Source organism: Pristiophorus japonicus, chromosome 13 (assembly GCF_044704955.1).
Source record: "Pristiophorus japonicus isolate sPriJap1 chromosome 13, sPriJap1.hap1, whole genome shotgun sequence".
Taxonomy (NCBI): domain Eukaryota; kingdom Metazoa; phylum Chordata; class Chondrichthyes; family Pristiophoridae; genus Pristiophorus; species Pristiophorus japonicus.
Genome location: NC_091989.1, coordinates 191,584,826 through 191,710,733, shown reverse-complemented (window position 1 = coordinate 191,710,733; position 125,908 = coordinate 191,584,826). Strand labels below are relative to the sequence as shown.

The 125,908-nt window shown below is 49.1% G+C and overlaps 2 protein-coding genes across 4 annotated transcripts; one reads left to right on the top strand and one right to left on the bottom strand.

Annotated features, from left to right (window-relative positions):
* Positions 1–14,506: 14,506 nt before the first annotated feature.
* Positions 14,507–79,820, bottom strand: LOC139278994 (CKLF-like MARVEL transmembrane domain-containing protein 3). 3 transcript variants are annotated; one of them, XM_070898294.1, is made up of 5 exons: positions 79,386–79,820; positions 62,937–63,036; positions 19,394–19,549; positions 18,840–18,935; positions 14,507–16,541 (listed from the first exon to the last, which is right to left on the bottom strand). In XM_070898294.1, the coding sequence occupies exons 1-5, from the start codon at positions 79,664–79,666 to the stop codon at positions 16,446–16,448; spliced, it is 729 nt and encodes a 242-aa protein (XP_070754395.1). In that variant the 5' UTR covers positions 79,667–79,820; the 3' UTR covers positions 14,507–16,445. The 3 variants fall into 3 exon arrangements, with proteins under 3 accessions (XP_070754395.1, XP_070754397.1, XP_070754396.1); XM_070898296.1 differs by lacking the exons at positions 62,937–63,036; positions 79,386–79,820 and adding an exon at positions 21,921–22,092; XM_070898295.1 differs by lacking the exons at positions 14,507–16,541; positions 18,840–18,935; positions 19,394–19,549; positions 62,937–63,036 and adding an exon at positions 69,954–71,122.
* tk2 (thymidine kinase 2) lies at positions 28,634–54,589 on the top strand. The gene is made up of 10 exons (XM_070898293.1): positions 28,634–28,786; positions 29,800–29,843; positions 31,674–31,748; positions 35,501–35,554; positions 40,660–40,749; positions 41,476–41,549; positions 44,585–44,673; positions 46,211–46,290; positions 48,982–49,062; positions 53,237–54,589. The coding sequence occupies exons 1-10, from the start codon at positions 28,690–28,692 to the stop codon at positions 53,342–53,344; spliced, it is 792 nt and encodes a 263-aa protein (XP_070754394.1). The 5' UTR covers positions 28,634–28,689; the 3' UTR covers positions 53,345–54,589.
* Positions 79,821–125,908: the final 46,088 nt, after the last annotated feature.

Below are 125,908 nucleotides of genomic sequence, written 5' to 3'. Positions count from 1 at the left end.
TCGGCTGCCCAGTGTCCTAACTCGCACCAAGTCCCACTCACCCATCACCCCCTGTGCTCGCTGACCTACATTGGCTCCCGGTTAAGCAACACCTCGATTTCAAAATTCTCATCCTGGTTTACAAATCCCTCCATGGCCTCACCCCTCCCTATCTCTGTAATCTCCTCTAGCCCCACAACCCCCCGAGATATCTGCGCTCCTCTAATTCTGCCCCCTTGACCATCCCTGATTATAATCGCTCCACCATTGGTGGCCGTGCCTTCTGTTGCCTGGCCTCCAAGCTCTGGAACTCCCTCCCTAAACCTCTCCACCTCTCTACCTCTCTTTGCTCTTTTAATGCTCCTTAAAACCCACCTCTTTGAGCTTTTGGTCATCTGCCGTAATTTCATCTTATGTGTCAAATTTATTTGTTTTGTCGCATCTGCCAAATGTTTGCCCACTCACTTAGCCTGTTTATATCCCTCTGCAGATTTTTTGTGTCCTCCTCACACATTGCTTTCCCACCCATCTTTGTCTCATCACATTAGACTCAGTCCCTTCATCCAAGTCATTAATATAGATTGTAAATAGTTGGGGTCCCAGCACCGATCCCTGCGGCACCCCACTAGTTACTGTTTGCCAACCGGAAAATGATCCATTTATCCTGACTCTCTGTTTTCTGTTAGTCAGCCAATCTTCTATCTATGCGAATATAATACCCCCAACCCCATGAAATGTTATCTTGTTCAGCGACCTTTTATGTGGCACCTTATCAAATGCCTTCTGGAAATCCAAATACACCACATCCACTGGTTCCCCCTTCTCGTTACATCCTCAAAGAACTCTAGCAAATTTGTTATTGAGAGCAGAAGATTTAACATCTCATTTGAAAGACAGCACCTCTGACAGTGCAGCATTCCCTCAACACTGCCCCTCCAACACTGAAGTTCTCCCTTAGTACTGCCCTCCTACAGTGCAGTTTTCCCTCAGGACTGCCGAGAGAGCAGCGCTCCCTTAGCACTGCCCCACCGAGAGTGCAGCACTCCCTCAGTACTGCCCTTCCAACAGTGAAATCTTCCCTCAGTACTGCCCCTCCGACAGTGCGGCACTCCCTCATTGCTGCACTGGTAGTGTCAGCCTAGATTTTGAGCTTAATTCTCTGGAGTGGGACCTGAACCCACAACCTTCTGACCCAGAGATGAGAGTGTTTAAAGAGGAAAAAACACTGGGCAGGAGGGAAACTGGAGTGGGTTAAGGGGAATGGGTGACTATATATAAACCCCCCCCAAACCCGTCGATTAGATCCCAGCCTATAACTCACTCCCGGGTATCTGTTATTCTATATATAAACCCCCGAACCCCTCGGTTAGATCCCAGCCTATAACTCACACCCGGGTATCTGTTATTCTATATATAAACCCCCGAACCCTCGGTTAGATTCCAGCCTGTAACTCACTCCCGGGTATCTGTTATTCTATATATAAACCCCCGAACCCTCGGTTAGATTCCAGCCTGTAACTCACTCCCAGGTATCTGTTATTCTATATATAAACTCCCCGAACCCCTCGATTAGATTCCAGCATGTAACTCACTCCCGGGTATCTGTTATTCTATATATAAACCCCCCGAACCCCTCGATTAGATTCCAGCCTGTAACTCACTCCCTGGTATCTGTTATTCTATATATAAACCCCCTGAACCCCTCGATTAGATCCCAGCCTGTAACTCACCCCCGGGTATCTGTTATTCTATATATACACCCCCCGAACCCCTCAATTAGATTCCAGCCTGTAACTCACTCCCTGGTATCTGTTATTCTATATATAAACCCCCCCCAAACCCCTCGATTAGATTCCAGCCTGTAACTCACTCCCGGGTATCTGTTATTCTATATATAAACCCCCCGAACCCCTCGATTAGATTCCAGCCTGTAACTCACTCCCTGGTATCTGTTATTCTATATATAAACCCCCCCCAAACCCCTCGATTAGATTCCAGCCTGTAACTCACTCCCGGGTATCTGTTATTCTATATATAAACCCCCCGAACCCCTCGATTAGATTCCAGCCTGTAACTCACTCCCGGGTATCTGTTATTCTATATATAAACCCCCCGAACCCCTCGATTAGATTCCAGCCTGTAACTCACTCCCTGGTATCTGTTATTCTATATATAAACCCCCCCCCAAACCCCTCGATTAGATTCCAGCCTGTAACTCACTCCCTGGTATCTGTTATTCTATATATAAACCCCCCCCCAAACCCCTCGATTAGATTCCAGCCTGTAACTCACTCCCTGGTATCTGTTATTCTATATATAAACCCCCCCCAACCCCTCGATTAGATCCCAGCCTGTAACTCACCCCCGGGTATCTGTTATTCTATATATAAACCCCCTGAACCCCTCGATTAGATCCCAGCCTGTAACTCACTCCCTGGTATCTGTTATTCTATATATAAACCCCCTGAACCCCTCGATTAGATCCCAGCCTGTAACTCACTCCCGGGTATCTGTTATTGTATATATAAACCCCCCGAACCCCTCGATTAGATCCCAGCCTGTAACTCACCCCCGGGTATCTGTTATTCTATATATACTCTGACAGTTGAATAGCCCCCATACACTCACTGTCCAGGTTTACCCCAGTGGGTGCTGAGCGGGAGCTTTGAGGCTACTGCTTACCGTGAAACTGTGCCCCGATACGGGTGTGTGTCTGCAGGAGTGGACTGGGGCAAATTGGGCCACAAAGCTTTGAGGGAGCAGGAATTCACTCGGACATAGAAAGGGAAGCTGATAAAATGTCTGAGTGGTGACCAGATGGTGTTCAGCTGTGAGGAACCTTCAGGCCTCATTGCGGATTACAAGAAAGAGCTGATAATTGGCCTCAGCTTCATGTTGCAGCGTCTGTGTTGTGCAAACGGTCCGGAACCTTCTCAACAACCGATCACTGTTCCAGCACTTCCCCTGAAACACTCGCTCTCTGCACAGGGGCCTGTCCATGTTCATTCTCACCAGTACGATGCTCGTTCTCCAGGAGCAGCAGAACTGCTCCCTATAAAGGTCAATGCTGGATTCAGATCAAACTCACCCTGACCCAGAGCGACAGGCAGCAAACCTGGCATTGCAACTCTCCCTTCACACCCAGCCTCTTACCTCACCCCCTCCCCAATTCTCCCCCCCGCTCCTCCTCCCCATGCCCCTTCCCTGCCCCCCCCAACTCTGCGCCCCTCCACCCCTCTCTGCCCCACCCCTCTCTGCCCCTCCCCCTCTCCTCCCAACCCCTCTGCTCGCCTCCCCCTCTCCTCCCAACCCCTCTGCCCCCCTCCCCCTCTCCTCCCCACCCCTCTCTGCCCCCCTCCCCCTCTCCTCCCAACCCCTCTGCCCTCCTTCTCTCCTCCCCACCCCTCTGTCCACACTACACAAAGTACTGCAGTGGCTGTGAAGCGTTTTGGAACAGACCAGAAAGATTGAAGAAACTCAGGGGAAGGATTGCGGGCGGGAGAACGGTTGTAATCAGCTGTTGCCCCATTTCCCTGCTATAAAAAGTTACTTGCCCCCATTATGCATTGGTTGTAATCTACCAAAATTCCCTGGATTCTGGGGAGGTCCCAGCGGATTGGAAAATCGCAAATGTAACGCCCCTATTTAAAAAAGGAGGCAGACAGAAAACAGGAAACTATAGACCAGTTAGCCTAACATCTGTGGTTGGGAAAATGCGGGCGTCTATTTTTAAAGAAGCAGTAGCAAGACATTTGGAAAAGCATAATTCGGTCGGGCAGAGTCAGCATGGATTTATGAAGGGGAAGTCATGTTTGATAAATTTGCTGAAATTCTTTGAGGATGTAACAAACAGGGTGAATAAAGGGGAACCAGTGGATGTGGTGTATTTGGACTTCCAGAAGGCATTTGACAAGGTGACACATAAAAGGTTATTGCACAAGATAAAAGTTCACAGGGTTGGGGGTAATATATTAGCATAGATAGAGGATTGGTTAACTAACAGAGAACAGAGAGTCGGGATAAATGGATCATTCTCTGGTTGACAATCAGTAACTAGTGGGGTGCCGCAGGGATCAGTGCTGGGACCTCAACTATTTACAATCTATATTAACGACTTGGAAGAAGGGACTGAGTGTAATGTAGCCAAGTTTGCTGACGATACAAAGATGGGAGGAAAAGCAATGTGTGAGGAGGGCACACAAAATCTGCAAAAGGACATAGACAGGCTAAGTGAGTGGGCAAAAATTTGACAGATGGAGTATAATGTTGGAAAGTGTGAGGTCGTGCACTTTGGCAGAAAAAAAATCAAAGAGCAAGTTATTATTTAAATGGAGAAAAATTGCAAAGTGCCGCAGTACAGCGGGACCTGGGGGTACTTGTGAATGAAACACAAAAGGATAGTATGCAGGTACAGCAAGTGATCAGGAATTCCAGCAGAATCTTGGCCTTTATTGCAAAGGGGATGGAGTATAAAAGCAGGGAAGTCTTGCTACAGTTATACAGGGTATTGGTGAGGCCACACCTGGAATATTGCGTGCAGTTTTGGTTTCCACATTTACGAAAGGATATACTTGCTTTGGAGGCAGTGCAGAGAAGGTTCACTCGGTTGATTCCGAGGATGAGGAGGTTGACTTATGAGGAAAGGTTGAGTAGGTTGGACCTCAACTCATTGGAATTCAGAAGAATGAGAGGTGATCTTATCAAAACATATAAGATTATTGTTGTGTATGGAGAAACAGTAAGAATGAACACTGTGAGCTCAAAGTAACGTGTGACCGTAGTCTTTTATTGCAGGTCTCCAGAGTGCCTTTCCAATCTGTGAAGCCTCCTTAAATACCTTTGCTCCCAAAGGATTATGGGATCCCTTGGGACTCCAGGGGATGAGCTCTCTGGTGGCTGTACAGAGTAAATACAAGTCCACATATATAACAACACTCACCCACCTCCCCAAAGTCAGTAGTGTAACTATTTACAATGTGAGTCGATCTGGGGCCCTTCTTGCCCTGGTTGATCGTCTCGGTGTGAAAGCTGGTGTTGTTGAATCATTTGTTGGGCCCTCGCTGGCAGCTGGCCTTGCTGGGCTGCCTGGTGTGTTGGGCTCCGCTGGGCTGCTGTGGATGATGGGTTCTGCTTCGTGGTCAACCGTGGTGTCGGTTGCCACTGGTGTGTATGTTGGGGTATCAAAAAAGGTAGGGTCCAAGGTGGGTTGCTCAGGATAGTCCGTGAATCTGAGTTTGATTTGGTCCAAGTGTTTCTGGTGAAAGTTTGACCCGAAACACCCTGCTCCCCTCTTTGGCCACGACAGTGCCGGGAAACCACTTGGGACCTTTAATACAAATACAGGATAATTGATTTCAATCTCGCGTGACACATTTGCGCTATCATGGTATGCACTTTGTTGAAGCCGCCTGCTCTCTACCTGTTCATGTAGATCAGGGTGAACTAACGAGAGCCTTGTCTTAAGTGCTCTTTTCATGAGCAGTTCAGCAGGTGGGATCCCAGTGAGTGAGTGGGGTCTCGTGCGGTAGCTAAGCAGGACTCGGGATAGGCGAGTCTGCAGTGAGCCTTCAGTTCCCCTCTTCAAGCCTTGCTTGATGGTTTGCACTGCTCTCTCTGCCTGACCATTGAACGCTGGTTTAAACGGGGCAGATGTGACATGTTTGATCTCGTTACGGGTCATGAATTCTTTGAACTCAGCACTGGTAAAACATGGCCCATTGTTGCTCACCAGCACATCGGGTAAGCCATGTGTGGCAAACATGGCCCGCAGGCTTTCAGTAGTGGCAGCGGACGTGTTAGCCGACATTATCTCACATTCAATCCACTTGGAGAACGCGTCTACAACCACAAGGAACATTTTACCCAAGAACGGGCCTGCATAGTCGATGTGTATCCTAGACCATGGTTTGGAGGGCCAAGACCATAAACTTAGCGGCACCTCCCTGGGTACATTGCTTAACTGCGAGTATGTATTTCATCTGTGAACGCAGAACTCTTAAGTCCGCATTGATACCGGGCCACCACACGTGGGATCTGGCTATCGCTTTCATCATTACGATGCCTGGGTGGGTACTGTGGAGGTCATTGATGAAGGTGTCTCTGCCCTTCTTGGGGACCACTATTCGATTGCCCCACAGAAGGCGGTCTGCCTGTGTAGACATTTCATCTTTGCGCCATTGGAACGGTTTTATCCCTTCCTGCATTTCCACTGGGACACTGGACCAGCTCCCGTGAAATACACAGCTTTTTACTCGAGATAATAAAGGGTCCTGGCTTGTCCAGGTTTTGATCTGCTGGGCAGTGACGGGTGATTGCTCACTCTCAAATGCTTCCATAACCATGGCTAGATCTGTGGGCTGCGCCATTTCCACCCCCGTGGTGGGCAATGGCAGCCTACTGAGAGCATCGGCGCAGTTTTCTGTGTCTTGCCTGTGGCGGATGGCGTAGTTGTATATGGACAACGTGAGCGCCCATCTCTGGATGCGGGCCGATGCGTTGGTATTTATCCCTTTATTCTCGGAAAACAGGGATATAAGTGGCTTATGGTCAGTTTCCAATTCGAATTTAAGCCCAAACAGGTATTGATGCATTTTCTTTACCCCATAGACACACACTCACGCTTCTTTTTCAATCATGCTGTAGGCTCTCTCAGCCTTAGACAGACTCCCTGCATAAGTAACCGGTTGCAGTTTCCCGAAATCATTAGCTTGTTGCAATACACACCCGACGCCCTATGACGACACATCACATGCTGGTACCAAGCGCTTACAAGGATCATGGATTACCCAAGCAATTTGTTTGAGCATAACAATTTTCTCGCTTTTACGAAGGCATTTTCTTGGCTTTTGCCCCAAACCCATTCATCCCCTTTTCGTAGTAAGATACGCAGTCATTCTCGCAGGGTGCTGAGACCCAGTAAGAAGTTACCAAAGTAGTTCAGGATTCCCAGAAACGACGGCAGCTCCGTCACGTTCTGTGGCCTCGGTGCATTCTCGATTGCCTCTGTCTTCGCGTTGGTGGGCCTGATGCCGTCCGCCGCAATCTTCCTTCCCAGGAACTCCACTTCAGGCACCAGGAAAACGCACCGAGCGTTTTAACCTGAGCACCACGCGGTTGAGTCGAGTAAGAACCTCCTCCATGTTCTGCAGATGCTCGACTGTGTTCCAACCTGTGACCAAGATGTCGTCCTGGAAGACCACGGTGTGGGGGACCGACTTCAGTAAACTTTCCATGTTTCTCTGGAATATTGCCACTGCTGATCGGATTCCAAACGGGCACCTGTTATAAACAAAAAGACCTTTGTGCGTGCTGATGTAAGTGAGGGCCTTCAATGAGTCCTCCAATTCCTGCGTCATGTCGGCTGAAGTCAGATCCAGCTTCGTGAACGTCTTTCCTCCCGCCAGCGTTGCAAAGAGGTCATCGGACTTTGGTAGTGGGTATTGGTCCTGCAGGGAGAAACGATTGACAGTTACTTTGTAATCACCACAGATTCTGACGGTGCCATCTCCCTTGAGGACTGGGACAATAGGACTGGCCCACTCACTGAACTCGATCGGGGAAATGATGCCCTCTCGTTGTAGCCGGTCTAGCTCGATCTCTACCCTTTCTCTCATCATGTACGGAACTGCTCTCGCCTTGTGATGGATGGGTCGCGCCCCCGGAATTAGGTGGATCTGCACTTTTGCTCCTTGGAATTTCCAGATGCCTGGCTCAAACAGCGAAGGAAATTTGTTTAAGACCTGGGCATATGAAGTATCGTCAGCGGGCGAAAGCGCTCGGACGTCATCCCAGTTCCAGCGTATCTTTCCCAGCTAGCTCCTGCCGAGCAGCGTGGGACCATCGCCCGATACCACCCAGAGTGGTAGCTTGTGCACCGCTCCATCGTAGGTGACCTTTACGGTAGCACTGCCAATTACAGGAATCAGTTATTTTGTGTAAGTTCTTTATTTTGTGCGAATTGGAGTTAAGACTGGCCTTGAGGCCTTGTTGTACTACAACCTTTTGAAAGTCTTTTTGTCCATGATGGACTGGCTCGCGTCCGTGTCCAGCTCCATTGACACCGGGAGTCCATTTAGTTCAATATTCAGCATTATCGGGGGACAATTCGTGGTGAATGTGTGCACCCCATGTACCTCTGCCTCCTCGATCTGAGGCTCTGGTCCATTGTGATCCTCCGAGGATCTGTCCTCCTCTGCAACATGGTGGTTTGCAGGTTTAGCAGGCCTAGCAGCTCGCCTGCACACTCGTTGGTGGTGTTCCATTGTTCCACAGCCCTTACAAACGTACTCTTTGAATCGGCATGAATGGAAACGATGATCACCCCCGCAGCGCCAACAAGTTGTTAATGGCCTTGCATTCATCACCCTTGATGGTGGACTCTGAGACATCTGCGGACGTGTAGCTGCAGGTATGTGTGACCTGCCCTGTACATTATGATTCGAAAACAACATCACTTTGTTCACTGTACTTGAAGCAGCACTTGTGTGCTGAGAGATTTGCTTCGTATTGTCACTGGTGGCAATGAACGCCTGGGCTATCGCTATGGCCTTACTCAAGGTTGGGGTCTCTACAGTCAAAAGTTTGCGAAGTATGGTTTCGTGGCCAATGCCAAGTACGAAAAAGTCTCTGAGCATGTGCTCCAAATGTCCTTCAAATTCGCAATGTCCTGCAAGGCGTCTTAACTCAACGACATAACTCGCCACTTCCTGGCCTTCAGACCTTTTGTAGTTGTAGAACTGGTACCTCGCCATCAGAACACTTTCCTTCGGGTTCAAATGCTCTCGGACCAGTGTGCACAAATCGTCGTATGATTTCTCCGTGGGTTTCGCTGGAGTGAGCAGATTCTTCATGAGGCCATACGTTGGTGCCCCACAGACGGTGAGGAGGATCGCCCTTCATTTGGCAGCGCTCTCTTCCCCATCTAGCTCGTTGGCCACGAAGTATTGGTCGAGTCGCTCCACAAGAGTTTCCCAATCATCTCCCTCCGAGAATTTCTCCAGGATGCTCACTGTTCTCTGCATCTTTGGGTTCGCTATCTGTATCTCGTTGCCAGTTGTAGTGTATGGAGAAAGAGTCAGACTGAACACTGTGAGCTCAAAGTAATGTGTGACCTTAGTCTTTTATTGCAGGTCTCCAGAGTGCCTCTCCAACCTGTGAAGCCTCCTTAAATACCTGTGCTCCCAAGGGATTATGGAATCCCTTGGGACTCCAGGTGATGAGCCCTCTGGTGGCTGTACAGAGCAAATACAAGTTTACATATATAACAGAACGGTTGAGTAGGTTGGGCCTATACTCATTGGTGTTTAGAAGAATGAGAGGTGATCTTATTGAAACATTCAAAATACTAAGGGGGTCGACAAGGTAGATGTAGAGAGGATGTTTCCCCTTGTGGGGGAATCTAGAACTAGGGGGCATAGTTTAAAAATAAGGGGCTAACCATTTAAAACTGAGATGAGGAGGAATTTCTTCTGTCAGAGGGTTGTAAATCTGTGGAATTCTCTGTCCCAGAGAGCTGTGGAGGCTGGGTCATTGAATATATTTAAGACGGAGATAGACAGATTTTTGAGCAATAAGGGAGTGAAGGGTTATGGGGAGCGGGCAGGGAAGTGGAGCCGAGTCCATGATCAGATCAGCCATGATCTTATTGAATGGCGGAGCAGGCTCGAGGGGCCAAATAGCCGACTCCTGCTCCTATTTCTTATGTTCCTATTTTCCTATGAAATTACACTAATAACACAATGCAGAAAATCTCTCTAAATCCTCAAACCAAGTCCTTTGTAAAAAAATAAAGAAATATAGGTCTGGAATTTGCAGCCAGGAGCGAAGCGCAGGCGAGTGGGGGCCAACAGAGGACAGCGGGGATCACCTGACCCAAACTGCTGTGTCGTCAATAGGCTGTCTGAGCAGCCAATCAAAAGGCAGAATTCTCACAGACGGCAAACAAGGAAGTAAGTAAGTTCTTAAAATTCTAACTTTTTAAACTAGTTGGGGAGGGCAAAACAAAGATTAGGGCTGTTACACGTCGAAAAGGCAAACCTGAAATAAGCAATACAATAGACAAACTTAAAAACAAAAAAGATTTCTTTGTAAAGTTTCTTGAAAATTTTAATTTTTATTAAAATGACACATTTCACACTGCACACAAATGAAGATGAGTTAGTCAGGGTTGTATGTTATGCATGTAAACTTTACTAGTGTGTAAGACTTGCCACCAGGGGGCGCACCTGTGGGAGACCCAAGGGTTACCTGCACACCCTGGGCAAGCAGGTATAAAAGGCAGTGTACCAGGCTGCTTCCTCACTCTGGAGTTACATTAAAGAGACCAAGGTCACAACAGTTTGAGCTTACAGTACACAGTCTTGTGGAGTTATTCTGAACATAACAAAACCGTTGTTTAAGCAGTCAATACTCTGTTAAAACCCCAGTTACACAGGATTCCCAATGGGCCTGACTTTTAGTGGGGAATGTAAAGTGCGCTTACTGCGGGAGAGCCAAAGTTCTTGTCCTTTTCAATGATTTACGAGATTTCACCGATTGCCGGCTCTTTGGGGGTGTGGGAGCGGGGAGGGGGGGCATAGCACAGCCAGATTTGGAGCTGTCATTGATAGATCGCAACTTTGGGATCCCATCCGCGCCCAATCCCAAAGTTGCGGTCAGTTTCAAAGGCGGATTGCCGGCGAACGATGCCAATTGGCCATCATCCTGACTGCCAACTTAGAGCCCCCTCTGGTGGTGCATCATCCTCATTGCAATCCCTCGAAGCGAGGGTGACTTGCTTCCACGCCAAAAAGGGATGAGTTCACAGGTGTTTCAGTAAAGGACCTAATATTCCGGATCCCGAACTACATCCTGAAGGGTGGAAGATGTCTGTGCGTGGATTTTTTTTAACGTGGGGTGGCCGTTACACACCAGCCACCACACGGGCTTGACAGAGCGAGGTCTTGGTCCAGTGGCAAGGGTTAACCAGGACGACTGGAGACCAGCTCTGCTGCACGGACTGAGCGCGCTCACATATCGCAGTGTGGGCTGGCCCTGGGCCCTCATCTCTTCTGGGCCCCAAACTCACGCCTCTCCTGGGCCCCGGTCACATGGCTCTACAATCTCTCGCTGCTCCTACTGTACCTGCCCACGCTCCAATCAGCGACCTGGACCTTGATGACGTTCAATCCAGTCGCCCTCGTCACAGCCGTCGCCCTCCCGGACTGGCTTGCGCTGTACCTTCGAGTGCTCCTCCTTTAAGGCCATTACTCTCAGTGGTTAAGTCTGGTGGTGCAGTGGGCACATTGCAGTATTACGCACACTGGAACAGGACGAGGCCATTCAGCCCCGCCAACCATGTTCCGCCATTCAATCAGCTCGTGGCCGATCTACACCTCAACTCCAGTTACCCGCCTTGGCTCCGTATCCCTCGATACCCTTACCCCCCAAAAATCTCTCCATCTCAGTCTTGAAAGCTCCAATTGCCCCCCCACAGCCTCAACAGCATTTTTTGGGGAGAGAGTTGTAGATTCCCACGGCCCTTTGTGTGAAGAAGTGCTCCCTGACATCACCCCTGAACGGCCGGGCTCTAACTTTAAGGGGACTCCCCCTTGTTCTGGTCTCCCCCCACCAGAGGAAATAGTTTCTCTCTGTCTGCCCGTTTATCATTTTAAACACCTCCATCAGACCATCGCTCAGTATTCTAAACTCAAGGAAACACAAGCCAAGTTTATACAACCCGTCATAATTGAACCCTTTCAGCCCCAGTATCAGTCTGGTGAACTTGCGCTCCCTCTCCCAGGCCGGTATATCCTCCCTGAGGTGCGGGACCCAGGACTGGACGCAGTTACTGCACACGGGGTCTGACCAGAGCTCTGTACAACTGACGCATCACTTCCTCCCAACATTCCATGAGCCTGTTAGATTACTTTTTGTATCTGTGCATTAGCTTTTAGTATCAGCTGCGACTCAGTGGGCAGCACCCTTGCCTCTGAGTCAGAAGGCTGCGCGTTCAAGTCTCATTCCAGGGATTTGACCATTAAAAAAAAATCTAGGCTGACACTCCAGTGCAGTGCTGAGGGAGTGCTGCACTGTTGGAGGTGCCGTCCTTTGGATGAGACGTTAAACTGAGGCCCCGTCTGCTCTCTCAGGTGGATGCTAAAGATCCCATGACACTACTTTGAAGAAGAGCAGGGGAGTTATTCAATATTTATCCCTTAAAACAGATTATCTGCTCATTATCACATCGCTGTTTGTGGGAGCTTTCTGTGCGCAGATTGGCTGCCATGTTTCCCACATTACAACAGTGACTACACTTTATTGGCTGTAAGAGATGTCCGGTGGTCGTGAAAGGCATTATATAAATTCAAGTCTTTCTTTCTTACCAACACAAAAGCACAATACTGCAGATGCTGGAATCTAAATTAAAAACAAAAATGCTGGAAATGCCGAAGACCTGAAACATTAACTCTGTTTCTCTCTCCACCGATGCTGCCTGACCTGCTGAGTATTTCCAGCACTTTCTGTTTTTAAAATGCTAAAACAAATTATCTGGTCATTTATCACATTGCAGTGTGTGGGAGCTTGCTGTGTAAATTGGCTGCTGCGTTTCCCACATTACAACAGTGACTACACCCCAAAAGTACTTCATTGGCTGTAAAGCGCTTTGAGACATCCGGTGGTCATGAAAGGCACTATAGAAAGCCAAATGTTTCTTTCTTTAGTGATTTGTGTACCTGGGCAGCCAAATCCCTGCGCTCTTGCCATGAATAAGATATTCCGATTTTCCTTTCTCGGATCCAAACTATTGAACCACAGAAACTGGGAAGGATCAAACAGGAAACTGATGGAAATGGGAAAGAAGTACAGAACCAGCTGGAAATACAACGCCGGCGTGTCAGGTCCTGGAAAGAGAAAAGGCCGGTTAATGCTTCTGGGCGTAGCACTGAGGGATTTGTGCGCTTGCTTCTGTGCACATTTCGAGGCTAAACTCCAAGTCATCGTCAACATCTTCACCGAGGCGCACGAAAGTATGGGCCTTACACTAAACATCCGTAACACAAAGGTCTTCCACCAACCTGACCCCCGCCACACAGCACTGCCCCCGTCATCAAGATCCACGACACAGCCCTGGACAACGTGGACCACTTTCCATACCTCGGGAGCCTACTATCAGCAAGGGCAGGCATCGATGACGAGGTCCAACACCGCCTCCAGTGCACCAGCGCAGCCTTCGGTCGCCTGAGGAAGAGAGTGTTTGAAGACCAGGCCCTCAAATCTGGCACCAAGCTCATGGTCTACAGGGCAGTAGTAATACCCGCCCTCCTGTATGGCTCAGAGACATGGACCATATACAGCAGACACCTCAAGTCGCTGGAGAAGTACCACCAGCGCTGCCTCCACAAGATTCTGCAAATCCCCTGGGAGGATAGACGCACCAACGTCAGTGTTCTCGCTCAGGCCAACATTCCCAGCATCGAAACACTGACCACACTCGACCAGCTCCGTTGGGTGGGCCACATCACCCGCCTTCCCGACACGAGACTCCCAAAGCAAGCGCTCTACTCGGAACTCCTACACGGCAAGCGTTCCCCAGGTGGGCAGAGGAAACTGGTTATCCAGCTGTGTGTGTGTGAATGCTGGGCGTGTTCGGTAGTGGGCACAGCCACGATGTCCATGTGCAGCCCAAACACACAAGGAATGGTCTGTGGGGGGGGTGGGGGGGGGGGGGTGAGATAGTGGGGCGAGATAGTGGGGCCGAGATGGCAACAATTGGGGCAATTTTTAAGATTAAGTAAATGCATCAGCCGTGGCTCACTGGGCAGAACTCTCATCTGAGTCAGAAAGTCTCAAGTCCCACTCCAGAGACTTGAACCCATAATCAAGGCTGACACTCCAGTGCAGTACTGAGGGAGTGCCACACTGTTGGAGGGGCAGTACTGAGGGAGTGCCACACTGTCGGCGGGCAGTACTGAGGGAGCGCTGCATTGTCGCACTGTCGGAGGGGCAGTACTGAGGGAGCACTGCACTGTCGGAGGGGCAGTAGTGAGGGAGTGCCGCGCTGTCGGAGGGGCAGTACTGAGGGAGTGCCGCGCTGTCGGAGGGGCAGTACTGAGGGAGTGCTGCACTGTCGGGGGGCAGTACTGAGGGAGTGCCACGCTGTCGGAGGGGCAGTAGTGAGGGAGTGCCGCGCTGTCAGAGGGGCAGTAGTGAGGGAGCGCTGCACTTTCGGAGGGGCTGTCTTTTGGCTGCGTCGTTAAACTGAGGCCCCGTGTGCTCGTTTAAAGATCCCACGGCACTATTTCAAAGAAGAGCAGGGGAGTTATCCCTGGTGTCCTGGGACCAATATTTATCCCTCAACCAACATCACTAAAAATAGATTATCTGGTCATTATCATAGCGCTGTTTGTGGGAGCTTGCTGTGCACATATCGGTTTCTTGCAGTACACCAGTGACTACATTTCCAAATTGGCTGTAAAGTGCTTTGGGATGTGGAAGGGTGCTGTGGAAACGAAAGTTATTTCTTTCTGTAAATAGAGAAGATGAAAGATTTAATTTTGGAGATTTCTTTTTTTATTGAAGGAGTGACACATTGACTTCCAGTACATTGTGAGACACACAAGAAAATCTATCGAAGTTGAGTGGCTTTCATCGTCAGAGTGATCGATAACACGTGTGTAAATTGCAGCACGCACAACATGAGCTTAAAAGGGACCAGACACTGGGTACGCACACCTTCACACAGTCGAACAGTCACACCTGCCCGCATGAGTGAGACAAGCATTGTCGCCCTCACTATCTGAGGCAACATGGCAAATGAGTTTCTGAGCTGTTCCTCAGCCTAATATCTCTGGCAAACCCGTAAAGAAGAACACGACCTCTTTAATCTAGGCAGACCTGTGGGGCAGGGGCGTATCGCTATAAAATAGTCATTAATAAATCCAAGAGAGAATTTAGGACTGAGATGAGGAGGAACTTCTTCACTTAGAGGGTGGTGAATCTTTGGAATTCTCAGCCCCAGAGAGCTGTGGAGGCTCAGTTGTTAAAAGTTGGCATGCAGGTACAGCAGGCGGTGAAGAAGGCAAATGGTATGTTGGCCTTCATAGCTAGGGGATTTGAGTACAGGAGCAGGGAGGTCTTACTGCAGTTGTACAGGGCCTTGGTGAGGCCTCACCTGGAATATTGTGTTCAGTTTTGGTCTCCTAATCTGAGGAAGGACGTTCTTGCTATTGAGGGAGTGCAGCAAAGGTTCACCAGACTGATTCCAGGGATGGCTGGACTGACTTATGAGGAGAGACTGGATCAACTGGGCCTTTATACATTGGAGTTTAGAAGGATGAGAGGGAATCTCATAGAAACGTACAAGATTCTGACAGGACTAGACAAGTTAGATGCGGGAAGAATGTTCCCGATGTTGGGGAAGTCCAGAACCAGGGGACACGGTCTTAGGATAAGGGTTAAGCCATTTAGGACTGAGATGAGGAGAAACTTCTTCACTCAGAGTTGTTAACCTGTGGAATTCCCTGCCGCAGAGAGTTGTTGATGCCAGTTCACTGGATATATTCAAGAGGGAGTTAGATATGGCCCTTACGGCTAAAGGGATCAAGGGGTATGGAGAGAAAGCAGGAATGGGGTACTGAGGGAATGATCAGCCATGATCATATTGAATGGCGGTGCAGGCTCGAAGGGCCGAATGGCCTACTCCTGCACCTATTTTCTATGTTTCTATGGATATTCAAGGCTCAGATCGATAGATTTTTGGACTCGAGGGGAATCGAGGGATATGGGGTCGGGTAGGAAAGTGGAGTTGAGGTAGATGATCAGCCGCGATCTTATTGGATGGCGGAACAGGCTCGAGGGGCCGAATGGCCGACTCCTGCTCCTAATTCTTAAGTTCTTACATTCAGGAGGAGGTTCTTTACCCAGAGAGCGGTGAGAATGTGGAACCCGCTGCCACAGGGAGGGGGTGAGGTGAATAGTATCGATATATTTGAGGGGAAGCTGGATAAACACATGAGAGAAAGGAACAGAGGGATATGGTGATGGGGTGAGATGGAGAGGGGTGGGAGGGGGCTGGTGTGGAGCATAAACCCCGGCACGGGAGCGGTGGGGCCCAATGGGCTGTTTCTGTGCCGTAAATTCTACATAATTCTATATAAAGATGTCACCGTGCAAGAGGAGCTTGTACCGAGCAAGAGTGTTACACTGACAGTGCTCAGCGGGAGGATTCTCCTTGGGATTAAGGCAGATCGTGTTAAAGGTAGAGTCCCTGCTTTGCCCAATCAGCAGTGACCTTCCACCATCTAGGATCGTCGCTGTGTGTTGGACATGGGGTGGGCGTGGCTGCGAGCAAACGGCGCGGGAAATTGTAGGGATACAAGACGCTACCTCGAGAAGGCTGTAGCTAAAGCTGTGAATCCACTGGGAGCTGGGTCGGACTGACAAATCCGTGGCTGACTTGAGTCACGAAGAACCTGGTTCCCATCGCTTTATGTGCTGGGAGCCTTGCGCTGGTTGAACGTCACAAGGCTGAACATCAGGTAAGTATCGGCAGCGTAAAGGACAGCCGCTATGAACCCAAAGACCTGCAGAATAGACAGGAGATCGTTAGTATCCACACAGAAGAACTCGTCTCTCATCCAGACACCTTGCTGACGCAAGGTCATCGACCTGAAACATTAACCCCGGTTCTCTTTCGGATGAGAAGTTAAACCCAGGCTCCGTCTGCTCTCTCAGGTGGAGTAAAAGATCCCACGGGCACTATTGGAAGAAGAGCAGCGGAGTTCTCCCCGGTGTCCTGGGACAATATTTATCCCTCAGCCAACATCACAATAAACAGATTATCCGGTCATTGTCACATTGCTGTTTGTGGGAGCTTGCTGTGCGCAATTTGGCTGCCGCGTGTCCCACATTACAGCAGTGACTACACTCCAAAAAGTACTTCATTGGCTGTAAAGCACTTTGAGATGTCCTGAGGTTGTGAAAGGCGCTATATAAATGCAAGTCTTTCTCTCTCTCCGCAGATGCTGCCTGACCTGCTGAGTATCCAGTATCACACTATATTGCTTGTGTACTTGTAAAATATCGCCTTATTGCATTAGAACAACACAGATTGCGGGATGACACGACAGGAGTGTTTAAGATTATGAAAGTTTGGGCTCCGTCGGGGGGGGGGGCCTCATTGTTCGCATGCCTGACACGAGAGGGACTGCGAGATGATGCTGAAAGTTTGGGGCAGGATGGATGGAAGCTGACTGTTCTGGGTAGTTCAGGGGTCGGGAGCGAGGGGCCAGAGATACAGGATTAAATAGAACAGAGCGCTGGAGAAACCTCGTCACACAGACAGTGGCGAGGCTGTGGGATTCACTCCCGGGGTTACTGGTCGAGGCGGCAACTGTCAACATTCGAGATTAGATTGGAGAGGGGGATGGGGGAAATGGGAAACGGAGCGGGGTAAACGCGCTCGGGACCCTTTGTTCGCGTGGAGGGTGACACGCGTCGAATCCCGATGGCTTGGTGCGTCAATGCACTGACCGACCAGCGCTTTACTGAGCTGCACAGAGCAGCTGAGTTCCACACTCAGTCTCGGCGATGCGTTATCCGATTGGTCACACGAGGGGAGCTGCAGTTGGTCTCGGGGCCTTTGGCTCGGGGGACAGGGAGACTCCGGCTGGGTGCCACTCCTCGTTGGCAAGTGTGTGGGGCACTCTGAGTGAAGGCAGTATCGGAGTTGGTTGTGATGCCTGCCTGTGGTTGAATATCCCGCCTTGTCCTGCACATGAACACTTTGGGGAGTGCGAGGGTTGGGGGTTCTGTGCCCCAACATATGAGTCCGCACCTTCAGGATCCAGCTCGACTGTGAAGACTGACACTGGGGAGGGTAGGCGTTAGGATCACACAACTCCCCCGGCAATTTCACAGGAGCTTTTTTTATTCATTCACGGGATGTGGCCATCGCTGGAAAGGCCCAGCATTTATTGCCCATCCCGAACTTCCCCCGAGAGTGCTGGTGAGCCGCCTTCTGGACAACTAATGGCTCGCTAGTCTGTGGGTTTTGGAGTCACATATCGGCCAGATCGGGTAAGGGTGGCAGATTTCCTTCCCAAAAGGGCATTAGTGAATCAGATGGGTTTTTATGATAATCCAGTAGTTACCATTATTGATACCAGCTTTTTATTCCAGATTATTATTAACTGAATTTAAATTCCCCAGCTGCCGTGGTGGGATTTGAACTCATGTTCTCGGATCATTGGTCCAGGCCTCTGGATTACTAGACCAGTAACATAACCACTATGCTACCATTGCCAGCTGGGTCCTGTTAAAACCACCCCAGTGTGCTCAATTCAGAGAAAGAGCCATGCTTGATTGGCCCCCCATCCATCACCTTAACCATTCACTCCCTCCACCACCGGCGCCCCCTGGCTGCAGTGTGCACCATCTACAAGATGCACTGCAGCAACTCGCCAAGGCTTCTTCGGCAGCACCTCCCAAACCCACGACCTCTACACCCTAGAAGGACAAGGGCAGCAGGCACATGGGAACACCACCACCTCCACGTTCCCCTCCCAGTCACACACCATCCTGACTTGGAAATATATCGGCCGTTCCTTCATCGTCGCTGGGTCACAATCCTGGAACTCCCTCCCTAACAGCACTGTGGGAGCACCTTCACCACACGGACTGCAGCGGTTCAAGAAGGCGGCTCACCACCACCTTCTCAAGGGGCAATTAGGGATGGGCAATAAATGCCGGCCTTGCCAGCGACGCCCACATCCCAGAAAACAAACCCCATGATCAACATCAATACATATTCTGAGCCCAGTCTCATCAGGCACCAATCATACAACCATTTACTTGAGGTCATTTGATTGTCCGTCACTTACCGACCCCGTTATGACCCCAGCAGTGACCTTGCCGAACACAGCACCAACATTGACAATCAGCAGGAGCAGGGCCGCAAATGCAGAATTTACAGAATCCTGCAAAAGATTAAACTTTGTTAAAATTTTCTTTTTGACCCCCTTAACGTGAGGAATGTCATTGTTGCGGAATAGACCACATTTCCAAACCAACCACCAAGTGTTAGCACCGGTACTCTGTTACCCAGGGCAGGTACAGCACGGGTTAGATACAGAATAAAGCTCCCTCTACACTGTCCCATCAAACACTCCCAGGGCAGGTACAGTGGGTTAGATACAGAATAAAGCTCCCTCTACACTGTCCCATCAAACACTCCCAGGGCAGGTACAGCACGGGGTTAGATACAGAGTAAAGCTCCCTCTACACTGTCCCATCAAACACTCCCAGGGCAGGTACAGCACAGATAATGCACTGGTCTTGCACCTTCCGGTTTTCCCAGCACCTCTCTCAGCATGCTGCCAGCTTTTGACCAGGTCTGACCCAGCTAGTGATATTAACTTGCATTGACTGTACTTACCATCAGGGGCATGAACAGTAGGGTTATTTTGGAGTCAAGTTTGAGTAGAAATGTGAGGTAGAACATCAGCGTGATGAGCACCTCCATGAGCGGAACGGCTATAAAAATCCCCGAGGAGGAAGTGGCGAAGGAAACAAATGCCACGAAAGCCGCAACCTACAGCCAGGTGGAACAGACACATGTTATTCACTCAGTAACATAAAAACATTTGAAATAGGAGCAGGAGTTGGCCATTCGGCCCCTTGAGCCTGCTCCGCCATTTAATGGCTGATCTGATCATGGATCAGCTCCACTTCCCCGCCCGATCCCCATAACCCTTGACTCCCTTATCGCTCAGAAATCTGTCTATCTCCACCTTAAATATATTCAATGACCCAGCCTCCACAGCTCTCTGGGGCAGAGAATTCCACAAATTCACGATAATCAGAAGAAATTCCTCCTCATCTCTGTTTTAAATGGTGACCCCTTATTCTGAAACTACGCCCCCTAGTTCTAGATTCCCCCATGAGGGGAAACATCCTCTCTGCATCTACCCTGTCCAGCCCCCTCAGAATCTTATATGCTTCGATAAGATCACCTCTCATTCTTCTAAACTCCAATGAGTACAGGCCCAACCTTTCTTCATGAGACAAGGTTTAGGGAATTCTACCACTTTGTAGAATGTGCTAGCCACTTTATGTTCAATTTTCTCCATTCTTCTCCTGAATAAGTCAACTATTAATCCTCAGATAATGGAGCAGTCCGTGCCCGCAGGCAACAAGACCTGGACAACATTCAGGCTTGGGCTGAAAAGTGGCAAGTAACATTCGCACCACACAAGTGTCAGGCAATGACCATCTCCAACAAGCGAGAGTCTAACCACCTCCCCATGACATTCAACTGCATTACCATCGCCGAATCTCCCACCATCAACATCCTGGGGGTCACCATTGACCAGAAACTGAACTGGACCAGCCACATAAATACTGTGGCTACAAGAGCAGGTCAGAGGCTGGGTATTCTGCGGTGAGTGTCTCACCTCCTGACTCCCCAAAGCCCCCCCACCATCTACAAGGCACAACAACAACTTGTATTTATATAGCACCTTTAATGTAATAAAACGTCCCAAGGTGCTTCACAGAAATGTTAAGACAAAAAATAAATTTGACACCGAGCAAGATAAGAAATTACCGCAGGTGACCAAAAACTTGGTCAAAGAGGTAGGGTTTAAGGAGAATCGTGAAGGAGGAAAGACAATTAGAGAGACGGAGAGGTTTAGGGAGGGAGTTCCAGAGCTTGGTGGCCGTGCCTTCTGTTGCCTGGGCCCCAATAGTTGAGCGATTATAATCAGGGATGCTCAAGAGGGCAGAAATCTTGGAGTGGGGGGTTGTGGGGCTGGAGGAGATTACAGAGATAGGGAGGGGCGAGGGCCATGGAGGGATTTGTAAACAAGGATGAGAATTTTGAAATCGAGTCAGGATTGCGTTGAAATATTCTCCACTCGCCTGGATGAGTGCAGCTCCAACAACACAAGAGAGACAGCAACTCAATCAACTCATTATCGGCCAATCAAAATCCTAGAACTCCCTCCCTACTCTCCCCATTCACTCAAAGATGGTCCCTCGAAGCGAGGATGACTTGCTTCCACGCCAAAAAAGGGATGAGTTCACAGGTGTTTCAATGAAGGACCTAATATTCCGGATCCCGAACTACATCCTGAAGGGTGGAAGATACCTGTGGGTGGATTTTTTTAACGTGGGGTGACCATTGCACACCAGCCACCACACGGGCTTGACAGAGCGAGGTCTTGGTCCGGTGACAAGGGGTTAACCAGGACGACTGGAGACCAGCTCTGCTGCACGGATCTAGTGTGCACACATATCGCAGTGTGGGCTGGGCCCGTGCTACCCCTAGGCCTCTGGCCCTGAACTCACGTCTCTCCTGGGCCCCGATCACATCCCTCCACATTCTCGCGCCGCTCCTGCTGTACCTGCCCACGCTCCAATCACCGACCTGGACCTTGATGACATCACTCTTCACTGCCTTCGCCCTCCTGCACCAGCTCGCGCTACTCCCTGGAGTAGTACGCCTCCACACTGCTCCCGAGGCCGCTCGCCACTCCTTATATGGCCCTGACCTGCCGCTGGTGTTCTCACTCAGGTCGGGGCCTGCACGCTGCGGCCTCCCTCCCTAACAGCACTGTGGGAGCACCTTCACCACACGGACTGCAGCGGTTCAAGAAGGTGGCTCACCACCACCTTCTCAAGGGGCAAATAGGGATGGGCAATAAATGCCGGCCTCGCCAACAATGCTCACATCCCAGGAATGAATAAAAGAGGAAAGAATTCTGCCCCAACTGAGGTCAAGGACCAGAGCTCAAACCCTGGGACATTGTGCTAGGTGCTGTGTGTGTACTGCCCACGCTCGTGACCCAGGCCAAACCCCCCTCCCCCCCTGTGAGACAATTCATGCATTGGGGGATGGGGGCACACACACACACATTCCTCATGGAGAGAATGCCCTTTGCACAGACTTTCTCCCCTCTTACCATTTCTGCAATCTTCAGCACACTGCGCTTGGAGCGCAGAAACAAAGGGTTGACCTCCATTCCTCAGCCTTTCGTTTGTTGCTCAGAGGAAGCTGGTTGTTTTCTGGTTCAGTGTTGTACAGGGGTTCTCTATTGTGTTGTGCGGCTGCAGGGCTAAGGTACTTCCTGCTGGTTTAACTCCCCCTGACTGGCTCGGTGCAGCCAACCTCTGTGTGGCTGCTTGTGATTGACGTGCCGACTGCCAGTGGCCTGGTTGATCCTGCTGCGGGTGGAAATATTTTCACTCCTCCCACCCCTCACCCGAGTCAAATTAAAGTTAGTTCATCAAAGTTGTACAATTGAAATAAGCGGTGCAATGTGGAGAACCATTACCCAAACCCTCTGATTATAGTACGCAGTCGTGTATAATACACCCCCCCACACACTTTTTCCCCCAATTGGACAGGCGATCTTAAGAAACAGGTCGGAACTGAAATTCCTCAGCCATTCCTGTTGCAACTTCTAAACCAGCCACAAATTCCACTGAAAGCAGGAAACGCAACATCAACCTTACATTGCAGGGAGGGGGACGTGGGAAGGATTACCCATTGAACACCACTGATGTTTAATTATTCAGCTCCGTGTCCTTGGCAGCAAGAACAGAAAGCACTTGTATTTATATAGTGCCTTTTATGACCTCAAAGCGCTTTACAGCCAATGAAGCACGTTTTTAAAGTGTAGTCACTGTTGTAATGTAGGAAATGCGCGAGCTGTTCCGAGTGTGCGACGGCTTCGAGGTGGGCGACTGGGTGCCGTTTGGAGCGTGGGCAGGAACATCGGTGGGTCGGGAAGGTCGGGGCGGAGGAGCGGCGAGAGATTGTGCAGGTGCTGCGAGTGATTGAGGCGGATTGAGCGGCGAAAGATCATGGTGCAGGAACGGCGAGAGATCATGGCGGAGGTGCGGCGAATGTTTGTGGCGGAGGAGCAGCGAGAGATCATGGCGGAGGTGTGGCGAGTGTTTGTGGCGGAGGAGCAGCGAGAGATCATGGCGGAGGTGTGGCGAATGTTTGTGGCGGAGGAGCAGCGAGAGATCATGGCGGAAGTGTGGCGAATGTTTGTGGCGGAGGAGCAGCGAGAGATCATGGCGGAAGTGTGGCGAATGTTTGTGGCGGAGGAGCAGCGAGAGATCATGGCGGAAGTGTGGCGAATGTTTGTGGCGGAGGAGCAGCGAGAGATCATGGCGGAAGTGTGGCGAATGTTTGTGGCGGAGGAGCAGCGAGAGATCATGGCGGAAGTGTGGCGAATGTTTGTGGCGGAGGAGCGGCGAGAGATCATGGCGGAGGTGTGGCGAATGTTTGTGGCGGAGGAGCGGCGAGAGATCATGGCGGAAGTGTGGCGAATGTTTGTGGCGGAGGAGCGGCGAGAGATCATGGCGGAGGTGTGGCGAGTGTTTGTGGCGGAGGAGCAGCGAGAGATCATGGCGGAGGTGTGGCGAGTGTTTGTGGCGGAGGAGCAGCGAGAGATCATGGCGGAGGTGCGGCGAATGAGGGTACGGGGCCCAGGAGAGGCGAGGGCCCAGGGGCAGCACGGGCCCAGCCCACACTGCGATATGTGAGCGCACTAGGTCCGTGCAGCAGAGCAGGTCTCCAGTCGTCCTGGTTAACCCTTGCCCCTGGATAAAGACCCAGTTCTGTCAAGCCCGTGTAGTGGCTGGTGTGCAACAGTCACCACACAGGCATCTTCCACCCCGTCAATTGGAGTTCCGGACTGGAACATCGGGTCCTTCATTGTAACATCTGTGAATTCATGTGGAAGCAAGTCATCCTCGTTCGAGGGACCTCCTATGATGATGATGTAGGAAACGCGGCAGCCAATTTGCGAACAGAAAGCACCCACAAACAGCTATGATGTAAATGACTACATTTTAGTGATGTCGGTTGAGGGATAAATATTGGCCAAGAACCGGGGAGAACACCCCCTGCTCTTCTTCGATAGCACCTCCGATAGTGCGGCGCTCCCTCAGCGCTGCCCCTCCGACAGTGCGGCGCTCCCTCAGCACTGGGTCCTCCAACAGTGCGGCACTCCCTCAGTACTGCCCCTCCGACAGTGCGGCGCTCCCTCAGTACTGCCCCTCCAATAGTGCGGAGCTCCCTCAGTACTGCCTCTCCAACAGTGCGGCACTCCCTCAGTACTGCCCCTCCGACAGTGCGGCGCTCCCTCAGTACTGCCCCTCCGACAGTGCAGCGCTCCCTCAGTACTGCCGCCCCCCCCCCCCGAAGTACAATGCTCCCTCAGTACTGCCCCTCCGACAGTACGGCGTTCCCTCAGTACTGTCCGTCCGACAGTATGGCGCTCCCTCAGTACTGACCCTCCGACAGTACGGCGCTCCCTCAGTACTGCCCCTCTGACAGTATGGTGCTCCCTCAGTACTGACCCTCCGACAGTGCAGCGCTCCCTCAGTACTGCCCCTCCGACAGTACGGCGCTCCCTCAGTACTGACCCTCTGACAGTACGGCGCTCCCTCAGTACTGACCCTCCGACAGTATGGTGCTCCCTCAGTACAGACCCTCCGACAGTATGGTGCTCCCTCAGTACTGACCCTCTGACAGTATGGTGCTCCCTCAGTACTGACCCTCCTACAGTGCAGCGCTCCCTCAGTACTGACCCTCCGACAGTGCAGCGCTCCCTCAGTACTGCCCCTCCGACAGTACGGCGCTCCCTCAGTACTGCCCCTCCGACAGTGCGGCACTCCCTCAGTACTGCCCCTCCGACAGTGCAGCGCTCCCTCAGTACTGCAGTGGGAGCGTCAGCCTAGATTTCTGTGCTCAATTCTTTGGAGTTTGGACCCACGACCTTTGGACTCGGACGTGAGTGCTGCCCACTGAGCAATGGCTGACCCTGGCCATGCAGCAGAGATGCTCAAGACAAACAACAAAGAGGCTGAATTCCAGTCAATGTTCCAGTCAACAAATCTGATTTTGATAGAAAGCAGACTGCCCTTCCCCATACAATGCACCAATCTGTGAAGGTGGCAGGATAAGTTGATATGGCTGTTAAAAAAACGTAGGGGATCCTTAGTTTTAAAAATGGAGGAATAGAGTACAAAAACAAGGAAGTTATGCTAAACTTTTATTAATCACTGGTGAGGGGCCAGCTGGAGTATTGTGTCAACTCTGGGCTCTGCAATTTAGGAAGGACATCAAGGTCTTGGAGAGGCTCCGGAGGAGATTTACCAGAAGGGTTCCAGGGATGAAGGAGTTCAGTGACGTGGAGAGGCTGGAGAAGCTGGGGCTGTTCTCCTTCGAGCAGAGACGATTCAGGGGCAATATAATAGAGGTGTTCAAAATCATGTATAAATAGAACATAACAACATAAGAAATAGGAGCAGGAGTAGGCCATATGGCCCTTGAGCCTGCTCCGTCATTCAATAAGATCATGGCTGATCTGATCATGGACTCAGCTCCATTTCCCCGCCCATTCCCCATAACCCCTTGTCCCCTTATTGTTTAAGAAACTGTCTATTTCTGTCTTAAATTTATTCAATGTCCCAGCTTCCACAGCTCTCTGAGGCAGCGAATTCCACAGATTTACAACCCTCTGAGAGAAGAAATTCCATCTCATCTCAGTTTTAAATGGGCGGCTCCTTATTCTAAGATTATGCCCCCTAGTTCTAGTCTCCCCTCTCAGTGGAAACATCCTCTCTGCATCAACCTTGTCAAGCCCCCTCATAATCTTATATATTTTGATAAATTCACCTCTCATTCTTCTGAATTCCAATGAGCAGAGATCCAACCTCCTCAACCTTTCCTCATAAATCAACCCCCTCATCCCCGGAATCAATCGAGTGAACCTTCTCTGAACTGCCTCCAAAGCAAATATATCCTTTTGTAAATGTGGAAACCAAAACTGCACGCAGTATTCCAGGTGTGGCCTCACCAATACCCTGTATAACTGTAGCAAGACTTCCCTGCTTTTATACTCCATCCCCTTTGCAATAAAGGCCAAGATTCCATTGGCCTTCCTGATCACTTGCTGTACCTGCATACTAATGTTTTGTGTTTCATGCACACGTACCCCCAGGTCCCGCTGTACTGCAGCACTTTGCAATTTTTCTCCATTTAAATAATAACTTGCTCTTTGATTTTTTTTCTGCCAAAGTGCATGACCTCACAATTTCCAACATTATACTCCAGCTGCCAAATTTTTGCCCACTCACTTAGCCTGTCCTTTTGCAGATTTTTTGTGTCCTCCTCACACATTGCTTTTCCTCCCATCTTTGTATCATCAGTAAACTTGGCTACGTTACACTCAGTCCCTTCTTCCAAGTTGTTAATATATATTGTAAATAGTTGGGGTCCCAGCACTGATCCCTGCGACACCCCACTAGTTACTGATTGCCAACCAGAGAATGAACCATTTATCCCGACTCTCTGTTCTCTGTTCGTTAGCCAATCCTCTATCCATGCTAATATATTACCCCCAACCCTGTGAATTTTTATCTTGTGCAGTAACCTTTTATGTGGCACCTTTTCAAATGCCTTCTGGAAGTCCAAATACACCACATCCACTGGTTCCCCTTTATCCACCCTGCTTGTTACATCCTCAAAGAATTCCAGCAAATTTGTCAAACATGACTTCCCTTCATAAATCCATGCTGACTCTGCCTGACTGAATTTTGCTTTTCCAAATGTCCTGCTACTGCTTCTTTAATAATGGACTCCAACATTTTCCCAACCACAGATGTTAGGCTAACTGGTCTATAGTTTCCTGATTTTTGTCTGCCTCCTTTTTTAAATAGGGGGGTTACATTTGCAGTTTTCCAATCTGCTGGGGCCTTCACAGAATCCAGGGAATTTTGGTAAATTACAACCAATGCATCCACTATCCCTGCCGCTACTTCTCTTAAGACCCTAGGATGCAAGCCATCAGGTCCAGGGGATTTATCTGCCTTTAGTCCCATTATCTTACTGAGTACCACCTCCTTAGTGATTGTGATTGTGTTAAGTTCCTCCCCCCTATAGCCCCTAGACTATCCACTGTTGGAATATTGTTAGTGTCCTCTACCGTAAAGACTGATACAAAATATTTGTTCAGAGTTTCTGCCATCTCCATGTTCCCCATTACTAATTTCCCGGTTCGTCCTCTAAGGGACCAACATTTACTTTAGCCACTCTTTTCCTTTTTATATACCTATAGAAACTCTTGTTATCTGTTTTTATATTTCATGCTAGTTTGCTTTCATAGTCTATCTTCCCTTTTGTTAATCATTTTTTAGTCATTCTTTGCTGGCTTTTAAAAGCTTCCCAATCTTCTGTCCTCCCACTAGTTTATACCACTTTGTATGTCCTTGTTTTTAATTGGATACCGTCCTTTATTTCTTTAGTTAGCCACGGATTGCTATCTTTTCTCTTACGCCCTTTCCTCCTCAATGGAATATATTTTTCTTGAGAGTTGTGAAATAACTTCTTAAATGTACACCACTGTTCATCAACCATCCTACACTTTAATCTATTTTCCCAGTCCACTTTACCCAACTCTGCCCTCATACCTTCATAGTCTCCTTTATTTAAGCTTAGTACGCTGGTTAGAGATCCAACTTTCTCATCTGAATTTGAAATTCAATCATGCTATGATCACTCATTGCAAGGGGATCCTTTACTGGGAGATTGTTTATTAATCCTGTCTCATTACACAGGACCAGATCTAAGATAGCCTGCCCCTGGTTGGTTCCATTACATACTGCTTAAGGAACCCAATAGGGAAAAACTGTTCCCATTGGCAGAGGGTCAGCAAACAGAGGGCACATTACAACAGTGACTACACTCCAAAAGTACTGCATTGGCTGTAAAGTGCTTTGAAATGTCTGGTGGTCGTGAAAGGTGCTATATAAATGCAAAGTTTTCTTTCTTTTTTCTGGCGTCAACATCGAGTTCAACAATTTCAGATCATAACCTAGGCTCCAATTTCTTCACACGGCAGCTGCTGATGAGTGTGCCGTTCCCATTTACACCTCCTCTGGACCCAGCTTTTGTTTTTATATCTGTCCCATTACCATCTCCTTTTGCTTTGTACCCTCATCCCTTGCCCCACAATCACTCTTCCCTCCCACCCCATCACAGACCTTCCCTTTTGTTCTCCCCCCCACCCTCCCATTTCCCTGCCTCTGTACTTGCTTAAAACCAGTTACATCTCTTCACTTTTACCGGTTAATAAGAACATAACAACAACTTGTATTTATATAGCACCTTTAATGTAGAAAATCATCCTAAGGTGCTTCACGTAAGAAATAGGAGCAGGAGTCGGCCATTCGGCCCCTCGAGACTGCTCTGCCATTCAATAAGATCACGGCTGATTTTCGACCTCAACTCCACTTTCCCGCCCGATCGCTATATCCCTTAATTTGTTCCTAAAACATCTATCGACCTCAGTCTTGAATACAGTTCTGACGAAGGGTCATCGACCTGAAACGTTAACTCTGTTTCTCTCTCCACAGATTTTGCCTGGCCTGCTGACTGTTTCCAGCATTTTCTGTGTTCCACTTCAGATTTCCAGCATCCGCAGTGTCCGGCTTGTGTTTAAAGATGAGTAAGTGCCGCCCTCTTGTGTTGGGAAACCACAACACATTTAAATTTTTTTGGCCAGAGGACACCTCCCCTTTAATTGAGGATACCTCCCCTTTAAAAGGTGGGGAAAAATTGCAGGAAGTTACAGTGCGGCCGGCTGAAACTCTTCCGAGTCAGATCGCCTTTTGGGGCTGGCACAGCCTGGAGCCCAGGATCCCCTGCCTGCCATGTCGGTGTCTGTCTGGGGGTTCCTGGGCTTGTCCGCCTGGTGTTGGAACCACTTCCAGAGGCTGCTGAGACTGAACAGGGGCCACAGCCCCGCGGGTAGGCGCTGGCTACCGCCAGTTACATTGTAGCAGCACTGTGTGTAACAACCCGGGGCAACCTGAACACTGCCTCATTGTAGCAGCACTGTGTGTAACTAACCCGGGGCGACCTGCAACCCAGCCAGCGTGGCAGGCATTGCTTCATTGTAGCAGCACTGTGTGTGTGTGTGTAACTAACCGAGTAACCTACAACCCAGCCAGCCTGCGGGCACTGCTGCATTGCAATGGTCAATTTGGACTAAACTCTCCTCCACCCAGAACTTTAATCACCATTGGCAAATCATTTTAAGACACCTCGAACCTAATTCGTTCACAGTCAGAGAGTCATTAAAAACATGTTTTTAATATTCCGAGAGAGAGAGAGAGAGGTGAATTGATTTACTGGGTTGGGATGATTTGAGGAATTTTCCCCACAGCTCCTTTGCACTGACCGGCAGGGTTCACCAATCGCTCCTGGATTGTCAGGGCAGCCCCAGTGTTTACACACAGAGCCCTGGCCTGGGCTCCCCTGCCTCTGATTGGGCTGTGTGCTGGGTGCTCCCTGGTTCATCCACACTGCTGCAATTGTACTGTGCCCCCTCTCTCGCTGTTCCTGTCTCTGTACTGTGCCCCCCCCTCCCGCACTGTTCCCGTCTGTGCCCCCCTCCCGCACTGTTCCCGTCTGTGCCCCCCTCCCGCACTGTTCCCGTCTGTGCCCCCCTCCCGCACTGTTCCCGTCTGTGCCCCCCTCCCGCACTGTTCCCGTCTGTGCCCCCCTCCCGCACTGTTCCCGTCTGTGCCCCCCTCCCGCACTGTTCCCGTCTGTGCCCCCTGCACTGTTCCTGTCTGTGCCCCACCCGCACTGTTCCCGTCTGTGCCCCCCTCCCGCACTGTTCCTGTCTGTGCCCCACCCGCACTGTTCCCCTCTGTGCCCCCACCCCTCACTGTGTTTATCTTTGTCTCCTCTCTGTACTATGTCCCCTCTCACCGTGTTCCTGCATTCTTCTAACAATAGATGCCCATCTTTTCCAGCTCGAATTTTCAGCAGTAGATCGAAGGAGGACAAGAAATTGGTGGTATGTACAATGGAAACTGTTGAGTTGCACACCAAGTAATGGATATATGTGTATTGTGTAAAAATGTAATGAAGCATACTTGTCTGTAGAATATATTACATGGCAGCATGTGATATATTCCAGTAGACTGATATGGGTTCTCTGTTTGTTTAATCCTGGTGTCTTGTTTTATCTGCCTGGATGTTGGGCAGGTTAGGGCGCACTCCAGTAGGGGATATGAGGGATATATATATATATAACATAAAACACATGCTAGCAAGTTCCTTTCTGGAGGGAAATGATATTATTGGGTGTAAAAACAGGACGGAGTACTATAATAAACTCCCTTGAGACTGAAAGTAGACAGTGCCCCAGAAATACAGAATTGGTATTATAAATACAGAATTAGTGCACAAGAAGATGCGAAAACTCCAAATTTCCAAAGACCAGCCAGATTCCCACCCACCCAGTGTGATATTCTGCTTCCCTCCCCCTGTGACCTCTCTGACTGAGGTAGGCAATTATGTGCACATGTCTTTGGGGCCCATGCCCAATAGGAGCTGTGTTGAACACAATTAGGAGCAGGAGTTGGCCATTCGGCCCCTCGAGCCTGCTCCGCCATTCAGTAAGATCATGGCTGATCTTCGACCTCAACTCCACTTCCCCAATCGATTCCCCGTATCCTTTGATTTCCCCTAGAGTCCAAAAAATGACTGATCATCTACAGCCCAGAATTCCAATGATTCCCAACCCTCAGAACAAAGAAATTTCTCTTTTTTATTTGAACAACAACAACTTGCATTTATATAGCACCTTTTAATGCAGTAAAACATCCCAAGGCACTTCACGGGAGAGTAGGCAGAGACAATTTGACACCGAGCCACACGGGAAATGAGGGCAGATGTTTAAAAGCTTGGTCAAAGAGGTAGGTTTTAAGGGGCATCTTAAAAGGAAGACAGAGAGGTTTAGGGAGGGAATTCCAGAGCTTGGGGCCCAGGCAGCTGAAGGCACGGCCGCCAATGGTGGAGCGATTATAATCAGGGATGCTCAGGAGGGCAGAATTAGAGGAGCGCAGATAGCTGAGGGTTGTGGGGCTGGAGGAGATTACAGAGATAGGGAGGGGCGAGGGCCATGGAGGGATTTGAAAACGAGGATGGGAATTTTGAAATCGAGGCGTTGCTTAACCGGAAGCCAATGTAGCTCGGTAAGCACAGGTGTGATGGGTGAGTGGGACTTGGTGCGAGTTAGGACATGGGGCAGCGAGCACAGGGGGTGATGGGTGAGTGGGACGTGGTGCGAGTTAGGACACGGGGCAGCGAGCACAGGGGGTGATGGGTGAGTGGGACTCGGTGTGAGTTAGGACACGGGGCAGTGAGCACAGGGGGTGATGGGTGAGCGGGACTGGGTGCGAGTTAGGACACGGGGCAGCGAGCACAGGGGGCGATGGGTGAGTGGGACGTGGTGCGAGTTAGGACACGGGGCAGCGAGCACAGAGGGTGGTGGGTGAGCGGGACTGGGTGCGAGTTAGGACACGGGGCAGTGAGCACAGGGAGTGATGGGTGAGCAGGACTGGGTGCGAGTTAGGACACGGGGCAGCCAAGTTTTGGATGACTTCAGGTTTATGTAGGGTAGAACGTGGGATGCCAGCCAGGAGTGTGTCGCAATGGTCAAGTCTGGAGGTAACAAAGGCACGGATGAGGACTTCTTCATCAGATGAGCTGAGGCAGTCCTAAATGGCCAACCATGAATCCTGACTCTCCAAAACTCCTCTTGGATTTCAACTCTAACTGCAGAGGAAGTGATTGACCTGTGAGGAAGGAAATCTAACTGTGTTCTCCTCCTATATTTCAGATCTGCATTGAAGGGAATATTGCGAGTGGAAAGTCTACATGCCTGGAGTACTTTTCAAAATCTAATAACATTGAGGTAAATAGCAGTTTGTGTAAATCTTCAATTCATTCTCGGAATGTGGGCGTGCCTCGGGAAGGTACTGGGTGTTCCTCTGGAACCGCTGCTGTCCCTGTAACGGCTTGATACAGCTGGGAGCCTTGCTAGGCTACTTATACTGGTGAAAACACATTGGACCCAACCCCATCCCATTCACGCCCATTGTACACAATCCCAATGGACCCAAGCCCCTTCCCATTCACTCCCACTGTACACAATCCCAATGGACCCAAGCCCCTTCCCATTCACTCCCACCGTACACAATCCCAATGGACTCAAACCCCTTCCCATTCCCTCCCACTGTATAGAGTTTGGGTAAAGAGATTTCTCCTGAATTTCCTACTGGAATTATTGGTGAGTATCTTGTATATTTATGGGTCTCTCGCACAGTTTTCTCCGCTATTCCTTCTCAATATTACGCACCGCTTGTTTCTGGAAAGATTCAGACTTGCCAGCCGCTCCAGGTCTGGGCTGGCGACTGCAGACATTGCCCGGTCCGGTTCCGTGTGGTTGGGAGGTTCCCTGGAATATCAGGAGCCTGCACGTGTTCCAGATTCCCATGAGGAAGTGCCATGCACTTGGAACAGCTGCAGACAAGGAACTGGGTTGATCTGAACACATTGAATGAGCAAAGGTTCTGATCTAAAGATAAACGGCCACAAACCTGCCGAGCTCGATGAGCAAGTTTATTTCATTTTTCTAGATACGGAGAAAGTATTTCCTCTGCTGGGCGAACCCACCACAATGAGGCATGACCTTTCAAGGTAGAGCAAGGCTGTTCAGGAAGCACTTTTTCATTCACATGGCAAGTGTGAAATCGGGAGTTCTCTCCCCGAACTAAATGGATGCAGGGGGGGCGGTCAACAGGCATTTTCAAGACTGAGAACACTAGATTTTGTTGGGTTTTAGGGTATCGGGGGATATGGAGCCAAGGCAGGGAGATGGAGTTGAGGTGCAGATCAGCCGTGATCTGCTAGAATGGTGGAGCGGGCTGGAGGGGCTGAATGGCCAGTGGACGAGGTCGACAGATGTACCACTGTTTGTATCTATACACAAACTACCCGGCAAGGGTTACCAATAGTGATCAGGAGCTGGAACCCTGTTTATTAAAAATTTGTTCATGGGATGTGGGCATCACTGCCAAGGCTGGCATTTATTGCCCATCCCTAATTGCCCCTTGAGAAGGTGGTGGTGAGCTGCCATTTCAGGGCAGTTAAGAGTCAACCACATTGCTGTGGGTCTGGAGTCACGTATCGGCCAGACCGGGTAAGGGCGGCAGATTTCCTTCCCTAAAGAACATTAGTGACCCAGATGGGTTTTTATGACAATCCGGCTGTTTCATGGTCACCATTACTGATTCCAGCTTTTTATTCCAGATTTGGAATTTAAACTGAATTTAAATGGGTTGGTTGGTCCCTGCTCTAGCCCAGTGGCGCTGGGGACAATTGTGTCCTGGTTCAGACTAAGAATCAAACCGACCTGCCAGTTTGTGTGGCTCTGTATCGTACCTGGATTTGCACGTATCCACTGTAAAATTTGGTTGTTACATTTGCTTACACGATAACTGTTACCGCATTTCAAAAAGTATTTAATTGATCGTGACGTTCTTGGAGATGAATCTGTGAATCAACCAATTGTTCAGTGGGCAGGCCACTCGCCTCTGAGTCAGAAGGTTGTGGGTTCAAGGCCCACTCTAGGATCTTGAGCACCAAACACAGATGGCCACTCCAGTGCAGTACAGTGCAGTGCTGAGGGAGTGCTGCACTGTTGCAGGTGCCGTCTTTCAGATGAGACATGAACCCAAGGCCCCGTCTGCTCTCTCAGGTGGATGTAAAAGATTCCATGGCATTATTTTGAAGAAGAGCAGGGGAGTTATCCTCAGTGTCCTGGGGCCAATATTTATCTCTCAATCAACATAACAAAAACAGATTATCTGGTCATTATCACATTGCTGTGTGTGGGAGCTTGCTGTGCACAAATTGGCTGCTGCGTTTCCCACATTACAACAGTGACTACACTCCAAAAGTACTTCATTGGCTGTGAAGCGCTTTGGGATGCCTGGTGGTCATGAAAGGCGCTATAGAAATGCAAGTCTTTTCGACTTGAGAAGCTGGGATTGTTTTCCTTGTAGCGGAGAAGGTTAAGGGAAGATTTAATGGAGGCGTTGTAGATTTGGAACGGAATTGTTTTATTCATTTCCGGGATATGGGTGTCTGCAAGGTGAGCATGTAGAGGAACTAATTGGTGGGACTAATTGATTATCTCTTTCCGAGAGCCGGCACGGACACGATGGGCAGAATGGCCTCCTTCTGTTCCCTCTGACTCTACGATATAAGATCCTTTCCTCCTTCCTGTTGTGCAGAAACCCCATTGTCGTGCTGCCCAGTCGTCTTGTAATGTTTTATCATGAATTTTAGACTAATTCTGCAATAATTTTAATGCTTCCAATGATTGCTACGTTTTGCTGCGATCATAGCAGCAGGAGGAGGCCATTCGGCCCTTGGCGAGCCTATTCCACCATTAGATAAGATCATGGCTGGTCTGTCTCATGGCTCCATTTACCTGCCTTGGTTCTGTAATCCCTAACACCCTTATCTAACACAAATCTTATCCATCTCAGTTGTGAAATTTTCAATTGACCCCCAGCCTCAGCAGCATTTCTAGATTCCCACTGCCCTTTGTGTGAAGAAGAGCTTCCTGACATCACCCCTGAACGGCCGGGCTCTAATTTTAAGGTTATGCCCCTTGTTCTGGACTCCCCCACCAGATCTACCCGAACAACTCTTACCCATCGTAAACAGCTTAATTAGATCACCCACTAATCGTCAATAATCCAGGGAATACAAACCTAGACTATAGAAACATAGAAAATAGGTGCAGGAGTAGGCCATTCGGCCCGTCGGACCTGCACCACCATTCAATAAGATCATGGCTGATCATTCCCTCAGTACCCCTTTCCTGCTTTCTCTCCATACCCCTTGATCCCTTTAGCCGTAAGGGCCATACCTAACTCCCTCTTGAATATATCCAGTGAACTGGTATCAACAACTCTCTGCGGCAGGGAATTCCACAGGTTAACAACTCTCTGAGTGAAGTAGTTTCTCCTCAATCCGTCCTCATAACTGAACCCTTTTAGTCCCGGTTTAATTCTGGTGAATCTGTGCATCACCCTCTCCAAGTCCAATATATTACTACTGCATTGTACCGACAGTATTTATGGAAATGTTACACTTATTTGAGGTAGTAGGAGCTATTATCTCACAATGTAACACCAGTCTTTCTAACCCGAACACCCCACTGTGCTGGCCAGATACGTTGAGTGGTTACTCACTGAGGTTCCCCTGCATGTCCTGTAATGTTATAATATAAGATTCTGAGGGGGATTGACAGGGTAAATGCTGAGAGACTGTTCCCTCTGGTTGGAGAGTCTAGAACTAGGTCTCAGGGTAAGGGGTCAGCCATTTAGGACTGGGGTAAGGAGGCATATCTTCCCTCAGAAGATGGTGAATCTTTGGAATTCTCTGTCCCAGAGGGCTGTGGAGGCTGGGTCTTTGAGTGTATTCAAGGTTGATATCGATAGATTTTTGGATATTAAGGGATATGGGGATCGGGTGGGAAAATGGAGTTGATGTCGAAGATCAGCCGTGATACTGAATGGCGGAACAGGCTCGAGGGGCCGAATGGCCGACTCCTGCTCCTATTTCTTATGTTATGTTCTTATCTCACGGCAGGCCCTGATGGAGCCAGTCTCAAAGTGGAGGAATATCTGGAACCACAACCTACTGGTAAGAACAAAGGCTTTTATTTTGATGGCGTGTGCAGAGGGACATGTCCGTGAGCTGATAGGAAATGGGAGGAGGAGCAGGACCCTGAGCAGGAAAAGGGGGTTAAAGGGGGAGAAAAGAGGGATGGGGGTGAGCTCCATCTCCAAGTAATGGGTTCTCGAAGGTAGGAGACGATGAGGGAAGGGGTTCCAGAGGATGGGCTGGGAGCAAAGTGGTTGAAGGAGTGGCTCCTGATGTGGGAACCTGAGCAGGCGAGTGTTGGAGGAACAGGGCCTGCATGCAGGGACGTACGACTGGAACGATGGTGAGTTAAGATGGGGTGAGGCCAGGGAGTGATTTGATGGTGAGGATGAGAATATTAGTCAGGATGCACTGCAGCAACTCGCCAAGGCTTCTTCAGCAGCACCTCCCAAACCCACAACCTCTACCACCTAGAAGGACAAGGGCAGCAGGTGCATGGGAACACCACCACCTCCACATTCCCCTCCCAGTCACACACCATCCTGACTTGGAAATATATCGGCCGTTCCTTCATCGTCGCTGGGTCACAATCCTGGAACTCCCTCCCTAACAGCACTGTGGGAGCACCTTCACCACACGGACTGCAGCGGTTCAAGAAGGCAGCTCACCACCACCTTCTCAAGGGGCAATTAGGGATGGGCAATAAATGCCGGCCTTGCCAGCGATGCCCACATCCCAAGTTTGAGTACATTTTTAAAAAATCACTTTGGTACTAGATTGGTATCAGAGCTTGAGTAAATAGGGCCGGAGGCGGGTGAAGACTTGAGTAAATAGGGCTGGGGCGGGTGAGGACTTGGGCTGCAACATCTAGGAGGAGTTGTGGTTTGTGGAGGCAGAGGCCAGCAAGTAGAGCATGCGAGCCTGAAGCTACTAAGGATGTGGCTAAGGGTTGTGGCAGGAGGGGTAGGCCAGATATGGGCCCGACCACAGGGATAATTCAAAACCGGCTTGGTGCTGGGTGTGATTTGGGGTTGAGCAGGACCCGGAGGTCCCAAACATCGCTGCTCGGCCTGAGGGGGGAGTTGGAGAGGTTGATGGAGCTGTGGCTGGTGGTGAACTTGTGTTCGAAGAGACACACTTCAGTCTTGACCTCTGTAATGAAGGTTGCCACCTTTGCCTACGTAACAACAGGGAGTTACTGCACTCCCAAAGGTAATTCATGTATGGTGAAGATCTTGGAGGTGATTCTATGTAAATAAGAGAGAGTGGAGAGACTAGTGAAGCCGGGCTTGTTCTCTGTAGAACAGAGAAGCAGAGATTCAGTAGAGGTGCTCAAAATTCTGAGGGTTTTGATCGAGTGAATAAGGAGAAACTGTTTCCAGTTGCTGGAGGGTCGGTAATCAGAGGTCAAAGATTTAAGGTGATTGCCAAAGAGCCAAGGTTCTTGAATTTCTGTAATTCATTCACAGGATGTGGGCGTCGCTGGCAAGGCCAGCATTTATTGCCCATCCCTAGTTTCCCTCGAGAAGGTGGTGGTGAGCCGCCTTCCTCTTGAAGTGGTGCAACTGAGTGTCTCGTGAGGCCATCCTAGAGGGCAGTAAAGAGACCACCACGCTGGTGTGGGACTGGAGTCACGTCTAGGCCCAGACCGGGTAAGGACGCTGTAATGTATTTGCTTCCTGGGTTCTTTGCTTAAGAATTCATAGCAACATTCAGGAAGGATAGACAGAAAGGAAAAGGAGGCGGGGTGGCGTTGCTGGTTAAAGAGGAAATTAACGTAATAGTAAGGAAGGACATTAGCTTGGATGATGTGGAATCTGTGTGGGTGGAGCTGCGGAATACCAAAGGGCAGAAAACATTAGTGGGAGTTGTGTACAGACCACCAAACAGTAGTAGTGAGGTTGGGGACGGCATCAAACAAGAAATAAGGGATGTGTGCAATAAAGGTACAGCAGTTATCATGGGCGACTTTAATCAACATATTGATTGGGCTAACCAAACTGGTAGCAATGCGGTGGAGGAGGATTTCCTGGAATGTATTAGGGATGGTTTTCTAGACCAATATGTCAAGGAATCAACTAGAGGGCTGGCCATCCTAGACTGGGTGATGTGTAATGAGAAAGGACTAATTAGTAATCATGTTGTGCAAGGCCCCTTGGGGAAGAGTGACCATAATATGTAGAATTCTTTATTACGATGGAGAATGACATAATTAATTCAGAGACCAGGGTCCTGAACTTAAGGAAAGGTAACTTCGATGGTATGAGGCATGAATTGGCTAGAAAAGACTGGAAAATGATACTTAAAGGGTTGACGGTGGATAGGCAATGGCAAACATTTAAAGATCACATGGATGAACTTCAACAGTTGTACATGCCTGTCCGGGGTAAAAATAAAACTGGGAAGGTGGCTCAACTGTGGCTAACAAGAGAAATTAGGGATAGTGTTAAATTCAAGGAAGAGGCATATAAATTGGCCATAAACAGCAAACCTGAGGACTGGGAGGAATTTAGAATTCAGCAGAGGAGGACAAAGGGTCAATTAGGAGGGGGAAAATAGAGTATGAGAGGAATCTTGCTGGGAACATAAAAACTGACTGCAAAAGCTTCTATAGATATGTGAAGAGAAAAAGATTAGTGAAAAAAAACATAGGTCCCTTGCAGTCAGATTCAGGTGAATTTATAATGGGGAACAAATACTTTGGTTCTGTCTTCACGAAGGAAGACACAAATAATCTTCCGGAAGTAGTAGAGGACCGAGGGGCTAGTGAGAAGGTGAAACTGAAGGATATCCTTATGAGGCGGGAAATTGTGTAAGAGGAAATTGATGGGATTGAAGGCCGATAAATCCCTGGGGCCTGATAGTCTGTATCCCAGAGTACTTCAGGAAGTGGCTCTAGAAATAGTGGATGCATTGGTGATCCTTTTCCAACAGTCTATCGACTCTGGATCAGTTCTTATGGACTGGAGGGTAGCTAATGTAACACCACTTTTTAAAAAAGGAGGGAGAGAGAAAACGGGTAATTATAGACTGGTTAGTTTGACATCAGTAGTGGGGAAAATGTTGGAATCAATTATTAAAGATGAAATAGCAGCGCATTTGGAAAGCAGTGACAGGATCGGTCCAAGTCAGCATGGATTTGTGAAAGGGAAATCATGCTTGACAAATCTTCTGGAAATTTTTGAGGATGTAACTAGTAGAGTGGACAAGGGAGAACCAGTGGATGTGGTGTATTTGGACTTTCAAAAGGCTTTTGACAAGGTCCCACACAAGAGATTGGTGTGCAAAATTAAAGCGCATGGTATTGGGGGTAATGTACTGACATGGATAGAGAACTGGTTGGCAGACAGGAAGCAGAGAGTCGGGATAAACGTGTCCTTTTCAGAATGGCAGTCAGTGACTAGTGGGGTGCCGCAGGGCTCAGCGCTGGGACTCTAGCTCTTTACAATATATATTAATGATTTAGATGAAGGAATTGAGTGTAATATCTCCAAGTTTGCAGATGACACTAAACTGGGTGGCAGTGTGAGTTGTGAGGGGGATGCTAAGAGGCTGCAGGGTGACTTGGACAGGTTAGGTGAGTGGGCAAATGCATGGCAGATGCAGTATAATGTGAATAAATGTGAGGTTATCCACTTTGGTGGCAAAAACACGAAGGCAGAATATTATCTGAATGGCAGCAGATTAGGAAAAGGGGAGGTGCAACGAGACCTGGGTGTCATGGTACATCAGTCATTGAAAGTTGGCATGCAGGTACAGCAGGCGGTGAAGAAGGCAAATCGTATGTTGGCCTTCATAGCTATGGGTTTTGAGTATATGAGCAGGGAGATCTTACTGCAGTTGTACAGAGCCTTGGTGAGGACTCACCTGGAATATTGTGTTCCGTTTTGGTCTCCTAATCTGAGCAAGGACGTTCTTGCTATTGAGGGAGTGCAGCGAAGGTTCACCAGACTGATTCCCGGGATGGCTGGACTGACCTATGAGGAGAGATTGGATCAACTGAGCCTTTATACACTGGAGTTTAGAAGGATGAGAGGAGATCTCATAGAAACATTAAAAATCCTGACGGGACTGGACAGGTTAGATGTGTGTAGAATGTTCCCGATGTTGGGGAAAGTCCAGAACCAGGGGACACAGTCTAAGGATAAGTCGTAAGCCATTTAGGACTGAGATGAAGAGAAACTTCTTCACGCAGAGAGTTATTAACCTGTGGAATTCCCTACCGCAGAGAGTTGTTGAGGCCAGTTCATTGGATATATTCAAGAGGGAGTTAGATGTGGCCCTTACGGCTAAAGGGATCAAAGGGTATGGAGATAAAGCAGGAAAGGGGTACTGAGGGAATGATCAGCCATGATCTTATTGAATGGTGGGGCAGACTCGAAGGGCCAACTGGCCTACTCCTGCACCTATTTTCTATGTTTAACGATACACTACACATTACCAGTTCATTCACCAGGCTCACAACTGCATACCTCATCGTGCATCCCCTGAACCCAACTGGCTGGGGTTTTATTGACTCTTGTGAACATCACGTGACTGGCTAAGCCTCTCCCAACTCAACAGTTCTGCAAACCTGTGAGCATACTTGCAGGTGCGTACATTACAGACAGAAAGTTTCCTTCCTTAGAGGATGCGAGTGAACAGTTGGGTTTTGATGACAATCCAACAGCTTCATGGTCACTTTTACTGACACCAGCTTGTTTAAAAACTGAATTCAAATCGCCATGCAGGGATTTGAACTCTTATTTCTGGATTACTAGCCCAGTAACAGAACCACTGCAAGATCTATTCTATAGAAAAAAACAACCTCCCCACCCACACCCCAATTTCTCTCCTTTGTCCCTACCCAAGGCACTGACTTTCTGGAAACAATTCTATTGGTGCTCTCAGCCTTGAGTGCCTCACCCCAACTGATAATCGTCATGCTCGAGTCGGCCAGCGTCAATGTGCTATTCATCTGCGGGGGGCACAGTTTTCCTCGGATTCCTGTTTTCCAATCGGGAATCCTGGTGCAGGTTTCTCCTCCCAGAACCCAGTACTGCTGGCTCCTCCCGATACCCTGTAACCCAGCACAGCGACTCTGTGGGGCGTCTGGGAGGTTGGGCGTCCAAGGTTTATTCACGCCTATGTCATTCTGTCGACAGGGTCTGATGTACAAAGATCCCTCGCGCTGGGCGATAACGTTACAGACCTACGTGCAGCTCACGATGTTGCAGCAACACACTCGGCCCCAGGTATGTGCTCAGCACCCAACCAGTGCCAGTGTTTTCAAATTTATTTTTAAAAAGTAATTTTTAACAGCAGCAATTTCTGCTCCTTGGAGTTTACACAACGTTTAAACTTGTATAGAACCTTGGTTAGATGCCACTTGGAGTACTGTGCTCCGATCTGATCTCCATATTGCAAAAAGGTCATCGAGGCACTGAGAAATGTTATCTTTTCTTAATAAAGGAAGATTTACAAGGATGTTACCAGAACTGAGCGGCTAGAACTATCAGGAAAGATTGAGCACGCTTGGTCACTTCTCTCTCTAGAAAAGAGGTTTGAGGGGTGACCTGATAGAGGGTCTTTAATATTATGGAGGGGTTCAATAGGGTAGGCGTGGAGAAGATGTTTCCACTTGTGGGGGAGACTAGAACTAGGGGCCATCAATATAAGACCGTCACTAATAAATCCAACCGGGAATTCGGGAGAAGCTTCTTTACCCAGAGAGTGGTGAGAATGTGGAACTCGCTGCCACAGGGAGGGGTTGAGGCAAATAGTATCGATGTATTTAAGGGGAAGCTGGATAAACACATGAGGGGGAGGAGGGAATAGAGGGATGTGTTGATGGGATGAGATGGGAGAGGGGTGGGAGGGGGCTGGTGTGGAGCATAAACCCCGGCACGGAGCGGTGGGCGGAATGGCCTGTGTCGATGCTGTACGTCCTGTGTAACTCTATACCCTGTGTCCTTTCTAAGACGATGCCAATTCGAATGATTGAGAGGTCTATTTACAGTGCAAAGTACGTCTTCGTGGAGAACCACTACCAAAGGTAAGCACGGCCGGTCATAACCAACAAAACCAACGCTGGTTTACACTCGATTCCTCCTTCACCGCTCGCTGGCATGACGCTGACGCTGTTGTCCTATAGTTTGGGCGTCCAAGTGAAAGAGGGCGGGGTCTGAGCTAAGGGGAAGGTTTAACAAACGGTCAATCTCCACAGTTTTGAGGGCAGGTTGTTACGGGAGACCACCTTGCTTCAGTGGGTAATACACACTTTTTTTTCCAGATGGATATTCTAAGCTTTGTATTCAAATCCCTCTCGAGCATCGCCCACCCCTTCTTATCTCTATAAGCTCCTCCAAACCCGCGACCTCTACCACCTAGAAGGACAAGGGCAGCAGGCGCTTGGGGACACCACCACCTCCACGTTCCCCTCCCAGTCACACACCATCCTGACTTGGAAATATATCGGCCGTTCCTTCATCGTCGCTGGGTCAAAATCCTGGAATTCCCTCCCTAACAGCACTGTGGGAGCACCTTCACCACACGGACTGCAGCGGTTCAAGAAGGCGGCTCACCACCACCTTCTCAAGGGGCAATTGGGGATGGGCAATAAATGCCGGCCTTGGCATCCCATGAACACATTTAAAAAAAAAAAAAAAAAACAACATCCCAGAACTCTGTGCCCTTCCAATTCTAGCCCTTTGTGCATTGTGCACTCCCACATTACAACGGTGACTACACTTCAAAAGTACAAGTTAAACCTCCCTTATCTGGAACCCTCGGGACCTGACCTATTCTGGATAAGGGATTTTTCCGGACGAGGGTGGTCACGTTAAATTGGATGGTACAGGTACTGAGCGAGGGGATATCGGGGCTGGCTGGTTTGGTGCTGGGAGTGCGACCGAGAGATCATAGGGGTGGGGGGAGGGGGGGGATCGCGGGGTCAGGCCAGCGATTGTGGGAGTCGGTAGCGAGGAAGGACTTCAATTTGTTCATGTTGGAGTTCTGCGCATGCGACACCCAGTGGCTGGGAATGGTTCCAGACGAGGGGTAGTTCCGGATAAAGGGAGGTTCAAGCTGCACTTCATTGGCTGTAAAGTGCTTTGGGACGTTCCGAAGACGTGATAAAGGCACTACAGAAATGCAAGTCTTTTTCACCCCACCTATTGGCAGCCGTGCCTTCAACTGTCTCGGCCCTGAGCTCTAGAATTTCCTTCCTAAAAAAAAAAAAAAAAAAAAAATCTCTGCCTCTCTCGCTCTCTGTTTAACACAGCCCTGAAAACCTACCTCTGTGACCAAGCTTTTGGTCACCTGTCCTAGTGTGGCTTGGGGTCAGTAAAGTTATTCCAGACCAAGGCGTCCATTGGTCGTGAAAGGTGCTATATAAATCCAAGTCTTTCTTTATTCTGAGGGATTCAAACACAGTTGGGAGGTTGGAATGTCCGTAATTTATTTTTCCCAAAGGGAATTAGTTGCTTGAGAGAGAAAAATATTCTAGTGAGGGAGCACGGGAGTGGGACTGAGCTCATGTGCAAAACACCAGCATACGTTCGATGGGCTGAATGGGCTGCTTGTGTGATTGAGATGTTCAGGCAGTGGTGGGTCTGTGTGTTGTCGGTGAGGGGGGTCCCGGGGTCTGAAAGCCTCTGGAACGAGGGCTCAGAGTTGGTGCAACAATGATTGGTTTCAGCACAGTTGTTTTCTTATCTCCGCTCTTATCCCTGAGAACATCGCAATTAGGAGCAGGAGTCGGCCATTCGGCCCCTCGAGCTTGTTCCGCCATTCAATAGGATCATGGCTGATCATCGACCTCAACTCCACTTTCCCGCCCGATCTCCATATCCCTCGATTTCCCCTAGATTCCAAAGATCTATCGATCTCTGCCTCGAGTATACTCAATGACTGAGCCGCCATAGCCCTCTGGGGCAGGGAATTCCCCTGGAGCGCAGAGTGAAGCAGTGAGAGGCCTGGCGGGCTGATTAACAGTCTGACCAGCTCCTTCCATGGGACGTACACACCCCGCCTTTACCCCAGCCTATGGGGGAGCATTAGTCCTCCTGTGCAGCGGGTGGATTTTATGGGTTCCCGTAACTCCATGTGATGGGGCGGGGACGGGGGGGCTATCCACTGGAGATGAGTATCCCGCCGGATGTCAACAGAAAATTCCGAGCCAGCGCTCCGCTCTCCACTCGTCTCGAATGTCTGGAGCGGGGGGCGAGGTTTGACCCCTGCATCTTCTGACTCTTTGAGCCAAGGACGCGCTGCAGGGAGATGGTATTCGAGCGATCGGAACAGGTGTGGGTCATTCAGTGAGTTCTGCCATTCAGTTAGATCATGGCTGATCTGTACTTCAACCCCATTTAAAGAAAGAAAGATTGCATTTATATAGCGCCTTTCATGGCCACCGGATGTCTCAAAGCGCCTAACAGCCAATGAAGTACTTTGAGTGTAGTCACTGTTGTAATGTGATAAACGCGGCAGCCAATTTGTGCACAGCAAGCTCCCACAAACGGCAATGTGATAATGACCCGATGATCTGTTTTAGTGATGTTGATTGAGGGATAAATATTGGCCCCAGGACACAGGTGAGAAGTCCCCTGCTCTTCTTCAAAATAGTGCCATGGGATCTTTTACGTCCACCTGAGAGCAGACGGGGCCTCGGTTTAATGTCTCATCCGAAAGACAGCACCTCCGACAGTGCAGCTCTCCCTCAGCACTGCACTGGGAGTGTCAGCCTAGATTTTTGTGCTCAGGTCCTTGGAGTGGGACTTGAACCCACGACCTTCTGACTCAGAGATGAGAGAGAGCTACCCACTGAGCCATGGCTGACATATTAACTGACTTTTCTCCATAATCCCCACGACACCCTTACCCAACAAAAGTCTTCGCGATCTTGTTCTGGAAATCTCCAATTGACCCCCAGCATTCACAGCCGTTTGGTGGGAGACAGTTCTAGATTTCCACGACCCTGTGTGTGTGTGGGTGGGGGTGCTTCCTGAACGGCCTGGCTCTAATTTTAAGATTGTTCTGGATTCCCCCACCAGAGGACTGAGGATTAACCCTTGTCTCTCTCCTACACAGCGCCATCATGCCCGCTGTGGATTATGCCGTGCTGTCCGAGTGGTTTGATTGGATCGTGACCAACACCAACATTCCAATCGATTTGATTGGTAAGAGCCATGGACGAATGGGGTGAAGCTTGGGGATGGGGGCGGGGCCTGTACCCTTCAGTACAATCCAAGTGCCATTTAATGTCCATATGTTTGTGATGTACACAATGGGCTGCCTTCCCTGTGTTTATGATGTACACAATGCATCGTAACCCCCCCCTACAAGCTATTGTGACCTGCTGTGTGTAATGATAAAATGCATAGCTTTTCAATGTTTCTAGTGTAGACAGGACAGGAGAGGTGAGAGTTTGTGCCTGCTATACAGGCAGCATTCGACCAAGCGTGGTATCAAGGAGCCCTCACCGGACTGAGGGATTCAGAGGGGAAATCCTTCCACTGGCTGGAGTCATACCCAGCACAGAGGACGATGGTTATGGTTGTTACCGGTCAATTGTCCCAGTTCCTCAGGGCAGTGTCCTAGGCTCAAACATCTTCAACAATGACCTTCCCTCCAGTGTTTCGCTCTATTCACAGCTCCTCAGATAATGAAGCGGCTCTTGCCAGCCTACAGCAGGAGCTGGATAACATCCAGGCCTGGGCTGAGCAGCGGCAAGGGACACGAGCGTTGGTATCACAATGTATACATTATATTGTGCCCCCTGCATTTATAGTGTAGGAAGTCTCGCCCCTTCCCGTATCTATATTGTACCCCATATATAACACAACCACCTCCAAGTCACACACCATCCCGACTTGGAAATATATCGGCCGTTCCTTCATCGTTGCTGGGTCACAATCCTGGAACTCCCTCCCTAACAGCACTGTGGGAGCACCTTCACCACACGGACTGCAGCGGTTCAAGAAGGCGGCTCACCACCATCTTCTCAAGGGGCAATTAGGGATGGGCAATAAATGCCAGCCTTGGCAGCAACGCCCACCTTGCAGGAACAAATAAAACACAATTTTCCCTTTATCTATAATGCAATATATTGCGAGCCCTGTATGGATACATATTATGGCCCCGATGTTCATCATCTATCTTGGGAAATTGTGGAGGGAGAGAGATTTGAAAGTCAAGTTGCAAACCAAATGTTGAACAATTCTGGAACAGTGTGCAGAGACAAGAGCAGAGAGGGTTGGGGGAGATTTGATGGAGGTGCACAGAATTGTTGAGGCTAGGGAGAAACGGTTTCCAGCGGCAGGAGGATCGGTAACCAGAGGACACAGTTAAGGTACTTATCAAAAGACTCAGATGGGAAGAATGTTTTTACGCAGCGAGTTGTTGTGATCGGGAACGCGCTGCCTGAAAGGGTGGTGGGAGCAGATTCAACAGTAACTTTCAAACAGGGAATTGGATAAATACTTGGAGGGGAAAAATTTGCAGAGCTGTGGGGAAAGTGCAGGGAGTGCTGTAAGATTGTATGATAAGAGGATATCATTTGGAAATGAGCAGTAGAACACAAACATTCAATTACTAGAGAATTGATAGGGAGGGGTGGGGGGTCGGGGCAGAAATTGGGATAAAAAGGACGACCCCCCCCTCATTTTTTTACAAGGATCCTAACCAATCTCCACTCTCGATCTCCTTCCTTCCCAGTGTACCTGCAGACTGCCCCTGAAACCTGTTACCAGAGACTGAAAAGAAGGTGTCGAAATGAGGAGAAAGTGATTCCATTGGTGAGCAGGGAAATGATGAAGGGTTTGTCTGGGGTGAACAGGAAAAGACTATCTCCTGTGATTGGAGAGTTCATGATGAGGAAGCATCATCATTCATTCATCACCTTCATTCATAGAATCATAGAAACTTACAGCATGGAACGAGACCATTCGGCCCATCGTGTCCGCGTCGGCCGACCAAGAGCTAGCCAGCCTAATCCCACTTTCCAGCTCTCGGTCCGTAGCCCTGTGGGTTACGGCACTTCAGCTGCACATCCAAGTACGTTTTAAATGTGGTGAGGGTTTCTGCCTCTACCACCCTTTCAGGCAGTGATTTCCAGACCCCCACCACCCTCTGGGTGAAGAAATTTCCCTCAAATTCCCTCTAAACCTCCCCCCAATTACTTTAAATCTATGCCCCCTGGTTGTTGACCCCTCTGCTAAGGGAAATAGGTCCTTCCTATCCACTCTATCCAGGCCCCTCATAATTTTATACACCTCAATTAGGTCTCCCTCAGCCTCCTCTTTTCCTAAAAAAATAAAACGACCCCAGCCTATCCAATCTTTCCTCATAGCTAAAATTCTCTGGTCCAGGCAACATCCTCTGTACCCTCTCCGGTGCAATCACTTCCTTCCTGTAATGTGGTGACCAGAACTGCATGCAGTGCTCTAGCTGTGGCCTATTAGTGTTTTATACAGTTCAAGCATAACCTCCCTGCTCTTGTATTCTGTGCCTCGGCTAATAAAGGCAAGTATTCCATATGCCGCCTTATCATTCATTCATCTTCATTAATCATTGTTCAGTCGTTTGCGTCATCATTGATCATCGATCATCCCCACACACATCAGCAACATACATTTTATTTAGCGGCTTTTAATGTAGAAAAACTCTATGAAAAACTGTCTTCACAGAGACAGGAGGAGCAGAGAGGTTCTGAGACACAGATGGGGTCAACCAAAGGCTTGTTGAAAGACTTGGATTTTAAGCAGGGTCTAAAAAGGGGAGAGGGACGTGGAGATCCAGAGGGGTCTAGGCGGCTGAAGGTGTGGTCACCAATGGTGGGGTGCACAAGAGGTTCGAGGAACAGAATTTGGTGGTAGGTGTTTTTGTACTGGGCTGAGATAGGAAGTGGGCGAGGACCATGGAGGGATTTGGTGCGAGTTAGGACACGGGGTAGTGAGCACAGGGGGTGATGGGTGAGCGGGATTTGGTGTGAGTTAGGACACGGGGCAGTGAGCACAGGGGGTGATGGGTGAGCGGGACTGGGTGCGAGTTAGGACACGGGGCAGTGAGCACAGGGGGTGATGGGTGACTGGGACTTGGTGCGAGTTAGGACACGGGGCAGTGAGCACAGGGGGTGATGGGTGAGTGGGACTGGGTGTGAGTTAGGACATGGGGCAGTGAGCACAGGGGGTGATGGGTGAGCGGGACTGGGTGTGAGTTAGGACACGGGGCAGTGAGCACAGGGGGTGATGGGTGAGTGGGACTGGGTGTGAGTTAGGACATGGGGCAGTGAGCACAGGGGGTGATGGGTGAGCGGGACTGGGTGTGAGTTAGGACACGGGGCAGTGAGCACAGGGGGTGATGGGTGAGTGGGACTGGGTGTGAGTTAGGACACGGGGCAGTGAGCACAGGGGGTGATGGGTGAGTGGGACTTGGTACGAGTTAGGACACGGGGCAGTGAGCACAGGGGGTGATGGGTGAGTGGGACTGGGTGCGAGTTAGGACACGGGGCAGCGAGCACGGGGGGTGATGGGTGAGCAGGACTTGGTACGAGTTAGGACACGGGGCAGCAGAGTTTTGGACGAGCTCAGGTTTACGGAAGGTGGGAGGCCGGCCAGGAGAGCGTTGGAATGGTCGAGTCTGGAGATGGCAAAGTCGTGGATGAGGGTTTCTGCGATGGATGGGCGAAGGTGGGTGATGTGGAGGAATGGAATTTTTTTGATGGAGAGGATATTGAAGTTGGAAGCTCAGCTCTGATTTGAATAGGATGCTGAAATTGCGAACAGTCTGGTTCAGCCCGAGACTTTGACTAAGGAAGGTGGTGGAATTGGTAATGAGGGTACGAGTATGTGATGGGGACAAAAGACAACGGCCTCAGTTGGACAGATATCCTCCAGTGTTCAGCTGGAGGAAATTGCAACTACTGTGACGCTGATAAAGGTGGAGAGGGATATGGGGATCGGGCGGGAAAATGGAGTTGAGGTCGAAGATCAGCCATGATCTCATTGAATGGTGGAGCAGGTTTGAAGGGCTGACTCCTGCTCTTAATTATTATGTTATGTTCTTATTGATGTATAGGGACCAGGGAGGCCCCAGGTTCTGTTCCCTGTCTGTGCTGGGCCGAGGTACCAATGGCTTCGAGGCTCGAGCTTAAGGATGGGGGCGGGGGGGGGGGGGGGAAGAGGGAAATGATGAAGAGTTCGTGCTCCTGATCATTATTTCCCCCACCCCCAATCCCATCGCAGCCGCTGGAACGTTTGTGTGTGTGTGTGTGTGTTGCTGTCCAGTGTGAACCGGGGCAGACTTAACTGCAATGCCCCTAACAGTTGAATAGCTCCCCGACAAACTTGAACAAAAGGCCACTCGGGCAAGGTAGCAAAGTGCACCTGATGCTGGGACTATTCCCCAGCGAGGACATGGCACCTGGGGGTGGAAATTGCTTGCATTTCGTGGGGTTCTCTCACTGCTGGCTGTGTTCCATTTGTCAGGAGTATTTGGAAGCCCTCCATCAGCGTTATGAAGACTGGTTGATCAGACAGACTTCCTTCAAAGTTCCTGCCCCAGTGCTGGTGAGTGACTGACTTAACTGGAAATGTATTACTAACTCTGGTCTAACTCGGGAGAGTGGAGCTGGCTGTACTGAGGTGAAGTGGAAAGAAAAGAGACTTGCATTTCTATAGCGCCTTTCATAACGTCCCAAAGCATTTTACAGCCAATGAAGTACGTTTTGAAGTGTAGTTACTGTTGTAATGTGGGAAACGCGGCAGACAATTTGAGCACAGCAAGCTCCCACACACAGCAACGTGATTACCAAGGAAAAAGATGCTGCCAAAGTCATCGTGAAATAGGAGGGTGTTGAGATATTGGATGGGATAAAAATGGATGAAGACAAGGTAGTAGAAATGCTGGCTGTACATAAAGTAGATAAGTCACCGGGACCGGATGGGATGTATCCTCGGATGCTGAGGGAAGTAAAGATGGAAATTGCGGAGGTACTGGCCAGAATCTTCCAAACCTCCCTTAGATACGGGGGTGGTGCGAGAGGACTGGAGAATTGCAAGTGTTACATCCTTGTTCAAAAAGGGTGTAAGGATAAACCCAGCAACTACAGGCCAGTCAGTTTAACCTCGGCAGTGGGGAAGCTTTTAGAAACAGTAATTAGGGACAAAATTAACAGTCACTTGGAAAGTATGCATTAATTTAGGAAAACCAGCACAGATTTGTAAAGGCAAATCGTGTTTAACTGACTTGATTTAGAGTTTTTTAATGAGGTAACAGAGGAGTTTGATGAGGGCAACGAGGTTGATGTGCTGTTCATGGACATTTTGGAGTGTGGTCACTGTTGTAATGTGGGAAACGCAGCAGCTAATTTGCGCACAGCAAGCTCCCACACACGGCAATGTGATAATGACCAGATAATCTGTTTTTAGTGATGGTGACTGAGGGATAAATATTGGCCAGGACACCGGGGAGAACTCCCTTGCTCCTCTTTGAAATAGTGCCATGGGATCTTTTACGTCCACCTGAGAGGGTAGACTGGGTAAGCAAAACAAAAAAACATAAGAAATAGGAGCAGGAGTCGGCCATTTGGCCCCTCGAGCCTGCTCTGCCATTTAATAAGATCATGGCTGATCTGATCATGGACTCAGCTCCACTTCCCTGCCCGCTCCCCATAACCCTTGACTCTCTTATTGCTCAAACATCTGTCTATCTCCATCTTAAATATATTCAATGACCCAGCCTCCACAGCTCTCTGGGGCAGAGAATTCCACAGATTTACAACCCTCTGAGAGAAGAAATTCCTCCTCATCTCCGTTCTAAATGGGCGACCCCTTATTCTGAAACTATGCCCCCTAGTTCTAGATTCCCCCATGAGGGGGAACATCCTCTCTGCATCTACCTTGTCAAGCCCCCTCATTATCATATATGTTTCAAAAAGATCACCTCTCATTCTTCTGAACTCCAATGAGTACAGGCCCAACCTGCTCAACCTTTCTTCGTAAGTCAACCCCTTCATTTCGGGAATCGACCTCGTGAATCTTCTCTGAACTACCTCCAATACAAGATTAAATACGGAGACCAAAACTGTACGCAGTACTCAAGGTGCGGCCTCACCAATACCCTGTACAGTTGTAGCAGGACTTCTCTGCTTTTATACTCCATCCCCCTTGCAATAAAGGCCATCATTCCATTTGCCTTCCTGATCACTTGCTGTACCTGCATACTAACTTTTTGTGCTTCATGCACAAGGAACACCAGGTCCCTCTGTACTGCAGCATTTGGTAATCTCTCTCAATTTAAATTATAATTTGCTTTTTTATTTTTACTGCCAAAGTGCATGACCTCACATTTTCCCACATTATACTCCATCTGCCAAATGTTTACCCACTCACTTAGCCTATTTCCCTTTGCAGATTTTTTTATGTCCTCCTCACAACTTGCTTTCCACCCATCTTTGTATCATCAGCAAACTTGGCTACATTACATCCGGTTCCTTCATCCAAATCATTAATATAGATTGTAAATAGTTGAGGCCCCAGCACCGATCCCTGCGGCACCCCACTAGTTACTGTTTGCCAACCGGAAAATTACCCATTGATCCCGACTCTCTGTTCTCTATTAGTTAGCCAATCCTCTATCCATGCTAATATATCACCCCGAACCCTGTGAGCTTTTATCTTGTGGAGTAACCTTTTATGTGGCACCTTATCGAATGCCTTCTGGAAATCCAAATATACCACATCCACTGGTTCCCCCTTATCCACCCTGCCCGTTACATCCTCAAAGAACTCCAGCAAATTTGTCAAACATGATTTCCCTTTCATAAAACCATACTGACTCTACCTGACTGAATTTTCCTTTTCCAAATGTCCTGCTACTGCTTCCTTAATAATGGACTCCAACATTTTCCAACGACAGATGTTAGGCTAACTGGTCTATCGTTTCCTGCTTTCTGTCTGCCTCCTTTTTAAAATAGGGGCATTACATTTGCGGTTTTCCAATCCGCTGGGACCTCCCCCAGAATCCAGGGAATTTTAGTAGATTACAATCAATGCATCCACTCTCCCTGCCGCTACTTCTCTTAAGACCGTAGGATGCAGGCCATCAGGTCCAGGGGACTTGTCCGCCTTTAGTCCCATTATTTTACCGAGTACTACTCCTTTAGTTATAGTAATTGTATTTAGTTCCTCCTTCCCTATAGCCCCTTGATTATCCACTATTGGGATGTTTTTAGTGTCTTCTACCGTGAAGACTGATACAAAATATTTTTTCAGTCTCTGCCATTTCCCTGTTCTCCATTATTAATTCCCCAGTCTCATCCTCTAAGGGACCAACATTTACTTTAGCCACTCTCTCTTTCTTTCGCTTATTTTCTGTTTTTCTATTTCTTGCAGTTTACTTTCATAATCCATTTTCACACTTTTATTTTTAGTCGTTCTTTGCTGGCTTTTAAAAGTTTCCCAATCCTCTGGCCTCCCAATGGTCTTAGCCACATGGTATGCCCTTGTTTTCAATTTTATACTATCCCTTATTTTGCCATGGATGGTTATCCCTTCTCTTAGTCTTTCCTTCTTCTGTTGAGAGTTATGAAATGTCTCCCACTGCTCATCAACTGTCTTGCACCTCAATCTATTTTCCCAGTCCACTTTAGCCAACTCTGCCGTCATATCTTTGTAGTCTCCTTTATTTAAGTTTGGGACACTGGTTTGAGATCCAACTTTCTCGCCCTGTAACTGATTTTGAAATTCAGCCATGCTATGATCACTCTTTCCTGGAGGATCATTTATTAATCCTATCTCATTACACAGTACCAGATCTAAGATAGCCTGCTCCCCGGTTGGTTTCACAATGTACTGTTCAAGGAAACTATCCCGGATACACCATGAACTCTTCCTCAAGGATGCCCTGGCCAATTTGCTTTGTCCAATCAATATTAAGGTTAAAATCGCCCATGATTATTGCCATTCCTTTTTTACAAGCCTCCATTATTTATACTCTGACCAACAGTGTAGCTACTGTTAGGGGCCCTATAGACTACGCCCACCAGTGACTTCTTCCCCTTATTATTCCTTATCTCCACCCAAACTGATTCTACATCTTGATCTTCTGAGCCAATATTGTTTCTCACCTAACGCACTGATCTCACCCCACCTTCTTTTCTTTTCTGTCCTTCCGAATTGTCAAATACCCCTGAATATTCAATTCCCAGTCCTGGTCACCTTGGAACCACGTCTCTGTAATGGCTATCAGATCGTACCCATTTATATCTATTTGTGCCGTCAACTCATCTATTTTGTTACGAATGCTGCGTGCATTCAGATAAAGAACTTTTAATTTTGTTTTTCCTTTGACCCCACTTTCTGATACACTCTTATGTTTATACATTCTGTTCCTTCCTGTCACCCTCTGGTTATCAATTCCCCCAGTGCTAGCTACCCTGCTCTATTTGCCTTCTCCTTGTTCTTTGACTTTTAAAATTTCTGCTCACATTAACCCTTTAACGTCTCATCCGAAAGACAGTGCAGCACTGGGAGTGTTAGCGTAGATGTTTGTGCTCGTGTCTCTGGAGTGGGATTTGAACCTACAACCTTCTGACTCGGAGGCGAGAGCACTGCCCACTGAGCCACGGCTGACACTGGGTGAGGTGGAGTGGCTGGTGTTGCGCTATGGGAGTGTCTCGGACCTTTCCCTGTAGGTTTGAGGCCTATCCCCATCTCATTGTGTTAATGCTCTGTGCTCTAGGTGATCACTGCAGACGACGACCTCCAGAAGATGCTGAAACAGTACGAGGACCACAGGGAGAAGATCCTCTCTCGCAGTCCCACAAAGTTCTCCGGAAACTGCACATAACACAGCAGGAGCAGTCTCGCCAACCCGTCACACAACCCACGGCACACGAGCCAAGAAAGGCAACCCTCCTGTGAAAATCTGAACTCCCATTTGCCCAAAACTCCCATTTTTGGACCAGTTGGAACGGCTTCAGTTGCTTAGGCGACAGTTTCAGAACTGACTTTATCGGAGGCTTCAGTAAACCGCGTCGTATGGATTGCACCTCTGTTGGCTCACCTCATCCTCAATTGTCGCCGGGTAATCTTGCTGCTCCTTGTATTTCTAGCCGGTCATCCCGCTGTGTCCAAATGCTGCGTCGTTCCCGTGGGAAATGTTACATTCCACTTATCGCAGGATGGGGGTCGGGCATTGTTGAACAACATTGAGAGTGCAGTTGAACTGACACAAGTAACTTTTAAAATACATTTAAATGATCTGTTACCAATATAGCTCTCTATCTACTGAACAGTTGGAAGATGTTAGAGAATTTACAGACCAGAAACAGGCTATTGGGCCCAACGGGTCTGTGCCGGAGTTTATGCTCCACCTCTGCCCCCCCCCCATCAACATATCCTTCTGTTCCTTTCTCCCTCATGTACAGGTTAATAGTGTATCTGGGATGCGGGACTTTATAAATAGACATGGTGCCACAGAAGCCAGGCAGTTATGCTAAGCTTGTAGAAAACACTTAATTGTTCGCGAAGGCCGGTCAGCTGCCATCGGACTTTGAGACGTCCGGTGGTCGTGAACGGCGCCATATAAATGTAAGTCTTTCATTCTTTGACTGTCCAGTGGAAAGAATCAGTGGCTGCTGGAGCGCTGAGGGAATTAATCCCACCCCCGTGCAGTATTCGAATTATTGCAGCACACTCACTGGATCTGCTTGGGACATGAAAGCGAAGGCAGCCTTGGTCCGTGTTCTCCCTCCCCTCACTCTCTTCACCTCCCCTCCCCACACCCCTCCCCCTCCCTGTACCTCACTCCCCCCCCCCCCCCCCCCAGCAGCAATCGGACCAACAGACCCCGATCCTGTCCTGCGGTGTGGGACAGTGAGTGCTGGGGATGTTCACGGGCGGGAGGAGAGTTCAGTGCAGGAGGAGCGGGGGGGTGAAGGAGATGGAGGGTGTGGTGGTGGTGCTTATATATATATATAAACATTCCTCTAGTTCCTCTCGAGGGCAGCTTGTCCTATTCCATATCTCTCCATGAAGGCCGTGTACACTATGTTAATACACTGGGCTGTGAATAAAGTGACCCTGCACTGATGACGATGATTCTTGATTTGGGTGTGGTTTATTTGGCAGCAATACATTTGGTGTTGGTGGGGAAGAGTGTAACGTTGTGCTTCCACTCTGGCATTCCACATTCAGCGTCTCCTTCTCCCGCAAGAATCCTACCGCAAATGAGTTTGCAAACTAACAACATTTGACACCGAGCCAGGTGAGGAGCTATTGGGACCATGAGCTCGGTCAAACAGGTCGGGTTTCAGGAGCGCCTTGAAGGCGGAGAGGTTTAGGGAGGGAGTTCCAGAGCTGGAGGTACAGCCACCGAGGGTGGGGCGATGGAAATCAGGATGAGCAGCAATTGGAGGAGAGCAGAGATCGCTGGAGGGTTGAAGGAGGTTAGGGAGATAGGAGGGAGGGAGGAGGCCATGGAGGGGTTTGAAGTTGAGGATAGGAAGGATCAGCACATGGACTGCAGCGGTTCACCATCCTTGGCGACTGGCAATGGGCAATAAATGCCCGCGATACCCCGAGGAACCTGTTGTGTACTGAGACACGGAACGGAAATGAGTTGTGACCTTTTAACATCATTCAGCCAGTCTGGGGGAAGGCATTTGTAAGATTGTTCTGTAAGGAACTCCCCGAACTCCCGAATCAAATTCTGAAAAGGCAGCCTTGTGTAAAAGCACTTTCTAATATTTATTCGGCTTATTGAACAAAATAAAACATTAAAACGTCCAGAGGACTTGAGCGGAATCCTGTCCCTTGCGTTGGTTTACACACACGCTCGTTGACACACAACCGGACGCGCATGTCTCAAGTGTGCCCAAAATAAATGACAAGATTGGGCAAATTTATTAAACGGTTGAAGACACAGACACAAGAAAGGATAAACAAACAGCTAGGTTAGAGGTCAATGAGGTGGGTCTTTTCCCAGAGAATAGGCGACCTCTGGAACAAGGTGCCATTTCATGTGGGGGATGCAGACTCGCTGAATTCCGAAAGCTGGATCTGTTTCTGGTTGCGGCGGAGATTATCTCGTACAGAAGGTGGGCACTACAGGGAATTTAATGGCCAGGGTGAGCTCCTGGACTAGTTTTGATCGTCTAGATGGGTCGGAGAGGAATTTCCCAGATTTTTCTCCCCCCAAATTGGCCTGGGTTTTAAAAATCTATTATTTTGCCTGGCCCAGGAGATCACATGGCTTGGGGTGGGGTGTATGTGTGATACACAAGGTATCACAATTGTGTAGGATGGGCTCAATGGACCAGGTGGTCTTTACCTGTCCGTCATTGTTCACATGTTTGTAAGAGCAGGGGAGTTCTCCCCGGTGTCCTGGGGCCAATATTTATCCCTCAATCAACATCACTAAAACAGGTGATCTGGTCATTCCCACATTGCTATTTGTGGGAACTTGCTGTGCACAAATTTGGCTGCCATGTTTCCTACATGACAACAGTGACTACACTTCACAAAGTACTTCATTGGCTGTAAAGTGCTTTGGGATGTCTGGTGGTCATGAAAGGCGCTATATAAATGTAGGTCTTTGTGTATCTATCTCCCAGTTCAGGGCCTGACTGGACAGAGCATTTAAAAGGCGGGAGCTAGCTATGTGCACTTCTAGAAACTGGACTGGTGCCTGTGCAAAGCCTGGCTTTAAAGGCCGCCATGTACAGCCTGACTCTGTCCCGGGATTCAATCATTAAAAGATCTCCCGGAATCTATCCCGTGGGTTGGTAAGGGAAGTTATGCTGAACCTCTATAAAGCTCTGGTTGGGCCACAATTAGAGCATTGCATCCAGTTTCGGAAGGATGGGAAGGTCTTAGAGAGGGCTCAGAGGAGATTTACCAGAATGGTTCCAGGGATGAGGGATTTTAGCTACAAGGTTAGGCTGGAGAAGCTGGGGTTGTTCTCCTTGGAGCAAAGGAGGTTGAGAGGGGATTTGAGAGAAATGTACAAGATTATGACGGGTTTGGATAAGATAGACAGAGAAAGGCTGTTCCCATTAGCTGATGGTACAAGGACAAGGGTACAGAGGTTTTGGGCAAGAGATACAGGGGGATGTGAGGAAGAGCTTTTTTACGCAGTGAGTGGTAATGACCTGGATCTCACTGCTGACGAGGATGGTGGAAGACGCTCGATGATTTCAGAAAGAAATTGGATAGAAACTTGGGGGAAATAAACTTGTAGGGCAATGGGACTGACTGGATTGCTCTACAGAGAGCCAGCATGGACTCAATGGGCCGAATGGCCTCCTGTACCATAATGACTCTATGACTATCTAATGATGATTGCTGCGCCTGTCCCTGTTGGCACGGTGCAGTGGAAGCAATGAGCTGGTGGAGCCAATCACCTGCCCGCTCTCCCCGCGCCCTCAACACGGGTGAATCTTGCGACTGGAGTTTGCCAGGTGGCAGAATGTCACTTTTTAAAGGTGCGCAGGTAGGAACAGAAAGAGCTTGTGCTACTATAGCACCTTTCACAATCTCAGGATGTCCCAAAGCCAACGAAGAACTTCTCTATTCATTCTTGGGATGTGGGCATCGCTGGCAAGGCCGGCATTTATTGCCCATCCCTAATTGCCCCTTGAGAAAATGGTGATGAGCCGCCATCTTGAACCGCTGCAGTCCGTGTGGTGTTTGTGTAGCGGTTTAGTACAATCGAGAGTCTCGCTGGGCCATCTCAGAGTCAACCACATCGCTGTGGGTCTGGAGTCGCATATAGGCCAGACCAGGTAAGGGCGGCAGATTTCCTTCCCTAAAGGACCCAGACAGGTTTTTATGACAATCCGGTAGTTTCATGGTCACCGTTACCGATACTAGATTTATTTAATTAATTGAATGTAAATTTCCAAGCTGCCGTGGTGGGATTTGAACACATCTTCAGATCATTGATCCAGGCCTCTGGATTACTGGTCCAGTAACATATTATATTGCACCCCATAGAAGTGCAGTCACTGTTAAAATGTAGGAAACACCAAAAATGCTCACAGCAAGCTCCCCAAAACAGCAATGTGATAAATGACCAGGTCATCTGTTTTTTAGTGAAGTTGGTTGAGGGATAAATATTTGGCCAGGACACCGGGGAGAACTCTCCTGCTCTTTTTTTGGACTCTAAGGGAATCAAGCGATTTGGGGACAGGGCAGGAAAGTGGAGTTGAGGTCAAAGATCAGTCATGAGCTTTTTGAATGGCGGAGCAGGCTCGAGGGGCCATGTGGCCTACTCCTGCTCCTAATTGTTATGTTCTTTGAAATAGTGATTCAAAATAGGAGATATGATAATGGTGTTCAAAATCATGAGGGGTCTGGATAGAGTAGAGAGAGAGAAACTGTTCCCATTGGTGGAAGGGTCGAGAACCAGAGGACACAGATTTAAGGCGATTGACAGAAGAACCAAAGGCAACATGAGGAAAAACGTTTTTAGGCAGCGAGTGGTTAGGATCTGGAATGCGCTGCCTGAGAGGGTGGGGGAGGCAGACTCAATCGTGGCTTTCAAAAGGGAGTTGGATAAGTGCCTGAAGGAAAAAATGTGCAGGGCTCCGGGGAAAGGGCGGGGGAGTGGGACTGGCTGAGAGTTGGCACAGGCTCGATGGGCCGAATGGCCTCCTTCTGTGCTGTAACCTTTCTATGATTCCATGATGGTGGAGGTGGGATCTATTACGTCCTCCTGAGAGGGGCAGATGGGACCTTGGTTTAATGTCTCAACCGCAAGTTGAGCGAGGGGAAAATTAAAGCACATGGTATTGGGGGTAATGTACTGACGTGGATAGAGAACTGGTTGGCAGACAGGAAGCAGAGAGTCAGGATAAATGGCAGGCAGTGACTAGTGGGACTCAGTGCTGGGACCCCAGCTCTTTACAATATACATTAACGATTTGGATGAAGGAATTGAGTGTAATATCTCCAAGTTTGCAGATGACACTAAACTGGGTGGCGGTGTGAGCTGTGAGGAGGATGCTAAGAGGCTGCAGAGTGACTTGGACAGGTTAGGTGAGTGGGCAAATGCTTGACAGATGCAGTATAATGTGGATAAATGTGAGGTTATCCATTTTGGGGGCAAAAACAGGGAAGCAGAATATTACTTGAAGGGTGACAGATTAGGAAAAGGGGAGGTGCAATGAGACCTGAGTGTCATGGTACATCAGTCATTGAAAGTTGGCATGCAGGTACAGCAGGTGATGAAGGCGGCAAATGGTATATTTGCCTTCATAGCGAGAGGATTTGAATATAGGAGCAAGGAGGTCTTACTGCAGTTGTACAGGGCCTTGGTGAGGCCTCACCTGGAATATTGTGTTCAATTTTGGTCTCCCAATCTGAGGAAGGACGTTCTTGCTATTGAGGGAGTGCAGCGAAGGTTTACCAGACTGATTCCAGCGATGGCTGGACTGACATATGAGGAGAGACTGGATCAACTGGGCCTTTATTCACTGGAGTTTAGAAGGATGAGAGGGGATCTCATAGAAACGTATAAGATTCTGACGGGACTGGACAGGTTAGATGCGGGAAGAATGTTCCCGATGTTGGGAAAATCCAGAACCAGGGGACATAGTCTTAGGATAAGGGGTAGGCCATTTAGGACTGAGATGAGGAGAAACTTCTTCACTCAGAGAGTTGTTAACCTGAGCAATTCCCTGCCGCAGAGAGTTGTTGATGCCAGTACATTGGATATATTCAAGAGGGAGTTAGATATGGCCCTTATGGCTAAAGAGATCAAGGGATATAGGAGAGAAAGCAGGAAAGGGGAACTGAGGGAATGATCAGCCATGATCTTATTGAATGGCGGTGAAGGCTCGAATAGCCGAATGGCCGACTCCTGCACCTATTTTCTATGTTTCTATGACACGGCGAGATGGATTTTAGCAAAGCTTTTGATAAGGTGCCACATGGCAGACTGGTCACAAAAGTAAAAACCCATGGGATCCAGAATTGGTTCAGAGGCAGGAAGCAAAGGGTAATGATTGATGGGTGTTTTTGTGACTGGAAGGATGTATCCAGTGGGGTTCCACAGGGCTCAGTGCTGGGTCCCTTGCTTTTTGTTGTATACATCAATAATTTAGACTTAAATGTAGGGGGTATGATTAAGAAGTTTGCAGATGATACAAAAATTGGCCATGTCCTTGATATTGAAGAAGAAAGCTGTAGACTGCAGGAAGATATCAATGGACTGGTCAGGTGGGCAGAACAGTGGCAAATGGAATTTAATCCGGAGAAGTGTGAGGTAATGCATTTTAGGAGGGCTAACAAGGCAAGGGATACATATTAAATGGTAGGACATTGAGAAGTGTAGAAAAAGAAAGGGACCTTGGAGTGCATGTCCACAGATCCCTGAAGTAGCAGGCCGGGTAGATAAAGTGGTTAAGAAGACCTATTTTTCTTTATTAGCCATAGAATATATGGGAAGGGAGGTTATGCTTGACCTGTATAAAACACTATTTAGGCCACAGCTGGAGTACTGCGTGCAGTTCTGGTCACCATATTACAGGAAAGATGTGATTGCACTGGAGAGGGTACAGAGGAGATTCATGAGGATGTTGCCAGGACTGGAGAACTTTAGCTATGAGGAAAGATTGGATAGGCTGGGGTTGTTTTCTTTGGAATAGAGTAGGTTGAGGGGAGACCTAATTGAGGTGTATAAAATTATAAGGGGCCGAGATAGAGTGGATAGGAAGGATTTATTGCCTTTAGCAAAGGGGGCATAGATTTAAAATAGTTGGTAGAAGGATTAGAGGGGAGTTGAGGAGAACCTTTTTCACCCAGAGGGTGGTGGGGGTCTGGAACTCACTGCCTGAAAGGGTGGTAGAGGCAGAAACCCTCACCACATTTAAACAGTACTTGGATGTGCACCTGAAGTGCTGTAACCTATAGGGCTACGGACCGAGAGCTGGAAAGTGGGATTAGGCTGGGTAGCTCTTGGTCGGCCGGCGCAGACAAGATGGGCCGAATGGCCTCCTTCCGTGCTGTAAATTTCTATGTTGCTATGATCCTGGGTCTATATGTAACTCCAGTTCCACAGCAGCGTGGTTAACCCTTACCTGCCCCTTGACGTGGCCGAGCGAGATGCTCAGTTGTATCAAACTGCAACAGGAGTAGGTGGCAGCTCACCACCACCTCAGGGGCAACTAGGGAGGGGCAATAATAAATGCCGGCCTTGCCAGCGACACGCACAGCCCCAGAATGAATAAAAAACAAAAGCTGCATCTTCCTCAAGCACACATTGACAGAAGAAATGATTGGCAAAGAACCTCTTTGGCTGAAATGGACATAAAGTTGGCTGAAGCATTCAACGGTAATTGGCTTTCCTATTTGGATGGGTACGTCGATCTCCCCGTCTCTCCTGAAGGCATCGACTCTTGCTTGGGTTCCCAGGCCTCAAGCAAGCAGCCATTCTTCTCGTCTCAGACCGGACAGCAGGCTCCAACTGACGACCCATTGCGGCACTTTGCAAAAGAGCACTGAACTTTGTTCGGGAGCAGGAGCAGGGGCCCTGGCTGATTCCCCCTCCTCCTGACCCCAGATCTGGGCGGCCGAGATCAGCTGGCCCCGAGATGTTCCTCAGTCAGTTTGGCTCAACCCCAAAGCTCCCCTCCCCGGGCCAAGGCAGTGGTTACATGTCATGGATTTGTCATCACCGAGCTCTGCGCTGTTGCCTGACAACTTGCTGATGTACAGATAGGGATCTGGGCTTTCCCCCAGCACCAGCTCCTGCACCTGGAGACACTCCTGGGACAGGGTCTGGCACTGGCCCACCGCCAGCTGGGAGTGGCAGTTGGGGCAGATGGGAGCGCCGCAGGAGCGGCAGCACAGCAGCGAGCCAGCCTTGCCCTCCAGGCTGCTGGGCGGGATGTAGAAGGAGTGCGGGGGCTCCCGGACGATCTTGCCCCCGCCCTCCCGTGATGGGCCGGCCGCCGGGTCGGGGTGGCCCATCAGCGGCCCACCGCCCAGCAGCTCTGTCGGGGAGCAAACGCAGCAGTCGGGGGCGGGAGCGGCCGCTAGCCCCTGGGGCTGCCGGAGCGCCGTCAGCTCCGGGGGGCTCAGCCCCACACACTGCGGCTGGGGCTCGGCAGCTGGGCAATGGTCGGCGCGGCGGGGCAGTACCGGCCCCGCGGTCTCGGCGATCGGGTAGGGCAGCTTGTCCGTGTCCATGTTCTTCAACTCAATCTCCACACCCGCCATGTAATCGCTCCTCCAGCCACTGCCGTTCAGGAAGCTGCCCATCTTCAGCGCCGAGATACTGTCCGACATCGGGTAGCTTGAGCTGGACCACTTGTCCTCGGGATATGTGCGGCTGGCAGCAGCTGGCCCGCCGGGACTAGGGGGCCACCTGTGGTCCGGGGCAGGGGCCTCCCTGTGGCCTGGGGCCTCCCTGTGGCCTGGGGCATGGGCTTCCCTGTGGCCTGGGGCATGAGCTTCCCTGTGGCCTGGGGCAGGGGCCTCCCTGAGGCCTGGGGCCTCCCTGTGGCCTGGGGCAGGGGCCTCCCTGTGGCCTGGGGCAGGGGCCTCCCTGTGGCCTTGGGCAGGGGCCTCCCTGTGGCCTGGGGCAGGGGCCTCCCTGTGGCCTGGGGCAGGGGCCTCCCTGTGGCCTGGGGCAGGGGCCTCCCTGTGGCCTGGGGCAGGGGCCTCCCTGTGGCCTGGGGCAGGGGCCTCCCTGTGGCCTGGGGCAGGGGCCTCCCTGTGGCCTGGGGCATGGGCTTCCCTGTGGCCTGGGGCAGGGGCTTCCCTGTGGCCTGGGGCAGGGGCTTCCCTGTGGCCTGGGGCAGGGGCTTCCCTGTGGCCTGGGGCAGGGGCCTCCCTGCCCTCAGTCTGCAGGCTCAGGCTGTCGGGCGGGACCGCGCTCAGCGGACAATGGCAGAAGGGGCTCAGGGAGCGAGGCCCCGAGGACAGGTGCAGCACAGGTTCCGCTCGGGCCTTCTGCACCACCACGGACTGGTCCAGCAGCAGCAGAGAGTGGCCCTGCTGTAACTCCGGGTCCGGGGCCGCGACCCCGGGGGCCGCGACCCGCTGCTGCAGCAAGTCAGCAGCAATGGCGATGTCGGTGTATTCGCTGTACAGGTCGATGCTATCGGGCAGCACCGTCCTCGCGGAGCCGGGGAGCGGGTGGCTGGCGTCCTCCGGCTGGGGGTCGGTGAGCGGGGACGGTGTGCCGGGGGTCCCCGGGGCCAGCCCTTCCCCTCGCCCTCCCGAGCCGGTCGCCGTGGCGGCCAAGTACTCCACGCAGTCGGCCTGGCCCAGGCCCAGCGTGGACCTCATCCGGACAATGTCCGCACAGCCGCCCTGCGTGGCCTGCTCCAGCATCTCCTGCATCACTTCGCACTCGGCTCTGGCCAGGAAAAACTCAAACCCGAGCTGACCAATCTCCTCCTTGCCGACCTGCTTCGACATCACGTACTCACTGGCTCCATTCCGACTGTATCCCAACTTTTCCAGAATCTCTTGCAGAGCATCAGGTGACAGCACGGGTTGAATGAAGTAGACAAAGGCTCCTGTGAAAGTCTGGAGTGAATACGAGTGCGTTAGCTTTTCAGTCAACGATAACCAAAGTTTTATCTCCAGCATCTTCCCTTCCACCTCCTGATCCCCTTCAATTTCCCCCCCCCCAGCTCTCCTAAAACATAACAATTAGGACCAGGAGTCGGCTATATGGCCCCTCGAGCCTGCTCCGCCATTCAATAAGATCATGGCTGATCTTCGACCTCAGCTCCACTTTCCCGCCCGATCTCCATATCCCTTAATTCCCTTTGTTCCTAAATAATTAGCGACCTCAGTCAAGACTGAGCCCACAGCCCTCTGGGGCAGAGAATTTCAAAGATTCACCATCCTCTGAGTGAAGAAATTTCTCCTCAGCTCAGACTTAATTGGCTAACTCCTTATCCTGAGACAGTGACCCCTGGTTCTAGATTCCCCAGCCAGGGGAACCATCTTCTCACCATTAACCCTGTCAAGCCCCTTAAGAATTGTAATTTCTTGTAAAAAAGTTTTAATTAGATTGTCTCTCATTCTTCTAAACTCCAGGGAATATCGGCAGAGTCTACTTAATCTCTCCTCATAGGGCAATCCCCTTATCTCAAGAACCAGTCTAGTGAACCTTTGTTGCATTCCCTCTATGGCAAGTATATCCTTCCTTAGGTATTGAGACCAGAACTGTACACAATACGCCAGGTGTGGCCTCACCAGGGCCCTATATAATTGTAGTAAGACGTCTTTACTCTTATTCTCATATGAAAAAAGACTGGATCGACTAGGCTTATATTCACTGGAATTTAGAAGAATGAGGGGGGAATCTCATAGAAACATATAATATTCTGACGGGATTGGACAGGTTAGATGCAGGAAGAATGTTCCTGATGTTGGAGAAGTCCAGAACCAGGGGTTACAGTCCAAGGATAAGGGGTAAGCCATTTAGGAGCGAGATGAGGAGAAACTTCTTAACTCAGAGAATTGGAATTCTCTACCACAGAAAGTTGTTGAGGCCAGTTCATTAGACATATTCAAAAGGGAGTTAGATGTGGCCCTTACGGCTAGAGGGATCGAGGGATATGGAGAGAAAACAGGAATGGGATACTGAAGTTGCATGATCAGCCATAATCATATTGAATAGTGGTGCAGGCTCGAACCTATTTTCTGCACTCCTATACTCCTGGACCTATTTTCTATGTTTCTATGTAGTCTCTAATCCCTTTGTAACAAAAGCTAACATAGCATTTGCTTTCCTAATTGATTGCTGTACCTGCATGTTAATCTGCATATGCCACATTGCAACAGTCTCTCGCTGTTCTAAAAAAAATTCTGATTTTGTGTTTTTCCTACCAAAGTGGCTAACTTCACACTTCCCCACACTGTATTCCATGTGCGGATGACACCAAATTGGGGGATAGTAAATACTAAGGAGGACTGGAACAAATTACAGGGGGCATTGATAAACTTGCAGAATGGGCATATAATTGGCAAATGAAGTTCAACACAGATAAATGTGAGGTATTACATTTTGGTAGGAAGAATAGGGAGGTCACTGATTACTTGGAGGGTGAGAGTCTGGGTGAGGTAGAGGAACAAAGGGATCTCGGAGTGCAAATACACACATCACTAAATGTTGCGACACAGGTTAGCAAGGCCATAAAAAGCAAACCAGGCACTAGGGTTTATTTCTAGAGGGATAGAATTGAAAAGTAGGGAAGTTATGCTAAACCTGTATCGAACCTTGGTTAGACCACACTTAAGAGTACTGTGTACAGTTCTGGTCACCATATTATAGAAAGGATTAGAGGCACTGGAGAGGGTACAGAGATGATTTACAAGGATGATACCAGAAACGCAAGGGTATACATATCAGGGAAGGATGAACAGGTTGGGTCTCTTTTCTATTGAAAAAAGAAGGTTGAGGGGTGACCTAATAGAGGTCTTTAAAATGATGAAAGGTTTTGATAGAGTGGATACAGAGAGAATGTTCTCACTTGTGGGGACGAGCATAACTAGAGGCCATCAATATAAGATCGTCACCCAGAAATCCAACCGGGAATTCAGGAGAAACTTCTTTACCCAGAGAGTGGTGAGAATGTGGAACTCGCTGCCACAGGGAGGGGTTGAGGGGAATAGTATCGATGTATTTAAGGGGAGGTTGGACAAGCATATGGGGGAGAAGGGAATAGAGGGTTATGCTGATAGATTTAGATGAGGAAAGACGGGAGGAGGCTCGAGTGGAGCATAAACGCCGGCCTGGACTGGTTGGGCCCAATGGCCTGTTTCTGGGCCGTATATCCGATGTGATCCTGTGTAATTTGCTGTGTTTTCCTCATTCAGTCAACCTGTTGCCCTGAAGTCACCAACTCCTTTCCCAGATCCTAACTCGCACCAAGTCCCGTTCACCCATTACCAATGTTGCCTTTAAGCCACGAGGCCGTGCAGCTCTCTGGGCCTTGCGCGCTGTCGGGTCTTCAGAGAGAAAAGTGCTCATGCGCGGTATTTTGAATGGGCCGCAAAAAAATAAATGGGAACAGTGCCCATCATCATCATCATCGGCAGTCCCTCGGAATCGAGGAAGACTTGCTTCCACTCCCGAAGTGAGTTCTCTGGTGGCTGAACAGTCCAATACGAGAGCCACAGTCTCTGTCACAGGTGGGACAGACATTCGTTGAGGGAAGGGTTGGGTGGGACAGGTTTGCTGCGCGCTCCTTCCGCTGCCTGCGTTTGATTTCTGCATGCTCTCGGCGATGAGATTTGAACCCTGTGCTCGCTGACATATACTGGCTCACAGTATGGGAACCTCTCGATTTAATAAATCTCATCCTTCTGTTCAAATCCCTCCATGGCCCTCGGCCCCTCCCTATCCCCACAACCATCCCCCCACTCCTCTAATTCTGTCCTCTTGACCATCCCTGATTATAATCACTCCACCATCAGTGGCCGTGCCTTCTGTTGCCTGGGCCCCAAACTCTGGAACTCCCTCCCTAAACCTCTCCACCTCTCTACCTCTCTCTCCTCCTTTAAGGCGCTCCTTAAAACCTACCTCTTTGACTAAGCTTTAGGTCACCAGTCCTGATATCTTCTTATGTGGCTCGGTGTCAAATGTTGTTTCTTTGATAACTCTCCTGTGAAGTGCCTTGGGACATTTTACTACTTTAAAGGTGCTATATAAATACAAGTTGTTGTAATCTATTAAACATATAACTAAACTTTGTAGCTTATCCACTGAACTGAAAGCGTGTCTTTAAATTTTAATTATTAAAAGGCGGGATAGAATGTTCTAGAATTAAACATTGAGACATGAACCACTTGGATTAACCATGCATATATCTTTGGAACAGAAGAGGCTGGGGGGGGACCTTATTGAGATGTATCAAATTATGAGGGGCCTGGATAGAGTGGATAGGAAGGACCTATTTCTCTTAGCAGAAGGGTCAACGACCAGGGGATATAGATTTAAAGTAATTGGGGGGAGGTTTAGAGGGGAATTAAGGGGAAATTTCTTCACCCAGAGGGTGGTGGGGGTCTGGAACTCACTGCCTGAAAGGGTGGTAGAGGCAGAAACCCTCACCACATTTAAACAGTACTTGGATGTGCACCTGAAGTGCCGTAACCTGCAGGGCTACCGACCGAGAACTAGAAAGTGGGATTAGAAACATAGAAAATAGGTGCAGGAGTAGCCCTTTCGGCCATTCGAGCCTGCACCACCATTCAATATGATCATGGCTGATCATTCACCTCAGTACCCCTTTCCTGCTTTCTCTCCATACCCCTTGATCCCTTTAGCCGTAAGGGTCACATCTAACTCCCTCTTGAATATATCTAACGAACTGGCCTCAACAACTCTCTGCGGTAGAGAATTCCACAGGTTCACAATTCTCTGAGTGAAGAAGTTTCTCCTCATCTCGGTCCTAAATGGCTTACTCCTTATCCTTAGACTGTGACCCCTGGCTCTGGACTTCCCCAACAACGGGAACATTCTTCCTGCATCTAACCTGTCCAATCCCGTCAGAATTTTATATGTTTCGATGAGATCCCCTCTCATTCTTCTAAATTCCAGTGAATATAAGCCTAGTCGATCCAGTTTTTCTTCATATGTCAGTCCTGCCATCCCGGGAATCAGTCTGGTGAACCTTCGTTGGACTCCCTCAATAGCAAGAATGTCCTTCCTCAGATTTGGAGATCAAAACTGTACACAATATTCCAGGTGTGGCCTCACCAAGGCCCTGTACAACTGCAGTAAGACCTCCTTGCTCCTATACTCAAATCCCCTAGCTATGAAGGCCAACATGCCATTTGCCTTCTTCACCGCCTGCTGTACCTGCATGCCAACTTTCAATGAATGATGTACCATGACACTCAGGTCTCGTTGCACCTCCCCTTTTCCTAATCTGTCACCATTCAGATAATATTCTGCCTTCCTGTTTTTGCCACCAAAGTGGATAACCTCACATTTATCCACATTATACTTCATTTGCCATGGATTTGCTCACTCACCTAAACTGCCCAAGTCACCCTGCAGCCTCATAGCATCCTCCTCACAGCTCACACTACCACCCAGCTTAGTGTCATCTGCAAACTTGGAGATATTACATTCAATTCCTTCGTCCAAATCATTAATGTATATTGTAAATAGCTGGGGTCCCAGCACTGAGCCCCGCGGCACCCCACTGGTCACTGCCTGCCATTCTGAAAAGGCCCCGTTTATTCCCACTCTTTGCTTCCTGTCTGTCAACCAGTTCTCTATCCACGTCCATACATTACCCCCAATACCATGCGTTTTAATTTTGCACACTAATCTCTTGTGTGGGACCTTGTCAAATGCCTTTTGAAAGTCCAAATACACCACATCCACTGGTTCTCCCTTGTCCACTTTACTAGTTACATCCTCAAAACATTCTAGAAGATTTGTCAAGCATGAGTTCCTTTTCATAAATCCATGTTGACTTGGACCGATCCTGTCACATGTGCTGCTATGACGTCTTTAATAATTGATTCCAACATTTTCCCCACTACTGATGTCAGGCTAACTGGTCTATAATTCCTTGTTTTCTCTCTCTCTCTCCCTTTTTAAAAAGTAGTGTTACATTAGCTACCCTCCAGTCCATAGGAACTGATCCAAAGTCTATAGAATGTTGGAAAATGAACACCAATGCATCCACTATTTCTAGGGCCACTTCCTTAAGTACTCTGGGATGCAGGCTATCAGGCCCTGGGGATTTATCGGCCTTCAGTCCCATTAATTTCCCTAACACAATTTCCTGACTAATAAGGATTTCCTTCAGTTCCTCCTTCTCACTAGACCCTCGCTCCCCTAGTATTTCCGGAAGGTTATTTGTGTCTTCCTTAGTGAAGACAGAACCAAAGTATTTGTTCAATTGGTCTGCCATTTCTTTGTTCCCCATTATAAATTCACCTGATTCTGACTGCAAGGGACCTACATTTGTCTTCACTAATCGTTTTCTATTCACATATCAATAGAAGCTTTTGCAGTCAGTTTTTATGTTCCCTGCAAGCTTACTCTCATGCTCTATTTTCCCTTTCCTAATTAAACCCTTTGTCCTCCTCTGCTGAATTCTAAATTTCTCCCAGTCCTCAGGTTTGCTGCTTTTTCTGGCCAATTTATATGCCTCTTCCTTGGTTTTAACACTATCCCTAATTTCTCTTGTTAGCCACGGTTGAGCCACCTTCCCCGTTTTATTTTTATGCCAGACAGGGATGTACAATTGTTGAAGTTCATCCATGTGATCGTTAAATGTTTGCCATTGCCTATCCACCATCAACCCTTTAAGTATAATTCGCCAGTCTATTCTAGCCAATTCATGTCTACCATCAAAGTTACCTTTCTTTAAGTTCAGGATGCTAGTATCTGAATTAACTGTGTCACTCTCCATCTTAAATGAAGAATTCTACCATATTATGGTCACTCTTCCCCAAGGGGCCTCGCACAACAAGATTGCTAATTAGACCTTTCTCATTCCACATCACCCAGTCTAGGATTGCCTGCTCTCTAGTTGGTTCCTTGACATATTGGTCTCGAAAACCATCCCTAATACACTTCAGGAAATCCTCCTCCGCCATATTGCTACCAGTTTGGTTAGCCCAATCAATATTTAGATTAAAGTCACCCATGATAACTGCTGCACGCATCCCTAATTGGCTGGATAGCTCTTTGTCGGCCGGCCGACAGACACGATAGGCCGAATGGCCTCCTTCTGTGCTGTAAATCTCTATGATTCTATGATATCTCGAGGAGCAACTTAAGTCAGTTTTGTACATATGGCCCCTCCAGCAACTGTCAGCAGTAACCAGGACATCAGCTCTCCCCGTGGAACCAGTACTAGCATTCCAGTTCCCTCACAGTGTCAGCTGTGGCTCAGTGGGTAGCACACTCGCCTCTGAGTCAGAAGTTTGTGGGTTCAAATCCCACTCCAGAGACTGGAGCACAAAATCCAGGTTGACAGTCCGGTGCAGCGCTGAGGGAGTGTTGCACTGTCGGAGGTTCCATCTTTCAGATGAGACGTTAAACCGAGGCTCAGTCAAGTGGTCCTAAAGGATCCCATGACCACTATTTCGAAGAACAGCAGGGGAGGGCTGTATTTATCCCTCAATCAACATCACAACAGATGATCTGGTCATGATCACGCTAGCCTGGATTTTACAGTAAGTAGCGAATGAAGGGCACTCGCCCACAGATACTCTACGGTCTTTTGTGGGAATTAGAGAGACATTTCGGTGCGGCGCCCTCTACAGGGGAGCTGGGACCTGTGTGAACAGATAAAGCAACAATGTGTCTCCACAACCAATCAGATTGAAGAATCCTTACTGAGCCACGCAGAGTCTGAACCAGGAAATGCGAGTTAGAATATTTAATTTAATGTAAAATCATGTACAGAAATTGAAACAAAGGGAGGGAAAGAAAGATGTGATAAAGAAAGAGAGAGAGATAAAAGAGACAGAAAGGAATTTGAAAAAAAAAACCTCCAACAATAATTAAAATCTGAAGGAAAGAGACTCCACACGTGTAAAAGTGAATTTTCAGAGCCAGAGAGTTTGTTTGGCAGTAATTAAGATTTATTACACCATTACAGTGTCAGCTGTGGCTCAGTGGGTAGCACACTCGCCTCTGAGTCAGAAGGTCGTGGGTTTGAGTCCCACTCCAGGGAGTTGAGCACAAAAAAAAAATCTAGGTTGACACTCTCAGTGCAGTGCTAAGGGAGTGCTGCACTGTCGAAGGTGCCAACTTTTGGATGAGACGTTAAACCGAGGCCTTGTCTGCTCTCTCAGGTCGACGTAAAAGATCCCATGGCACTATTTTGAAGAAGAGCAGGGGAGTTCTCCCCGGTGTCCTGGGGCCAATATTTATCAACAATCAACATCACTGAAACAGATTATCTGGGTCATTATCACATTGCTGTTTGTGGGAGCTTGCTGTGCGCAAATTGGCCGCCGCGTTTCCTGCATTACAACAGTGACTACGCTTCAAAAAGTACTTCATTGGCTGTAAAGTGCTTTGAGATTTCCGGTGGTCATGAAAGGTGCTATATCTTTCCTACTTTTGCTTGAATGGACAAGCCCTAACCTTTTGTCGGGTGTTGAGTGGGTATTTAGTGTGGTACATAGCGCAACGTGTATTTCAATGCTGAGTCTCTCGACGAGGTGGTGAAGCTTGTGGAGGAGCAAGGGAACTTGGGCAGCAAATTCCTGATTCCGCGTTTAAGTGTGTGTGTGTGGACACTGGAAGCGGCTGTCCGATTTACTCCATAATAACAGTGGGCGCCGATAGCCTCACCGTTATTCAACCCGCAAAGATCTGAGCCTTTGCTGTGCGTGGGAGCTTGCTGTGCACAAATTAGCTGCGGCAGTTTCTACATTCCAACACTGACTACACTTCAAAAAAAAGTACTTCACTGGCTGTGAAGCAGCATTCCTTGTGCACGGAGCGAGAGAGGGGGATCACTGCTCAGTCACCTCCCACGGAAAGTGCGTGTGGTGGGCAATCAAAACACAATACATTAAAGGGATAAATAGCAGGATATAAAAAGGAACACTGCGGATGCTGGAGATCTGAATTAGGAACAGCAAACTTCTGTAAACCACTCAGCGGGTCGGGCAGCATCTGTGGAGAGAGAAACAGAGTTAATGTTTCATGTCGGTGACGTGGGGTCAGAACTGGGTGACAACCAAAAGCCATCGAGCTGAAATGTTAACCCACGATTCTCTCTCCACAGATGCCTGTTTTGATCTTATTTAAGAGTTCTCAGTGAGGGGAGAGGACTAGTGTGTTAGCTTTTGTTACAAAGGATAGAGCATAAGAGTAAAGACGTCTTACTGCAATTATACAGGTCCCTGGGGAGACCACACCTGGAGTATTGTGTACAGGTCTGGTCTCCTTACCCAAGGAAGGATATACTTGCCATAGAGGGAGTGCACCAAAGGTTCACCAGACTGATTCCTGGGATGGGGGGATTGTCGTATGAGGAGAGATTGAGTAGACTGGGCCGATATTCTTTAGAGTTTAGAAGAATGAGAGGTGATCTCATTGCAACATATAAAATTCTTACAGGGCTTGACAGGGTAGATGCAGGGAGGATGTTTCCCCCGGGCTGGGGAGTCTAGAACCAGGGGTCACAGTCTCAGGATAAGGGGTCGGCCATTTAGGACAGAGATGAGGAGAAATTTCTTCACTCAGAGGGTGGTGAATCTTTGGAATTTCTTCACTCAGAGGGCCGTGGAGGCTCAGTCTTTGAATATATTCAAGACAGAGGTGATAAATTTTTGGGAACGAAGGGAATGAGTTTGAAGATCAGCCATGATCTCATTAAATGGCGGAGCAGGCTCGAGGGGCCGAATGGCCGACTCCTGCTCCTAATTATTATGTTCTTATGTTGCAGCCGATTGAAGCTCGAGAGTTAGACACGGAAGAGGTGGAGTCGGAGAGTTGGCCTTCAGCATCTCGTGGTCGTTGAACCATTGTTTAACCCTGGCCAATATTTATCCCTCAATCAACGTCACCAAAAACAGATTATCGGGTCATTATCACGTTGCTGTTTGTGGGAGCTTGCTGTGCGCAAATTGGCTGCTGCGTTTCCTACATTACAACAGTGACTACACTCCAAAAGTACTTCATTGGCTGTAAGGTACTTTGGGACATCCCGAGATCATGAAAGGCACTATATAAATACAAGCCTTCCTTTCATTAGATGTATTCGAACCCCTCCCAGTTCCAGGAACTGCTTCTCACATCCCCGCCTCTGTTTATCCGGCTATCAGTCAGTCAGCCAATCACCCTCCCCGAGACCGAACCTGTTGGTGACACATGATGAGTAGGTGGGAAATTTCCCCACCGCCCTCCCATTAGACCCTGCCCCACCCCCATCAGACCCATCACCTCCCCCCCATCAGACCCCGCCCACCCCCAACCCCCCATCAGACCCTGCCCCATCCCCATCAGACCCTTCACCTCCCCCCATCAGACCCATCACCTCCCCCCATCAGACCCCACTCCCCAACCCCCTATCAGACCCCGCCCCCCATCACCTCCCCCCTTCCCCCATCAGACCCCGTACCCCAACCCCCTATCAGACCCCGCCCCCCCATCACCTCCCCCTTCCCCTATCAGACCCCCCCCCCACCCACCAGACCCATCACCTCCCCACCTTCCCCCACCCCCAGTGTACTGCCTCCGATCAGGACCACCGCTCCAAGCACTGAATCTCTGCATGGCAATGACTTGTTGGGATGGAATAACTATTGGGTTCCATTGTTGGTACGTACAGTGGCCTTGAGGAGAAAGCTGTCTCTGTGCAGCACCGTATCATATTTCTCAGAAATGTCCTGCAGCGCATCCCAGACAGTAAATTATTTTTAGAGTGCTGTCACTGCCAAATAGAATTACATAGCAGGAACGACACAGAGACAAGTCCAGCGGATCGTGTCAGGATTCATGCCACCCGACCCCATCACTATATCCTTCTATTCCCTTCTCCCTCATGTGTTTAACTGGACTCCCTTTAAATGAATCAATGCTATTCACCTCAACCACTCCCTGTAGCAGTGAGTTCCACATTAGAATCACAGAACAGTACTGCACAGAGGGAGGCCATTCGGCCCATCGAGTCTGCGCCGGCTTTCAAAGAGCAATCCACTCCCCCACTTTATTGGATTAATTAGTGACTACCTTATATTTATGGCCCCTAGTCTTGAAATACTGCAGACATTGGACAGGTTCAGCAATGAGAGATGACCTTATCGAAACGTATAAGATTAGGAGGGGGCTTGACAAGGTGGATGCAGAGAGGATGTTTCCACTGATGGGGGAGACTAGAACTAGAGGGCATGATTTTAGAATAAAGGCCCGTCCATTTAAAACTGAGATGAGGAGAAATGTCTTCTCTCAGAGGGTTGTAAATCTGTGGAATTCGCTGCCTCAGAGAGCTGTGGAAGCTGGGACATTGAATAAATTTAAGACAGAAAGAGACAGTTTCTTAACCGATAAGGGATGAAAGGGTTATGGGGAGCTGAGTCCATGATCAGATCAGCCATGATCTTATGAAATGGCAGAGCAGGCTCGAGGGGCCATATGACCTACTCCTGTTCCTATTTCTTATGTTCTTATGAATCTGGGTATTGGCGATGTTGGTTGAGGGATGAGTGGTTGGCGCAGGCACTTTTTCGAAATAGTGGCCGCGGGATCTTTTGCACCCAGCTGAGCGGGCAGACGCACACAGTGCGGTGCTCCCTGAAGGGCCAGCCAAGGTCAGGAGCTCAAGTCCTGGAGTCAAGCCTCAAGCCGATAGCCCTCTGACACACTGAGCTACACTGGCATGTCATGCGGATCAAAGGTTGCCAAGCCTCTGGGATTACCCTGCAATCTCCAGCAATTAACGATTCATCTCCCGAGAAATTCACCATTGTCCCGTTTGGGGGCTCTTAACTTTGAAAAGTTAGCATCAGGCGCTAACGATGTCAACTTTAAAAAAAAAAAAAATTTGCCGCTTGCGTTCCAGGAAAGAAGTGAGGCACGAAATCAGGAACTCCAGGCCCTTCCCGGAGCGGTTAATGGCAGCCGGCGAGGGAGGCGGCACTCACTGGGCCGGGCAGCGTTGCCCCGTTGAACAGCTCCTCCCCTCCCTTAAAGAGACGGGCCATTTCTGCAGGCTCTGCAAAATAAACACAACATACCTGGTCCTCGATGGCAGCCGCGACCGTGATCGATCACGGCCATGAACCCGTGAATTTTTTTTAAAAATCGATGAAAAAAGGTACTTTTTTCCCCCCGACTTACCTTGCCTTTAACCGTCGCCCCGGTAACGGCTGCCCGACCCGCACCTCCTGCAGCTGTCGGTGTTTCCGCCCGGAGCCGCTGCAGGAAGTCGGGTTAACGGGGGCAATGTGCACGCGATGACATCACGCCGTCGGGCCGCCCAATTCAGCGCGAGTCGATGCCAATGCTGCGCCCAGTCACAAAGCCGTTCGTGCCCCCGGGGGTCACCAACGGGAGGAGCAAAGGCAGCCAATTTTCACCCCCATAGAATCAGAGAACGGTTACAGCACAGAAGGAGGCTATTCGGCCCGTCGAGCCCGTGCCGGCTCTCTGCAAGAGCCCCTCAGCCAGTCCCCCTCCCCCGCCCTTTCCCCGGAGCCTTGCTAATTTTTTTCCTTCAGCTACTTATCCAACTCCCTTTCGAAAGCCACGATTGAGTCTGCCTCCACCACCCTCTCAGGCAGCGCATTCCAGATCCTAACCACTCGCTGCGGAAAAACATTTTTCCTCATGTCGCCTTTGGTTCTTCTGCCAATCGCCTTAAATCTGTGTCCTCTGGTTCTCGACCCTTCCACCAATGGGAACAGTCTCTCTCTATCTACTCTGTCCAGACCCCTCATGATTTTGAACACCTCGATCAAATCTCCTCTCAACCTTCTCTGCTCCAAGGAGAACAACCCCAGCTTCTCCAGTCTATCCCCGTAACTGAAGTCCCTCATCCCTGGAACCATTCTCGTCAATCCCCCCTGCTCCCTCTCTAAGGCCTTCACATCCTTCCTAAAGTGCGGGGCCCAGAATTGGACACAATACTCCAGTTGAGGTCAGACCAGTGTTTTATACAGGTTCATCATAACTTCCTTGCAATTTAGCAAGTCACTTGGTTGCATCAGCGGTTCAAGGCGGCCCACCATCTTCTCCAGTGCAATGGGCAATAAATGCCGGCCTGGGAATGGGTAAACGAGGTTGTATGTCTGCCGTTGGATGGACTTCAGTGCCCCGGAACTGCCGTATACATCACATATCTCAGGGTCTGTCACCAGACTCAGCTCTATTGTGTAAACAGAGAGTTCCAGGCTGTCTGCCAGAGTAAACACACATTGAGACTGTTGGGCAGACCTCTTGATACCTAACATTGTCTGCCTGCTCTCCTGATACTTAACTCAACAACAACTTGCATTTATATAGCGCCTTTAATGTAGTAAATCATCCCAGGGCGCTTCACAGGAGCGATTATCAGACAAAATGTGACTCCGAGCCACATCAGGAGATTTTAGGACAGTGAGCAAAAACTTGGTCAAAGAGGTAGGTTTTAAGAAAGCAAGACTTGCATTTATATAGCGTCTTTCACGACCACCGGACGTCTCAAAGCGCTTTACAGCCAATGAAGTACTTTTAGAGTGTAGTCACTGTTGTAATGTGGGAAACGCGGCAGCCATTTTGTGCACAGCAAGCTCCCACACACAGCAATGTGATAATGACCTGATAATCTGTTTTTTTGTTATGTTGGTTGAGGGATAAATATTGGCCCCAGGACACTGGGGATAACTCCCCTGCTCGTCTTCGAAATAGTGCCGTGTGATCTTTTACGCCCACTTGAGAACAGACGGGGCCTCGGTTTAACGTCTCATCTGAAAGACGGCACCTCCGATAGTGCGGCACTCCCTCAGTACTGCCCATCCGACAGTGCGGTGTTCCCTCAGTACTGCCCCTCCAACAGTGCAGCACTCCCTCAGTACTGCCCCTCTGACAGTGCGGCGCTCCCTCAGTACTGCCCCTGCGACAGTGCAGCGCTCCCTCAGTACTGCCCCTGCGACAGTGCGGCGCTCCCTCAGTACTGCCCCTCCGACAGTGCGGCGCTCCCTCAGTACTGCCCCTCCGACAGTGCGGTGCTCCCTCAGTACTGCCCCTCCGACAGTGCGGCGCTCCCTCAGTACTGCCCCTGCGACAGTACAGCGCTCCCTCAGTACTGCCCCTCCGACAGTGCAGCACTCCCTCAGTACTGCCCCTGCGACAGTGCAGTGCTCCCTCAGTACTGCCCCTCCGACAGTGCAGCACTCCCTCAGTACTGCCCCTCCGACAGTGCAGCACTCCCTCAGTACTGCCACTGCGACAGTGCAGCGCTCCCTCAGTACTGCCCCTGCGACAGTGCAGCGCTCCCTCAGTACTGCCCGTCCGACAGTGCAGCACTCCCTCAGTACTGCCCCTCCGACAGTGCAGCACTCCCTCAGTACTGCCACTGCGACAGTGCAGCGCTCCCTCAGTACTGCCCCTGCGACAGTGCAGCGCTCCCTCAGTACTGCCCCTCCGACAGTGCGTCGCTCCCTCACTACTGCCCCTCCGACAGTGCAGTGCTGGTGTGTCAGCCTAGATTTTAGTGCCCAAGTCCCTGGAGTGTGACCTGAACCCACAACCTTCTGACTCAGGAACGTCTTAAAGGAGGAGAGAGAGGTGGAGAGGTTTAGGGAGGGAGTTCCAGAGCTTGGGGCCCAGGCAGCTGAGAACACGGCCACCAATGGTGGAGCGACTATAAATCAGGGATACTCAAAGGGGCAGAATTGGAGGAGCGCAGACATCTCGGGGGGGAGGCTGGAGGAGATTACAGAGATAGGGAGGGGCGAGGCCATGGAGGGATTTGAAAACAAGGATGAGAAATTTAAAATCGAGGCGTTGCCTGACCGAGAGCCATTGTCGGTCAGCGAGCACAGGGGGTGATGGATGCGAGTTATCAGAATTACATACATATTTGTTTTTACGTGTTTTTCTTGTCCTTCAGGGAGCCGCCCCGTACTGGGGTAGACTTCCACTGGCACCGAATGCCCTCCAGTACCTCCCACAGGTAGCAATGCTGCGACCTTGTACAGAGAGTGCTGACAGGCAATTGGATTATAGGGGGGTGGAGGGGCGCATGATTGTTCCTGCTTCTGCCTTTGTCCTCCAGGAGGGGGCGCCTGATAGCTGTCGGGAAAAAGAGCTCAAACTGGTGTTTCCCCAGACAGTGGCAATGAATTCAGAGCAAAACAGCTACACGTGGTACTTGTGGTAATTCTGGGTCTATTTGCTAATTGCATGGCAGGGCCCCAGTTGCATGGCTGGGGTCGTCACATACATATACTCTTAGAAACAATGGTGCTGGCTACCTTGCAAATGGTCTGAGCGTCTCATGTTCAGGAGTGTGCCGTACTACCCAATATCTAACGGCACAATACTGAAACTCAGGGGCATGACTGTAAGGCCTCTGTGTGTTTAAATAGTGCACCAGTTGTGATCGAAATCACTTAATTCAAGCAGTATGACTCAATTTAGCACAATTATAAAAAAATACTGAACATGCTGCGATTTCCCATATCACTTGGTTGCCTTGCTTGACTTAAACAAGATAACATCTAGCTGACCTCCTGCATTTGAATCTTCAGAGTCTGGGTGAAAGCTTGTCCGAGCAGCTTTCTGTTTAACAGGCTGACTATCGGTGACTGCGTCCATGTTTTGCTACTTTAAAGGCGCTTAAATACAAGTCGGCGTTCACTCTCTCGCACACACTCTCGTAGGTGTTCATGTTCACTCTCTTGTGCACACCCCACACACTCATACTCGCGCTCCCTCTCACACCGCCACACACACACTCACTCTCTCACACATGCTCTGACACACATGCACATGCTCACACACATGCTCTCACACATGCACACACCACACACACACATGCACACACCACACACATACACCTCCCCTCACACGCTGCTGCTCCCTCTTTCTCTTATTCTCTCATGCTCATATTTCTCTCTCGTATCTATGACTGTCTGCAGAAAGGACGGTAAAGGCAGAATCTTCAGTATGGCATTGAGAATCTATGAGTGGATGAGCACACCCTAGAAGAAGCCCACGGCTCAAAGGACAAAAGCAGAGTTGCGAAATGTCCCAGGAAATCTGGGTCGTTACAAAAGTCTCTGATTGTCCCTGGACCCACCCCCAACAAATCTTGTGTCTTGCCTTTATTACCCTGTGTGTGATAAACCTCGCTGGTATTTCATTAGAGGCCATTTGTTATTATATTCCGGATCCCTGCTGTAATTCCCCGACCCGATTGTAAAGCAAGAGCCTCGTTTATCTGATCCAAGGTTTCTCCGCACTGTGCAGATCGACCTTTATTAACCTCTGCTCATCCCTCGACTCTCTCTCTCTCTCTCTCCACCCCCCCCCCCCTCATTTCTGTGCTGTAAATTCCATGTAACCGCTGCAGCTTGTCGTGGTTTATGTGACCAAACAAAGTGTCTCACTGGGCCATTTCACAGGGCAGTGAAGAGTCGCCCACATTGCTGTGGGTCTGGAGTCACATGTCGGCCAGACTGGGTAAGGACGGCAGATTTCCTTCCCTAAAGGGGCATTAGTGAACCCGATGGGTGTACGACAATCCGACAGCTTCATGATCACTTTTACTAAAGCCAGCTTTGGGTTTCCAGATTTAAAAAACTGTATTCTCCCAAAAACCCAACTGGTTCACTTCCTGGGGCAAATATTTATCCCTCAATCAACATCACTAAAACAGATTATCTGGTCATTGTCACAATGCTGTTTGTGGGAGCTTGCTGTGCGCAAGTCTGCTGCCGCATTTCCCACATTACAACAGTGACCACACTCCAAAATTACTTCGTTGGCTGTAAATCGCTTTGAGACGTCCTGTGGTTGTGAAAGGTGCTATATAAATGCAAGTCTTTCTTTCTTACAGGAATCTTCCCCGATCTTACGATGTCACTACAGGACTCTGACCCTGATCTTACGATGTTACTAGAGGAATCTTCCCCCTGATCTTACGATGTCACTACAGGACTCTGACCCTGATCTTACGATGTTACTAGAGGACTCTGACCCTGATCTTACGATGTTACTAGAGGACTCTTACCCCTGATCTTACAATGTTACTAGAGGACTCTTACCCCTGATCTTACGATGTTACTAGAGGACTCTTACCCCTGATTTTACGATGTTACTAGAGGACTCTTACCCCTGATTTTACGATGTTACTAGAGGACTCTTACCCCTGATCTTACGATGTCACTACACAAGTAGCCGAATAGCCCTGACCCCGAGCTGAAGCACACCTCTCTCTGAACACACCAACCTTAATGGACTGGATCTCCTTGCGCCAGGGCCACAGGTACAGGTTGACCGAGATGAGCTCCAGCAGCTCGAAGGCTTTGCCGAGGGCCCGGAAGGGGTCGGGCCGTGGGCAGCGGGGCGCCACCAAGTCCTGGGCCAGGCGGTAGAAGTCCAGCCGCTGGAAGCGCTGGCCGGCGGCGGACTGCAGCCAGCCCTTGCCCTGGCGGACCTGCTCCGGCCCGCTGCAGGGCGACAGGTTGCCGGAGGCCAGGTCCCGCTGGTGGAAAGCCAGGAAGTTTTCATAAAGTTGTCCCTTGCTGCGGCCGGCCATGTCGCGGGGATACAGTGTGTCCCTTTCCGCAGGGTATCCCGCAACAATGTGTCCCTGCCCCGCTATCGCCCAGCTCTCGCCTCCGGGACCCCCGGGCGCAAGTTTCGTGTCAATTCCGACTGCGAGGCACTGGGCAAAGTGAAAGTGATCATGCGCAGTCCCGCGGCTCCTCCCTCATTGTTTGTTTCAGCCGCCGGGGCGGGGGACACATCCTTCTGCAATACTTGTCTCTCTTCATTCACTCACAGGCTGGGGGGCGCCTCTTATATTTCAAAAGAGAAGATGCATAAGCATCTGGGGCAATGTTCTTTTCAGGGCTACAGGGGAGTGGGACTGGCTGAAGAGAGGGTGTTCCCACTGATGGGGGAGACTAGAACTAGGGGGCATAATCTTAGAATAAGGAGCCGCCCATTTAAAACAGAGATGAGGAGGAATTTCTTCTCTCAGAGGGTTGTAAATCTGAGGAATTCGCTGCCTCAGAGAGCTGTGGAAGCTGGGACATTGAATATATTTAAGACAGAGATAGTTTCTTAACTGATAAGTGAATAAGGGGTTATGGGGCACAGACAGGGAAGTGGAGCTGAGTCCATGATCGGATCAGCCATGATCTTATTGAATGGCGGAGCAGGCTCGAAGGGCCAAATGGCCTACTCCTGCACCTATTTTCTATGTTTCTTACAGAGAGCCAGCACAGGCTCAACAGACCGAATGGCCTCCTTCCATGTTGTAACCACGCTAAGGTCAGCATCCCATCCCCAATTGCTATTGAACAACACAGTGTCTCTCTGGGCCATTTCAGAGGGCAGTTAAGAGTCAACCACATTGCTGTGGGTCTGGAGTCACATATAGGCCAGACCAGGTAAGGGCAGCAGATTTCCTTCTCTTAAGAGAGATTAGTGAACCCGATGGGTTTTTCCACCAATCCGGTAGTTTCATGGTCACCATCACTGACACTGGCTTTTTTGTTCCAGATTTATTTAATTAACTGAATTTAAATTCTGCAGCTGCCATGGTGGGATTTGAACTCATGTCCTTGGATCGTTCATCCAAGCCTCTGGATTACTGGTCCAGTAACATAACCACTATGCTACTCTACCCCTACTTGCATTTGTATAGCGCCTTTCACGCCCATATCTCATTACATGCAGGCTGCTTCCCAACTTGAAGGTTTTAAAGGGGCAGCCCCACCCTGTACAAGGATTTTTAAAACTCTCTTGAAAGACGTTTAACTGTTTTCTTTCTACTCCAAAAATCCAAGCTCTGTCGATGAAAATATAATTAAGGCTCGGAATTGCCTCATGCCATATTATGTAGACAAACCTTTAGTCTCTAAAAAGAAAGACTTGCATTTATATAGCGCCTTTCACAATCACCAGACATCCGAAAGCACTTTACAACCAATTAAGTACTTTTGGAGTGGAATATGGGAAACACAGCAGTAAATTTGCACACAGCAAGCTCCCACAAACAGCAATGTGATAATGACCAGATCATCTGGTTTAGTGATAAATATTGGATAGGAGAGCACATTCTGACAGTGCAACACTCCCTCAGCACTGCACTGGGAGTGTCAGCCTGACATTTGTGCTCAAGTCTCTGGAGTGGGACTCAAACCCATGACCTTCTGACACAGAGGTGAATGTACTGAGCCACTGAGCCACTGACAGACACTCAAAAAGACTTGCATTTCTGACAAAGGGTCATCGACCTGAAACATTAACTGTTTCTCTCTCCACAGATGTCGCCTGATCTGCTGAATGTTTTCAGCATTTCTGTTTTTACTTGCATTTCTATAGCACCTTTCACGACCACTGGACGTCCCAAAGCACTTTACAGCCAATGAAGTTCTTTTGCAATGTAGTCACTGTTGTAATGTAGGAAATCAATGTGTGCACAGCAAGTTCCAACACACAGCAATGTGATAATGACCAGATAATCTGTTTTAGTGATTTTGGTTGAATAATAAATATTGGCCCCAGGACACTGAGGATAATTCCCCTGTTCTTCTTTGAAATAGTGTCATGGAATCTTTAAGAGGTGAGGCCTCAGTATAACGTCTCATCCAAAAGACGGCACCGCCAATGGTGCAGCGCCCCCCTCAGCATTGCACTGGGAGTGTCAGCCTGGATTTTTTGCTCAAGTCTCTGGAGTGGGACTTGAACCTATAACCTTCTGACACAGAGGAATTATAGAAATTTACGGCACTGAAGGAGGCTGTAACAGGCAAAAAAGAGCTACCTAGCCAAATCCCACTTTCTAACACTTGGTCCGTAGCCCTGTAGGTTACAGCACTTCAAGTGCACATCAAAGTATTTTTTAAATGTGGTGAGGGTTTCTGCCTCTACCACCTTTTCAGGCAGTGGATTCCAGACCCCTACCACCCTCTGGGTGAAAAACGCTCTCAACTCCCCTCGAAACCTCCTACCAATTATTTTAAATTTTCCTTTTGCTTCACTTTCCCATTCTCTCTCCTACACACACACACACACACACATACACACACAAAAGGCCTTCTGCTGCCTTGTCCGTTCTTCATGTGTCAGTGTCGACGGGAAATTCAACTGTGAAGTGCATCACCGCAACCTTGTGCTCACCTTAAACCCTTTCTTGATTAAGCATCTTGATCACTCTCTACCTTTTTAAAAACAAATAACCCTGCTTTGACCAAGCTTTTAATCACCTTTCCCACAAAGGCTCCTTGTTTGATCCTCCTCCCCAGGTCTGTTTCATTCACTTACTTTATTTTCCTTCCTCCTGTTATGAGTGAGCCAAATCAATTAGATTTATTCCTTTAATACTTCTCTCCGCCCACCTTATCCTCGCTGGAGATGGGATGGGAAAACGATGGTGGAGGAAGAACAAAAGGGAAGATCTTTTCACCAACTTGTATTGGCTTTTATATTCCCTTTAGTGCAGGAGATTGAGTGGTGAGGTGATCCAAAACTCGATCAGCCCGTGTCCTAACCCGCACCGAGTCCCGCTCACCCATCACTCCCTGTGCCCCGTGTCCCAACCCGCACCGAGTCCCGCTCACCCATCACCCCCTGTGCCCCGTGTCCTAACCCACACCAAATTCCACTCACCATCACCCCCTGTGCCCCATGTCCTAACCCGCACCGAGTCCCGCTCACCCATCACCCCCTGTGCCCCATGTCCTAACCCGCACCGAGTCCCGTTCACCCATCACCCCCTGTGCCCCATGTCCTAACCCGCACCGAGTCCCGCTCACCCATCACCCCCTGTGCCCCATGTCCTAACCCGCACCGAGTCCCGTTCACCCATCACCTCCTGTGCCCCATGTCCTAACCCGCACCGAGTCCTGCTCACCCATCACCCCCTGTGCCCCATGTCCTAACCTGCACCGAGTCCCGCTCACCCATCACCCCCTGTGCCCCATGTCCTAAATCGCACCGAGTCCTGTTCACCCATCACCCCCTGTGCCCCATGTCCTAACCCGCACCAAGTCCCGCTCACCTATCACCCCTGTGCTCGCTGACCTACATTGGCTCCCCATTAAGCAACGCCTAGATTTCAATATTTTCAACCTTATTTTCAAATCCCTCCATGGCCTCACCCCTCCCTATCTCTGTAATCTCCTCCACCCCACAACTCCCTGTGGTCTCTGCGCTCCTCTAATTCTGCCCTCCTGAGCATCCCTGATAATAATCGCTCCACCATCGGTGGCCGTGCCTTCAGTTACCTAGGCCCCAAGCTCTGGAACTACCTCCCTAAACCTCAGCATTCTCCCATTGGTCAACAATCCTCATTATCAACCACACAGCCAATTTTAGTATCATCTGCAAACTTCTTAATCATATCCTCTATATTCAAGTCTAGATCATTGACGTACACCACAAAAAGCAAGGGACCCAGTACTGAGCCCTGCAGAACCCCATTGGATACAGCCTTCCAGTCACAAAAACACCTATCAACCATTACCCGTTGCTTCCTGCCTCTGAACCAATTTTGGATCCAACTTACTACTTTGCCCTGGATCCCATGAGCTTTTACTTTCGCGTCCAGTCTGCCATGTGGGACCTTATCTAAAGCTTTGCTAAAATCCATATACACTACATCATACGCACTGCCCTCATCGACCCTCCTAGTTACCTCCTCAAAAAATTCAATCAAATTAGTCAGACACAACCTTCCCTTAACAAATCCGTGCTGACTGTCCTTGATTAATCCGTGTCTTTTTAATGAAGATTTATCCTGTCCCGCAGGATTTTTTCCAATAATTTTCCCATCACCGAGGTTAGGCTGACTGGCCTGTAATTACTCGGTCTATCCCCTTCTCCCTTTTTAAATAAAGGTACCACATTAGCAGTCCTCCAGTCCTCTGGCACCACACCTGTAGCCAGAGAGGACTGGAAAATGATGGTCAGAGCCTCTGCTATTTCCTCTTTTACTTCGCTTCGCTTAGCAGCCCGAGATATATTTCATCCGAGCCTGGGGGCTTAATCCACTTTCAAAGCTGCTAAACCCCTTAATACTTCCTCTCTCACTATGCTTATTTCATCTAATATTTCACACTCCTCCTCCTCGATAGCAATGTCTGCATCGCCTCTCTCTTTTGTGAAAACAGACACAAAGTATTCATTAAGAACCACACCCACGTCTTCCGCCTCCACACACAGATTACCCTCATTGTCTTTACCCTTTATTTAGTTATCCTCTTGCTCTTAATATATTTATAAAATATCTTTAGCTTTTCCTTGATTTTACATGCCAAGAATTTTTCATGCTCTCTCTTTGCTTTCCTAATTTCCTTTTTAATTTCACCCCGGCACTTTCTATACCCCTCTAGAGTTTCTGCAGTATTGAGCCCTCGGTATCTGTCATAGCCTCCCTTTTTTTCTTTATCCTACCCTGCATGTCCTTAGTTTGTTAGTCCCATCCTTTTTCTTTTAGGGCACATATTTAGCCTGAACCCTGCGGATCTCCTCCTTGAATCCCTCCCACTGCTCTGACACGGATTTACCTTCAAGTGGCTGTTTCCAGTTCACTACGGCTAAATCACATCTCAGCTTAGCAAAGTTGGCTTTCCCCCAATTTAGAACTTTTATTCCTGGTCTATCCTTGTCCTTTTCCATAACTACCTTAAATCTGATTGAATTATGATCACTAGCACCTAAATGCTCTCTCACTGATACCCCATCTACCTGTCCAGCTTCATTCCCAAAAACTAAATCCAGAACCACCCCCTCCCTTGTTGGGCTTGCTACATACTGGCTAAAAAAGTTCTCTTGAATGCATTTAGGAATTCCCTACCCTTTATATCCTTCACACTAATTTTGTCCCAGTTAATATTAGGATAGTTAAAATCCTCTACTATTACTGCCCTATAGTTTTTATACTTCTCAGAAATTTGCCTACATATTTGCTCCTCTATCTCCCTCTCACTGTTTGGGGGTCTATAATACATGCCCAGCAGTGTGATCGCCCCTTTTTTGTTTTTCAGTTTGATTCATATGGCCTCATTTGATGATCCCTCGAACATATCATCCCTCCTCACCGCTATAATAGTTTCTTTAATCAGTACAGCGATTTCCCCCCTCCCTTTCTACCCCCCTCTCTATGCCGTCTGAAAATCCTGTAACCGGGAATGTTGAGCTGCCATACCTGCCCCTCTTTTAGCCATGCCTCTGTAATGGCTATAATATCGTACTCCCAAATGTCTACCTGTGCTCTCAGCTCATCTACCTTATTGGCTATGCTCCTTGCATTGAAGTATATCCCATTTAGTACAGCCAGACCTCCTTGTTGGCGACATTCTAGCCCTTGTATCCTCTGTCCTTCAAATTCACGTTCTACATTTTTGCTTTATAATTCCAGCTTTACTTCCCTCCCTACTGAATCTATTCTCAGGTTCCCATAAATGGTGAGAGCTAGGGACCTGGGTGTCCTTGTACACGAATCACAGGAAGTTAACATGCAGGTACAGCAAGAGGATTTGAGTATAAGAGTAAAGACGTCTTACTACAATTATATAGGGCCCTGGGGAGACCACACCTGGAGTATTGTGGACAGTGTCGGTCTCCTTACCTAAGGAAGGATATACTTGCCATAGAGGGAGTGCAATGTGGGTTCACCAGATTGATTCCTGGGATGGGGGGGATTGTCCTATGAGGAGAGATTGAGTAGACTAGGCCTATATTCTCTAGAGTTTGGAAGAACGAGAGGTGATCTCATTCAAATGTATAAAATTCTACGAGGGATTAACAGGGTAGATGCAGGGAGGATGTTTCCCCCGGGCTGGGGAGTGCTGCTGAGCTCCCCATCCTCGGTTAGAACATTATCGCCACCTGCAGGAATGGAGTTGCTTTGCAGTTTCATACAGTAAGATATAATGCACTTTAACATAACATTATAAATAATAATAGCACATGAAAATGTTTCAAAGCACTCCACGTACTTATTTACTTTGTTGACGGCTATTGCATCAGCAGATATTGTAGCCAATTTGTACCTGTGTCAGCCGTGGCTCAGTGGGCAGCACCCTCGCCTCCGAGTCAGAAGGTTGTGGGTTTGAGCCCCACTCCAGGGACTCGAGCACAAAAAAATCTAGGCCGACACTCCCAGTGCAGTGCTGAAGGAGCGCCACACTGTCATAGGGGCAGTACTGAGGGAGCGCCGCACTGTCGGAGGGGCAGTACTGAGGGAGTGCCGCACTGTCGGAGGGGCAGTACTGAGGGAGTGCCGCACTGTCGGAGGGGCAGTACTGAGGGAGCACCGCACTGTCGGAGGGGCAGTACTGAGGGAGTTCCGCACTGTCGTAGGGGCAGTACTGAGGGAGCGCCGCACTGTCGGAGGGGCAGTACTGAGGGAGTGCTGCACTGTCGGAGGGACAGTACTGAGGGAGTGCTGCACTGTCGGAGGGCAGTACTGAGGGAGTGCCGCACTGTCGGAGGGGCAGTACTGAGGGAGTGCCGCACTGTCGGAGGGGCAGTACTGAGGGAGTGCTGCACTGTTGGAGGGGCAGTACTGAGGGAGTGCCGCACTGTCGGAGGGGCAGTACTGAAGGAGGGCTGCACTGTCGGAGGGGCAGTACTGAGGGAGTGCCGCACTGTCGGAGGGGCAGTACTGAGGGAGCACTGCACTGTCGGAGGGGCAGTACTGAGGGAGTGCCGCACTGTCGGAGGGGCAGTACTGAGGGAGCGCCGCACTGTCGGAGGGGCAGTACTGAAGGAGGGCTGCACTGTCGGAGGGGCAGTACTGAGGGAGTGCCGCACTGTCGGAGGGGCAGTACTGAGGGAGAGCCGCACTGTCGGAGGGGCAGTACTGAAGGAGGGCTGCACTGTCGGAGAGGCAGTACTGAGGGAGCGCTGCACTGTCGGAGGGGAAGTACTGAGGGAGCGCTGCACTGTCGGAGGGTCAGTACTGAGGGAGCGCTGCACTGTCGGAGGGTCAGTACTGAGGGAGTGCCGCACTGTCGGAGGGTCAGTACTGAGGGAGTGCTGCACTGTCGGAGGGGCAGTACTGAGGGAGTGCCGCACTGTCGGAGGGGCAGTACTGAGGGAGTGCTGCACTGTCGGAGGGTCAGTACTGAGGGAGCGCTGCACTGTCGGAGGGTCAGTACTGAGGGAGTGCCGCACTGTCGGAGGGTCAGTACTGTGGGAGCGCTGCACTGTCGGAGGGTCAGTACTGAGGGAGTGCCGCACTGTCGGAGGGTCAGTACTGAGGGAGCGCTGCACTGTCGGAGGGTCAGTACTGAGGGAGCGCTGCACTGTCGGAGGGTCAGTACTGAGGGCGGGCCGAAGTGCTGGCTTTCAGATGAAATGTAAAACCAGTCTGCTCTCTCAGGTGGAGGTAAAAATGCTTTCTTTCACAGTAATTCCCAGGATGGGCAATGTTAATCTGCTTTAGTCAGAGGGGAGGAATGTTGGCCACGATAGCAGAGGGAATTTCATTCTCTCCCTTCAGGTGGAGGCTGGGCATTTCCTTAAGTTCTACCTGAACCACACAGTTCGGGCTTTGGTTTAAGGTCTCACTAAAAAGCTCAACGTGTGCACTCGAGCCCTGGGGTGTGGCTTGAAGCTGCAACTTTGTGATGCAGAGAGGGAGTGCTACTGACTGAGGCAAGCTGACCCACATAGTCAGTCCGTAAGTGTGACCCCGAGCTCCCGGTCGCCTGTCACTTTAATTCCCTGCTCCACTTGCACTCTGACCTCTCCGCCCTCGGTCTCCTGCACTGTTCCAACGGGGCAACGCGAGCTCGAGGAACAGCACCTCATCTTTCGTTTGGGCACTTCTGGACTCAACATCCAGTTCAACAATTTCAGAGCGTAACCTCTGCCCATATTATTTCCCCCTTTTTTTTACAACACCTTTTCTCCGTTCTCCACGGTGGCCGGTAATTACTCTGCCCTTCACACCCTCTCTAGACTCATATTTTGTTTCCTAACTTGTCCCATTACCATCTCAAGTCGGCCCATCATCCCTTTTGTGTCTCTAATCTCTCCTGCCTTCCACCCTATCACAGACCTTCCCTCCCCTTCCCCCTTTCCCCACCCCTGCACTTCCTTAACAATCTGTGACATCTGACGAAGGCTCATCGACCTGAAACACTAACTCTGTTTCTCTCTCCACAGGTGCTGCCTGACCCGCTGAGTATTTCCAGCATTTGCTGTTTTTATTTCAGTCTCCAGTATCCGCAGTATTTTGCTTTTGTGACCCATTTAGCTGTAGTTTAGAAAGAACTTGCATTTTATATCACACCTTTCATCGACCTGAAACATTAACTCTGTTTCTCTCTCTCCACAGGCGCTGCCTGACCTGTTGAGTGCTTCCAGCATTTTCTGTTTTTAATCCATTTTTAATGATGTTGATTGAGGGATAAATATTGGCCTGGGACACTGGGGAGAATCCCCTTTTTGTTCTTCTTCGTATTAGTGCTGTTAAATCTTTAGCGTCCACCTGAGAGAGCAGCTGGGGCCTCGGTTTAACGTCTCCTTCGAAAGGCAAGAGTTTCTGAAAGTGCAGCATTAAGATGTCAGAGCCGATTACGCGCTGGACTGGGGTTTGAACCCACGACCTGCTGAGCTTGTGGTAAGAACGCGAGCAACTGAACCGGTGCTGACAGTCCATTAGCAGGCAGTGGAAGCAAAAATCAACAAGCTTAAAATAGCTCAGCCACCTCAGTAAGTTCAGACTTTTTAACAAACATCCTGCTCACAGATTTTAAAAAATGCGGATGATAGCCAGTGAGCGAAGATCAGCACGGACCCCGTGACACTGACCCCGAACAACAATGACACCTCTGAGAGGGGGAATGAGTCACCCAGTCTGTCACTCAGCTGTACACAGGTCAGTCTCTGGTCTGCACTACCTTACTCGATGAAGCGTGTGCAAAGGGATATAGACCGGTTTGGTGAGTGGGTCAGAAGGTGGTAGATAAATTTGAAAATGACAAAACTGAGTGTGCTAGAGTTTTGTTGGGTAAAGGTGTTCGGGGATACGGAACCAGGGCGGGTGAAGATGCTCACAGCTTTGTAGAGCTGTTGCCATTCTACGCGGAGGGGTTTCCTGTACGGGCTGCTCATGCACACTCTCCACCTTGCCATCCTCGTCTGCCCTCCGGACACGCCATGGCGTACCATCTTGCCGTCCGGAGGAGACGGGGGTCCCCGATGGAGTACACTCTACGCGGGAGTCCTCCCACTATTTATTGGGGACTTGGCCTGGAGGGTGGTGCACGGAGCAGTCCCGTGCAATCGGTTTTTAAGTCGGTTCACGGGCTCCCAGGCCGCCTGCAATTTCTGCGGTCTGGAGGAGTCCGTGTGCTATGTTTATGTTCAATGTGCGAGGTTGCAGCCCCTCTTCCAATATTCAAATAATGGAAGAGGGGCTGCTCCTCAAATTCTGGTTGCACTTCAGTCCCACACTCCTGATCTTTGGGCACCCTGTGCGGAGGGGAGCGGGTAGGTCCGAGGGCCTCCTCGTAGGACTGCTCCTGGGCACGGCCAAGGTGGGCCATCAGCCGGTCCAGGCAGCGGGCGGTCGAGGGGGTCGTTCAGCCTGACTGCCTGCCTCTCTTCCGCGGTTACATCCGAGCCAGGGTGTCCCTGGAGATGGAGCACGCGGTGTCCACCGGTACGCTCGCGGCCTTCCGCGAGAGGTGGGCGCCGGAGGGACTGGAGTGCATCATCATCCCCGGCAAACTAATTTTAATTTGATTTGCCAAGGTTTAATGTTTATTTGTTAATTTGTGGGTTTTGGTGCCCTTACCAAAGGGGACACTCGGCTTAAAATCATAATTAAAATAGTTGTAGAGCTGTTGCATTGGGAGTGGCTTAGCCAGTCACGTGATGTTCACAAGACTCAATAAAACCGCAGCCAGTTGGCTTCGGGGGATCCATGATGGGGCAGGTGGTTGTGAGCCTGGTGGATGAACGGGTAATGTGTCGTGTGATTGTTAAACCTTTTTTAATAAACTTTGTTAATAGCAATGTGTTGCGATGAATTTTTAAGCAAAGAACCCAGGAAGCAAATACATTACACGTGTAAGTGAATGTAAGGTACACATCAGCTAATTGAACAGGCTGGAGGGGCTGAATGGTCTTCTCCTGTTTCCTATTTTCTTTCCGTTCAGTCCTCCAACCTGCACCTCCATTCAATTCGATCATGGTGGAGATGTCATCCTCATAGGCGGTCCCTTGTATCAAGGATGACTTGCTTCCACACCAAAAAAAGGATGAGTTCACAGGTGTTTCAATGAAGGACCTAATATTCCGGATCCCGAACTATATCCTGAAGGGTGGAAGATGCCTGTGTGTGGATTTTTTTAACGTGGGGTGACCGTTGCACACCAGCCACCACACGGGCTTGACAGAGCGAGGTCTTGGTCCAGTGGCAAGGGTTAACCAGGACGACTGGAGACCTGCTCTGCTGCACGGACCTAGTGCGCACACATATCGCAGTGTGGGCTGGGCCCGTGCTGCCCCGGGGCCCTCGCCTCTCCTGGGCCCCGAACTATCGCCTGTCCTGGGATGTACCTTATCATCCACACACACTCCCTTATTTAACCTGTGTGATCGCAGTTGAGGCTGCAGTGAGGCCCCACAAATGGTCACGGTGATCTTGCTTGAAGGACTGCAAACACAAACCACCAATCCTGGTGGCTATCCCGTTAATGTTGTGTGGTCGTTGGGGGCAAGGGCAGGAGTGGGAGCAGCCGTGAGCCCCCCACCCCGACTGGCACCCTCACCCTCCGTCCCCCCCCCCCCACTGCTCACACACACTAGTCAGTCACCTTGCTTACTGACCGTCCTGGCAAGAACATGGAAACTGGCCTCTTGGCAACGTGGGCATCGGCCTGGATAGTTCAAACGCACCCGCATCTGTTTTCATTTATTCATTCTTGGGAGGTGAGCATTTATTGCCCGTCCCTAATTGCCCCTTGAGAAGGTGTTGGTGAGCTGCCTTCTTGAACCGCTGCAGTCCGAGTGTTGAAGGTGCTCCCACAGCGCTGTTAGGGAGGGAGTTTAGAAGAATGAGAGGAGATCTTATTGAAAGGTATAAAATTCTGACGGGGTTGGACAGACTGGATGTGGGGAGGATGTTTCCCCGGGGCTGGGAAGTCTAGGACTAGGGCTCACAGTCTCAGGATACTGCATAGGAAATTTAGGAGCGAGATGAGGAGAAATGTTTTCACTCAGAGGGTGGTGAACCTGTGGAATTCTCTACCACAGAAGGCTGTGGAGGCCAAGTCACTGAATATATTTACGAGAGAGATAGATAGATTTCTAGACACAAAAGGCATCGAGGGGTATGGGGAAAAAGTGGGAATATGGTGTTGAGATAGAGGATCAGTCATGATTTTATTGAATGGTGGTGCAGGCTCGAAGGGCCAAATGGCCTACTACTGCTCCTAGTTTCTATGTTCCAGGATTGTGACCCAGCGACGATGAAGGAACGGCCGATATATTTCCAAGCCGGGATGGTGTGTGACTGGGAGGGGAACGTGGAGGTGGTGGTGTTCCCAGCCAAAAAACATCAGGAATTGGTTGGAGGGAATCGATAAAAACTGATTTTAGATGTCTGGGAGACGAATCTTCAATTGCGGGACATTGCTGGGATGTTGACCTTTGAGGTGGCCCAGTCAGCCACTCAGTTGTATTAAAACCGCTTCAAAGTAAACACGACTACAGCGGCTCCAGAAGGCGGCACACCACCACCTTCTCATGGGCGATTAGGTGTGGGAAATAAATGTCGGCCTTGCCAGCGACGCCCACATTCCAGGAACGAATGAAATACACAGGGCACAGCAGGTTATTCAGGAGAGCAAGGGCAGGCAGGTTTAAGGAAAAAAGAAAGACTTGCATTTATATAGCGCCTTTCACGATCACCGGATGTCTCAAAGCGCCAATGAAGTACTTTCGGAGTATAGTCACTGTTGTAATGTGGGAAACGCGGCAGACAATTTGTGCACAGCAAGCTCCTGCAGGCAGCAATGTGATAATGACCATATAATCTGTTTTAGTGATGTTGATTGAGGGATAAATATTGGCCCCAGGACATCGGGGAGAACTCCCCTGCTCTTCTTCCAATAGTGACCATGGAATCTTTAATGTCCACCTGAGAGAGCAGACAGGGCCTCGGTTTAACGTCTCGGCTTAACTAAATAGCTGGGGTCCCAGCACTGGGCCCTGCGGCACTCCACTAGTCACATTCTGAAAAGGACCCGTTTATCCCGACTTTCTGCTTCCTGTCTGCCAACCAGTTCTCTATCCACATCAGTACATTACCCCCAGTACCATGTGCTTTGATTTTGCACACCAATCTCTTGTGTGGGACCTTGTCAAAAGCCTTTTGAAAGTCCAAATACACCACATCCACTGGTTCTCCCTTGTCCACTCACTTGGACCGATCCTGTCACTGCTTTCCAAATGTGCTGCTATTTCATCCTGAATGATTGATTCCAACATTTTCCCCACTACTGATGTCAGGCTAACCGGTCTATAATTACCCGTTTTCTCTCTCCTTTTTTAAAAAGAGTGTTACATTAGATAGCCTCCGGTCCATCGGAACTGATCCAGATTCTATAGACTGTTGGAAAATGATCACCAATGCATCCACTATTTCTAGGGCCACTACCTTAAGTAAACAAGGATGCAGACTATCAGGCCAAGGGGATTTATCGGCCTTCAATCCCATCAATTTCCCTAACACAATTTCCTGCCTAATAAGGATTTCCTTCAGTTCCTCCTTCTCACTAGACTCTTGGTTCCCTAGTACATCCGGAAGGTTATTTGTGTCTTCCTTCATGAAGACTGAACCAAAGTATTTGTTCAACTGGTCTGCCATTTCTTTGTTCCCCATTATAAATTCACTTGAATCTGACTGCAAGGGACCTACGTTTGTCTTCACTAATCTTTTTCTCTTCACATATCTTTAGAAGCTTTTACAGTCAGTTTTTATGTTCCTGGCAAGCTTCCTCTCATACTCTATTTCCCCCTCCTAATTAAACCCTTTGTCCTCCTCTGCTGAATTCTAAATTTCTCCCAGTCCTCAGGTTTACTGCTTTTTCTTGCCAATTTATATGCCTCTTCCTTGGATTTAACACCATCCTTAATTTTCCTTGTTAGCCACGGTTGAGCCACCTTCCCCGTTTTAATTTTACTCCAGACAGGGATGTACAATTGTTGAAGTTCATCCATGTGATCTTTAAATGTTTGCCATTGCCTATCCACCGTCAACCCTTTAAGTATCATTCGCCAGTCTATTCTAGCCAATTCACGTCTCATACCGTCGAAGTTACCTTTCCTTAAATTCAGGACCCTAGTCTCTGAATTAACTGTGTCACTTTCCATCTTAATAAAGAATTCTACCATATTATGGTCACTCTTCCCCAAGGGGCCTCGCACAACAAGATTGCTATTTAGTCCTTTCTCATTACACATCACCCAGTCTAGGATGGCCAGCCCTCTAGTTGGTTCCTCGACATATTGGTCCAGAAAACTATCCCTAATACACCCCAGGAAATCCTCCTCCACCGTATTGCTACCAGTTTGGTTAGCCCAATCTATATGTAGATTAAAGTCGCCCATGATAACTGCTGTACCTTTATTGCACGCATCCCTAATTTCTTATTTGATGCTGTCCCCAACCTCACTACTACTGTTTGGTGGTCTGTACACAAATCCCACTAGCGTTTTCTGCCCTTTTGGTATTCCGCAGCTCCACCCATACAGATTCCACATCATCCAAGCTAATGTCCCTCCTCACTATTGTGTTAATTTCCTCTTTAACCAGCACTGCTACCCCACCTCCTTTTCCTTGCTGTCTATCCTTCCTGAATGTTGAATACCCCTGGATGTTGAGTTCCCAGCCTTGGTCACCCTAGAGCCATGTCTCCGTGATGCCAATTATATCATATTCATTAATTGCTGCCTGAGCTCGGTGTCAAATTCGTCCAATCAAAATTTGACACCGAGCCGCATAAGGAGATATTAGGGCAGGTGATTGGTCAAAGAGGTAGGTATTAAGGAGCATCTTGAAGGAGGAGAAAGAGGTGGAGAGGTTTAGGGAGAGAATTCCAGAGTTTGGTGCCCAGACAGTTGTAGGCACGGCCACCGATATGGAGCGATGGAAATTGGGGATGGTCAGGAGGGCAGAATTAGAATCAAGTGCAGAGTCACTGTTGCAATGTAGGGTTGCCAACCCTCCAGGATTTCCCCGGACTCTCCAGGAATTGAAGAATTTTGCGTGAACAAAAACCAGGGAGAAATATCATACCGGCATCAAAAAAATTGTGTTTTAAAAAAAATTCTTTGAACGCTGCACAAAAATTCACAGGGTTGGGGGTAATATATTAGCATGGATAGAGGATTGGCTAACTAACAGAAAACAGAGAGTCGGAATAAATGGTTCATTCTCGGGTTGGTAATCAGTAACTAGTGGGGTGCCGCAGGGATCAGTGCTGGGACCCCAACTATTTGCAATCTCTATTAACGACTTGGAAGAAGGGATCGAGTGTAATGTAGCCAAGTTTGCTGATGATGCAAAGATGGGAGGAAAAGCAATGTGTGAAGTGGACCCAAAAAATCTGCAAAAGAACATAGACAGGCTAAGTGAGTGGCAGATGGAGTATAATGTTGGAAAATGGGAGGTCATGCACTTTAGCAGAAAAAAGTCAAAGAGCAAGTTATTATTTAAATGGAGAAAGATTGCAAAGTGCTCCAGTACAGCGGGACCTGGGGGTACTTGTGCATGAAACACAAAAGGATAGTATGCAGGTACAGCAAGTGATCAGGAAGGCCAATGGAATCTTGGCCTTTATTGCAAAGGGGATGGAGTATAAAAGCAGGGAAGTCTTGCTACAGTTATACAGGGTATTGGTGAGGCCACACCTGGAATACTGCGTGCAGTTTTGGTTTCCATATTTCCGAAAAGATATACTTGCTTTGGAGGCAGTTCAGAGAAGGTTCACTCGGTTGATTCCGGAGATGAGGTGGTTGACTTATGAGGAAAGGTTCAGAAAAATAAGAGGTGATCTTATCGAAACGTATAAGATTATGAGGGGGCTTGACAAGGTGGATGCAGAGAGGATGTTTCCACTGATGGGGGAGACTAGAACTAGAGGGCACGATCTTAGAATAAGGGATCGCCCATTTAAAACTGAGATGAGGAGAAATTTCTTCTCTCAGAGGGTTGTAAATCTGTGGAATTCGCTGCCTCAGAGAGCTGTGGAAGCTGGGACATTGAATAAATTTAAGACAGAAATAGACAGTTTCTTAAACGATAAGGGGATAAGGGGTTCTGGGGAGTGGGCAGGGAAGTGGAGCTGAGTCCATGATCAGATCAGCCATGATCTTATTGAATGGCGGGGCAGGCTCGAGGGACCGTCTGGCCGACTCCTGTTCCTATTTCTTATGTTCTTATGATGTTTATTAGTCATGTAAATATTGGACATGGGTGGGGAGGGGGGAAGGGTGGGGGGAACTGTTTGATTGACAATCAAGAATCTTCCAGTCGGGTAGTGTGTGTCTGCTCGCTTTCTGATTGGCTGGGCGAGGCAGGATGTGTCAGGTGACCAATGGCGACAGTGTGGGGGTGGGGCGATTGGAGGCGGCGGGGGGAGGGGGTGTCATCTGACAAAACGTCCAGAAACACACCAAACCAGAGTTGGTCAGTCCAGGAAACATGGCCGTTGACCTGTGCACAGCAAGCTCCCATGGGTGGTGCCCCTGGCGTGAAGTTCTGTCCCCTGGAGGTGTACACTGGAAATTCAGTGTTCACACATAAGGATTTTGACCTATTGGAGAGACTCTCGGGATTGTGTCATCTCTATTTCCTGCTGGCGGTCAAGGCCTCAGATTAGATCCCCGGTCTGTGCCGGTCTCAGTCGGGCACCTGCGCTCCAGTTGGCCTCAGTGCCCTTTGGCTGGGAAGGTGGGTGTAGGGTAGCGCAATCAGGTGGGGTGTATGCTCACGATCGGCAGCAAGCACCAGGGTGAGGCTCAGGTGCGAGGACCCCCATGGCCGAGTTGCCTACCCACGTTGCATGGAACACACGAGGAGAATTTGCCCAAAGCAACTTTCGGGGGGCGTCCGCTGTCTCTGGGATCCCACCAAACAGCGAGAGGGCCGTGTCTCGAGAGGCGGAGGAGGGGTTAAGAACCGAAGAAATAAAATTTTGCTCCCAGAATTGTTTGTTAGGTTGACAGTGGTTTGAAAGAACGTAGACGAGCGTAGAGTGCACAAATTGTGTTTTATTCTGTCCTATGTACAGCACATTTTACAATGCAAGGTACAAACAGTGGATTATAACTCCGCTTCGCTGCGACACTAGGAACTTCACAAGGAGGAGCTAAGAGGAGCGGTCACAAGAACATCAACGTGAGACTGGAGAATAACAAACGTGTCATTAAAAGAAAGGAGTTGCATTTCTATAGCGCCTTTCACGACCTCAGGACGTCCCAAAGCGCTTCACAGCCAATGAAGTACTTTTTGGAGTCACTGTTGTAATGTGGGAAACGTGGCAGATAATTTGCGCACAGCAAGCTCCCACAAATAGCAATGTGATAAATGACTGGATCATCTGGTTTTTAGTGATGTTGGTTGAGGGATAAATATTGGCCCCAGGACACCGGAGTTAACTCCCCCTTCCAACAGTGGCTGTGGGGCCTTTTACATCTGAGACAGCAGACGGGGGCCTCGGTTTAACGTCTCATCCGAAAGACAGCCTCTCCGACAGATGGATCTCTGTTCCCAAGTCTCCGGAGTGGAACTGGAACTCACGACCCTCGGACTCGAGGCACGAGTGTGCTGGCCATGGAGCCAGGGCTGGCACTCGGCAGACAGGTTTACCTCGGTAACCTGCGGCGCTCCAGGGGCAGCCCAGTCCGTGCTGGTTTCCGTTTCCTTGGTTGAAGGGTGATGTCCAGGAACAATGTGTGACTCACGCATCGTGCTGAGCCAGTCTCCCTCGGCTCAAAGTCAACGTTCCCGGTGCTCCGATCACAAGCCGGGCAGGCTTCCTTCACGCTCTGCTGTGCCGGCGGGGCGTGGGGAAAGGATTTTTTATTCATTCACAAGATGTGGGCGTCGCTGGCAAGGCCGGCATTTATTGCCCGTCCCTAATTGCCCCTTGAGAAGGTGGTGGTGAGCCGCCTTCTTGAACCGCTGCAGTCCGTGTGGTGAAGGTGCTCCCACAGCGCTGACTTTGTGGCAGCGGTTTGTTACAACGCAGTGTCTCGCCGGGCCGTCTCAGGGCAGGTAATAGTCAACCCCATCGCTGTGGGTCTGGAGTCACATATCGGCCAGACCGGGTAAGGGCAGCAGATTTCCTCATTGAAAGGACATCAGTGATCCCAGATGGGTTTTTATGACAATCCGGTACTTTCATGGATCACCATTACTGATTCCAGCTTTTAAATTCCAGATTTATTTAATTGATTGAATTTAAATTCCCCAGCTGCTGTGGTGGGATTTGAACCCAGGTACTCCGGATCAGTAGTCCAGGCCTCGGGATTTACTAGAGCAGTGACATTATCACTATGCTAATGTCTGTTTGTGGGGTGGGGTGAGGGGTGTTATGTGTGGGGGGTGGGGCGCGTTGCCCTTGTGCTGTTGCTCCCCGGACACGGATTCACCGGCGTGTTACACGATGGTGCGGGAGTAGGGCCGGCATTCCTCGGGCGCGTCCTTGGGCCCGCCGAGCGGGATCATGGGAAGGGCCACGTCCCTGCCGCCAAACACCGCGTGCTCGTAAGGGGGGGCCCGGCCCGGGGGCGGCAGGGACGAGGAGACGGACGGGACCGTCTGTCGGGATCCAGGTGCTGCGGTGGGACCTCCCGCGGGGACCCCCATCCTCCGGGGGGCAACTTCTTCCTGGGAGGGCATCAGGGGAGGGGCTTCGCTCCTCTGCCACGGGTCGGTCAGGGAATATGGCGGAGGGTCTTCCTCGGGGAGGTACAGCTCCGGTGCTCCGTGTCTCATGCAGTCTTCGTAGCTGGCACAAAGAGGGAAGAGGAGCATGAGAATTCGGGGCAAGGCACGTACAACAACAACAACCTGCAGTTATATAGCGCCTTTAACGTAGTAAAATCTCCCACGGCGCTTCACAGGAGCGATTATCAAACAACACCGAGCCACAGAAGGTGAATTTAACACAGATGACCAAAAGGTTGATTAAAGAGGTAGGTTTTAAGAAGAGAGGTAGAGAGACGGAGAAGTTTAGGGAGGGAGTTCCAGAGCTTGGGGCCCAGGCAACAGAAGGCACGGCCACCGATGGTGGAGTGATTATAATCAGGGATGCTCAAGAGGGCAGAATTAGAGGAGCGCAGACATCTCAGGGGGGTTGTGGGGCTGGAGGAGATTACAGAGATAGGGAGGGGCGAGGGCCATGGAGGGATTTGAAAACAAGATGAGAATTTTAAAATGGTTAACCAGGAGCCAATTTTGGTCAGCGAGCACAGGGGGTGATGACCTGGTATGAGTTAGAATATGGGCAGTAGCGTTTTAGTTAAGCTCGTGTTTATGTAGGGTAGAATGTGCGAGGAATACGCAGAAACTCCTGGATGATAAATGACCCAAGATGCTTCTAGTGCATCTTCTACCACCTTTCACACTCGGTAAACTAGAGGTGATCCAAAACTCGGCAGCTTATGGCCTAACTCACACCGAGTCCCGTTCAGCCATCACCCCCTGTGCTCGCTGCCCCGTGTCCTAACTCACACCCAGTCCTGCTCACTCATCACCCCCTGTGCTCACTGCCCCGTGTCCTAACTCGCAATGAGTCCTGCTCACCCATCACCTCCTGTACTCGCTGCCCCGTGTCCTAACTCGCAATGAGTCTTGCTCACTCATCACCCCCTGTACTCGCTGCCCCGTGTCCTAACTCGCAATGAGTCCTGCTCACCCATCACCTCCTGTACTCGCTGCCCCGTGTCCTAACTCGCAACGGGTCCCGCTCACCCATCACCCCCTGTGCTCGCTGCCCCGTGTCCTAACTCACACCCAGTCCCGCTCACCCATCACCCCCTGTGCTCGCTGCCCCGTGTCCTAACTCACACCCAGTCCTGCTCACTCATCACCCCCTGTGCTCACTGCCCCATGTCCTAACTCGCACCAAGTCCCACTCACCCATCACCCCCTGTACTCACTGCCCCGTGTCCTAACTCGCACCCAGTCCCACTCACCCATCACCCCTTGTGCTCACTACCCCGTGTCCTAACTCGCACCAAGTCCCACTCACCCATCACCCCTTGTGCTCACTACCCCGTGTCCTAACTCGCACCGAGTCCCGCTCACCCATCACCCCCTGTGCTCACTGCCCCGTGTCCTAACTCGCACCAAGTCCCACTCACCGGATTGCATTGGCTCCCGGTTCCATTCTCATCCTTGTTTGCAAAACCCTCCCTGGCCTCGCCCCCTCAAACGATGTCTGATAATGCTTCTGTGATGGGTCCTGGGACCAACGCTCCCTGCAATTGTTTTGGCGCGCGGGCCCTTTAACTGTCTGCGCGGCCCAATCGAACCTTGGCGATGCACGGTTATCGCCATTGAGAAGCCGGTGAGCAGGCTGCGCGGGATCTCCAGACGCTCCGCCCGGCCACGCAGCTCAGCAGGCAACTTGCTTGGGACATGGAACTAAGTTAAAGGTGCAACATAAATGCAAGTTGTTGTTGCTTACAGCCAATGAATTACTTCTGATGTGCAATAGCTGTTGTCATGGAGACAAGCGCAGCAGCCAATTTGCACACAGCAATAGAGGAACAGCAGGAGGTCATTCAGCCCCGCGAGCCTGTTCTGTCATTCAATTTGTTCATCGGAAGATAGGAATTGTGAGAAGAAACCAGATCCAGGTCCACCTAGTGCTCCTTCTACCAGAGGTAGTCGCACAATCCAACAACCAATCAGAATGCACCTCAATCCCACCGACCCGCACTCTCTTTGTCACTCATGGTCTCTCCACCTCCTTTTATACTTCAGTGCACCTTCCTGCTTGTTCCACAGGTCTTATCCCCCCTCGGAGTGAAGTAGATCCCCCTCTCCCCTTGCCGTTCCAGCTTACTTCCTCCATGGGCAGCAGATGCTCAAACCCTCGGTACAGCAGCACTCGCCCTGGTGTACTGCTCTCTGGCAAGGCTATCCAATCCGCATGGAAAATCCGCTGATGTCCAGCTGAATCCTACTCTGAGAAGTATCACTGGTGCGTTTTTTTCAACACCAAACCCTTGGCTGCCCGTGCTGGGAAACATCGCACCACCACACCTACTCCGCAAATACGCAGTCTCCAGAGAATACAACAGCTACACCAGCAAACACATGCCAATCCAGGCTGACTGGAACAACCTACCACCAACCCGTCCCAAATCTAGAAGGCCACTGTGGACCGTCGCCGAAGCCCTTCCGCAATCTCCCCTCAGCCTGGATGACCGACGGCGAAATGCTCGGAAGAACTGCGACACACGGAATGGATTCCTTACCGAGGAGCCCACAGTACAACCTGAAGGATCAAACCTTCCTCACAAACAGAGGACAACCATCAACCGCCTCAGAACCGGTCACGGTCGTTGCTGCCACCTTCTCCATAGGTTGGAGATTAAAGCCGCCCCGTCATGTGACTGTGGAGATCCGAATCAGTCGCTGGAGCACATCATCGAGCACGGCCCTCAGAGGGAATTCACAGGCCGCCTACAGGATATCGGGAGTTTTGGCCTGGATATCCAACTTGGATATTGACCTTTGATTTGCGTCCCCATGCGATTTGAATCCTTCACCAGTGGGGAGCAGCTTGCCCGGAGTGAGTTTGTCGAACTCCATTCTGTTTCGAGATCTTGAATGCGGCTGTACTGAAGTTTTCATGAGGCTGGAAAAGGACGGGGAAAACCCAGGTACAGCACGGGTTCGATACAGAGTAAAGCTCCCACATCACTGTCCCATCAAACACTCCCAGGGCAGGTACAGCACGGGTTAGATACAGAGTAAAGTTCCCTCTACACTGTCCCATCAAACACTCCCAGGGCAGGTGCAGCATGGGTTAGATACAGAGTAAAGCTCCCTCTACACTGTCCCATCAAACACTCCCAGGGCAGGTACAGCACGGGTTAGATACAGAGTAAAGCTCCCACTACACTGTCCCATCAAACACTCCCAGGGCAGGTACAGCACGGGTTCGATACAGAGTAAAGCTCCCTCTACACTGACCCATCAAACACTCCCAGGGCAGGTACAGCACGGGTTCGATACAGAGTAAAGCTCCCTCTACACTGACCCATCAAACACTCCTAGGGCAGGTACAGCACGGGTTCGATACAGAGTAAAGCTCCCTCTACACTGACCCATCAAACACTCCTAGGGCAGGTACAGCATGGGTTAGATACAGAGTAAAGCTCCCTCTATACTGACCCATCAAACACTCCTACGGCAGGTACAGCACAGGTTTAGATACAGAGTAAAGCTCCCTCTACACTGTCCCATCAAACACTCCCAGGGCAGGTACAGCATGGGGTTAGATACAGAGTAAAGCTCCCTCTACACTGTCCCATCAAACATTCCCAGGGCAGGTACTGCACGGGGTTAGATACAGAATAAAGCTCTCTCTACATTGTCCCATCAGACATTCCCAGGGCAGATACAGCACGGTTTAGATACCGAGTAAAGCTCCCTCTACACTGCCCCATCAAACACTCCCAGGGCAGGTACAGCATGGGTTAGATACAGAGTAAAGCTCACTCTACACTGTCCCATCAAACACTCCCAGGGTAGGTACAGCACGGGATTAGATACAGAGTAAAGCTCCCTCTACGCTGTCCCATTAAACACTCCCAGGGCATGTGCAGCACAGGGTTAGATACAGAGCAAAGCTCTCTCTACACAGTCCCATCAAACACTCCCAGGGCAGATACAGCACGGGGTTAGATACAGAGTAAAGCTCCCTCTACACTGCCCCATCAAACATTCCCAGGGCAGGTACAGCACGGGGTTAGATACAAAATAAAGCTCTGGCTACATTGTCCCATGAAACATTCCCAGGGCAGGCACAGCATGGGTTAGATACAGAGTAAAGATCCCTCTACACTGTCCCATCAAACACTTCCAGGGCAGGTACAGCACGGGGTTAGATACAGAGTAAAACTCGCTCTACATCAGTAATAGTGAAAATGCTAAAGTCTATTATAAAGGAGACACTTAGATAATATCACCGGGTTGAAACAAAGTCAACATGGATTTATGAAAGGAAAATCATGTTTGACAAAGCTACTGGAGTTTTTTGAGGATGTAACTGATAGCATAGATAAGGGAGAACCAGTGTATGTGGTTTATTTGGATTTTCAGAAGGCCTTTGATAAAGTCCCACATCAAAGGTTAGTGTGCAAAATGAAAGCACATGGGATTGGGGGTAATGTATTGGCATGGATTGAAAATTGGTTACCTGACAGGAAACAGAGAGTAGGAATAAACGGGTCTTTTTCGGGGTAGCGGACAGTGACTCGTGGGGTACCGCAGGGATCAGTGCTTGGGCCCCAGCTATTCACAATATATATAAATGAGTTAGATGCGGGAACTAAATGTAATATTTCCAAGTTTGCTGACGACACAAAACTAGGTGGATTGTGAGTTGTTAGGAGGATGCAAAGATGATTTAGATTGGTTCGGTGAGTGGGCAAACACATGGCAGATGCAGTATAATGTGGATAAATATGAAGTTATCCACTTTGGTCGGAAAAACATAAGGACAAAGTATTATTTAAATGGTGATAGCTTGGGAAGTATCGATATGCAGAGGGACCTGGGTGTCCTTGTACACCAGTCACTGAAAGCAAACATGCCGGTGCAGCAAGCAGTTAGGGGCAAATGGTATGTTGGCCTTCATTGCAAGAGGATTTGAGTACATGAGCAAGGATGTCTTACTCTAGTTATACAGGGCCTTGGTGAGACCACACCTGGAGTATTGTGTACAGTTTTGGTCTCCTTACCTAAGGAAGGATATACTTGCCATAGAGGGAGTGCAACGAAGGTTCACCAGACTGATTCCTGGGATGGCAGGACTGTCGTATGAGGAGAGATTGGTTCGACAAGGCCGGTATTCACTAGAGTTTAGAAGAATGAGAGGGGATCTCATTGACGGGGTTGGATAGTCTGGATGTGGGGAGGATGTTTCCACTGGGCTGGGAAGTCTAGAACAAGGGCTCACAGTCTCAGGATACGGGGTAGGAAATTTTGGACCGAGATGAGGAGAAATGTTTTCATTCAGAGGGTGGTGAACCTGTGGAATTCTCTACCACAGAAGGCTGTGGAGGCAAAGTCATGGAATATAGTTAAGAGGGAGATAGATAGATTTCTAGACACAAAAGGCATCAAGAGGTATGGGGAAAAAGTGGGATTATGGTGTTGCGATAGAGGACCAGCCATGATCATATTGAATGGTGGTGCAGGCTCGAAGGGCCGAATGGCCGACTACTGCTCCTATTTTCTATGTTTCTATGTTTCCACACTGTCACATGAAACACTCCCAGGACAGGTACAGGGGGTTAGATACAGAGTAAAGCTCCCTCTACACTGTCCCATCAAACACTCCCAGGGCAGGTGCAGCATGGGTTAGATACAGAGTAAAGCTCCCTCTACACTGTCCCATCAAACACTCCCAGGGCAGGTACAGCACGGGGTTAGATACAGAGTAAAGCTCCCTCTACCCTGTCCCACCAAACACTGCCAGGGCAGGTACAGCTCGGGCTTACATACAGAGTTAAGCTCCATCTATACTGTCCCATCAAACACTCCCAGGGCGGGTACAGCACGGGGTTAGATACAGAGTAAAGCTCTCTCTACATTGTCCCATCAAACATTTCCAGGGCAGGTTTAGCACTGTTTAGATACAGAGTAACGCTCCCTCTACACTGTCACAACAAACTTTCCCAGGGTGGATACCGCACTGGTTAGATACAGAGTAAAGCTCCCTCTACACTGTCCCATCAAACACTCCCAGGGCAGGTACAGCACGGGTTAGGTACAGAGTAAAGCTCCCTCTACACTGTCCCATCAAACTATCCCAGGGCAGGTACAGCACGGGGTTAGATACAGAGTAAAGCTCACTCTACAATGTCCCATCAAACACTCCCAGGGCAGGTACAGGGGATTAGATACAGAGTAAAGCTCCCTCTACATTGTCCCATCAAACACTCCCAGGGCAGGTACAGCACGGGTTAGGTACAGAGTAAAGCTCCCTCTACACTGTCCCATCAAACTATCCCAGGGCAGGTACAGCACGGGGTTAGATACAGAGTAAAGCTCACTCTACAATGTCCCATCAAACACTCCCAGGGCAGGTACAGGGGGTTAGATACAGAGTAAAGCTCCCTCTACACTGTCCCATGAAACACTCCCAGGGCAGGTACAGCACGGGTTAGATACAGAGTAAAGCTCCTTCTACACTGTCCCATCAAACACTCCCAGGGCAGGTACAGCAAGGGTTTAGATACAGAGTAAAGCTCCCTCTACACTGTCCCATCAAACACTCCCAGGGCAGGTACAGCATGGGTTAGATACAGAGTAAAGCTCCCTCTACATTGTCTCATCAAACACTCCCAGGACAGGTACAGCACGGGGTCAGACACAGAGTAAAGCTCTCTCTACATCAGTCGTCGGGAAAATGCCAGAGCCTATTATAAAGGATGTGATAACAGCACATTGAGATAATATCACTGGGATGAAACAAAGTCAACATGGATTTATGAAAGGAAAATCATGTTTGACAAAGCTACTGGAGTTTTTTGAGGATGTAACTGATCGCAAAGATAAGGGAGAACCAGTGTATGTGCTGTATTTAGATTTTCAGAAGGCCTTTGATAAAGTCCCACATCAGAGGTTAGTGTGCAAAATTAAAGCACATCGGATTGGGGGTAATGTATTGGCATGGATTGAAAATTGGTTACCTGACAGGAAACAGAGAGTAGGAATAAACGGGTCTTTTTCGGGGTGGCGGACAGTGACTAGTGGGGTACCGCAGGGATCAGTGCTTGGGCTTCAGCTATTCACAATATATATAAATGAGTTAGATGTGGGAACTAAATGTAATATTTCCAAGTTTGCTGACGACACAAAACTAGGTGGATTGTGAGTTGTTAGGAGGATGCAAAGATGATTTAGATTGGTTCGGTGAGTGGGCAAACACATGGCAGATGCAGTATAATGTGGATAAATGTGAAAAACATAAGGACAAAGTATTATTTAAATGGTGATGACTTGGGAAGTGTCGATGTACAGAGGGACCTGGGTGTCCTTGTACACCAGTCATTGAAAGCAAACATGGTGCAGCAAGCAGTTAGTGGCAAATGGTATGTTGGCCTTCATTGCAAGAGGATTTGAGTACAGGAGCAAGGATGTCTTACTACAATTATACAGGGCCTTGATGAGACCACACCTGGAGTATTGTGTGCAGTTTTGGTCTCCTTACCTAAGAAAGGCCATAGAGGGAGTGCAACGAAGGTTCACCAGACTGATTCCTGGGATGGCAGGACTGTCGTATAAGGAGAGATTGGGTCGACTAGGCCAGTATTCACTAGAATTTAGAAGAATGAGAGAGGATCTCATTGAAACGTAAAAAATTCCGACGGGGTTGGATGGACTGGATTTGGGGAGGATGTTTCCACTGGGCTATGAAGTCTCGAACAAGGGCTCACAGTCTCAGAATACGGGGTAGGAAATTTAGGACCGAGATGAGGAGAAATGTCTTCACTCAGAGGGTGGTGAACCTGTGGAATTCTCTACCACAGAAGGCTGTGGAGGCCAAGTCACTGAATATATTTAAGATGGAGATAGATAGATTTCTCGACACAAAAGGCATCAAGGAGTATGGGGAAAAAGTGGGATTATGGTGTTGCGGAAGAGGACCAGCCATGATCCTATTGAATGGTGGTGCAGGCTCGAAGGTCCGAATGGCCTACTACTGCTCCTAGGTTCTAAGTTTCTATGTTTCTACACTGTCCCATCAAACACTCCCAGGGCAGGTACACCACAGGGTTAGATACAGAGTAAAGCTCCATCTACACTGTCCCATCAAACACTCCCAGGGCAGGTACAGCACGGGGTTAGGTACAGAGTAAAGGTCTCTCGACATTGTCCCATCAAACATTCCCAGGGCAGGTACAGCATGGGTTAGATACAGAGTAAAGCTCCCTCTACACTGTCCCATGAAACACTCTCAGGGGATGTACATCATGGGTTAGATACAGAGTAAAGCTCCCTCTACACTGTTCCATCAAACATGCCCAGCGTGGGTACAGCACTGATTAGATACAGAGAAAAGCTCCCTCTGAACTGTCCCATCAAACACTCCCAGGGCAGGTTAAGCACAGTTTAGATACAGAGTAAGGCTCCCTCTACATTGTCCCATCAAGCACTCCCAGGGCAGATACTGCACGGGTTAGATGCAGAGTAAGGAACCCTCTACACTGTCCCATCAAACACTCCCAGGGCAGGTACAGGGGATTAGATACAGAGTAATACTCCCTCTACACTGTCCCATCAAACACTCCCAGGGCAGGTACAGCACGGGGTTAGATACAGAGTAAAGCTGCTTCTACACTGTCCCATCAAACACTCCCAGGGCAGGTGCAGGGTGTTAGATACAGAGTAAAGCTCCCTCTACATCAGTAGTAGGGAAAATGCTAGAGTCTATTATAAAGGATGTGATAATGGCACACTGAGATAATATCACTGGGATGAAACAAAGTCAACATGGATTTATGAAAGGAAAATCATGTTTGACAAAGCTACTGGAGTTTTTTGAGGATGTAACTGATAGCATAGATAAGGGAGAACCAGTGTATGTGGTGTATTTGGATATTCAGAAGGCCTTTGATAAAGTCCCACATCAGAGGTTAGTGTGCAAAACTAAAGCACATGGGATTGGGGGTAATGTATTGGCATGGATTGAAAATTGGTTACCTGACAGGAAACAGAGAGTAGGAATAAACGGGACTTTTTCGGGGTGGCGGACAGTGACTAGTGGGGTACCGCAGGGATCAGTGCTTGGGCTTCAGCTATTCACAATATATATAAATGAGTTAGATGCGGGAACTAAATGTAATATTTCCAAGTTTGCTGACGACACAAAACTAGGTGGATTGTGAGTTGTTAGGAGGATGCAAAGATGATTTAGATTGGTTCAGTGAGTGGGCAAACACATGGCAGATGCAGTATAATGTGGATAAATGTGAAAAACATAAGGACAAAGTATTATTTAAATGGTGATGGCTTGGGAAGTGTCGATGTACAGAGGGACCTGGGTGTCCTTGTCCACCAGTCATTGAAAACAAACAGTTAGGGGCAAATGGTATGTTGGCCTTCATTGCAAGAGGATTTGAGTACAGGAGCAAGGCTGTCTTACTACAGTTATACAGGGCCTTGGTGAGACCACACCTGGAGTATTGTGTGCAGTTTTGGTCTCCTTACCTAAGGAAGGATATACTTGCCATAGAGGGAGTGCAACGAAGGTTCACCAGACTGATTCCTGGGATGGCAGGACTGTCGTATGAGGATTGATTGGGTCGACTAGGCTAGTATTCACTAGAGTTTAGAAGAATGAGAGGGGATCTCATTGAAACGTATAAAATTCTGACGGGGTTGGATGGACTGGATTTGGGGAGGATGTTTCCACTGGGCTGTGAAGTCTAGAACAAAGGCTCACAGTCTCAGGATACGGGATAGGAAATTTAGGACCGAGATGAGGAGAAATGTTTTCACTCAGAGGGTGGTGAACCTGTGGAATTCTCTACCACAGAAGGCTGTGGAGGCAAAGTCATGGAATATAGTTAAGAGGGAGATAGATAGATTTCTAGACACAAAAGGCATCAAGGGGTATGGGGAAAAAGTGGGATTATGGTGTTGCGAAAGAGGACCCGCCATGATCCTATTGAATGGTGCTGCAGGCTCGAAGGGCCGAATGGCCGACTACTGCTCCTAGTTTCTATGTTTCTGTTTCTACACTGTCACATGAAACACTCCCAGGGCAGGGACAGGGGGTTAGATACAGAGTAAAGCTCCCTCTACACTGTCCCATCATACACTCCCACGACGGGTACATCACTGGTTAGATACAGAGTAAAGCTCCCTCTACACTGTCCCATCAAACAGTCCCAGAGCAGGTGCAGGGGGTTAGATACAGAGTAATGCTCCCTCTACACTGTTCCATCAAACACTCCCAGGGCAGGTACAGGGGGGTCGATACAGAGTAAAGCTCCCTCTACACTGTCCCATCAAACACTCCGAGGATAGGTACAGCACGGGGTTAGATACAGAGTAAAGCTCCCTCTACCCTGTCCCACCAAACACTCCCAGGGCAGGTACAGCTCGGGCTTACATACAGAGTAAAGCTCTTTCGACATTGTCCCATCAGACACTCCCAGGGCAGGTACAGCATGGGTTAGATACAGAGTAAAGCTCCCTCTAAACTGTTCCATCAAACACGCCCAGGGTGGGTACAGCACTGGTTAGATACAGAGTAAAGCTCCTTCTGCACTGTCCCATCAAACACTCCCAGGGCAGGTTCAGCACTGGTTAGATACAGAGTAAAGCTCCCTCTACATTGTCCCATCAAGCACTCCCAGGGCAGATACTGCACGGGTTAGATACAGAGTAAAATTCTCTCTACACTGTCCCATCAAACAATCCCAGGGCAGGTACTGCACAGGTTTAGATACAGAGTAAAGCTCCCTCTACACTGTCCAATCAAACACTCCCAGGGCAGATACTGCACGGGTTAGATACAGAGTAAAGCTCCTTCTGCACTGTCCCATCAAACACTCCCAGGGCAGGTTCAGCACTGGTTAGATACAGAGTAAGGCTCCCTCTACATTGTCCCATCAAGCACTCCCAGGGCAGATACTGCACGGGTTAGATACAGAGTAAAACTCTCTCTACACTGTCCCATCAAACACTCCCAGGGCAGATACTGCACGGGTTAGATACAGAGTAAAGCTCCCTCTACACTGTCCCATCAAACAGTCCCAGGGCAGGTACAGGGGGTTAGATACAGAGTAATGCTCCCTCTACACTGTCCCATCAAACACTCCCAGGGCAGGTACAGGGGGGTCGATACAGAGTAAAGCGCCCTCTACACTGTCCCATCAAACACTCCCAGGATAGGTACAGCACGGGGTTAGATACAGAGTAAAGCTCCCTCTACCCTGTCCCACCAAACACTCCCAGGGCAGGTACAGCTCGGGCTTACATACAGAGTAAAGCGCTTTCTACATTGTCCCATCAAACATTTCCAGGGCAGGTACAGCATGGGGTTAGATACAGAGTAAAGCTCCCTCTACACTGTCCCATCAAACACTCGCAGGGCAGGTATAGCACAGGGTTAGATTCAGAGTAAAACTCCCTCTACCCTGTCCCATCAAACACTCCCAGGGCTGGTACAGCATGGGGTTAGATACAGAGTAAAGCTCCCTCTACACTGTCCCATCAAACACTCCCAGGGCAGGTACAGCACAGGGTTAGATACAGAGTAAAGCTCCCTCTACACTGTCCCATAAAACACTCCCAGGGCAGGTACAGCACGGGGTTAGGTACAGAGTAAAGCTCTCTCTACATTGTCCCATCAAACATTCCCAGGACAGGTACAGCATGGGTTAGATACAGAGTAAAGCTCCCTCTACACTGTCCCATGAAACACTCCCAGGGGATGTACATCATGGGTTAGATACAGAGTAAAGCTCCCTCTACACTGTCCCATGAAACACTTCCAGGGCAGGTACAGCATGGGTTAGATACAGAGTAAAGCTCACTCTACACTGTCCCATCAAACACTCGCAGGGCAGGTATAGCACGGGGTTAGATTCAGAGTAAAACCCTCTACCCTGTCCCACCAAACACTCCCAGGGCAGGTACAGCTCGGGCTTACATACAGAGTAAAGCTCTTTCTACATTGTCCGATCAAACATTTCCAGGGCAGGTACAGCATGGGTTAGATACAGAGTAAAGCTCCCTCTAAACTGTTCCATCAAACACGCCCAGGGTGGGTACAGCACTGGTTAGATACAGAGTAAAGCTCCCTCTGCACTGTCCCATTAAACACTCCCAGGGCAGGTTCAGCACTGGTTAGATACAGAGTAAAGCTCTCTCTACATTGTCCCATCAAACATTCCCAGGGCAGGTACAAGCATGGGTTAGATACAGAGTAAAGCTCCCTCTACATTGTCGCATCAAACCCTCCCAGAGCAGGTACAGCACGGGGACAGATACAGAGTAAAGCTCCATCTTCACTGTTCCATCAAACACTCCCAGGGCAGGTACAGCACGGGGTTAGATACAGAGTAAAGCTCTCTCGACACGTCGCATCAAACACTCCCAGGGCAGGTTCAGCACTGGTTAGTTACAGAGTAAAGCTCTTTCTACATTGTCCCATCAAACACTCCCAAGACAGATACTGCATGGATTATATACAGAGTAAGGAACCCTCTACACTGCCCCATCAAACACTCCCAGGGCTGGTACAGCACGGGGTTAGATACAGAGTAAAGCTCCCTCTACATCAGTAGTAGGGAAAATGCTAGAGTCTATTATAAAGGATGTGATAACGGCACAGTGAGATAATATCACTGGGATGAAACAAAGTCAACATGGATTTATGAAAGGAAAATCATGTTTGACAAAGCTACTGGAGTTTTTTGAGGATGTAACTGATAGCATAGATAAGGGAGAACCAGTGTATGTGGTGTATTTGGATTTTCAGAAGGCTTTGATAAAGTCCCACATCAGAGGTTAGTGTGCAAAATTAAAGCACATGGGATTGGGGGTAATGTATTGGCGTGGATTGAAAATTGGTTACCTGACAGGAAACAGAGAGTAGGAATAAACGGGTCTTTTTCGGGGTGGCGGACAGTGACTAGTGGGGTACCGCAGGGATCAGTGCTTGGGCTTCAGCTATTCACAATATATATAAATGAGTTAGATGCGGGAACGAAATGTAATATTTCCAAGTTTGCTGACGACACAAAACTAGGTGGATTGTGAGTTGTTAGGAGGATGCAAAGATGATTTAGATTGGTTCGGTGAGTGGGCAAACACATGGCAGATGCAGTATAATGTGGATAAATGTGAAAAACATAAGGACAAAGTATTATTAAATGGTGATGGCTTGGGAAGTATCGATGTACAGAGGGACCTGGGTGTCCTTGTACACCAGTCATTGAAAACAAACATGGTGCAGCAAGCAGTTAGGGGCAAATGGTATGTTGGCCTTCATTGCAAGAGGATTTGAGTACAGGAGCAAGGATGTCTTACTACAGTTATACAGGGCCTTGGTGAGACCGCACCTGGAGTATTGTGTACAGTTTTGGTCTCCATACCTAAGGAAGGATATACTTGCCATAGAGGGAGTGCAACAAAGGTTCACCAGACTGATTCCTGGGATGGCAGGACTGTCGTATGAGGAGAGATTGGATCGACTAGGCCAGTATTCACTAGAGTTTAGAAGAATGAGATCGTATAAAATTCTGACGGGGTTGGATGGACTGGATTTGGGGAGGATGTTTCCACTGGGCTGTGAAGTCTAGAACAAGGGCTCACAGTCTCAGGATACGGGGTAGGAAATTTAGGACCGAGATGAGGAGAAATGTTTTGATTCAGAGGGTGGTGAACCTGTGGAATTCTCTACCACAGAAGGCTGTGGAGGCCAAGTCACTGAATATATTTAAGAGGGAGATAGATAGATTTCTAGACACAAAAGGCATCAAGGGGTATGGGGAAAAAGTGGGATTATGGTGTTGCGAAAGCGGACCAGCCATGATCCTATTGAATGGTGGTGCAGGCTCGAAGGGCCGAATGGCCTACTACTGCTCCTAGGTTCTATGTTTCTATGTTTCTACACTGTCACATGAAACACTCCCAGGGCAGGTACATTATGGGTTAGATACAGAATAAAGCTCCCTCTACACTGTCCCATCAAACACTCCCAGGGCAGATACAGCATGGGGTTCGATACAGAGTAAAGCTCTCTCTACATTGTCCCATCAAACACTGCCAGGGCAGGTACAGCACGGGGTTAGGTACAGAGTAAAGCTCTCTCTACATTGTCCCATCAAACATTCCCAGGACAGGTACAGCATGGGTTAGATACAGAGTAAAGCTCCCTCTACACTGTCCCATGAAACACTCCCAGGGGATGTACATCATGGGTTAGATACAGAGTAAAGCTCCCTCTACACTGTCCCATGAAACACTTCCAGGGCAGGTACAGCATGGGTTAGATACAGAGTAAAGCTCACTCTACACTGTCCCATCAAACACTCGCAGGGCAGGTATAGCACGGGGTTAGATTCAGAGTAAAACCCTCTACCCTGTCCCACCAAACACTCCCAGGGCAGGTACAGCTCGGGCTTACATACAGAGTAAAGCTCTTTCTACATTGTCCGATCAAACATTTCCAGGGCAGGTACAGCATGGGTTAGATACAGAGTAAAGCTCCCTCTAAACTGTTCCATCAAACACGCCCAGGGTGGGTACAGCACTGGTTAGATACAGAGTAAAGCTCCCTCTGCACTGTCCCATTAAACACTCCCAGGGCAGGTTCAGCACTGGTTAGATACAGAGTAAAGCTCTCTCTACATTGTCCCATCAAACACTCCCAGGGCAGGTACAAGCATGGGTTAGATACAGAGTAAAGCTCCCTCTACATTGTCGCACAAAACCCTCCCAGAGCAGGTACAGCACGGGGTTAGATACAGAGTAAAGCTCCCTCTACACTGTCCCATCAAACACTCCCAGGGCAGGTTCAGCACTGGTTAGTTACAGAGTAAAGCTCTTTCTACATTGTCCCATCAAACACTCCCAAGACAGATACTGCATGGATTATATACAGAGTAAGGAACCCTCTACACTGTCCCATCAAGCACTCCCAGGGCTGGTACAGCACGGGGTTAGATACAGAGTAAAGCTCCCTCTGCATCAGTAGTTGGGAAAATGCTAGAGTCTATTTTAAAGGATGTGATAACGGCACACTTAGATAATATCACTGGGATGAAACAAAGTCAACATGGATTTATGAAAGGAAAATCATGTTTGACAAAGCTACTGGAGTTTTTTGAGGATGTAACTGATCGCAAAGATAAGGGAGAACCAGTGTATGTGGTGTATTTGGATATTCAGAAGGCCTTTGATAAAGTCCCACATCAGAGGTTAGTGTGCAAAATTAAAGCACATGGGATTGGGGGTAATGTAGTGGCATGGATTGAAAATTGGTTACCTGACAGGAAACAGAGAGTAGGAATAAACGGGTCTTTTTCGGGGTGGCGGACAGTGACTAGTGGGGTACCGCAGGGATCAGTGCTTGGGCTTCAGCTATTCACAATATATATAAATGAGTTAGATGCGGGAACTAAAGGTAATATTTCCAAGTTTGCTGATGACACAAAACTAGGTGGATTGTGAGTTGTTAGGAGGATGCAAAGATGATTTAGATTGGTTCAGTGAGTGGGCAAACACATGGCAGATGCAGTATAATGTGGATAAATGTGAAAAACATAAGGACAAAGTATTATTTAAATGGTGATAGCTTGTGAAGTCTTGATGTACAGAGGGACCTGGGTGTCCTTGCACACCAGTCAGTGAGAGCAAACATGGTGCAGCAAACAGTTAGGGGCAAATGGTATGTTGGCCTCCATTGCGAGAGGATTTGAGTACAGGAGCAAGGATGTCTTACTACAGTTATACAGGGGCTTGGTGAGACCGCACCTGGAGTATTGTGTACAGTTTTGGTCTCCTTACCTAAGGAAGGATATACTTACCATAGAGGGAGTGCAACGAAGGTTCACCAGACTGATTCCGGGATGGCAGGACTGTCGTATGAGGAGAGATTGGATCGACTAGGCCGGTATTCACTAGAGATTAGAAGAATGAGAGGGGATCTCATTGAAACATATAAAATTCTGACGGGGTTGGACAGACTGGATGTGGGGAGGATGTTTCCACTGGGCTGTGAAGTCTCGAACAAGTGCTCACAGTCTCAGGATACGGGGTAGGAAATTTAGGACCGAGATGAGGAGAAATGTTTTGATTCAGAGGGTGGTGAACCTGTGGAATTCTCTACCACAGAAGGCTGTGGAGGCCAAGTCACTGAATATATTTAAGAGGGAGATAGATAGATTTCTAGACACAAAAGGCATCAAGGGGTATGGGGAAAAAGTGGGATTATGGTGTTGCGAAAGAGGACCAGCCATGATCCTATTGAATGGTGGTGCAGGCTCGAAGGGCCGAATGGCCTACTACTGCTCCTAGGTTCTATGTTTCTATGTTTCTACACTGTCACATGAAACACTCCCAGGGCAGGTACATTATGGGTTAGATACAGAATAAAGCTCCCTCTACACTGTCCCATCAAACACTCCCAGGGCAGATACAGCATGGGGTTCGATACAGAGTAAAGCTCTCTCTACATTGTCCCATCAAACACTGCCAGGGCAGGTACAGCACGGGGTTAGGTACAGAGTAAAGCTCTCTCTACATTGTCCCATCAAACATTCCCAGGACAGGTACAGCATGGGTTAGATACAGAGTAAAGCTCCCTCTACACTGTCCCATGAAACACTCCCAGGGGATGTACATCATGGGTTAGATACAGAGTAAAGCTCCCTCTACACTGTCCCATGAAACACTTCCAGGGCAGGTACAGCATGGGTTAGATACAGAGTAAAGCTCACTCTACACTGTCCCATCAAACACTCGCAGGGCAGGTATAGCACGGGGTTAGATTCAGAGTAAAACCCTCTACCCTGTCCCACCAAACACTCCCAGGGCAGGTACAGCTCGGGCTTACATACAGAGTAAAGCTCTTTCTACATTGTCCGATCAAACATTTCCAGGGCAGGTACAGCATGGGTTAGATACAGAGTAAAGCTCCCTCTAAACTGTTCCATCAAACACGCCCAGGGTGGGTACAGCACTGGTTAGATACAGAGTAAAGCTCCCTCTGCACTGTCCCATTAAACACTCCCAGGGCAGGTTCAGCACTGGTTAGATACAGAGTAAAGCTCTCTCTACATTGTCCCATCAAACATTCCCAGGGCAGGTACAAGCATGGGTTAGATACAGAGTAAAGCTCCCTCTACATTGTCGCATCAAACCCTCCCAGAGCAGGTACAGCACGGGGACAGATACAGAGTAAAGCTCCATCTTCACTGTTCCATCAAACACTCCCAGGGCAGGTACAGCACGGGGTTAGATACAGAGTAAAGCTCTCTCGACACGTCGCATCAAACACTCCCAGGGCAGGTTCAGCACTGGTTAGTTACAGAGTAAAGCTCTTTCTACATTGTCCCATCAAACACTCCCAAGACAGATACTGCATGGATTATATACAGAGTAAGGAACCCTCTACACTGCCCCATCAAACACTCCCAGGGCTGGTACAGCACGGGGTTAGATACAGAGTAAAGCTCCCTCTACATCAGTAGTAGGGAAAATGCTAGAGTCTATTATAAAGGATGTGATAACGGCACAGTGAGATAATATCACTGGGATGAAACAAAGTCAACATGGATTTATGAAAGGAAAATCATGTTTGACAAAGCTACTGGAGTTTTTTGAGGATGTAACTGATAGCATAGATAAGGGAGAACCAGTGTATGTGGTGTATTTGGATTTTCAGAAGGCTTTGATAAAGTCCCACATCAGAGGTTAGTGTGCAAAATTAAAGCACATGGGATTGGGGGTAATGTATTGGCGTGGATTGAAAATTGGTTACCTGACAGGAAACAGAGAGTAGGAATAAACGGGTCTTTTTCGGGGTGGCGGACAGTGACTAGTGGGGTACCGCAGGGATCAGTGCTTGGGCTTCAGCTATTCACAATATATATAAATGAGTTAGATGCGGGAACGAAATGTAATATTTCCAAGTTTGCTGACGACACAAAACTAGGTGGATTGTGAGTTGTTAGGAGGATGCAAAGATGATTTAGATTGGTTCGGTGAGTGGGCAAACACATGGCAGATGCAGTATAATGTGGATAAATGTGAAAAACATAAGGACAAAGTATTATTAAATGGTGATGGCTTGGGAAGTATCGATGTACAGAGGGACCTGGGTGTCCTTGTACACCAGTCATTGAAAACAAACATGGTGCAGCAAGCAGTTAGGGGCAAATGGTATGTTGGCCTTCATTGCAAGAGGATTTGAGTACAGGAGCAAGGATGTCTTACTACAGTTATACAGGGCCTTGGTGAGACCGCACCTGGAGTATTGTGTACAGTTTTGGTCTCCATACCTAAGGAAGGATATACTTGCCATAGAGGGAGTGCAACAAAGGTTCACCAGACTGATTCCTGGGATGGCAGGACTGTCGTATGAGGAGAGATTGGATCGACTAGGCCAGTATTCACTAGAGTTTAGAAGAATGAGATCGTATAAAATTCTGACGGGGTTGGATGGACTGGATTTGGGGAGGATGTTTCCACTGGGCTATGAAGTCTAGAACAAGGGCTCACAGTCTCAGGATACGGGGTAGGAAATTTAGGACCGAGATGAGGAGAAATGTTTTCACTCAGAGGGTGGTGAACCTGTGGAATTCTCTACCACAGAAGGCTGTGGAGGCAAAGTCATGGAATATAGTTAAGAGGGAGATAGATAGATTTCTAGACACAAAAGGCATCAAGGGGTATGGGGAAAAAGTGGGATTATGGTGTTGCGAAAGAGGACCAGCCATGATCCTATTGAATGGTGGTGCAGACTCGAAGGGCCGAATGGCCAACTACTGCTCCTAGTTTCTATGTTTCTATGTTTCTACACTGTCACATGAAACACTCCCAGGGCAAGTACAGCATGGGTTAGATACAGAGTAAAACTCACTCTACCCTGTCCCATTAAACACTCCCAGGGCAGGTACAGCATGGGGTTAGATACAGAGTAAAGCTCCCTCTGCACTGTCCCATCAAACACTCCCAGGGCAGGTACAGCACGGGTTAGATACAGAGTAAAGCTCCCTCTACACTGTCCCATCAAACAGTCCGAGGACAAGTACAGCACGGGGTTAGATACAGAGTAAAGCTCCCTCTACACTGTCCCATCAAACACTCCCAGGGCAGGTACAGCACGGGGTTAGATACAGAGTAAAGCTCTCTCCGCACTGTCCCATCAAACACTCCCAGGGCAGGTTCAGCACTGGTTAGATACAGAGTAAAGCTCCCTCTACACTGTCCCATCAAACACTCCGAGGGCAGGTACAGCACGGGGTTAGATACAGAGTAAAGCTCCCTCTACACTGTCCCATCAAACACTCCCAGGGCAGGTACAGCACGGGGTTAGATACAGAGTAAAGCTCTCTCTGCACTGTCCCATTAAACACTCCCAGCGCAGGTTCAGCACTGGTTAGATACAGAGTAAAGCTCCCTCTGCACTGTCCCATCAAACACTCCCAGGGCAGGTACAGCACGGGGTTCGATACAGAGTAAAGCTCTCTCTACATTGTCCATCAAACATTCCCAGGGCAGGTACAAGCATGGGTTAGATACAGAGTAAAGCTCCCTCTACATTGTCGCATCAAACACTCCCAGGGCAGGTACAGCACGGGGTTAGATACAGAGTAAAGCTCTCTCGACACTGTCCCATCAAACACTCCCAGGGCAGGTTCAGCACTGGTTCGTTACAGAGTAAAGCTCTTTCTACATTGTCCCATCAAACACTCCCAAGGCAGATACTGCACGGGTTATATACAGAGTAAGGAACCCTCTACACTGTCCCATCAAACACTCCCAGGGCTGGTACAGCACGGGGTTAGATACAGAGTAAAGCTCTCTCTACATCAGTCGTCGGGAAAATGCTAGAGTCTATTATAAAGGATGTGATAACGGCACAGTGAGATAATATCACTGGGATGAAACAAAGTCAACATGGATTTATGAAAGGAAAATCATGTTTGATAAAGTTACTGGAGTTTTTTGAGGATGTAACTGATAGCATAGATAAGGGAGAACCAGTGTATGTGGTGTATTTGGATATTCAGAAGGCCTTTGATAAAGTCCCACATCAGAGGTTAGTGTGCAAAACTAAAGCACATGGGATTGGGGGTAATGTATTGGCATGGATTGAAAATTGGTTACCTGACAGGAAACAGAGAGTAGGAATAAACGGGTCTTTTTCGGGGTGGCGGACAGTGACTAGTGGGGTACCGCAGGGATCAGTGCTTGGGCTTCAGCTATTCACAATATATATAAATGAGTTAGATGCGGGAACGAAATGTAATATTTCCAAGTTTGCTGACGACACAAAACTAGGTGGATTGTGAGTTGTTAGGAGGATGCAAAGATGATTTAGATTGGTTCGGTGAGTGGGCAAACACATGGCAGATGCAGTATAATGTGGATAAATGTGAAAAACATAAGGACAAAGTATTATTTCAATGGTGATGGTTTGGGAAGTGTCGATGTACAGAGGGACCTGGGTGTCCTTGTACACCAGTCATTGAAAACAAACATGCCGGTGCAGCAAGCAGTTAGTGGCAAATAGTATGTTGGCCTTCATTGCAAGAGGATTTGAGTACAGGAGCAAGGATGTCTTACTACAATTATACAGGGGCTTGGTGAGACCGCACCTGGAGTATTGTGTGCAGTTTTGGTCTCCTTACCTAAGGAAGGATACACTTGCCATAGAGGGAGTGCAACGAAGTTTCACCAGACTGATCCCTGGGATGGCAGGACTGTCGTATGAGGAGAGATTGGTTCGACAAGGCCAGTATTCACTAGAGTTTAGAAGAATGAGAGGGGATCTCATTGAAACGTATAAAATTCTGATGGGGTTAGATAGACTGGATTTGGGGAGGATTTTCCACTGGGCTGTGAAGTCTAGAACAAGGGCTCACAGTCTCAGGATACGGGGTAGGAAATTTAGGAGCGAGATGAGGAGAAATGTTTTCACTCAGAGGATGGCGAACCTGTGGAATTCTCTACCACAGAAGGCTGTGGAGGCCAAGTCACTGAATATATTTAAGAGGGAGATAGATAGATTTCTAGACACAAAAGGCATCAAGGGGTATGGGGAAAAAGTGGGATTATGGTGTTGCGAAGAGGACCAGGCATGATCCTATTGAATGGTGGTGCAGGCTCGAAGGGCCGAATTGCCTACTACTGCTCCTAGTTTCTTTGTTTCTATGTTTCTACACTGTCCCATCAAACACTCCCAGGGCAGGTACAGCACGGGGTTAGATACAGAGTAAAGCTCCATCTACACTGTCCCATCAAACACTCCCAGGGCGGGTACAGCACAGGGTCAGATACAGAGTAACGCTCTCTCTACATTGTCCCATCAAACACTCCCAGTGCAGGTACAAGCATGGGTTAGATACAGAGTAAAACTCCCTCTACATTGTCGCATCAAACACTCCCAGAGCAGATACAGCACGTGGTCAGATACAGAGTAAAGTTCCATCTTCACTGTCCCATCAAGCACTCCCAGGGCAGGTACAGCACAGGTTTAGATACAGAGTAAAGCTCCCTCTACACTGTCCCATCAAACACTCCCAGGGCAGATGCTGCACGGGTTAGATACAGAGTAAGGAACCCTCTACACTGTCCCATCAAACACTCCCAGGGCAGGTACAAGGGGTTAGATACCGAGTAATGCTCCCTCTACACTGTCCCATCAAACACTCACAGGGCAGGCACAGCACGGGGTTAGATACAGAGTAAAGCTCCCTCTACACTGTCCCATCAAACACTCACAGGGCAGGCACAGCACGGGGTCAGATACAGAGTAAAGCTCCCTCTACACTGTCCCATCAAACACTCCCAGGGCAGGTACAGGGGGTTAGATACAGAGTAAAGCTCCCTCTACACTGTCCCATCAAACACTCCCAGGGCAGGTACAGCACGGGGTTAGATACAGAGTAAAGCTCCCTCTAAACTGTCCCATCAAACACTCCCAGAGCGGGTACAGCACAGGGTCAGATACAGAGTAACGCTCTCTCTACATTGTCCCATCAAACATTCCCAGTGCAGGTACAGCACGGGTTAGATACAGAGTAAAACTCCCTCTACATTGTCGCATCAAACACTCCCAGAGCAGGTACAGCACGTGGTCAGATACAGAGTCAAGTTCCATCTTCACTGTCCCATCAAGCATTCCCAGGGCAGGTACAGCACGGGGTTAGATACAGAGTAAAGCTCTCTCTACACTGTCCCATCAAACACTCCCAGGGCAGGTTCAGCACTGGTTAGTTACAGAGTAAAGCTCTTTCTGCATTGTCCCATCAAACACTCCCAAGGCAGATACTGCACGGGTTAGATACAGAGTAAAGCTCCGTCTACACTGTCCCATGAAACACTCCCAGGGCAGGTACAGTGCAGGGTTAGATACAGAGTAATGCCCCCTCTACACTGTCCCATCAAACACTCCCAGGGCAGGTACAGCATGGGTTAGATACAGAGTAAAGCTCACTCTACACTGTCCCATCAAACACTCCCAAGGTAGATACTGCACGGGTTAGATACAGAGTAAGGAACCCTCTACACTGTCCCATCAAACACTCCCAGGGCAGGTACAGCACAGGTTAGATACAGAGTAAAGCTCCCTCTACACTTTCCATGAAACACTCCCAGGGCAGATTCAGCACTGTTTAGATACAGAGTAAGGCTCCCTCTACATTGTCCCATCAAGCACTCCCAGGGCAGGTACAGCACAGGTTTAGATACAGAGTAAGGAACCCTCTACACTGTCCCATCAAACACTCCCAGGGCAGGTACAGCACGGGTTAGATACAGAGTAAAGCTCTCTCTACACTGTCCCATCAAACACTCCCAGGGCAGGTACAGCACAGGTTTAGATACAGAGTAAAGCTCCCTCTACACTGTCCCATCAAACACTCCCAGGGCAGATACTGCACGGGTTAGATACAGAGTAAGGAGCCCTCTACACTGTCCCATCAAACACTCCCTGGGCAGGTACAAGGAGTAGATACAGAGTAATGCTCCCTCTACACTGTCCCATCAAACACTCCCAGGGCAGGTACAGCACGGGGTTAGATACAGAGTAAAGCTCCCTCTACATTGTCCCATCAAACACTCCCAGGGCAGATACAGCACAGGGTCAGATACAGAGTAACGCTCTCTCTACATTGTCCCATCAAACATTCCCAGTGCAGGTACAAGCATGGGTTAGAAACAGAGTAAAACTCCCTCTACACTGTCCGATCAAACACTCCCAGGGCAAGTACAGGGAGTTAGATACAGAGTAAAGCTTCCTCTACATTGTCCCATCAAACACTCCCAGGGCAAGTACAGGGAGTTAGATACAGAGTAAAGCTTCCTCTACACTGTCCCATCAAACACTCCCAGGGCAAGTACAGGGAGTTAGATACAGAGTAAAGCTTCCTCTACACTGTCCCATCAAACACTCCCAGGGCAAGTACAGGGAGTTAGATACAGAGTAAAGCTCCCTCTGCGCTGTCCCATCAAACACTCCCAGGGCAGGTACAGGGGGTTAGATACAGAGTAAAGCTCCCTCTGCGCTGTCCCATCAAACACTGCCATCCATGGTGCTGGGTGATGATATTTACTGTACACATAGCTAATCCGGGGTTCCGATAATTTTCTGACAGCGAGGGGTTAATTCTAGTTTTATACTTGCTCATTAATGCAATGAATTAGAATAGACATGAATTTGCATGAAGATTAATTGTCCCTTGAAGCCTGGTGAGTATGAGCAGAAATCCAATTAAAGTCTCGACCGGAAATCAAGGGCAAAGACTCTCTTATTTCTTGCTGCTGATTTAAGCTTGTTCCCACTCTCTAAAGCTGTTCCATTGTTTCAGTCTGTGTGATTGTGATTCTCTGTGGGAGGGGCATTGTATGTTTAAGGTTAGCAATCCTTTCTCTGGCTGATTCACTTTGCTGTGCGGGGACTGTGAGACCAAGTGGCAATCTGTTTTAAACAACACTCCGAGACCAACACTCTGAGACGGAAGCCACACACACACACACACACACACAGCAAGCCCTTATTGCTGGGATGTGTATCACCCCTGCCTGGCTCCAGCTTTGAACAGCAAAGCGTTTAAAGTTATACTCCCAGAATCACAGAATCACTAGCAGCACAGGGGGAGCCCATTCGGCCCATCGTACCTGTGCCGGCTCTGAGTCGTGGCTCAGTGGGCAGCACTCTCGCCTCTGAGTCAGAAGTTCGTGGGTTCAAGTCTCACTCGAGGGGCTTGAACACATAAATCTAGCCAGACACTCCAGTGCACTGCTGAGGGAGTGCTGCACTGTTGGAGGTGACGTCTTTCGGATAAGACATTAAACTGTCTGCTCACTCAGGTGGACGTAAAATATCCCATGGCAATATTTTGAAGAAGAGCAGGGGAGTTCTCCCTGGTGTCCTGGGTCAATATTTATCCCTCAATCAACATCACTCAAAACAGATTATCTGGTCATTATTACATTGTTGTGTGTGGAAGCTTGCTGTGCACAAATTGGCTGCCGCGTTTCCTACATTACAGCAGTGATTACACTCCTTAACTACTTCATTGGCTGTAAAGCACTTTGAGACATCCGGTGGTCATGAAAGGAGAGACTTTCTTTCTTTCTTCCTTCCTTCCTTCCTTTCTTCCTAAGAGCTATCCAGTTAGTCCCATTCCCCTCCCCCCGCTTTTCCCCCATAGTCTGGCAAATTTCTCCCCTTCAAGTATTTATCCAATTCCCTTGTGAAAGTTACTATTGAATCTGCTCCCACCGCCCTTTCAGGCAGCGTGTTCCCGATCACAACAACTCGCTGCGTAAAATAACATTCTGCTCATCACCAATCATCTTAAATCTGTGTCCCTCTGGTTACCGACCCTCCTGCCCCTGGAAATAGTTTTTCCTTATTCACTCTATCAAACCCCTTTATGGTTTCGAGCACCTCGATCAAATCTCCCTTTTACCTTCCCTGCTCTAAGTAGAACAACCCCGGCCTCTCTGTCTCTTTTTCCACGCTAGTTTATTCTCCGGCTGCCCTGAAGTTTGCCACCCATGTTGTGTTTGGTACCCGAGGTGCCAGCTTCCCTCTCCTACCTCGCCCAGATGCCCTCCCTTCATGTGTCAGGCTAAGGCCACGGTGCAATGTAGTGCTTGTGTTACCGGACTGACAGTCATGGTAGATGGTGAGTTCAAATGTCACTGATGTAGTTGGAGAATTTAAATTCGGTTTAAAAATCTCGAAATGAAATGCTGGTGACAGTAAAAGTGACCGTGAAATGTTGGATTGTCATAAAATAAAAATTCAACCTGTTCACTAATGTCTTTTCAGGAAGGAAACCTTCCGTCTGTAATGTATGTCCCTGTGAGCATGCTCATGGGTTTGTGGGGCTGGTGCATTGAGTGGCTGTGGTGCAGAGGGACCTGGGGGTCCTTGTGCATGAATCCCAAAAAGTTAGTTTGCAGGTGCAGCAGGTAATCAGGAAGGTGAATGGAATGTTGGCCTTCATTGCGAGAGGGATGGAGTACAAAAGCAGGGAGGTCCTGCTGCAACTGTATAGGGTATTGGTGAGGCCGCACCTGGAGTACTGCATGCAGTTTTGGTCACCTTACTTAAGGAAGGATATACTAGCTTTGGAGGGGATACAGAGACGATTCACTAGGCTGATTCCGGAGATGAGGGGGTTACCTTATGATGATAGATTGAGTAGACTGGGTCTTTACTCGTTGGAGTTCAGAAGGATGAGGGGTGATCTTATAGAAACATTTAAAATAATGAAAGGGATCGACAAGATAGAGGTGGAGAGGTTGTTTCCACTGGTCGGGGAGACTGGAACTAGGGGGCACAGCCTCAAAATACGGGGGAGCCAATTTAAAACCGAGTTGAGAAGGAATTTCTTCTCCCAGAAGGTTGTGAATCTGTGGAATTCTCTGCCCAAGGAAGCAGTTGAGGCTAGCTCATTGAATGTATTCAAGTCACGGATAGATAGATTTTTAACCAATAAGGGAATTAAGGGTTATGGGGAGCGGGTGGGTAAGTGGAGCTGAGTCCACGGCCAGATCAACCATGATCTTGTTGAATGGCGGAGCAGGCTCGAGGGGCTAGATGGCCTACTCCCGTTCCTAATTCTTATGTTCTTATGAGCCAGTCACGTGATGTTCACCAGACTCAATAAAACCCCAGCCAGTTGGTTCGGGGGATCCACGATGTGGCAGGTGGTTGTGAGCCTGGTGGATGAACCGGTAATGTGTCGTGTGATTGTTGAACCTTTGCTAATAAACCAACTAGTTCTTAATAGCAATGTGTTGCTGTGAATTCTTAAGCAAAGAACCCATGAAGCAAATACATTACACTGTCCTTACCCGGTCTGGGACTAAACGTGACTCCAGACCCACACCAACGTGGTTGACTCTGAATTGGCCTAACCAACGACCCAGTTAGATGGGCTACCATAATTATCTCAGGGCAACTAGGAAGGATAGTGCACAGGATGAAGTGTAATATACAGGCGAGTGTTACACATAGGATAACACATAGGATGGAGTGTGTTTAACACAGGGTAACATAAAACCACTCGTGCCCCCTTTCAGGGATTTCATGCATACTTAAAGTGTACGACCACATTTACGGGAAGTGTTGTCAGCTATTACAGCTTGAGATTTGTGTTTCGGCGCTTGAGTGCTCTCCAACCAGTATTGTGTTCTGAGTACCGGTGGGGGAGATGGTTCCTCTGGGGAGGGCAGCCAGATCATCATCATCATCAGCAATCCCTCGGAATCGAGGAAGACTTGCTTCCACTCTAAAAGTGAGTTCCCAGGTGACTGAACAGCCCAATACGGGAATTACAGTCTCTGTCACAGGTGGGACAGACAGTGGTTGAGGGAAGGGGAGGGTGGGACTGGTTTGCCGCACGCTCCTTCCGCTGCCTGCGCTTGGTTTCTGCATGCTCTCGGCGACGAGACTCGAGGTGCTCAGCGCCCTCCCGGATGCTCTTCCTCCACCTAGGGCGGTCTTTGGTCAGGGACTCCCAGGTGTCAGTGGGGATGTTGCATTTTATCAGGGAGGCTTTGAGGGTGTCCTTGAAATGTTTCCTCTGGGGATCGCTTGCCGTGTAGAAGTTCCGAGTAGAGCGCGTGCTTTGGGAGTCTCGTGTCGGGCCTGTGGATGATGTGGCCCGCCCAACTGGTCGAGTGTGGTCAGTGCTTCGATGCTGGGGATGTTGGCCTGAGCGAGAACACTAACGTTGGTGTGTCTGTCCTCCCGGGGGATTTGCAGGATCTTGCGGAGGCAGCGATGGTGGTACTTCTCCAGCGCTTGCCAAGTCCACGGCACCACGGGTGGCTCAGCTGCACAGGGGGGTGGAGGAAGAATGGAAGAGCTATAGTGGTAGGAGATTCGATAGTCAGGGGAGCAGACAGGTGTTCCTGCGGCCACAGACATGACTCCAGGATGGTATGTTGGCTCCCTGGTGCCAGGGTCGAGGATGTCATCGAGCAGCTGCAGGGCATTCTGGGGGGAGAGGGTGAACAGCCAGAGGTCGTGGTTCATATCGGGACCAATGACATGGGTAGAAAGAGGGATGAGGTCCTGCAGGCAGAGCTTAGGGAGCTATGAGAGAGATTAAAAAGCAGGACCTCAAAGGTAGTAATCTCTGGATTACTCCCGATGCCACGAGCTAGTGAGTACAGAAATAAGAGGATAGAGCAGATGAATACGTGGCTGGAGAGATGGTGCAGGCGGGAGGGCTTTAGTTTCCTGAGGCATTGGGACCGCTTCTGGGGGAGGTGGGACCTGTACAAGCCGGACACCTCAACAGAGCCGGGAC

Coding starts and splice junctions, on each gene's coding strand:
- tk2 (XM_070898293.1), top strand. CDS start 28,690: ATGTCGGTGTCTGTCTGGGGGTTCCTGGGCTTGTCCGCCTGGTGTTGG. Junction 35,555..40,659: donor TCTGGAACCACAACCTACTG/GTAAGAACAAAG, acceptor TTCTGTCGACAG/GGTCTGATGTACAAAGATCC. Junction 46,291..48,981: donor AGGAGAAAGTGATTCCATTG/GTGAGCAGGGAA, acceptor TCCATTTGTCAG/GAGTATTTGGAAGCCCTCCA.
- LOC139278994 (XM_070898294.1), bottom strand. CDS start 79,666: ATGAAAACTTCCTGGCTTTCCACCAGCGGGACCTGGCCTCCGGCAACC. Junction 63,037..79,385: donor AGGAGATCCAGTCCATTAAG/GTTGGTGTGTTC, acceptor TATTCACTCCAG/ACTTTCACAGGAGCCTTTGT. Junction 19,550..62,936: donor ATACAGTCGGAATGGAGCCA/GTGAGTACGTGA, acceptor ACCTGGCTGTAG/GTTGCGGCTTTCGTGGCATT.